This window comes from Pyrus communis, chromosome 14 (genome assembly GCF_041283825.1).
Source record: "Pyrus communis isolate YQ-2024b chromosome 14, ASM4128382v1, whole genome shotgun sequence".
NCBI lineage: Eukaryota > Viridiplantae > Streptophyta > Magnoliopsida > Rosales > Rosaceae > Pyrus > Pyrus communis.
In genome coordinates, this window is record NC_142578.1 from 14,700,613 (window position 1) to 14,822,508 (window position 121,896).

At 37.2% G+C, this 121,896-nt stretch overlaps 2 protein-coding genes, 1 non-coding gene and 3 pseudogenes across 4 annotated transcripts; 3 read left to right on the forward strand and 3 right to left on the reverse strand.

The window, feature by feature from the left end:
• The first annotated feature begins 14,647 nt into the window (after window positions 1–14,647).
• On the forward strand, window positions 14,648–20,348 carry HIT3 (HIS triad family protein 3). Its single transcript, XM_068451870.2, has 5 exons — window positions 14,648–14,841; window positions 14,955–15,012; window positions 16,172–16,261; window positions 19,896–20,013; window positions 20,090–20,348. The coding sequence occupies exons 1-5, from the start codon at window positions 14,693–14,695 to the stop codon at window positions 20,155–20,157; spliced, it is 483 nt and encodes a 160-aa protein (XP_068307971.2). The 5' UTR covers window positions 14,648–14,692; the 3' UTR covers window positions 20,158–20,348.
• Window positions 20,349–27,237: 6,889 nt separating this feature from the next.
• LOC137713211 (myb family transcription factor PHL7) lies at window positions 27,238–32,996 on the reverse strand. The gene is made up of 6 exons (XM_068452489.2): window positions 32,531–32,996; window positions 29,029–29,105; window positions 28,899–28,941; window positions 28,736–28,793; window positions 28,495–28,564; window positions 27,238–27,929 (listed from the first exon to the last, which is right to left on the reverse strand). The coding sequence occupies exons 1-6, from the start codon at window positions 32,742–32,744 to the stop codon at window positions 27,519–27,521; spliced, it is 873 nt and encodes a 290-aa protein (XP_068308590.2). The 5' UTR covers window positions 32,745–32,996; the 3' UTR covers window positions 27,238–27,518.
• A 25,595-nt stretch (window positions 32,997–58,591) lies between these two features.
• Window positions 58,592–61,064, reverse strand: LOC148691282 (uncharacterized; annotated as a pseudogene).
• On the forward strand, window positions 60,402–60,508 carry LOC148691283 (small nucleolar RNA R71). Its single transcript, XR_015956058.1, has one exon. It is a non-coding gene; the product is annotated as a small nucleolar RNA R71 (small nucleolar RNA).
• A 1,725-nt stretch (window positions 61,065–62,789) lies between the features above and the next one.
• LOC148691284 (transcription elongation factor SPT6 homolog) lies at window positions 62,790–112,996 on the forward strand (annotated as a pseudogene).
• On the reverse strand, window positions 108,250–112,653 carry LOC148691285 (zinc finger BED domain-containing protein RICESLEEPER 2-like; annotated as a pseudogene). Its single transcript, XR_015955485.1, has 6 exons — window positions 112,532–112,653; window positions 111,307–111,404; window positions 109,228–110,824; window positions 108,830–109,139; window positions 108,639–108,750; window positions 108,250–108,509 (listed from the first exon to the last, which is right to left on the reverse strand). The product of XR_015955485.1 is annotated as a zinc finger BED domain-containing protein RICESLEEPER 2-like (transcript).
• Window positions 112,997–121,896: the final 8,900 nt, after the last annotated feature.

The following is a 121,896-nucleotide window of genomic DNA, read 5'->3' on the forward strand; positions in this document are numbered from 1 at the left end:
TATACCACCATTCATTCTTTAAAACACATGCACATTCACACACACTTCACACAAACAACATTCACATGCAAACACAAGCTTTAACCAACAAACAAAACATACACACACATGCACTTACTCCTTCATCATTACACCACCTTCTCCATCTTTATTCCACATGCATTCATCATAATTCACCCTAGCTACCACCATTCACACACACATGCACTTACTCTTTCATCATTGCACCACCATTCACACACACATGCACTTACTCTTTCATCATTGCACCACCAATTCAACACATGCATTCACACACCAACAACCTAGCTCTTTTTCCATCATTATTTCATCCACATGCACTCTCAATCATAACAACCACATTCACTCTTAAACAATCACCCACATATTCTCCCATTCCCCCTATAAAAACCCATGCATTCATACACAAAAATCACATCTCATTTCATACACAACACACCACAAACACTTCCATTCCTTCTCTTTGCCGTGAGTCCCCTTAGAATCCAAAACCATCTTTCCATTTCCACCACTTCCCAACCCTCCAAACCACTCCTCTACCATTTCCATAATCCCCCAAACCTCACCTTAGACCTTGTGCTACAACAAAGAGGAAGATAAGAGGGCCTAAACGTTCATACAATTCAAGTTTGAGTTGTTGGAATGTTTAGGTGTTTCTTTGATTTCAAAGTTTAAATTCAATTCTCTTTGTTTTGTACGTATGAGGAATGGAAGAGAAGAGTGCCTAAACGTTCATACAATTCAAGTTTGAGTTGTTGGAATGTTTAGGTGTTTCTTTAATTTCAAAGTTATGAGGAAATAAACCCCCCCTTTAGCTAGGGGGTGATTCGAAATAAATGTTTATACTTGCATTTTGATTTGATTACCTTTCGTTGGAATTTCATAAGTTTTGAATTCAATTTGTTTAACCGTTTGATTGATAACTTATTTATGAATGTTTATTAAGAATGCGCGCTTAATTTTCATGCATAAATATGACGCTAGAATATAAGTGAATTTCACCTAATCGTTATGAACTTATATTCACAAGTAGTGGAGGTTGCTTATAAACAATCGCGTTAAACGAATTCTTGGCATAAGTTTCATGCGTATTCCATAGTAACGAATGCCTCGTCAACACTTATAGTTTTCATAATGCTTAATGATCTTTGATTGTATCTTTATTGTGCTTTTCACGTAAAGGACTTTTGGAGAATGTGGTGAATTGCGTTGCGCTAACCCATCCAATTCATTAACTTAAGGAGAACTTGACGGTTAATTTAAGCGGACCTAATTAACCCGGGGCGTTGAGTTTCATAATTTATCGAAAGACCAACTGAGAATCAATCTTGTATGCAAGTGTAACATGTATGGAGATGAACCCCTTAGCTAGCCATACCATCCATTCATTTCCGTCAATTTCATATTTACAATTTGTTTTCTTTACAATCTATCCATTTTAGTTTAAATTCGTCCAAAATCAATCCCCCCATATTTCGTTTAAGTCTTAGTCTTAATCTTTCTTATTTTTAGTTTTGAATTCTTCGAGTTTAGTATAGCATTTTAGTTTGTGTTTTTAAAAGCATTTTGAGTCTTTTGATTTGTTTTAATGTTTTAAAGTTTAGTTTTACATTCTTTGAGTCTAGTTTAGTGTTTTATATTATGTTTTTACGTTTTTAAGTCAAATCCAAGTGATTAACAATCCCTCCTAATCCCCGGTCCAGAACGATCCCTACTTGCACCTATACTACAATTGATAAAAAGAGGGTTTAATTTGTGTGCGTATAAATAACGCACCAAATTTTGGCGCCGTTGCCGGGGATTAGCAACTTTGCTAATCCCTTAGTTCTTTTCTTTTTTTTTTGGTTTAGTTGTTTTCGTTTTAGTTTCTAACTTAGTGTTGTTTTCTTTGTTTGTTGTTACTTTTGATTTTTGATTTAGTTCTCTTTCTTTTTAGGTACTAGAGAAGTAAGATATGGATTTTGCTAGCATTCAAGCTCAATTGGCAAATCTTACTTCTAAATTGTCGCCGTATGCCGAAAGGACCACAATGCAGAGTGTCCCTACATTTGGTGCTTCATATAGGCAAGGATTTCAAGCCAATCAATGTCCACAAAGAGATTGGAGGGATCATTCAAACTCTATATGGTGGGAAGATCAACAAGTTCAACGTGAAGCATATTGGCAACCATATGAGGAGTTCTATTCGAGACCTATGCAGCCACCACAACTTCATATGCAATATGCTCAATTAAATTCAAGTTCGCCAGTAGATTATATTCAAATTCTTAATGAAATAAATTCTTTGGCGCAGGGGTCACAAAATCAAGCCAAGGAGGCTCAACAAGAAGCATATTGGCAACCATATGAGGAGTTCAATACAACACCTATGCAGCCACCACAACCTCCCCCACAACAATTCCAATCAAGTTCAAGTATGTCCATGGATAATGATAAAAATTTTCAATTACTAACCTCTTTGACGCAGGACGAACAAAATCAAGACAAGAAGTTGGGTAAATTGGACGAGCAATTTGGGCAGATTATGGAGTTCATGAAACAAATTCAAGAGCAAAGTGAACTTTCCAACTCAACTATTGAAAACTCGAAGGAAGATTTTGAAATCCATAATGCTATCACTTTGGGAAGTGCTATGGAGGTTGGAGCAGACCTAAAAATGTCCAAACATAGCCTAGAAGTGGATGAAGAGCTGCTAATTGAGGAGGAGGAAGAAGACATGCACACGGCAAGGGTAGAACAACCCTTGCCGCAGCCCCCTAAGCCCTCTAAACCACCCACCACCAGTAAGGACGTCCCAATTTCATGTTATTCTGATGTTATTCCACCCAATGTCCCTTTTCCTAGCAGGTTTTTGATTCCCAACCAAGAAGAGAGTAAAAAGGACATCGTGGAAGCCTTCCCAAAGGTGCAAAATGCTATTCAAATTCTTGGTGCAACACAGCAAGTTTTAGATGGTGTTGAATTCTTCAAAGGACTTTGTACACCAAGAAGAATGATTCAAGAGAAGGTAGTGGCTGGAGAAGATGTAGAAGGCATCAAAGAGGACAAATTTGAAACCACAATTCCCAAGGAAGTTGGATTTTATGACACGGGACAAGTCATAACTTTCGAAGGGGTGTTTATTCTGGAGTTCATTTTGGAGCACACAGGTAAGCCGCCTCCCCGAATTTCAATTTTCTTTTATACTAACATGTGGTTAATGATTCAGGCACCCAAAATGGAATTTAAACTATTACCGGATCATTTCAAGTATCACCGCCCATTCAAAGATAAATTCCATGCCGTTTGATTTTATTTATGTTAAAAAAAAAAAAAAAAAAAAAAAAAAAAAATTTGAAAGAAAGATACTAAACATGGAGAAAGGTGGAGCTTCACAAAGGTTGTTTACGTGAAGCCCCACTACGAGGCGCAGAAGCGGAAGGCGCAGAAGCGGGAGGCATCGGAGCGGAAGCCATCGGAGCGGGAGGCATCGGAGCTAGAGCATTCCAGGCCTCAATACTTGGCCAAGCGCTGGATGACCCAGGAAAAAGGTGCCTCTGGAGATAAGACGCAAGCCTTTGACGGTCACTGTGAATTCGACCCTCAGATTCTTGCAGCTCATCAAGCTTCCTCTTCATCCCCGACGAATAGTTATTTGCAAGCACATGCAAACTTCTATTCTCGTACTTAAGCTGCTGGATCTCTTGCTTAAGTCTTTCCACCTCTGCCATCAACGATTCCACCTGACGGGAGCGGGCAAGCAGGCGTAGGCCCATGTTGGACACAGAGCTCGCACACTGAACACTAAGTGCGAGGGACTCTTGAACGGCCAACTCATCGGACCGTCCTGACAGCAGCCTACTATCTTTTGGAGTGAGGAGGTTTTTAGCTACTATTGTAGCTGTTGTGGCGTCCTGCATCACAGAGTCTTCACCTGAAAGAGGACCGTTAGAAGATAAAAAAGAAGGGCGCCATACATTACCTTGACGGGGCGCAACCGGATCGCTGCTGAGACTCAAATCTAAGCTAAGGTTCGATGAGTTTGCCATTTTTTTCAAAAGTGTTCAAAGAGAAGGGGTGGATGGAGTTAAAAATTTCACAAAGGGCCGGAGTCGAGTTTCAGGAATGGGAAATCTTCAGAGTGTGTATATTGGCGGTGATCGATAGCTCTATAAAATGCCAAGGCGACGCGTCCACCGATTCAAAGAGCCGGAATTTCCGGCGTAATTTAGGCGACGCGTTCTTGGCTTTTCAGAAGACGCGTTCAACTTTGGCAAAAGATTTCTGACAAAGCTGAAAACACGTGGAGGCCATCATCGCAACTACACATCTTTAGCCGACAAGCGCAAAGTTCGGCGACGCTTTCTCTGCTTTTCAGAAAACGCGTGCAGCTTTGTCAAAAGGAGCCGCATCTGCACTACCACGTGTCGTTCAGAAAGCGAAGGGGCGTCGTTCAGAAATCGAAGGGGCGCCTGCTCAGAAATCGAAGAGGCGTATTCAAAGATCGAAGAGGCGCCACTATTTCAAAAAGCCGGAATTGCGGGATCAAAACGTTTGTCGACAAGGGTAAAAAGTACCACCACTTGATATTATCTCTATATATGTCGACCTTCGTCTTTTATGGCAGGGCAAACCTGAAGAAAATGCCCAACTCTCCCTCACCTCTGAGGGCGCACTCCCAGCAAGGCCTTTCAAAATACTCAATTCTTTCTTCTTCCCCAAAGATGATACCAGATGCCTGGAGTACATATGACCCAGGAGGAAACGGCGGATTGAAGCATGTGCTGATTCATCCACCGCTTCTTCAAAGCAAAGGTATCTCATATCATCAAGGTCAAAAGCAAAAGTATCTCATATCATGCTCTTTCCCTGTCTTTTTCTTTGTCCTTGTTCTTACTCGCATGGCAAAGTAAAAGAAGCAATCAGCCGGCACTTGGAGTCAATCTTCCGATCTGGAGCCAACTGCCTGGAATCTATTCCTGATTGCTTACCTAGCGTTGCTCTCGAGTAGTCATCTTCAACGGTTGATACACTTCCGGAGAAGGGACCACTTCTGCAAAGGGGAGCGAGTAAGGCAAGTGAAAATGATACATTGAAGCATGTGGAGACAAACATAGGCTGAGTTATCCTCCAACCCTTTTCAATACGAATTGGAAAGATTGAACAAAGAAACAGACCAAAAGGGTAAGCTCAGACCTTCGGGGGAGACCAAAAGAACCATCCAGCTGCCCAGTTCAAGAAGTAGCACAAAGGAAAATCAACAATGGGCGGAAACCAGTTCGAGAGTAAGCCTGTGGAATCATCAAGATCAAGCCTCAATGCAATCAACAAAGAGAAGAGGGAATTTACACTCCATAACCAGATTTGCGTCCCTAAACTCTTCTCTTTGTTAATTACATTCTGCCATGTTTAGTATGTTTAGTTGTTGTTTGTGTGTTTACTTATGTTTTGTGTGAATCTATGCTTAAAACATTGAGGACAATGTTTGATTTAAGTGTGGGGGGGTAACTAATGTTGTTAATGCAAATTCGTGGGATTTTATCACCCATAACTTCAAATGTTGTTCCTTGCTGTTTTAAGGTGTTTTTAAGTTGTTTTAGAGTGTTTTAGTATGTTTTGTTTTTATAACTCCGAAAAGCACATAAAAATTTGAAAAATTGTTTTGAAAAGCCTAAAAAGAGTGTTTTGAGTCGTTTTTGTGAGTTTGTGTCTTAGGGTACCTTCCAACACAATGATAAGGATTTGGTTTGTAATTGCATGACTGTTAAAAAGAGTTATAAACATAGAGAAAAGTTTGATTTACTCTTGGTTTATGCTTAGTTATGGTTATAATGTATGACTTCACATGCAATCATAAAAGAAAAATTCGTTTTTGTAACATGCTTGAAGGAAGGAACTCAAACAAACACTACAACCCTGTGAGACTCGAGCCATTACCTTCTTTGGAGAGTTATTTTCTGTGATTCTTTGTTTTCTAAAAGTTGTTGCATGATCTCATTATTCCTTGCTTGGCTGCTACTTAGAATGCAATTGTATCATGATAGAACTAAATGCTAGAACTTATATCCATTTCATTCAAAGCATGACATTGAATTGCATAACATATATCAAGATGAAGTTGTGTAGTTGCCACCATAGCCAAATAGCGTTACTTCCCATATTTCGTATATGTTGTAAGTTTTACCCCCGTTGAGCCTTGTTTAGCCTTTATTCTTTGTTTACCCACATTATCCTCACCTAGCCTAGTGTAGGACAGTCCACACCCTTGTTCTTAATTGATAGTGAGCATGACTAAAATGAATTCCTTTTGAGTACATTATGCAAGAAAATGAGTGTGGGGGAGTAAAAGTTTGTTCTTACGTTTATATGTATGTTTTGAGATTCAAAAGAAAAAGAAGAAAAAAAAAAAAAAAAAAAAAAAAAAAAAAGGAGTGAAAATAAGTAAGAATGAACTCACGAGCGTTGATGGTTGAAGAAAGGGTCCAAAAAAGTTGGTTGAAGAAAGGGTCCAAAAAAGTTGAATATGGCCCTAAGTTTTGTGTGACTTTCCCTTGGGTGTTCAAAGTTGACTTCTGCGTTCTTAAGGGAATTCTAAGTGCCTAATTCAATACTTTGCTCACTATTGCTTTAAGAATGTTTGTTTATCCTTCACCTTTCATTGTTAGCCAACACCTTTAGCCCCGTTACACCCCTTTGACTTCTATCTTGATCGTTATGTGTTCAATAATGTGGAGTTTGAAATTGATATGAGCTTATGGAATCACTGGTTCTCATTCTAAGTAGTAGCATTCCATTCATGAGATCATATTCATGTCATTATCGTAAATCCAGAAAATGCTTTCCTTGTTATAACATATGTGAGTGTTCGTCTACATGTTTACATCAATCTTCTCACATATAACTAGTGTAGGGTGTGTAGTCAGAAAATCTGTGTGAAAAACGAGTGCATATCTTGTAAGGATTTGAGCAATTTCTCTAAGGCATGTTACTGCATTCGAAATGTGTTTTAAATGTTTAATTGTGAACTAGTATGTGGTGACTATGATTAAGAATGTACTTAAGTGTAATGATGGCTAAAATCTGTGGGAATAATGATTTTTAACTTGTCATGTGCTTTGGAAATCCCTGAGACGTTTGTTGGAAGGTTTAGGTTGTGTTTTACTTGTTCGTTTTGTTTTGTTTCTGGTTTCTTTTGTTTTGTTTTGCTCGAGGACTAGCAAAAGATAAGTGTGGGGGTATTTGATAGGAGCATATTCATGCGACTTAAATGGCTTGTTCTCGTGCATTTACGTTATGTTTCTTTAGTTATTTTAGTACTTTAAGCTATTTTCGTGTGTTTGTAGGCCAAAAGGGCTAAAGGAGCAAAAAGATGCATTTTGGAGACGTTTGGAGCACTTTTGGGCTAAGGATGGAAAGCTTATGCTTGGAGCCAAAGTGTTGGACGAAATTGAAAACCTAATTGAAGACCAAAGTGTTGGAACTTTGTTCCCTTTAGTTTTAGGATATTTAAACCTTTCCTATATCCTTAGTCGTGCATAACATTCCAACATTCCACTCCTTCATTCACCACTTATCATATCATACATTTATCTTATCATCACCACATATCATTCATTTATTACTTATCATATCATTCATTCATCTACATATCAATAACCACTTATCATTCATTTATTACTTATCATATCATTCATTCATCTACATATCAATAACCACTTATCTTATCACTCAACATATCATTCATTTATCACTCAACATATCATTCACTTATCACTTATCTTATCATTCACTTACCACTCAACATATCACTCAACATATCATACACTTATCACTCATCACACTTCATCATTATACCACCATTCATTCTTTAAAACACATGCACATTCACACACACTTCACACAAACAACATTCACATGCAAACACAAGCTTTAACCAACAAACAAAACATACACACACATGCACTTACTCCTTCATCATTACACCACCTTCTCCATCTTTATTCCACATGCATTCATCATAATTCACCCTAGCTACCACCATTCACACACACATGCACTTACTCTTTCATCATTGCACCACCATTCACACACACATGCACTTACTCTTTCATCATTGCACCACCAATTCAACACATGCATTCACACACCAACAACCTAGCTCTTTTTCCATCATTATTTCATCCACATGCACTCTCAATCATAACAACCACATTCACTCTTAAACAATCACCCACATATTCTCCCATTCCCCCTATAAAAACCCATGCATTCATACACAAAAATCACATCTCATTTCATACACAACACACCACAAACACTTCCATTCCTTCTCTTTGCCGTGAGTCCCCTTAGAATCCAAAACCATCTTTCCATTTCCACCACTTCCCAACCCTCCAAACCACTCCTCTACCATTTCCATAATCCCCCAAACCTCACCTTAGACCTTGTGCTACAACAAAGAGGAAGATAAGAGGGCCTAAACGTTCATACAATTCAAGTTTGAGTTGTTGGAATGTTTAGGTGTTTCTTTGATTTCAAAGTTTAAATTCAATTCTCTTTGTTTTGTACGTATGAGGAATGGAAGAGAAGAGTGCCTAAACGTTCATACAATTCAAGTTTGAGTTGTTGGAATGTTTAGGTGTTTCTTTAATTTCAAAGTTATGAGGAAATAAACCCCCCCTTTAGCTAGGGGGTGATTCGAAATAAATGTTTATACTTGCATTTTGATTTGATTACCTTTCGTTGGAATTTCATAAGTTTTGAATTCAATTTGTTTAACCGTTTGATTGATAACTTATTTATGAATGTTTATTAAGAATGCGCGCTTAATTTTCATGCATAAATATGACGCTAGAATATAAGTGAATTTCACCTAATCGTTATGAACTTATATTCACAAGTAGTGGAGGTTGCTTATAAACAATCGCGTTAAACGAATTCTTGGCATAAGTTTCATGCGTATTCCATAGTAACGAATGCCTCGTCAACACTTATAGTTTTCATAATGCTTAATGATCTTTGATTGTATCTTTATTGTGCTTTTCACGTAAAGGACTTTTGGAGAATGTGGTGAATTGCGTTGCGCTAACCCATCCAATTCATTAACTTAAGGAGAACTTGACGGTTAATTTAAGCGGACCTAATTAACCCGGGGCGTTGAGTTTCATAATTTATCGAAAGACCAACTGAGAATCAATCTTGTATGCAAGTGTAACATGTATGGAGATGAACCCCTTAGCTAGCCATACCATCCATTCATTTCCGTCAATTTCATATTTACAATTTGTTTTCTTTACAATCTATCCATTTTAGTTTAAATTCGTCCAAAATCAATCCCCCCATATTTCGTTTAAGTCTTAGTCTTAATCTTTCTTATTTTTAGTTTTGAATTCTTCGAGTTTAGTATAGCATTTTAGTTTGTGTTTTTAAAAGCATTTTGAGTCTTTTGATTTGTTTTAATGTTTTAAAGTTTAGTTTTACATTCTTTGAGTCTAGTTTAGTGTTTTATATTATGTTTTTACGTTTTTAAGTCAAATCCAAGTGATTAACAATCCCTCCTAATCCCCGGTCCAGAACGATCCCTACTTGCACCTATACTACAATTGATAAAAAGAGGGTTTAATTTGTGTGCGTATAAATAACGCACCAATCAACACATGCATTCCCTTCACATTCACCCACATGCACTCCCACTCTTTAATCATATGCACTCCCATCATAATTCCACCACCAATTCAGCCACAAAACATTATCATTGCACCACATTCAACCACTCCACATCCCTCACCAAGAAACCATTCAACACACACATGCATCCTGAAATTCTTTGCCATGCAATCACATGCATTTCCCTTGACCTTTTCAGCCATCACACTTCATCATTACACCACCATTCACTCTTTAACCCACACACACTTCACACAAACAACATTCACATGCATTCACATGCATTTCCAACACAAAACACACTCAAAACCGTGGCCACCTTTGCATTTCAGGATTCCCATTTGCATTTTCAGATTTCCAGCTTTCCCTTTTATTTTTCAGCTTTCATTCTTCATCATTGCAGCCATTCCACATGCAATTCTCCATCATTCCTCCACACAAACACCTTAAACAAATAGCCATATACATCTCCACTCCTCCTATAAATACCCTTGCATTCCCATCATTCAAAACATCTCATTCCATTGTAGATACCACAACACAAACACTCCATTCCTTCTCTAGCCGTGAGTTTCTCTCCATTTTCTGCACCATTTTCTCCACCACTCCTCACCTATTTCCATAATTCCCCACTCCATTCCACACTTCCATCCCCCAAACCAATTATCCCTAGACCTTATGCTACAATAAAGAGGAAGAGAAGAGGGCCTAAACGTTCATACAATTCAAGTTTGAGTTGTTGGAATGTTTAGGCGTTTCTTTGATTTCAATGTTTAATTTCAATTCTCTTTGTTTTGTATGAGGAACTAAACCCCCCTTTAGCTAGGGGGGGATTCGAAATATATGTTTATGCTTGCATTTTGATTTGATTACTTTTAATTACGTTTCATAAGTTGTGAATTCAATTTGTTTAACTATTTGATTGATATCCTATTTATGTATGTTTATTGAGAATGAACGCTTAATTTTCATGCATGAATATGACGCTAGAATATAAGTGAGTTTCACCTAATCGTTATGAACTTATATTCACAAGTAGTGGAGGTTGCTTATAAACAATCGCGTTAAACGAATTCTTGGCATAAGTTTCATGCAATCATAGTAACGAATGCCTCGTCAACACTTATAGTTTTCATGATGCTTAATGATTCTTGCTTGTTTCTCTATTATGCAATTCATGAAGGGAACTTGTGAGGAATGCTTTGGGTTGTCGTATGCAATCATCCAATTCATTAACTTAAGGAAAACTTGACGGTTAATTTAAGCGGACCTAATTAACCCGGGGTGTTGAGAATTCATGGTTTATTGAAATGCAATTGGAAACCATTTTATTATGCAAGTGTAACATGTATGGAGATGAACCCCTTAGCTAGCCATACCATCCATTCATTTCCGTCAATTTCATATTTACAATTTGTTTTCTTTACAATCTATCCATTTTAGTTTAAATTCGTCCAAAATCAATCCCCCCCATATTTCGTTTAAGTCTTAGTCTTAATCTTTCTTATTTTTAGTTTTGCATTCTTTTGAGTCTAAGTTAGTATTTCATATTGTTATTTTACGTTTTTGAGTCAGTTTCCAAGAGATTTGCAATCCCTCCTAATCCCCGGTCCAGAACGATCCCTACTTGCACCTATACTACAATTGATAAAAAGAGGGTTTAATTTGTGTGCGTATAAATCTCGCATCAAAGTGCCGATAGTAGCCGGCAAGACCAAGGAAACTTTGTACCTCCACAACATTTTGTGGGCGCTCCTAATTTTCCACTATAGCTATCTTCTGAAGATCCAAGAATACCTTTTGCTAAAATGATGTGCCCCAAAAAAAAAAGACACCTGATTCAACCTGGCATTTGCTGAATTTAGCGTAAAGCTAATTATACCTTAGCTTCCTTAAGACCAAGCGCAGGTGTTTAACATGCTCAACCTCACTCTTGGAGTAAACTAGAATATCATCAATAAAAACTATCACGAACATGTCACAGTATGGATGGAATACTAGTTCTTTAGGTCCATGAAAGCCACTGGAGCATTCGTCAACCCGAATAACATCACAAGGAACTCCTAATTTGACATGAATTTGAGTTTCCTTACTTAGGAGACAAGTAATACTTATAATGGACTTAAGCCTAGCCTGTTGGACTGAGGTTGTTTGACTATGTATTATGACTAGTTAGCTAATCGGATATAGTTACTCTGATTCTGTCTAAGAAGCTTAAGGGTTACATGTCAAGGGCCTAAAATTAATAGTTCCAAGTGTCATGTCATCAAACAAACTGGAAAATTGATGGAATTGGATGACATTTATGTGCGATAGTAAAGTTCAGTGATGAAATTGATATATTTTATACTTTAGGGACCAAAATAATGAGATATGTCAATCTTAGATGGACTATTTTTTTGAGAGAGGAGTTATACAAACAAGAAATTCTTAGCATACTTTGCGATTTTTTCACACTAGTATTGATTACAATAATGCTAGTAATATCATATTATATGACAAATGGCGTGTACAACAATATTGTAACATCCCACATCGCACAGGGGAGTGGATCATGTAAGCCTTATATGTATATTCTCATATCTACCTAGCACGAGGCCTTTTGGGAGCTCACTGGCTTCGGGTTCCGTAGGAACTCCGAAGTTAAGCGATTTCGTGTGAGAGCATTCCCAGGATGGGTGACCCACTAGGAAGTTCTCGTGTGAGTTCCCAGAAACAAAACCGTGAGGGTGTGGTAGGGGCCCAAAGCGTACAATATCGTGCTACAGTGGAGTCGAGCCTAGGATGTGGTGGGGGCCAGGGGGCGGGATGTGACAATTTGGTATTAGAGTCAGGTTATTGTAACATCCCATCACCCAGGGGAGTGGATTCTGTAAGCCTTATATTTATATTCCCATCTCTACCTAGCATGAGGCCTTTTGGGAGCTCACTGGCTTCAGGTTTCGTAGGAACTCCGAAGTTAAGCGAGTTCGTGCGAGAGCATTCCCAAGATGGGTGACCCACTAGGAAGTTCTCATGTGAGTTCCCAGAAACAAATCTGTGAGGATGTGGTAGGGGCCCAAAGTGGACAATATCGTACTACGGTGGTGGAGCGGGCCTGGGATGTGGTGGACCCGGGGCAGGGATGTGACAATTTAATTGTAACATCCCACATCGCCCAGGGGAGTGGATCTTGTAAGCCTTATATGTATATTCTCATCTCTACCTAGCACGAGGCCTTTTGGGAGCTCACTGGCTTCGGGTTCCGTAGGAACTCCAAAGTTAAGCGAGTTTACGCGAGAGCATTCCCAGGATGGGTGACTTACTTGGAAGTTCTCGTGTGAGTTCCCAGAAACAAAACTGTGAGGGTGTGGTAGGGGCCCAAAGTGGACAATATCGTGCTACGGTAGAGTTGAGCCTGGGATGTGGTGGGGGCCGGGGCTAGGATGTGACAATTTGTACGGAACCCAAAGCCAGTGAGCTCCCAAAAGGCCTCGTGCTAGGTAGAGATGAGAATATACTTACATGATCTACTCCCCTGGGCGATGTGGGATGTTACAAATATGGCAATTAATAATTTTATCTTTAGATACCAATTGAGAGAGTAATCCTTGTTCAATCGGGAGACTATCTAGGAGGAAATTTATGATAATATATTCAATCATCTATGATAAGATATTCAATTCTCATACGATTATAATTATGTTGCCTAATCTCTAAGATATCCTAATTTAACATGAATTGCCGGCACACTTTTTTGTCTTCCGAAGTTGCCGCCGCACTTAGAATATATCACATACATCTCTTCAAGTAATAAGATCTTTTATGTCTAAATCGAGCATATCACAAGGGAACACTTTTCATGATAAATACCTTACTTGTATATATCACATACATCTTTTTATGATAAATCGCATATATATTATGATGTAATGAGCTAGGGTATTCAAGTTACGAGCTAGGGTCATATCAAACGCATTCTTTATGATCTCTTTATGATGTATATGATATGATCTCCACTTCTAGAATTACTAGATCTCTTTATGATGCCTAAATATCTTAGCTTGTGTATATCACATGCATCTTTTTATGTCAAATAAGATCTCTTTAATTTCTCTCTAATCATCTATTTAACACACATTCTCTACACGTTGTTCGTTATGCGTAGACATGAAAACTCCTCTCTCCTGCAAGGCTTAGTCAAGGCATATTCGTCAAAGATGGTTCACGATGTCGCACACATCACACCACTCTTCTATAAAATTACACCCATGATGTGATTCTACTTCCCAAAAGATATGTAGGTGGTTCGATCATGGAATCAATCACACCTTTGATCAATCCCATTCACCCATCATTGAAGTTCATGAGTGATTACTATCAAATACTGCCTCTGTCCGTGGATATGCACAAATTTGATTCGAATAGCACACATGTGGGACCACATATCCAATGATAAGGTGTAATATGGATAAAGGTTATTATCGTAAACAATCCCTAAAATGGGGTAACCTATCATTTAGTCCCTAAAGTTTAAAAGATTAGTCAATGTCATTCTGGAATTGATCACACACATCAATGTGGTCCTTAATGTTCAAGTATGTCAAATTTTTTGCTAACGTGCTTGATAAATGCACTATTTCCTATTATTTTATATCATTTATCTCTACGTTTTGTTAAGAAATTGGCTTTAAACGAGCCTGATTACTTTTCTTATCTTTAGCCAAATATGGCCACTTAGGAAATTTTTTTATTTTTTATTTTTAAGGGATAAATCAACTTTATGGAGGAGTTTCAATTCAAAGACAAATTGTAGAGTGAAGTTAAGAGTTTGACAATAATCATGTCGTATTAACATATCGTATAAGGAATTATCAGGTCTAATGTATAACGCCACGCCGGGACCAAAATGATAGAGGTCCCGATTTGAAGGACATTTGTGACAAAAGGAAAAAAAAAAGAAAAGAAAAAGGAAATGTAATTGTTACGAAATGACTGTAGTGACCAAATAGCGATGCAGAGCAGAAAGTAAAATCGAGGGCATGCGATGGAAAAGGGAGAGAAAAGTATCGAAGGTGCGAGGTCTGATAAAAGCAGCCGGCTTGCAGTAATAGGCTCTCACTTTGGAACTCCTCCGAACCCCATGGCTGAGAAGGATGCCGCTCTCGCCGCCGTTCCCTCCGATGCTCCCACCATGTATTTTCGAACACTTTTGATTCAGATTCATTTTACGTTTTAGAAATCATGTAATCTGTCTGATTAATTCGATTTATTTAGATTAATTCGATTTATTTGTTTATGTTTTGCAGATTTGACAAGATAATCAACAAGGAAATACCGGCTAAGGTGGTTTTTGAGGACGACAAGGTACTCCCCAGTCCCTAGTGTGTATCTTTGAATTTTCCTTTTATTGATTTATTTATTTATAATTTATTTATTTGCTTTTTGGAAAAATTGCTTAAATGATGAATTACAAATTCTGATTGCTGAAATGTTTGTTTTGTAGTATTTGATCGATATGTCGTCAATGTTAGCTCGATATGTTCACAGTATTTGATTTTGATGAGTTCATCAATTGGGATTTGTGAATTAATCATTTCAGCTAATTTGTTTTTATATTATCCCCATTGTTTGGTTATAAGTTTGGGGCTGAAAAGTGTTAAACTAAAGAAGCTGCCATTTGTTATGTTTATACACTTGTTGCAACTATCCTGATCCTGTGACGGATATACTATTAGGCTCCGTTTGGTGGGCTGGATGGGATAGGTTGTGATTAATTAAAATGGACTTGAGTCCAGTCCGTTGTTTGTTATGTCAAAATGTGAGATGGACACAACTTGACAAGATGGGTTATGGATCCACAATAGAGTGGGTTATCTAACCTATCCTTATATATGGGTTGCAAGTCCTGTCTTACAAGTCCCTGCCAATTCAATCCTATTCCTAAGGTCCAATCCCGTCTAGCCTACCAAACGTGCCCTTATTTAACTCTTCTATTAATTTTGAAATGTAATTTAATTTATATAATATTATGTTTTATAATTTCAAACATCTCTAAAATTTCTTTTTAGTACTCAAGTTCAGTCTCTGTAAATTTTCAAATCTCACGCATCCATCATCTCTACTCACATTATTCTGTCATTTTTACTACTTTTATCACTAATTGGGAAGGAAAAAAAATGAGGCAAGCGTTACCGAATGGGCCCTTAAAAGTGGAAAATTGGGTTAATAGTGGAGAGATGCAACTGATTTTCCAATGGACCTCCAAATGTTTTGAGAAGGCGACCTATCAAGTGTGATTCATGGAGATTCACTAGCTTCCTTAAGCCTGGGCTGTATTATAAATTAATATGTTTATAATTATATAATATCTTGTTAGTTCAATGCTGTGTTAGCTGTTGTACAGTTTTATCTTCGTCTGTGTGTTTTTGATGCAGTCACCTTATTTCTGGTTCATGTATGTTATTGATTTTACGGTTCTCCTTTTTCTGGTTGCTTACCTCTTGTTTTTCTTTACTTTGAACAGGTCCTTGCTTTTAGGGACATTAATCCCCAAGCTCCAACGCACATTTTGATCATTCCCAAAGTTAGAGATGGCTTAACTGGACTGTCTAAGGTACTTGGTACTGAACGTTCTTTGTTTGTTTTTTGTTTATGGATTTCCTCTCTTTCTCCCTATAAGAAATTACAGTAAGCAATAATGCTCTTTATTTAATTACGGAGGGAATATTAGAATTACTTTAGAAACTTTCTTGTCTGACACCCTATCATGTCTTCAATGAGGTACCGTTCGAAGGGTAAAAAACCTTCCCTGGATTTGTGCATAGAAAATCTGACCAGGATTTTATCTATGTATGTGAATTGTGATAACCTAATACCCTTTTCTTGTGATTGTATCTGAGCTTCGTCCCATGGAGATTATTGACCTTTTCACTATGATTGGGAAATCACATAAATTTTGATTTCTTTCACTATGCATTGCTCTCCAATGTTCAGTCAGGGTAGACTTTTTAGATAGCGTGCTAAATTAATAATTCACTAAGTTTATAAGATAACACATTGAAAAAAGTTTATATAGGTCCCACAGTATATCAATTAATAATTTCATGATACATACTCCTTATGATTCGACCATGAGGCCTTTTTAAAATATGACTCATTCATTGTTTGTTTCTTGAAATTTATGTCACCTTGGATCTCATCTCTAACTTTTCTTAACATGATAAGTTCTGGTGTGGTCTTCTCATACTGCAACAAAAACAACAAAGCCTTTTCCCACTAAGTGGGGTCGGCTATATGAATCCTAGAACGTCATTGCGCTTGGTTCTGTGTCACGTCTTCTGTCAGATCCAAGTACTCTCAAGTCTTCCAAAGTCTTCCTAAGTCTTCCTCTACCCTTTCGGTCCTGAACATCTGTCCCGTAATCACATCTTCTAACCGTAGCGTCAGTAGGCCTTCGTTTCACATGTCCAAACCAATTTTGGCTACTCCTACTTTACCTTGGATATCCTCATTCCTAATCTGATCCTTTCTCGTGTGCCCACACATCCAACGAAGCATTCTCATCTCCGCTGCACTCATTTTATGTACGTATTGATGCTTTACCGCCTAACATTCTGCGCCATAAAGCATTGTCAGCCTTATTGTCTTCCTATAAAAATTTTCCTTGAGCTTTAGTGGCATACGACGTTCAGACAACATGCCGGATGCAGTCTTCCACTTCATCCATGTAGCTTGTATTCCATGGTTGAGAACTCTATCCAATTATCTGTTCTTTTGCAAGATAGATCGTAGGTAGCGAAAGCGGTTGCTCTTTGGTACTTCTTGGTCTCCAATCCTCACCCCTAACTCATTTGAGCCTCTGTTTGCACTGAACTTGCACTTCATATACTCTGTCTTTGACCGACTTAGGTGAAGACCTTTATCGTCGAACATTTTCTCCAAAGGTTAAGCTTCACATTTACTCCTTCCTGAGTCTCATCTATCAACACTATATCGTCTGCGAAAAGCATACATTAAGGAATATCATCTTGAATATGTTCCGTTAACTCATCCATTACCAATGCAAAAAGGTAAGGACTTAAAGATGAGCCTTGATGTAACCCTACAGTTAAGGGGAAGCTTTCGCTTTGTCCTTCTTGAGTTCTTACGGCAATCTTTACTTCATCATACATATCCTTTATAGCTTGGATATATGCTACTCATACTCCTTTATTCTCTAAAATCTTTCAAAGAATGTCTCTTGTGACTATCATATGCTTTTTCCCAATCTATAAAGACCATGTGCAAATCCTTTTTCATATCTCTATATCTTTCCATCGATCTTTGTAAGAGATAAATTGTCTCCATGGTTGAGCACCCTAGACCGAATTGGTTGCTCGAGACCCGTGTCTCTCTCCCAGAGCATCATTGTATGATTCATTAACTTAATAACCCTATGGTTCATGCAATTTTGTACGTCGCCCTTATTCTTGTAGATAGGCACCAAAGTGCTCTTTCGCCACTCATTTGGCATCTTCTTCATTTTCAAAATCTTATTGAAAAGGTCTGTGAGCCATGCTATACCCGTCTCTCCTAAGACTTTCCACACCTCGATCGGTATATCATCTAGGACCACTGCTTTTCTATGTTTCATCTTTTTCAAAGCTACAACCACTTCTTCCTTCCTAATTCGGTGGTAAAAGGAGTAGTTTCTACACTCTTCTGAGTTACTTAACTCCCCCAAAGAAGTACTCCCTTCATATCCTTCGTTGAAAAGATTATGAAAATAACCTCTTCATCTGTCTTTGACCTCGTTCTCTGTAGCAAGAATCTTTCCATTCTCATCCTTGATGCACCTCACTTGGTTTAGGTCCCTTGTCTTCTTTTCCCTTGCTCTAGCTAGTTTATAGATATCCAACTCTCCTTCTTTAGTATCTAGTTGCTTATACATATCGTCAAAAGCCGCTAGCTTAGCTTTTCTGACAGCTTTCTTTGCCTCCTTTTTCGCTATTCTATACCTTTCACCGTTTTCATCGGTCCTATCCTTGTATAAGGTTTTACAACATTCCTTCTTAACCTTAACCTTTGTCTGTACCTCCTCCTTCCACCACCAAGATTTCTTTTGGTGTGGAACTAAGCCCTTGGACTCTCGTAATACCCCTCTCGATAAATCATATTGCAACAAAAAATTCTTAAATATCATCATCGCTTTGAGAACTTCTTTCCATGAAACGGGCTCCATAGTAGAACTATCATCTTCGACTTCATCATCTTGATCATTTCCCATGACGCTCTCAATAATTTGCTTGTCAGTCAACATCTCTGAAGTTGTGTCTTCTCCAGGGTAGTTCAAGAGGTCCTCTACATCCATTCCATTACGATAATTCTAACTTTTTGATTACCTTGATAAATTGATAAGTGTTAATTAATCAATAAATTAATAAATTATTGATTTATCGATTATTTAATATTCCCCTAAACTAATAGATTTTCCTGGTCCCAAGACTTAATTTATAGAGGTTTAACTGTAGCCTTTCTATAGGAGTTGTTTATATTTGTATGGTTGAATATCCAAGTTAGTTATTGATACATTTAAGGATTTCAAATAGACATAATTGAGGAAACTTACGATGTTTATCCTGTGATATAAAAAGATTCAAAGACAGTGAATATAAGGCTCCGAAGCAGTTGACGGTTGACCTAAAAATACTCGTGTGAACTGCCTCACACTAGAATATAGTCTCTTAACCTGTTAATCATGTGGTGCTTGGTAGTCGTATCATAGTTTGAACTATGCTCCCCCGTCACTATTTCATATATATCTTGCAATATTATGGTGTTTGTATGCGAGTGATTTTTTATTTTATAAAATAATGTTATCTTGTAATGATTTTAGCAGTTATATGTTCCTGCAACGAAAAAGGAAAATAATAAAATATGATTTAAACTTTGACTGCAGTAAGCTGCTTGCAGCATCATTCCCTCTCCAAACAGTGTATGCTTTATCTGTATAAAATTATGTACGGGTGGGAAACATGATTAGCAAGGTTTAATTTTTCTAAAAACATTAGAAGAACATCAAATGTTGTATGAAATGGGATTTTTGTGGCGATCTATCAACGTTTCTTTTCTTGGGTTGAGTTTCCCTTTACAAGTTGTAAATTTTGTACGAGCATAAGCTCATTTAGCCTTGTAATTTTTCAGTTCATAATTGACGGATGACACAGTGGCGGAATTTAATGTTTTATTGGTTCGTTTTTGCTTTCCAGGCGGAGGAGAGACACACTGAGATTCTTGGTCAGCTTCTGTACGCAGCCAAGCTGATTGCCAAGCAGGAGGGTCTTGATGATGGCTTCAGGATTGTGATCAACGATGGCCCAAACGGATGTGCGTGTTATTTCTTACTCTGAATACTTGGGATTGACATATCATTAAGTCTATGCTGAGCGATGTCTTCCTGCAGGTCAATCGGTTTATCACCTTCACATCCATCTGCTTGGAGGACGGCAAATGAACTGGCCACCGGGATAATGCGTACGTTTTCGATGTGCTTATATTGATTATGAGGGGTCCAACAAGATTTCCATGGGGATTGTGTTTGTGAAGATTATATTGACATGGTAACTAGTAGTTCCTAATGGTAGTGGAGATCTGGAACCTGTTATAAACCTTCTCTCTTAAAACTATTGAACTAGAATAAATTAATGTGGCCATGTTACATATTTTGCTTTCGGTTTCTCCTTAAGAACATGAATTACAGATGTGCTGTCAAAGATTTATCCAAGAAATATTAGGCCATCTCGAATGGAGAGGGCTGAGGGTCCAAAGCCAAAAAATGGTCTGATTTGTCAAAAAACTCTTCTCCAATTGATGATTGGACTATATTATGTGGAGCTCACCATGCCATTATTTGGCTGAAGGGCATCAGGCTAGCCAAATCCAACCTCCTTCTTAGCCCTCTTTTGATGCTCAACTCATTAGTTGCAATAAGAGCATCTTCAAGGAGGGGTTTTATATGAGGCTGGAAAAGTGGTGGATAAGCCTATTTTAGAGTCCTAGGAATCTTTTGGGCTTTATAAAAGAATCTCTTCTAATGAGGGGTTATTTTTTTTTGGGCTCTATATGGGGTTGTATGTATTTATTTATATAGTAATTTGATTTTGCAATATATATATATATATATATATATATATATTTTTTTTTTTTTATGTTAATTTTTCCTTAAATTGATTTTTGAACGTACTATCTTAGATTTTTTTTTAATGGACCTTTCACCAAATGCGGACATTTTAATTCCTTATCCATAGGGACAACGGAAAAACAAAGAGGAAGACACTTTGTATTCATAAGAAAATTAAAGACTAATCTACTGATCAAGGTGCAATCAGCATATCTATATAAATTCAGAAGTCAAATCACAGCCACAATAGAGAAATTGCAAAGAAAAATAATATGAAATCACAGCCACATTATGTTGAATACAAGTACCTAAAACTCAACTTCTTAGCGTCATTTCTTATTGGTTTCAACATTTTTAAACATTCTAAATAAGTATTTAATCAATTGAAAATGTCATATCTGTTAAAATTCCATTTAAAAATTTGTTAAATGAACTATGGCTTCCTTTGTCTCCGAAATCAATAGAAGGTCATGAAAGCATAGCCTCTGCCAACTAACAGTCACCACCACCCCCATCAGACCAGCACCTCCAAACCCAAAACAAAACCACTAAGTCTATGCACCCTACAATTCAAGCTGCCAACATTAAGAAGAAGGTCATAGAGGTTGCGGAAAATGGTATGCACCGCTATGATGCGGCTACCACCATCTTCATCTCCCATAAAGAAGAATTTGAAGCGTTCCAAGCTGATAATCGGCAAATGAGGAAATTACATGAGTAAAAATAAGCTCCTTGAAATTGGGTCCATTTTCAATTTCATTCAATACCCGTCTCATCATTGGGTTCTAAATAATATAATTTATGTTTGAAATTAGATTTTTAGGCAACTAATATTGATGTTGATCATGATATACCCAGTTGGTGGGTTTTGAATATAATTTATGATTGAAAAATTAACTGGGACTTAATGGATGTGACATTTTCAATAGATTGGGAATTTGTTTGAAATGTTCAATAGATTAGGTACTTAAATATTAAATGACTTATGTATCCTATTATGTAATGACAATTTTGATCTTATAAGGTTTAAAAAAAAAGAAAGAAAAAAAAATCTCCAAATCACTTTTAACATATTATTTATTTTCTTAAACTCTCAAAACTCCGCTCACCCTCAATTGTAGAACAAAATCCTAACCAATGAAACTACAAACACGTTGATTGAGAAAAATTAATTTTGACGAATGGAACACGAAATCGACATTTTGGAAGGTTCAAATGAGGTAAGACCTCATATATTTCATTGTCATGTGATTTCAACGACATCGGTGTTTTTATTTTATTATTATTATTTTTTTAGAAAAAACATCGGTATTTATTTAAGCTTGATTATGCTTACCACTATACCTGCGTTCCTTAATATATAAGCTTGTGTTATTTAAGCCTTTCTAATGTCCTGCATGTGATAGCCCGTCCCGAAAATATCAAAACGTACGTGTGAAAAGACGAAATTGCCCCTAGTTTGATTCTTTTACGTTTATTGGTTGTTTTGTGTGGTGTTGGCATGTGTTGGGCCACACACTCACACTGTCACTCTCCCTAACCCTCTGTCCCTTTCTCTGGGATTTGTGATAAGTCTCTTTTTGCATGCATTTATATATTCCTTATTTGGCGTCTTTGTGATGTTTTTGGATTGAACTAGTTGCGTTTTACATTATTTGGTGTTAGTGTGCAGTTGAGTGTGTAGTTGGATCAAAGGGAAGGCAAATGAAGTAAAAACCATTCCTTTTGGTAGCTGTGCGTTATTCCAAACGTGGAGAGGATTCTAGGGAGTTAAATTGAAGTCCAAATGAAGAACCTAGGAAACGTTTGACTGCTGGAATTTCAAGAAATGATGTAGAAGTGTTAAGTGGTGCAATTCGGCCATATTGAGTGATTCTAATCAAGCCTTGCAGAAATCCACATGCATGAGTCAATTAAAATAGCCACATGCTCAGAAACACATGCCATTTCCTGCTCCCTTATGCACTTCCACCACCGAAACAAATCACCTTTGCATTTCCAATTCCTTCATGTTCATCCCGTGCACTCCCATACCCAATTCCAGATTATTCTAACTAGTTTCAGATTGTCCACTCCCTTGTGGCAGACTTTGCACATGTATCTTGGATTAAATAACCACATACCTGCAGATCATGTCCATTCCTTGCATCCTTTATTCCAGAAATTCACTCATTCCATCATTCCATGCCGTGTGCTTTCTTCACCCTTCCAGAATTTGTACAAACAATTCTCCTTGGCAGATTCCACTCACTTGTTGCAGCAAGGGCACATGCATTTTGATTAAACAAACCACACCTTTGCAGACCTTGTCCATGCCGTGAGAACAACACCTCAGAAACCCATTCAATTCCAGCTCATTTGATGCTATTCCATGTCACTTGTGCAGATAGAGATCCAATCTGAATGTGAGAGCCACATTCAGAAATTTACTAAGGGAGACTCACTCATTCCTCTCTCGGATCCATTCCATTACACACACTCTATTTGCTCCATTTCCTGTCCATCATTTCACTCTCATTCTCCCTCTCCATCCCATTACATTCGATACTCTCTCCATCTCACAGAAACTATCCATTCTCTTCCACACACCCATAACCTCTCCCATATTCACTCCATTCTCTGTCCATTTTCTGTCCCAAGGGCAGAAACCATTCAACCAAGCCATTCTACCTTCATCCGCACCACATTTGGAGAAGCAACACCAAGGAACTCTTCAAGGACTTCAACATCAGTTTTGCTTCAAGGGTTTCTCCTTCTTAATCTTATGTTCACTCATGTTATTTATTTTTATGTTAAATCTTTGTAAACATGAAGTGTAACTAATCCTCCTCTAGGGATTCGATGTAACCTTGCAAAGTTTGCCATGTAATTAAGTTAGAATGCTCAGTTTGTCCATCTATTTCTTGTTTCATTCTCTGATTTAATGGTGACTTAGTGTGTTGATTTTAATGTTTGATCATCATTTGAATTAATCACTAAGTTGTGTAGCCAAGATTAAGACACACATCATGCATAATCTTGGTAGATATGTGAATGAATGAAGGGAGTGTTTAGCACACATCCTGCCGAGTTATTCCCTTTGGTTTTATGAAAGTTTCTTGTACATTACATAATCTTGATTATGAACCAAAGTTGCACATCACAATTAGGTTCATGATTAGAGACATTTGATCAAATCCACACATCATATGGTTGATCATATCCAAGTGAAACAAACTCAAGAAATAGGTAGATGAATGAGTATAAACTAACTTGACAAACATGGACTTAGTTGAGCAATGGTGAAACCGAATCCCTAGCTTCATTTCCATTGATACTACCCCATTACATTAGTTGTTGATTCATTTATTTGTGTTTACTTCATTTTCACATGCTTTCAAGTTACAATAACAAATCTGTCTATTTAGACTAGTTTGATTTATTTCCAAATCTGCCTAGTTTGTTTAGTTTGATTCATTTCTTAGAGTTCTTGCAAAACAAGTAGTTACATAGGTCCAATTAGTCCCTGTGGATTCGACACCCTTGCTTGTGCCATTATACTAAATATATTCTAGCATTAGGAAGGAAATATACATCAACAATTTGTCCCGAGCCCCGTTTCCCTTCCCTTTCACCATATATGTACGGACACACACCCAAAACCTATCAAACCTTTACAAATCGAGGGAACCAAGGCCACATTCGAGCTCGTGAGGCTGGGAGGAGTGCAGCTGTACCATTTTCAGGTAAGAAAACCACCGTTTTCACGTTGATTTCACGAAGTCCGATTTGGGGTACTATTCATGCACACGTGATTTCTCACGTTTTAGGGAAAATGAAGCTTGTAGGTAGCTTGGTGAGGTCCCAAGGAGTCTCGGAGTAGTTCGTTTGAAGGAATTGGACGTCGGGATCGCCGTATTCGAAGTTGGCCGGAATTGGAGTGTGGTGACAGGTGAGATCTCGTGGTTTTTAACCCTTAAAAGTGGTATATTCGTGTTCTCCTAGGTCTAAGCTTTAAATTGGTAGTAAATTTGTCAAATTTGGGTGAAAAACGAACGAGATATCAACGTCTGAAATTTTTCCAGTTTTCCGGCGCCGGAGGTTCGCCGGGGAAGGAGACGGAATATTCCTGACGCCGTTGACGGAATCCGTTAGAACTAACGGAATATTCCCTACGGCGTCAGTTGACGCCGTCAGTGTGCCAGGCACGTGCCTTGGCCGGCGCGTGGGGGCGCGTGCGGCGGTGGAAAATTTTTCTAAAAATTTGGGCGTGATCCTGAGGTTGTGTAGAGCACGTTGGTATATTCATTTGTCCAATTTGAGCAATGTATGAGAAGTTATTACGAGAAGTTGGTTATGTGCTTTAAAATTAACGTTTTTGTAGTTGTTTCGCATATAGGTGATACGTATCCCGAGGACGAGCGTGGTCACTCGAGGCAGGGGAGCTACGACCCTTCCACATACCAGTGAGTGGGCTTTTGGTTTTCCGTATATACCTATATACTAGATTTTCCCAGAAATTGATTTAAATATTTATTAGTTATATGCCATGCATTACATTATCATTGTTTATGCGTCGTTAGTTGCATTATAAATTGGTTATATATACATATGCATATTGGGTGCTGTGGACGCATAGGTAAGTGCCAGGTAAGTGTTATTCATGTTTATATTCAGTAGTGGTTTGAGATGCTTAGAGAGCTCATAACCTGCACCCCCGGTGTTAGTGCTCCCGCCCAGAGTAGGGCATAGTCCTTCACGTGATGTTCACCTCCCGCACCACACGCTCAGCTTGGATCCAAGTTAGGTGCACAATCCTGTCGTACAGACCACATTAGGTGGTTCCGACTCGTAGGTGACCCGCGATTATTCGCACAGTCTTCACGTGATCGTAGCACTTGAGCGTATATATATATGTTACACCCAGGCCTGTCGTACAGACCACTTTAGGTGGTTCCGACTCATGGGCAGGTTTAGTTATTGAGTTTGAGATTTGAGCTCTATATGCAGCCGTACAGGTCACATTAGGTGACTCCGGCTGCCAGATTATATGTTATTGATATGATTTATACCTGAGCACTTGCATTTCATTATGAGGTTTTGACATGGCATATCCTTGAGCATGATTGGCATATCTATACATACGTATATATGTTTATTTTCTGGGAAGTATACAGGTTTTACGGCGAGGGGTTAGAATGCATTTTACTAAATGGTTTTCGAAAAGCTTTGTTTTTACCCACTCACGCTTTTGTTTTGCGCCCCTCCAGGTTCTAGTTGTCTAGCAGGTTCGGTGGTTTCCCAGAGGGCTTTCCCGGCATTTCTGACAGACATTCACCAGCGTAGGGTCACCTTCGGGTGTACTGTTGTCGCATCTTTTTCTTTTGGACTGCTGTAGACTTATTGCTCTGAACTTGTGTCTCACTTACGCTAGCACTTATGTTATTACTTTGTATGCTAGTTTTTAATTATTCGTACTTTTTATATTACTATTTTATTAGCTTCCGCACGTGCACATGGTTACGTCACCTCCGCGTGGCGGCCAGCACGCCCTGATCTCGGTTGGGGTGTGTCACTGCAAATATTTATGGGTTATGATAACCTGCGTTATTTTAGCCTGCCTATAGCAGGTTTCATAGGAGGCCTTTCGTTTGCTAAAGCTGTGTCCGTTTAGCATCTCCTGCTTTCTTTTCAGTTAAACATATTTAATATGTATCTTGAAGCTCCTAGTTTCATGCTTCTTTGTAGTTTAGTTGTATCGAAGGATATTATGTTTTTTTTTTTTTGGTTGCAAGTCTCCTTTTACAGCAGTGGTGGAAAGGTGTTTAGCTCTTTGCATGACGGCATGGGTTCAAACCCTGTCGGTAGCTAATTTAACATCTAATCTGTCAAAATCTATCATATGACAAAAAAAAAGAAAAGAAAGGATATTATGTTTTGTCCACACGAGTTCAACTACATATTTGACATAGTATGACAGACCTTACAGCATATTCTTTAAAATAGTGGTAGTTTTTTGTTCCCTTCTTTTGTCACCATGTTACGTTGAAATGTTCTTATCCTCGGCTGATGGAGACTCCTCGGTAGATCGCCATTACTTGACTTTGAAATGTTCTTTCTTGACTCTGGGATGACCATTACTTCAAAATTACAGAAATAACACTGTCTGGATGTGAAGAATGTAGAGTGTAAGTAGAAAATGTAAGATGTATGTTGAGTTTGTGGGGTGCGAGGGTATTATAGGAAAGTATGTGAGAGTGTATTAAGATAATATTTAATTGAAAAAGCAAACGTGAGATGCAAACATGGCATGCATTCAACAATTTGTGAGATGTTAATATAATAGACCTTTTGTTAAACAAGCGGAATTTGGATTCTTAATCCAACCGAAAAAAAAAACCGAAGTAGAAATCCAGGAGATAGTACCTAAAACGACAATAGCAGCACGCACATTTTCAAAGTGAAATGCAACAATGTCTTCCTGAATATTTGCAAAAACATCATCTAAAACAATCACTCACTTCAACGTCGATGAGAGAACTTCAACTAACTAAACAAAATTATGTTTTGGGGAGTTGGAGCTTACATGCTACTTATACACTAGAGAGGCAAATTAATACATTGTATAATTACAAATCGATCGCATGTATATTTATGCGGTATACATAACAGGGTTTCTAATTAATTGCACAATGCTGCTTCATAAATGACTACCAACAATGGTGATTCCTTCCTATTGTTTTGAACCACACAAGGCATCTAACTCCATAGGCGATTTCTGCTCAGCACCGCCATCTGTTTCTTTAAACTCTGTTTGCAAGCCAAATCCATATCCGCCATCACTGCCATACAGGTCTCGATCCCACTGACCCACAAATTCGTTCTTCTGGTCAGCTTTTAGAGGCAGATTAGATGTGGCGTAACTGTCAGGCAATGGGTCATCCACCCTTTGTTTCTTATGGGGAGATGAGGGTGTGGTCAATGCATCTCCCGTTGTCTCAAACTGAGCTGGCTTCTGCTTATCCTCAGCTGATGGTAACGCATCTGACGCTTTGAGTGCACCACCAAGCTTTTGCTGCTCTTCAATGATCTTCTGCAAGTATTTTCCCTGAGCTTCTATTCTCATTTGCAACTGTCTTTGAACCTGAATCGGTTTTTCAGACATTAGTAAAATTCTTAGTATAGCCCACACATGTCTAGACACAGACCAGAACAACATGACAATAACCATAACAATACATCGCATACAAGAGCAGCTTATTACAAGCTTTTGTCATACTTAACACTTGCACTTGACGTGCGGTATTGAAGGTCAGGGACCAAATGTATTGATTTTTGAAACTCAAGGACCAAAATGAGGAGTTGGATCAATGTCAGGGGTCATTTGCGATAAAACCCCTTATTTTTGTGTAATCCACGTGTCACCATTTCATTGGATTTGTAGGTCCCACATACAAACTAACAGAATAGTTGACGGAAACTTAATGGAAGGACCAAATTAATGTGCAGTAGTGAATGTCAGAGACGACATTGATTGATTGTGAAAGTGAAGGACCAAAATGATGGGTTTGATCAATCTCAAGGACCATTTGTGATAAAAACCCTTAATTTATTATTCTAGGAATGTATGGTGAAGTGAGAAGATTTTGCAGGCCAGACTACATCCCTCTTCCAGCAATGTAAGGTGAAGTGAGAAAAAGAGACTTTACCTCAAGCTGTTCATGAAGACGCTTCTGAACTTCCATCTGCATCCTCAATGCCTCATTAATTTGCACTCCGCTGAGCAATTCAAAGATTTTATGGCACGTTAGATGCGGAGTCATTAATATGCATGAGAGAGATGATTTTGCAAGTAAAGAAAATGATGAGATTGGTCATTAAAGCTTAAGAGACAAAAAGTGTTCATAAACAGAGGTATAACCAATATAAGGTAAAGGAAAAGGTACCCACGGAGAAGAATCTGAACAAGAGAGGCTGTCTCCAGAACCCTTCTTCTCGTCCTTAGAACCTATAAGTCAGAAACAGTACTCCATTCAAATTCATATTTTCATTAGGTACAAACAAGTTTTCTATTGCTGAAATAAAATATATGGATGTAGGGAGAAGCCTTTACCATCAGCTGGAGACTCTGGCAGGTACTTTGCAAGTCGATACTTCTATACAAAAGAATAATTGCATTGTTAAAAATAAGAACATATAAATCTCCCTAAATATGTAATATAGTGTAGCAAGGAAACCCACACCTGTAAATGGCTTTTCACATGATAAATAGTTAGTCCGGGAACACCCATCACTCTCAGAACACCTTTAGGTGTTGCCCCTAAAGAGAATTGGAAAAAATGAACATATGTGAAGTATATTAAGGATACACGAATGCAATTAGAAACACTAGTTTGAGTGGGAGCAGAAATGGAAAAAAATTTCACCAATCCCAGTGTTGTGGGACTGATTTGTCCCTTGGACCACACGCCACAAATGAAGTATTGGACAATTTAATCCAGTCCTACATTTTTTCGTGAGCTTGCAAAGCATGATTAGCTACCACATGTAAATCAAAACACATCCACTTCAATAAGAATTAAAAATTTAAAGACAATCAATCCTTAAACAGAATTACGAATATAAGATCAAGCACTCATTATTATTTAATGAATCAAAGAGCAAGTAGATGAAATAAGTAAACCACAGCTGAGAAAAAAAAATGCTGGGAGAGCATTTATTTTTTCAATTTTTTTTTTCGATTTATTAACTCAAAAGAAATGTACAAGTCGTCGATAAGGAATCAAAAGTTGATTTAGAAAATACAGAATCATTACACTCAAGTCTATGAGAAATATTCAAATGACCAATATCAATCAGAATTCCTCAAAATAAATTAACAGAAAGCAACAGTAACCATCACACAATAAATCCCAGTGAATAGTTAAAACCTCCTAGTCCTAGAAATTCAAGACGGGGTTAATTATACGATTAACTACCCACACGAATGTGTACCTTACAGTACAACATGATAATTTAAATTCTTTGCTAGACTATAGATGGTTACCTGTAGTAAATAATACAGAAGATATGTGAAGATGAGAAAAACAATGGAATTAATGGTTCAACACAACTTCCTTGGCTCTTCATCAAACAATAAAAAACACGGTTATGCCTGAGCGAGTTTACTGCCAGCAATTTAACAAAGTTCTAACTACAATTTAACAAAAAGTACATCACAATAGCAAAATATCCACACAAAAAACAGTACTACAATTTAACAAAGTTCTAACTACCACATAGTGAAAAATAAAAATACGCTGGACAAAAATAAATTAATATCTCTCCAAAAACTCTGACTTTGATTCAACCTAGGATTTTAAAGTGGACAACTAAATAGAGTCAGTTACGATATTAACAAACAAAGAACAATTTGAATATTTCCTTTTATTTCATAAGAAACATAATTAAAAGGTGTTGTTATTGAAACTCCAAAAAATTCATTGTGCACTCCTCATAAGAGTATTTTTCTTTCAAATTTTAGAGCGCCAATAACAGCACCCTAACAAAACATTAAACATAAAAAGGAAAATTAATGAAAAGGGCTTCAAAACTTTGTATGTAATATATAATATAATTCATTTATAACACCTATACATACATATATTATACTCATAATTCTTGCTGGTGACAGTTACTATTCAATGGCAGTACGTACGAATATAAGTGCAATTAGAGGATATTATATGGAATGAAATTAAGGTGAATTAATAAACTAATTCAAGATGGCACATATAATATGAAAAGAAGGTGATGATGATAATAATTATCAGAGTGGGAGTTTCAATATTTAGGGTTTGATGTATGTAATTTGTGTCCTTTTCATTAAATAAAGTTATTAGGGTGCTTTTAGTTTTAAAAAAGTTTAGAGAAGCCTTTTTCATTGAAGCTTTCTGTCTTTTTCATTAAATAAAGTTATTATAATGCTTTTGGTTAAGAAAATTATTATAGAAGCCCTTTTCATTAAAACTCCCAAAATAAAACTGTACAAAATTATTGAACGAGGAGTTCACTTTCGAAAGAAAACTAATCATGAATCCTGCTGTTTAAAAACTGACAAAACAATGTGAATTGCAAGACAAAGTTATAAACTCTGACTTTCCCTTTAAATAAAAACAATGAGGACCTTTCAAACTTGAAAACTATAATATTCCGCAAGCATCATTTAAATATTGAGGAACTGGTAATGACATTGACAGTTCTATCAGTTGGAACTTTGCGCCACCCAGTCTACCAAGCAACAGCACGATAGAAAGTTCAACATGAAAGTGGTAGCAGAGCAGCAGGAGTAACTGCTCAATAATGGTTTTCTTCTTTCCTTATTAATCTTAAAAGGCATGGTCAAAGTGCTCACAGGAGCAGATGGTTGTGCAGACCTAAGGAGGACCAGTTTCAAGTATGGTTGCAGAATCCTCCGCAGGTCCAAACACAAGACAAAGCAGAAAAATTAAGCGGTCGAAACAAATCTTTACTGAGAACCTCCAGATCACATGTCTTTGGACCTTTATACAAGATAATATAAGTTGGGTAGTATTTCCAGTACCCTGACCTATGAGGGAGCCACTAGAGTACCAATATACAAGTAAGGATTGCGGGGACAAGTGGAGGCCATGATCATAAAAGACAATGCTCCCCAAACAAATGGCCAATCATTCACAACTGGTTGAACGACCGAAGTTGCCTAAACAGAATGCTCTACCAATAGTGCAACTTCGTGCCCAGATTATAACCATGATTTATGAGAAGTCCGACCCAGGTGAGAATCGTAAACTTAGAGAAGAACAAGATAATAAACGAAATCATTAAAAGAGTCAGTAGCGTGGACAGCCCTGCACCTTGTGATGGAAATGAGCAAAATAAATGTAATTTCTTTCAGTCAGAAATATTTAGAACGCATCCGGATCCTATGCTGTGACCATTGGTGGCCACAATCATGATGCCAAAGGAAGAGAGTATCTTACTCAGCTCCAGCGAGAAGGAAGTGAATCACTGGAATCCCACAGATTGGTCACTCTACTGCTTTCGGGTCCATAAGACAATAGCAGAGGCCACAACTGGTAGACTCCCTTTACTGCATAAAATTGATTAGGGAAGAGATTGGTTACATCCAGTGCAAGGGTTCCTTCAACCTTGCACCAGATCATCATAAGTGGTTCCTTCAACCTTCCCCTCCTCAACCCCCCGGGCTACCTCTTCCCCTCCTCAACCCCCCGGCTACCTCTTCCCCTCCTCAACCCCCTCGGCTACCTCTTCCCCTCCTTTTCCCATACATTTCCCCCCTATCTTTAACTAAAAACACAAAATATTAAAACCAGAAGCATAGTGGCTATCAAAGAGGCCCAAAGCGGCTGAGTATGAACATGATTTGGATAAAAAAGAGCATGAACATGATTTGGATAAAAAAGAGCATGAATTCTTGTCGTCGTATTAGAGGTTTAACAAATTTTGGAGGTTAAACTCCACAAAAAAATTTGTCTACGATCTTATATCTTTACAAATCAACTACAAAGAAGGCAGAAATGAGAAAAAAAATACAGGATAATTAAAAATTCTTCTAAAAAACTAAGGAAAAATTCGAGGAAACCGATTCAATTGAAGGACTGGTTCAGTTTTAAGGAAGGGCCATGTCAAAATTGCAATGGAAACAAAGGACATAAATATTAAAAACACAGGAAATAAAACGTTTACTGAAAAGAAAATACCCACTATCTGGTCCGCCAAGCTGAGTAATGGCATCCACGAAGCGGTCGTGGAGATCTGAAGTCCAGCGGAGCCGCTGCTTCCCGCTTCCCCCGCCAGAAGGCGTTGGACTTTTGGCGGAGGAACCGCCGCTGACAGCCCCGACGATCGCAAGCTCTTCCGAGCTCTGGGGTTTGTGCGGGACCAAGCTCGCCGTCGAGAACTTCTTGGCGTGATACATGTTCAAGACTCTGTCCAGTTACAACACCCAATCGGAGAGAGAGAGGCGATCATAAGATTCTGTTGAGGGAGTTGAAATTGGACGCTTATCTGTCTCTCATTGGACTGGACTGGATTGGAGGCCTGCAATTTAGTCAAACGGCGCGTGTGGACGATGGATACACAGGTAAGGTCGGAAGCCAGGACAAAAATGCTTTTCGTAATATTTGCCTCTGCCTTCTCAAACCCAAACCGCGCGTATCTGTCACCCTTCACCTTTAGGCGGTGGGAGTAAAACTCATTTTAAAAGCACGTTAAAACAAGTCATTAGAGCAAGCCCAGCGGGTTTGCCTCGGGGGACAGTGGAGAAAACAAGGGCCCGAGGGCCGGTGGGAGGGCTCCAGCGTGGGCTAGCCCGACCGAAGGTGAAGGCCCGAGTTCCGGGCCCGTGGCGAATTGCCAGCTCAAGAGTCTGAGGGCTATGTGACGTCAGGCTGACGTCAGCCTGGCGTCAGGGAATATTAAATTTTTTTTGTGTCAGGCGCGTGCACCCCACTCACGCGTGGGGGCGCGTTGCCGACACAAAAATTAGAAAAAAAAAAGTTTGTCAGTTACCGTTGGGAAGCCACGTGGCTTCCCACGGTCCGTTAGATCTCAACGGTTACTTAATGTGGACCGTTCGATCTTAACGGTAAAAAAAAAAAGTCAGATTTAATATCCACCGTTCGATCTGAGATCAACGGTGGATATTAATATTCTTTATAAATAAAAAAATAAATGAAAAAATAGTTTTAAAATTAAGAAAAGTTACCGTTGTGACATGTGGCACAATCTGGAGTGTTGGAATTCAAAATTTTTTTATATCCAACGGCAGAGATTAATTAATTGAATAAAAATTTTTAAAAAAATTGTAAAAAATTCAAAAAAATTAAAAAAAAAATCTGAAAAATATGAAAAAAATTGTAAAAAAAATTGTTTTTACTTTTCTATAAATACCTTCTCATTATCATCTACCTTACACAACAATTTCATATTTTCTCAACTACTTTCAATCACATTCCTTTCTTTGTCTCAAAGTTTGAATCCATTTTTTTCAACAAAATGACCACTGGTGCAGGTACGAATTGGTTGCTTTTTGAAGATGTTGCGTTGTGTACTTGATGCGAGATTTATACGCACACAAATTAAACCCTCTTTTTATCAATTGTAGTATAGGTGCAAGTAGGGATCGTTCTGGACCGGGGATTAGGAGGGATTGTTAATCACTTGGATTTGACTTAAAAACGTAAAAACATAATATAAAACACTAAACTAGACTCAAAGAATGTAAAACTAAACTTTAAAACACTAAAACAAATCAAAAGACTCAAAATGCTTTTAAAAACACAAACTAAAATGCTATACTAAACTCGAAGAATTCAAAATTAAAAATAAGAAAGATTAAGACTAAGACTTTAAACAAAATATGGGGGGATTGATTTTGGACGAATTTAAACTAAAATGGATAGATTGTAAAGAAAACAAATTGTAAATATGAAATTGACGGAAATGAATGGATGGTATGGCTAGCTAAGGGGTTCTTCTCCACACATGTTACACTTGCATAATAAAAAGATTTCCAATTGCATTTCAATAAATTATGAAACTCATCACCCCGGGTTAATTAGGTCCGCTTAAATTAACCTTCAAATCTTCCTAACGTTATTGAATTGGATGATTGCATACGACAACCCAAAACATTCCCCACAAGTCCCCTACATGATTGCATAATAGAGATACAAGCAAGAATCATTACGCTCTATGAAGATTATAAGTGTTGACGAGGCATTCGTTACTATGATTGCATGAAACTCGTGCCAAGAATTCATTTAACGCGATTGTTTATAAGCAACCTCCACTACTTGTGAATATAAGTTCATAACGATTAGGTGGAACTCACTTATATTCTAGCGTCATATTCATGCATGAAAATTAAGCGTGCACTCTCAATAAACATACATAAATAAGTTATCAATCAAACGGTTAAACAAATTGAATTCACAACTTATGAAACGCAATTAGAAGTAATCAAATCAAAATGCAAGCATAAACATTTATTTTGAATTACCCCCTAGCTAAAGGGGGTTTAGTTCCTCATACAAAACAAAGAGAATCGAAATTAAACATTGAAATCAAAGAAACGCCTAAACATTCCAACAACTCAAACTTGAATTGTACGAACGTTTAGGCCCTCTTCTCTTCCTCTTTATTGTAGCATAAGGTCTAGGGATAATTGGTTTGGGGGATGGAAGTGTGGAATGGAAAAGGAGTGGTGGAGAAGTGGAAGGGGAATGGAAAAATGGTTGGTGTTTGGATTAGTAGGGAGGGGGGACTCACGGCTAAGGAAAGAATGGAAGTGTTTGAGGGGTGTTGTGTTGTGAATGAGATGTTTTGAATGATGGGAATGCAAGGGTATTTATAGGAGGAGTGGAGATGTATATGGCTATTTGTTTAAGGTGTTTGTGTGGAGGAATGATGGAGAATTGCATGTGGAATGGCTGCAATGATGAAGAATGAAAGCTGGAAAATAAAAGGGAAAGCTGGAAATCTGAAAATGCAAATGGGAATCCTGAAATGCAAAGGTGGCCACGGTTTTGATTGTGTTTTGTGTTGGAAATGCATGTGAATGCATGTGAATGTTGTTTGTGTGAAGTGTGTGTGGGTTAAAGAGTGAATGGTGGTGTAATGATGAAGTGTGATGGCTGAAAATGTCAAGGGAAATGCATGTGATTGCATGGCAAAGAATTGATTATGGATGCATGTGTTGAATGATTTCTTGGTGAGGGATGTGGAGTGGTTGAATGTGGTGCAATGATAATGTTTTGTGGCTGAATTGGTGGTGGAATTATGATGGGAGTGCATATGATTAAAGAGTGGGAGTGCATGTGGGTGAATGTGAAGGGAATGCATGTGTTGATGACTAGGTTAGTGGGTGGAAATCTGAAAATGGCATAAGGGAATGGGAGCTCACGGTTTTGAGTTGTTTGTTTGTGTGAAGTGTGTGTGAATGCATGTGAAGATGCTAATAAATAATGCATGTAGGGTTAGGAAATAAAATCATAACTTAAAGGGAGATGATTAAAGGGTGTTGAAAGGTTTGAAATGCATGTGTTGAATTGGTGGTTGAATGATGAAAGAATAAGTGAATGATTATGATAAGTGATAAGTGAATGATTATGATAAGTGTATGATATGTTAAGTGATAAATGAATGATATGTTAAGTGATAAATGAATGATATGTGGTGATAAATGAATGATATGTGGTGAGTGATAAGTGAATGGAAGTGATAAGTGATAAGTGAATGGAAGTGATAAGTGATAAGTGAATGGAAGTGATAAGTGAATGATATGATAAATGAATGCTTTAAGTGTTTAAAATAGGGAACAAAGCCCTTCCTTGCATGGCAAGGAAGGGAGACACAAGGAAACACACGACAATGTCCTAAGGTTGCAAGGAATGTTGTTTTTGTGTTCTAAAATGCGTAGGAGTCTTCAATGATGCTTAAACATGAGGTCTTTTAGGATTTAACTTTCCTACTTCAAGTCTTTAATTTCGTCCATCCTCTTGGCTCCAAGCATATGATATCCATTCCAATCTCTAATTTGCTCCAAAAGGCATCCTTTTGCATACCTTGCCCTTAGAACCTGAAAACACACAAAAGAAGCATAAAGGACTAAAATAACTAGAGAAACATAACGTAAATGCACGAGAACAAGCCATTTAAGTCGCATGAATATGCTCCTATCAGTTGTGTTTATTGAGAGTGCACGCTTAGTTTTCATGCATGAATATGATGCTAGAATATAAGTGAGTTTCACCTAATAGTTACAAACTTATATTCACAAGTAGTGGAGGTTGCTTATAAACAATCGCGTTAAACGAATTCTTGGCACTAGCTTCATGCTCATCATAGTAACGAATGCCTCGTCAACACTTATAGTTTTCATGTTGCTTAATGATCTTTGATTGTATCTTTATTGTGTTTTTCACGTAAAGGACTTTTGGAGAATGTTTTGAAATGTGTATGCGTTGTCCCATCCAATTCATTAACTTAAGGAGAACTTGAAGGTTAATTTAAGCGGACCTAATTAACCCGGGGTGTTGAGTTTCATGATTCATCGAAAGACCAACTGAAAATCATCTTGTATGCAAGTGTGACATGTGTGGAGAAGAACCTTCTAGCTAGCATTCCATCCATATTTTCATCAATTTCATCTTTACAATCTGTTTTAATTACAATCTGTGCATTTTATTTAATTTCGTAAAAAACTAAATCCCCCTTTACTTTAGTGTCCAATTTAGTTAGAAAGTGTCTTAGTTTGTGTTTCTAAGTGTTTTGATTCAAGTTATTACCCAAATTCGTCCAAATTAGTGTAAGTGCTCAAAACTGCCCAGCTTGTGTTTTTAAGGCAGTTTTGAGTGTTTTGGGGCTGTTTTGAGTCTTTTGGTTTGTTTTAGTGTTTTTATTGTTTAGTTTTGCATTCTTTGAGTCTAGTTTAGTGTTTTAACCTTTGTTATACGTTTTTGAGTCAGATTCCAAGTGATTTAGCAATCCCTCCTAATCCCCGGTTTAGAACGATCCCTACTTATACATATACTACAATTGTCAAAAGAGGGTTTTAATTTGTGTGCTTATATATTCCGCATCACATTCCTTGTAGGTTTAGGAGTTGCAATCCTTCCTCTACACCTATATCATGAGTCCTTAAGAAATCTACCCTTTACCCCTTCTAGAAGTCTAAATTCTGCAAAAAAATACCTAGTTTCTAGAAGCCCTTAATTTCTGGCGAAAATTCCCTATCCCTTTCCCTTTTGGTTTCTACAAACACTTAACCCTTTTTCCATGGGATTGTACAATCATTTTCCTTCACTAAGTGTGCATAATTAGCCTATATAAACAGCCCTATGCCGCACCATTCAATCATCCATTCACTCATTCATTCATTCAAACTTTCAGCCATCAAACACCACAACTCACCCTACACTACCCTAGTGCCGCAAGCAAGGAAGGAAGGAGAAGAAGACTTGTGTCTGCCATTGGAGTGTGGAGAGTTTCTACGTGTATTCTATCCTTAGTCTTAGTTCAATGTTTAAATTTAATTATCTTTGTTTTGCGACCATGAGGAACTAATTTCTTTTTAGTTGGAGGTGAATTCGAAGCCATGATTATATGTTTTATATGAATTGATTACGTCCGGTTATTATTTCTTAAGGCATGAATGTGATTTGCTTATCTAAGTTATTAAAACTGGTCTATGTATGTGGGTTGGGGGTTAACACTTAATTTGCATGCATGAATTTGATGCTAGAATATAAGGGGGTTTCACATAATAGTTATTCACTTATATTCACAAGTAGTGGAGGTTGCTAGTCACAATCGCGTTAAGTAAATCCTTGGTATGAGTCTCATGCATTTCATAGTGATGAATACCTTGTCAATGCTTATGATTTTCACAAAACTTAATGACTTTTGACATGTATCTTTATTATGCGTTTCATATAGGGAACTTGAGAAAGATAATTTGGTTTAGATGCGTATTCCATCTAACTCAATGAAATAAGGAAAATCTGATGGTTAGTTGTGTGATGCAACTAATTTGGGGCGTTGTCATTCATAGTCTAAAGGAATAATAACTGGAAATTGGTTCGTATGCATATATCATGTGTGGAGAAGGACCCTCTAACTAGCTTTTCACCCATTTATTTTACTTAAATTCGTTTTTCAAAAGTGTTTTCTATAAAGTTTTTGTTTTAAGTTTAAAATTCGTCAAAAACAATCCCCATTTCACTTAGTCTTCATATTTGAGTCAAAACCTGTTTTCTTTTAGTCTTTTGAGTCAAGTCAAGTCCTATTTTCGTCCAAAACACATATTGAGTCTAAAATTGAGTCTTTTTTATTATTGGTTGCTGTTTTAAGTGTCCAAAGTTAGTTTTGAGTCTATAGAGTCTAGTTTAGTGTTTTTGAGTCTTATTTATATTGATTAGCATCCCTAGTTAATCCCCGGTCTGGAACGATCCCTACTTACATATCTACTACAATTGTCACAAATAGGGTTTAATTTGAGTGTGTCAAGTAATTTTCACATCAAATTTTGGCGCCGTTGCCGGGGATTAGCAAACTTGCTAATCCCTTTTGTTTGTGTCGTGTCTTTGTGTCTTTTGTGTGTCTTTGTGTCTTTTTGTTTATGGTTGCCGTGCCCTTTAAAGTGGTTACTGATTTGTTTTTGTTATTTGTCTCAGGTACTAGTTTATGACTTGTCGTTCTCAACCCATTCGTGCAAACATATTGGAATTTGACGACGATTTTGAACGAACTTTGAGAAGAAAGAGGAAGCAACCAAAACCTAATCCACCTAGTTCAAGTTCAGAGTTCGAATTTGAATTTGAAGAAGAAGAAAGCCTGGCGGTGGACAATCAAACAATCAAAGAACTTTCGGCCTCGGGGTTGGACAATGCCATGCCCATTTGCATTCAATATCCTAGGGCAGCCCCGAACAAGACCGATGAGTTTGAATTTTAGTCAAGCTTGCTGCATCATATTCCCAAATACCATGGGCTGTCAATGGAAGATCCAAACAAGCATTTGAAGGAGTTTAAAGTTGTATGCTCAAGCATGACACCCATTAACGTGGATGGGAATATTTTGAAGATGAAAGCCTTTCCATTCTCTCTTTTGGAAAAGGCTAAAGATTGGCTATACGAATTGGCGCCCGGAACCGTTACTTCTTGGGAAAGTATGAAACGAGCGTTCTTGGAGAAATTCTTTCCAACTTCAAGAGTAATTCTTTTGAGAAAGAAAATTAGTGGCATTCAACAAAACCAAGGGGAGTCTTTTCCAGCATATTATGAGCGTTTCAAAGCCCTTGTTGCATCTTGCCCACAACACCAAATGAAGGAAGAGCTTATAATTCAATACTTTTACGAAAGACTTCTTCCAATTGAGAGACAAATGCTAGATGCTTCAGCGGGAGGTGCTTTGGTTGACAAAACACCGGTGGCTGCCAAGGTCCTAATTGCAAATCGAGCCTTGAATGCACAACAATACAAGGGAGTTGGACAAAGAGACCCCCCATGGAAACAAGTGAATGAGGTAAGTGCAATTTCTGAAATTCAATCTCAATTAGCTAATCTCACTATGCTTGTGTCGCAGGTTGTTGAAGGATCCAAAATGCAAGGTGCGGCCATATGTGGAGTGTGCTCTATGCAAGGATATCTCAATGATCAATGTCCTCAATTGATAGAGAATGGAGGATGGGAGAGTGCCCATGTCGTGGGGTACCAAAGTCAAAATCAACCAAGGAATGATCCATACTCAAATACATACAATCCAGGATGAAGAGATCATCCAAATTTCAAGTGGAGGGAACCTCAACAACCTCAACAACAAGGAGGAATTCGATAGCCACCCCCTGGGATATATCAAAGGCCATTTGCACAATCTCATCACAAACTGCCCAACAAAACACAGGTTCGCTAATTGCTAATGATCAAACTTTTCAATTACTAACTTCTATATCGCAGGGATTACAAAATCAAAATAATAGAATAGCGAACCAAGAAAAAGAGATGAGTGACATAAAGAAGCAAATAGGGCAGATTTCAGAGTTCCTTGGGCAGTTTAGAGAACAAGGCAAACTTCCAAATTCAACCATTGTGAATCCAAAGGGAAGCTTTGAAACTGCCAAGGCCATTACGTTGAGAAGTGGTAAGGAGCTTGGAAATCATCCAAAACCATCCAAACAAGGCCTTAATGAGGAGGAAAAGCTGCTGCAAGAAGAAGAACATGGAGCAAAGGCCACGGCAAGGGAAGCCAAAACCTTGCCGCAACCCTCTAGTGCACCAAAACCATCCCAAACCACCAAGGTGAGTTCAAATTCGAATTTATCTAGTTCAAATCCACTAAATGTGCCCTTTCCTAGCAGGTTTATGCAATATAAGACAGAGGAGGATGAAAAAGACATCCTGGAGACGTTTAAGAAGGTGCATGTCAATATCCCGCTCCTTGATGCAATAAAGCAAATTCCGAAGTACGCTAAGTTTTTGAGGAAGATTTGTACAACAAGGAAACGGATTCGGGAGAAAGAGGTGGTACATGTAAGTGAGAATGTCTCTGCAATGTTGCAAAGAAAGCTGCCACCTAAATGCAAAGATCCAGGTAGTTTCACTATCCCTTGTGTAATTGGTAATACAAGGTTCGAACATGCTATGCTAGATTTAGGTGCATCAATTAATGTCATGCCATACTCTGTTTATACATCTATGAATCTAGGAGAGCTTAAAAATGGTGGTGTTATTATTCAATTAGCCGATCGATCTAATGCATACCCGAGAGGAGTTTTGGAAGATGTTTTGGTACAGGTAGACCACTTGATTTTTCCTGCAGATTTCTATGTGCTTGACATGGAGGATTGAACCCACTCTCCACCATCGCCACTCTTACTTGGACGACCTTTCATGAAAACAGCCCACACCAAGATTGACGTGGCCAAGGGAGCCTTAACTATGGAGTTTGGTGGTGATATGATTAACTTTAAAGTTTCTGAATCCATTGAGAATCCTAATGATGTTCGTTCTTGTTTTGCCATTGGTATAATTAAAAATATAGGGCAGGAACGTTCAACACCAATCAAGAAGGATGCATCTAAAACCACCATCGAGGAAGGAATTGAAAGGGAGCACAAGGAGCACGCCACTACCCTACAAACACCCAATCTGGCCGTGCCTAAGGATAAAATTGGCGAGATGGTGGCTGCCCTAGGGGCATTGCCACAACATCCTAGTAAGTCTCCAATCCCAATTCGAATTCCCATTTCAACTAATAGGTTGTTACCTTCTTTGGTGCAGGTTCCAAATCGATTTCAAGGTGGTGGGAGCGTCTACATGGACTATAGGAACCAAAACACCACAATCAGGGAGGATCCCTATCCCCTCCCATTCATTGAGCCATACTATGAGAACTTTGAAGAGCATGTCGTGGATGGTGCAAGCTTCCATTCCATGCCGTGGGCCCAAATGAAGCTTAAGAGGAAGGATCGTCCGGCTGGAAGACATTAAAGCAAGCGCTTCTTGGGAGGCAACCCATGCGTTCAAATAAAGAAGACCTAGGAATCTCCGGCTCTACAACCAGATTTGCGTTCCTAAACCCTACTCTTTATTGCTTTTTTTTTGCCATGTTTGTCGTGTTTGCTAGTTGTGTTATTTGGTTGTTTGTTTGTGAGTCTATGCTTAAAACATTGAGGACAATGTTTGGTTTAAGTGTTGGGGGGTAAACAAAGTGTTTTTCATGCAAATTCGTGGGATTTTATCACCCATCATTTCTAAAGTTGTTTTTCACTGTTTTTAAGTGTTTTTAGTGTGTTTTGAAGTATTTTTATGTGTCTTAAACTGAAAATCCGAAAATTTGAAAAAAAAATCGAAAAAGAGTGTTTTAAAAACCCAAAAAAGAGTTGTTTTTAGAGTCGTTTTTGTTTTTATGTTTGTTTCTGTCTTAGGATACCTTCCAACACAATGATGAGGATTTGGTTTTTAATTGCATGACTATTAAAGAAAGTTAGAAACATGGATGGAAGTTTGATATGCTCTTTGGTTTATGCTTAGTTGTAGTTGACATTTACGAATTCACATGTAATCACAAAGGAAAAAAAATCAGTTTTTGTAACATGCTTGAAGGAAGAAACTCAAACTAATGCTACAACCCTGAGAGGCTTGAGCCTAAACTTTATTTGGAGAGTTATTAATCTTGATTTTTTGTTTTCTAAAGTCATTGCATGATCTCATCATTCTTTGCTTGGTTGCTACTTAGAATGCGTTTCATCACTATAGTTCCAAATACTAGAACTCATGCCCATTTCATTCAAAGCATAAAATTGAGTGCATAACATAAAATAAGATGAAGTTGTTTAGTTAAACCAGAGCCAAAAAGCCTTACCCTTTGCATATGTATTGTATGTCAACCCCTTTGAGCCTTTGTTAGCCTATTGTCTTTGTTAGCCCACATTATCCCTACCTAGCCTAGAATAGGACTATCCATACCCTTGTTCTTAAAGTATAGTGAAGCATGACTTAGAAGGAATTCCTTTTGATCTAAAAATTGCAGAAAAACAAGTGTGGGGGAAGGATTTTCGTGGGAATCTAGGGGGATGGATGATTTATGTGCCAAAGGAAAGATTGGGGCACGGGAAAAAAAAAAACCTGAAAAAGAAAGAAAAAAGGAGAAAAAGTTGATGAAAAGAAAGAAAAAGAGTTGAAAATAAGTGAGAATGAACTCACAACTATTGATTGTTAAAGAAAGGGTCCAAAAGTTTGAATTTGACCCTAAGTTATGTGTGAATCTTCCCTTCATGTTTAAAGTTGGTTTCTGCGTTCAAAAGTGAATTCTAAGTGTTTATTTCATTACTTTGCTTACTATTGCTTTAAGAACTTTTGTTTATCCTTACCTTTCTTTGTTAGCCAATACCTTAGCCCCATTACAACCCTTTGACTTCGATCTTGATTGTTATGTGTTTCAATATGTGGAGTTTAAAATTGGTTTGAGCATATGGTATCCCTGGTTCTCGCGTCTAAGTAGTGGCATTCCATTCATTAGATCATATACAAGTTAATAATTCTGGAAATTGCCTTCTTTGTTATGACATATGTGAGTATTAGTTTACATATTTACATCAATCTTCTCACATATACCTAGTGTAGGGAGTGTAGTCAAAAAATCTGTGTGAAAATAGAGAGTATATCTTGTGAGGAATTGGGGGATTCTCTAAGGCATGTTACTACATTCAAAATCATGTTTTAATTGATTAAATGGGAGCTAGTGTGTGGTAACTATGGTTAAGTATATGCTCGAGGGTAGGGATAACTAAAATCTATGTATGTGGTGTTCTTTAATGTGTCATGTTCATTGGAAATCCCTGAGGTACATGTTGGAAGGTCTAGATTGTGTTTTGTGTGTTTTGTTTATTTCGTTTTGCTCGAGGACTAGCAAAAGCTAAGTGTGGGGGAATTTGATAGGAGCATATTTATGCTACTTAGTTATGTTGTTTCCTTGCATTTAGTGAGTTAATTACTATTTATTTTAGTCTTTTAAGCTATTTTCGTATGTTTTTAGGTCCTAATGGCAAAAGGAGCAAGAACGAGCATTTTGAAGCTAATTGGAGCATTTTTGGGCATGGATTGGATAGCTTAACCATGGAGCAAAGAGGATGGACGAAATTGAAGTCAAGAAGGGCTAGGAAAGGCTACAAATCTGGTGGATGAAGTCCTAATGCAATGAAGATAAGGAAATAGCAAGAAATAAGGAACCTTATCCAACCTTATCTTATCCTATCCTAACCAACCTTATCCTTTCCTAACTCTAACATTATCCTATCCTATCCTATCCAAATCAGGTTAGGACTTAATTCGAGCTAATTAGAGGGGATTAATTACACATTTAAACACCTATTTCAGTTTCTAGAAGCCTTATCCATTTGTTTGCCGCATGTGGACCATTCCTTGTAGGTTTAGTGTTGATGTATAATTCCTTCCTAATGCTAGAATATATTTAGTATAATGGCACAAGCAAGGGTGTCGAATCCACAGGGACTAATTGGACCTATGTAACTACTTGTTTGCAAGAAATCTAAGAAATGAATCAAACTAGTCTAAATAGGCAGATTTGAATCAAACTAATCAAACTATGCAGATTTGTTGTTTTAACTTGAACGCATAAGAGAATGAAGTAAACACAAATCAATGAATTAACAACCAATATAATGAGATAGTATCAATGGAAATTAAACTAGGGATTCGATTTCACCATTGCTCAATTAAATCCATGTTTGTTAAGTTGGTTTATACTCATTCATCTACAAATTTCTTGAGTTTGTTTCACTTGGATATGATCAACCATATGATGTGTGGATTTGATCAAATGTCTATAATCTTGAACCTAATTGTGATGTGCAACTTTGGTTCATAATCTAGAGTATGTAATGCACAAGAAACGTTCACTAAACCAAAGGGAACACTTGGCAGGATGTTTGCCAATCTTTCCCTTCATTCATTCACAACTCCACCAATATTAGACATGATGTATGTTTTAATCTTGGCTAAATAACTTGTGGTTAACTCAAATGGCGATCAAGCATACAAATCAACCCACAAATTCACAATTATAACAGAGAATGAATCAAGAACTAGGTAGACAAACTGAGCATTCTAACTTAATTACATAGCAAACTTTGCAAGGTTACATCGAATCCCTAGAGGAAGCTTAGTTACAATTCATGTCTACAAAAGATTTGACATAAAAGTATAAAACATGAATGAACATAGAATTGATAAGAATGAACCCTTGAAGCAAAACTGATGTTGAAGTCCTTGAAGAGTTCCTTGGTGTTGCTTCTCCAAATGTGGTGCGGATGAAGTAGATTGGTTTGGTTTGAATGGTTTCTGCCCTTAGGACAGAAATGGACAGAGAATGGAGTGAAATGGGAGAGGTTATGGGTGTGTAAATGGACTGAAATGAAGAGGAAAACTTGCGGATGGAAAAGGGAGAGAATAATGGACAGTTTCTGTGAAAGGAAAAGAATGTAGAATGCCCTGCAATGGAGAGGGCGAATTAGTGTGTATGATGGACAGAAAATGGAGCCAAATAGAGTGTGTGTGATCCCCCAACATTCAGATTGGATCTAGCCTTTGTTTACTCAGATGGCAGAGCATAATTTAGATGGAATGATGGGTTTCTGAGTGTAGTGGACGCATGGCTTGGACAACTCTGCAAGTATGTGTTTTGTTTAATCAAAATGCATGTGTAAAGTCTGCCACAAGGGAGTGGAACCTGCAAAGGTCAATTGGAGCACCAGAAAATGTTTATACAAGTCTGAAAATGGGAAGAACACACGGCATGGACAAAGGAATGGGTTGGATTTCTGAAATGATGGCATGAAATGGAATTTCTGGAATAAAGGATGCAAGGAATGGACATAATCTGCAGGTATGTGGATATTTAATCCAAGAAACATGTGCAAAGTCTGCCACAAGGGAGTGGACAATCTGAAACTTGGTTAGAATAATCTGGACATGGGAATGGAAGTGCAAAGGTGATTTGTTTCGGATGTGGAAATGCACAAGGGAGCTGGAAATGCATGAGAGTGCTCGGCAAAGTGTTTGAACATGCATGTGAATGCATGTTTTGGTGTTGAAACCACCTAATCTGACTTCAATGCTTGTTTTGTTTAGAATCACTCAAAATGGCCGAATTGCACCACTTAACATTTTCACATCATTTCCTGAAATTCCAGCATTCAAACGTCTCCTAGGTTCTTCATTTGGACTTCAATTTAAATCCCTAGAATCCTTTCCACGTTTTGAGTAATGCTCAGCTACCAAAAGGAATGTTTTTACTCTATTTGTCTTCTCATTGATCCAAACTCACCCTTGGCTGCACACTAACACCAAATAATGTAAAATGCAACTAGTTTAATCTAAAAACATCACAAAGACGCCAAATAAGGGAGATATATATGCATGCAAAATATGACTTATCATTTAGGAGTTGCAATCCTTCCTCTACACCTATATCATGAGTCCTTATCCATTTAGGTCCAGAAATCTACCCTTTACCCCTTCTAGAAGTCTAAATTCTGCAAAAAAATACCTAGTTTCTAGAAGCCCTTAATTTCTGGTGAAAATTCCCTATCCCTTTCCCTTTTGGTTTCTACAAAGACTTAACCCTTTTTCCATGGGATTGTACAATCATTTTCCTTCACTAAGTGTGCATAATTAGCCTATATAAACAGCCCTATGCCGCACCATTCAATCATCCATTCACTCATTCATTCATTCATACTTTCAGCCATCAAACACCACAACTCACCCTACACCACCTTAGTGCCGCAAGCAAGGAAGGAAGGAGAAGAAGACTTGTGCAATCTGCCATCCAAGGAGGGTTCAAAATCTGCCATTGGAGTGTGGAGAGTTTCTAGGTGTATTCTATCCTTAGTCTTAGTTCAATGTTTAAATTTAATTATCTTTGTTTTGCGAACATGAGGAACTAATTTCCTTTTAGTTGGAGGTGAATTCGAAGCCATGATTATATGTTTTATATGAATTGATTACGTCCGGTTATTATTTCTTAAGGCATGAATGTGATTTGCTTATCTAAGTTATTAAAACTGGTCTATGTATGTGGGTTGAGGGTTAACACTTAATTTGCATGCATGAATTTGATGCTAGAATATAAAGGGGTTTCACATAATAGTTATTCACTTATATTCACAAGTAGTGGAGGTTGCTAGTCACAATCGCGTTAAGTAAATCCTTGGTATGAGTCTCATGCATTTCATAGTGATGAATACCTTGTCAATGCTTATGATTTTCACAAAACTTAATGACTTTTGACATGTATCTTTATTATGCGTTTCATATAGGGAACTTGAGAAAGATAATTTGGTTTAGATGCGTATTCCATCTAACTCAATGAAATAAGGAAAATTTGATGGTTAGTTGTGCGATGCAACTAGTTTGGGGCGTTGTCATTCGTAGTCTAAAGGAATAATAACTGGAAATTGGTTCGTATGCATATATCATGTGTGGAGAATGACCCTCTAACTAGCTTTTCACCCATTTATTTTACTTAAATTCGTTTTTCAAAAGTGTTTTCTATAAAGTTTTTGTTTTAAGTTTAAAATTCGTCAGAAACAATCCCCATTTCACTTAGTCTTCATATTTGAGTCAAAACCTGTTTTCTTTTAGCCTTTTGAGTCAAGTCAAGTCCTATTTTCGTCCAAAAAACTTATTGAGTCTAAAATTGAGTCTTTTTTATTATTGGTTGTTGTTTTAAGTGTCCAAAGTTAGTTTTGAGTCTATAGAGTCTAGTTTAGTGTTTTTGAGTCTTATTTATATTGATTAGCATCCCTAGTTAATCCCCGGTCTAGAACGATCCCTACTTACATATCTACTACAATTGTCACAAATAGGGTTTAATTTGAGTGTGTCAAGTAATTTTCACATCAACCAATCCTTTATGGAAAAGTGGCAACCAACCTAGATCCTCTTCGAAGCCACCCACCACCACCAAACAACTCATCGCCACTCCAACTTAGTTTTCCACCTAAGGATCACCTAGTTTGGGACTGTTTCGCGATGAACGAAGGTCGTCGTTCTCTAGAGCTCACTTAGTGGGATAAGGTTTTTGATGTATTTAATGTGTTTTAAAAACATGTAATTCATATTCCCTTTATACGGTTATACCCTAAGGCCTCGTTTGGTAGCTCGGACACTATTGATTATTTTAGTCGGATATGATAAATAGCCATCAGAGAGTACTAACTAAATTAGTCTAACATTTGGTGCAATATCAGACTAATGATCGTATTATTTATACTGTATTTGATACTATACCGAATAAGAGGAATTCAAAGTATTATTACTTTTAAATTGATGACTAATGGAAAAAAAGGAATTTTTTTTAGGGAACTTTAACGAAAAGCTTCTAGTACTGTTCACTTTAACGAAAAACCACATTTTTACACTAAAAAGTTATCCTGGTACTATTCACTTTACTGTCACATCACGGGCTTGACTCCACCGTAGCACGATATTGTCCGCTTTGGGCTCCTACCACACCCTCACGATTTCGTGATGACCAGGATGCCTCGATCTAGGTCGGGGTGTGTCATTACCCTTTATTGCAAGCCTTTTTCATTAGTTTTCCTTTTTTTTCTTTATAGTAAATAAATTCACAACCACCAAATGGATTAAATTATAAAAAAGAACAAAACCTTGTTTGCCATTTTAAACTTTGATTTGCACTTCGTATTTGTCCTCTATTTAAGTCAAATTACTAAAAATAAAATTAAAAAAATTGAAATCTATCTCTTCCCAGATCTCTCCACCGCACTGCCCCCTACAAACACCTTCACTCCCTTCTGTCTTATTTTAAGTTTTGGTGAAGTTTAAGAACTTGTGGTTTGCCATTTAGTACTACGGTTTAATGATATTCATATTCGCTAGTAAGTGAAAGGTCTTAAGTTCGATTATTGTTAAAGACGAATTTCAACCATATTATTACTAGTCCATTGTGACTTTGCCTAATTCCAACTGAGGTAATATCCTTTGTTAAAGTTTTTTTTTTTTTTTTGGTGAGTTTTATGAGGAGTATAAAGGTAAAAGGAATTATATGCTTTTAAACACATTAAATGCATTGTCTGAAGTCATAGTGGGCAAGTGGTCCTCAACCACAGTGGTAGAAATAAGTGTTGTTTTTGCACTAGGGCATGGATTCGAATTCTGTCAATTCTCTAATCTAACATATAATATAACAAATCAATCATTTTACAAATAATGGAGTACATGCCAATAGCATTACCATTCCAGGAAAAGAAAGAACATATCTTTCTTCCCTAGGGATTTGGATTCCATTCAGATTCAAATTGTGGGGATCCTAGGGATTCTCACATCTTAGCCATTTACCGTGTATTGTGCGGTTAGAAATCATTTGACTTTTTTTAATTTAAAATTAAACACATATAGTACTTGACGAAAATTGGTCGCACGATGTACCAATCACTAAGATGTAAGGATCCGTAAGAAAATTTTTAACTGACATGGCAAAGGGACATAGGGCTAAAAATAGCTCAAAATGACGTGAAAACCGTCTCCAATCGAGGGCTAAGCCAAAGGGCTTGTGGGCCCCACCAGGTCAAAACCACCAAATCAGGCTAGCGAGCTGGCCATTTCCAGCCAGTCAACTAGCCCGATGAGCCCAGCCCATTTTTTTTTTCTCTTTTCTTTTTTTTTTTTTTAATTTCTAATTTTTTTCCTACACCATTTCTCACATACTTTTCACTATTCCATACTATCTTACCTCATTTTATTTCAATTCTTCACATTCTATTCTCTTCTAATAATCTTTCCTTTAATTTTTTCAATAATTTTCAAATGGCCACCTCTTTCAATAATCTTCCAATATGTCCGAAAATCTTATTGTAATATGGTAGTTTAATTTAATTAACTATATTAATTCAATTAAAATAATAAATTATGTTTGGCCTATGATCCTTTGGTCCCCTCGGTTGGAGATAATTTTTTGTCAAATGGCTATGTTTGGCCTATGGCCCTTTGGCCCCCTCAATTAGAGATGGTATAAAATATGGCAACATAGCCCTTTAGCCCTCCTTTAGTTGGAGAAGACCTAAGATCCCCACAAAGTGGATCTAGAGAGGATCCTCTTCCCTTTCCCGGTACACACGCGTGCTAGCAAGGCAACTAACGAATACTCCCTTATAGTAATATTTCTACTTGAACAATATTTGGCTACTCAAAGATGACTAGGAACTTCTACTCAAAATTTCCCAAAATTGTTCGTTGTCAATTTATAGAATTTCGTATTTATAATTAGAAAAGTTCATATTATAAATCACCCTATAAAAATTGCCTCTACAAAAAAACAATTAAAACTAATGTCGTTTAGTCATCAAACTGTTTAAAACAAATGAACAGTATTGATAAAAGCATTATGAACCATATATGTATTTGCTACAATAGATTGACTAAATGATCTTAGTTTTAATTTAGGGAGCGTTAACGAAAAGGGCTTGGACTAACTTTTATTTAATGAAAAACCAGCGTAAACTATTATTTAATAAAAAGGGCTTAAGTTTTAATCATAAGGACATAACCCAAGCCCTTAAAAAATAAAAAAATGCTGGCTGAACTAAAAGCCCAACCCGCATAACATTTACTTTCCCAAAATAACCCTGACATAAACAACCCAAGCCCATTATATTAACATGACGGTTACTACATTAAATACTCCACTACACACTGCCATTAATTGCACCAACCACCCTCTCCTTTCCGCAAAACCCAGTTCAAACTTCAAACAAATGCAAAATTCAAACCAAAATTTACAAAGGACGTGTCGGAAACAGCAAATTCTGACGAGAAACTAGTTCCAGACGAGCAACAATGGTAGAAGAACAACAAATTACGACCGGAGAACAAGTTCATCACCATCAACAAGTTCCCGATGATGAACCACTTCCGATTGAACAACAAACTCCCAAGGAACAACAAGTTGGGCCAAACAAAAGGTACTAAACTAAAATCCTTGTTTGCATGTTCTTGATTCCATATAATCTATCAATTTTAAATTAGAAAATGCATTTTCATAACTACTATTTTTCAATTTCATGTTTAATTTAGGATAGTTCAAGCAATATTGTGTGTTAGTTTGAGTTATTTTGTTATTTTGCCTTGTGATTTCCTTCTCATTGTCAAACGAGGCAAACATGTTGTGTTCCTTCTGAGTGCAATATATAGTTAGTATAATGGCACAAGTAAGGGTGTCGAACCATAGGGACTGATTAGACCTCTATAAATTACTAGCCTTCAAAGAACCCTAACTAAACAATGAAAATAACAAATTGAATGTAGGTCTTGTGCTGTTAATGAGAATAACTAAAAATGCAAGAAAAATGTAACAACGAATGATATGTTGATTGAGAAACGTTGAGGATGGGTCCAGGGATTTTGAGTTCACCATTACAAAACCAATTCCATGTTATAAAGTTAAACCATATTCAATTACCAACCTGTTTCCAGAGTTGGTTTTACATATATATGATCAGCCATATGATGTGTGGTTTTGATCAAATTCTCCTAATCTACAACTTAATTGGGATGTTCAACTTCGGTTCCAAATTAAGAGTCCTTAGCGTTCAAGAAAACGTTAAAGAACAAAAGAAAATACATGGTAGGTTGTTTGCATAGCATTCTCTTCATTCATTCACATGTCTACCAAGATTAAGCATGATGTTTACTATAATCTTGATCAAACGATCTATAAGAAATCCTAATGGTGATCAATCATTAAAATTAACAAAACAAATTTAACAAAAGATTCAGTGAATGAAACAACAGACAGATTGATGAATTGAATATTTTAACATAAAAACATGGATCAATTATGCAAGGCTACATCGAAATCCCTAGCTATGAATTTAGTTACACATCATGTTCACAGAGATGAAATTGGAAATACACAACATGAGTGAAAATAAATCAAAGAGAGAGGAAACCCTTAAAGCAATTCTGATGTCGAACTTCTCCAAGAACAGCCTGTCGGGATGAGTCTTTGGTGATGTTGGAGTGTATAGAATGGGTGGAGTTTTGAGTGTGGATGAAAAGAGAGAAAAATAATGATTGGAGTTGTGAAATTCGTTCCAAATGAAAGGTGTGTGTAAAAGTGGCTGAAAGGCTAGGTTTTATGATGTTAAAGAGGTTGTTACAGATTACCAATGCATCTCAGTAATTAGGCATTTAATTTACATTTTTTTACTATTATTTGTCTTGTAAAGAGCCATATTCATCACCATATTCAGTTTCCACTTTTAGTTCTTTATCTACATCAGCATCCTTATTCAATTCTCCATTTTTAGCACCATTTTTCCTTATTTGTCCTTAACTGAGCTCTAAAATATGATTAGCTACACAATAACACCAAAGAGGGTAAAATGCAACTAGTTTAACTCAAAAATATCACAAAGGGACTAAGAATGGATGGTATAAATGTGTGAAATATATGAGTTATCAAGTACCCCCAAATCTGGTTTTTGCTGGTCTTCAAGCAAAACTAAAACTGAAAACAAACAAAACAAAGAAAAATCTAACTAGACCACTTTCGCTGGCTAAACGATTGCATTGAGCATGTGCAACAAGCCTTTAAACCTCTAGGTGTCCCTGGTAAGAAGAGTTGTGTCTCCTAAGGGTTTACAGCGATGACGCCCACAAACATCTATAGACTCGACAAATAAATTGGTTAAAACTCACTTGAAATAGACTAATAAGAACCGATGAATGCTTAGTCATACCATCAAACAAAACACTGCCACTTCAAAGAATCATATCATGTGTGTAGTGTAAAAATATTGCTCCATGACTCATGACTTCAAAAGCACCATACTCAAAGACTAAAGATAGAATTCACCTCAACTCTAATTCTCACAGATTGTCACTCAAATTTTCAATTAGATCCTAAGGTTTTGTCTCTCATTAAACATATGTGAGTGAAGTTATGTAAAGGGGAATCAAAATTCTCACATATGAAATATGAAATAAAAGCACAATTTATGAATATATCTCATGAAAGCAATCAAACACTAAGAATATGGATAACACACATACTTACCAGCACCCATGAATATATCCACAAAGATCAGCTAGCTCTTTCACAAGGTTGTAATGTAAGGCTTAAGCTAAGGGCTACGAAAGAATGGATAGGAAATACTAGAACTTGGGACATACCATCTTTGTTGTGAAACCAGCAAGCTCTCCTCTTGAATTGATCTTCGTTGTTTGTTCTTGGCGTCCAGGACACACGTGAATAGTGAAGGATTTGGAAATTGAATCTTCTTTATTCTTTTTTTTTTTTTTTTTTTTTTTTTTTTTTTTTGTGTTTGAAACCTTTTTTTTTTCTTCTTGTTTTGCAATTCTAGCACATGTTACCTTGGTACACGCCACATTCTTGATCTAGAGCTCAATCTTTCTTTGTCTTCATCACTTTGGTATTCTCCAAACTATAAGGTATGGCTGTAATGGGCTAAGATGGGTAGAGTTTGGTGTAGGTGATGAAAGAATTAGGTTAAAAGTGTTTGGCTACCAAAAAGATGAATGAAACACACAAAGGGTTGGGAATAATGCCATTTGGTGGTTAAAACATGCATAGCCTAACAACGTCTCAATGGGTTCATTCATAAGTGATAACAAGCACATGGTATCTGCAACAGAGAATTATTCTTAGCATTCAATCAACAAGAAATAATGAGATCATTTAAAGTGAATTTGAAAGAAGAAGATAGGAGTAGAAACACTTTAAACCCTCCCAAAGATGAAATAGACTCAAAATAGCTCACTAGGGTAGTCTCCGCTATTCTTCTTCCATAATTTGGGCATGCTATTCTTCTTCCATAATTTGGGCATGACACTTTAATCACCATAATTCAAAAGTAATAACTTTGTAAACTACAAAAATTATGATATGGAACTTTTCATGACAGCACCATAGTCAGATTGTATACACAGCCATCATATACATTCACATTAGTAAGCAAAAGCAAACTTTAACCAAAACTGAAATCAAAAGAAAATTTTCAATTTCCACCACCCCCAAACCTAAACTAAGCGTTGTCCTCGATGCTTAAAAATGAATGGAATGCATGCAATGCGAATAGGTAGAGTGCACATGGAATGAAAATAAAATAAAACAAAAACAATGAACACACAAATAAAAGGAAAGAACACAAACCCAGCTAGGTTGCCTCCTAGCAAGCACTTTATTTAATGTCTAGGCAAGTGATAGGAGCATATTTATGCTACTTAGTTATGTTGTTTCCTTGCATTTAGTAAGCTAATTACTACTTATTATAGTGTTTTAAGCTATTTTCGTGTGTTTGTAGGTCCTAATGGCAAAGTAGGCAAGAAAGTGCATTTTGGAGCCATTTGGAGCAGTTTTGGGAATGGATTGGATAACTTAACTATGGAGCAAGGTGGATGGACGAAATTGAAGTCAAGAGAGGCTAGGAACATGCTACAAATCCGGAGAAACAAGTTCAAATACAAAGAAGATAAGGAAAGAGCAAGAAATAAGGACCATTATCCAACCTTATCTTATCTTATCCTAACCAACCTTATCCTTTCCTAAATCTAGCATTATCCTATCTTATCTTATCCAAATCAGTTTGTGCTTTAGTTTTAGCTATTTAGAAGGGTTTAGTTATACATTTAAATACATAACTCAGATTCTAGAAGCCTTATCCCTAAGGTGCCGCACATATTCCCTTCTAGAAACCCCAACCTATGCCGTGTATTCCCTATCCTTGGTTTCTGGTTGTTTTAAACCCATTCCACTTGGGTTTTGGTTGCACAATTCTATTCTTATTCAGCTTATGCCTTGCCTTATCCTTGTTATCCAAGGCTTTGCCATGAAACCTAGCCTATAAATATAAGCCTTTGTCGCAGGTTTCAATCATCCATTCACTCATTCATACATTCAGCCACCAAATACCATAATTTACACCACATCACCCTAGTGCCGCAAGCAAGGAAGGAAGGAGAAGAGGACTTGTGCAATCTGCCATCCAAGGGAGTGTTGTGCATGCCATTGGAGTGTGGAGGGTTTCTAGGTTCTTTCTATCCTTAGTTTCAGTTTGATGTTTACTTTAATTTGGTTTTCAATTATGATGAACATGTGGAACTAATTTCTTTTTAGTTAGAGGTGAATTCGAAGCCATGATTATATGTTTTATATGAATTGATTACGTCCAGTTATTGTTTCTTGAGTATTGAATGTGATTTGCTTATCTAAGTTATCAAAACTTGTTTATGTGTTTTGGTTGAGGGTCGACACTTAATTTGCATGCATGAATTTGATGCTAGAGTATAAGAGAGTGAATTTGATGCTAGAGTATAAGGGAGTTTCACGTAATAGTTATTCACTTATATTCACAAGCAGTTGAGGTTGCTAGTCACAATTGCGTTAAGTGAATCCTTGGTATGAGTCTCATGCGTTTCATAGTGATGAATACCTTGTCAATGCTTATGATTTTCACAAAACTCTTTTGATATGTATCTTTATTATGCGTTTCATATAGAGAACTTGAGAAAGATAATTTGATTGTAATGCGTATTCATTCAATTCAATGAAATAAGGAAAATCTAATGGTTAGTTGTGCGATGCAACTAACTTGGGGTGTTGTCATTCATAGTCTAAAGGAATAATAACTAGAAATTGGTTTGTATTCATATATCATGAGTGGAGAAGGACCCTCTAACTAGCCTTTCACCCATTTAATTCACCCAAATTCGTTTTTACAAAGTGTTTTATGCAAGGTTTCTGTTTTAAGTTTTAAATTCGTCAAAAACGATCCCCCTTTCATTTAGTCTTGTTATTTGAGTCAAAATCTATTTTCTTTTGGTCTTTTGAGTCAAGTTAAGTTTTATTTTCATCAAAATCACTTGTTAGGTCTAAAATTGAGTCTTTTTTAGTCTTATTTGTGTTGATTAGCATCCCTAGTTAATCCCCGGTCTTGAACGATCCCTACTTACATATATACTACAATTGTCACAAATAGGGTTTAATTTGTGTGTCAAGTTAATTTTCACATCAGGAAGACATGACAGCATGTTTAAGTTGTAAACTTGAGATAATCCACAACTAGATAGACCTGCTCTTATGCCACATTCTCCAAAAAAACCTTCAAACACTGCCCATTGACCTTAAAACGAGTGCCATTCTTGATGTTTTCTATCTCCACAACTCCATAGGGAAATACTTCACTTTGAAAGGTCCAACCCATCTAGACTTTAGTTTACTTGGAAAAAGTCGCAAATGTGAGTCATACAAAATTACTTTCATACCTGGTTGAAACTCTTTCCTAAGAATTACTTTGTCATGGTAGAGCTTGGTTCGTTCTTTGTAGATCTTAGCATTCTCATATGATTCATTTATGAGCTCGTCCAACTTATTAAGTTAAAGCTTCCTCACTATACCGGCTTCTTTGAGGTCAAATTAAACCTTTTTATGGCCCAATATGCATAGTGCCCGAGCTTTATTGGAAAATGACATGCCTTTCCAAACACAAGTTGATAAGGGTTCATTCCAATTGGGGGTCTTGTATGTTGTTCGCTAAGCCCAAAGTGCATCATTCAACCTAAGTGACCAATCTTACCTTGTAGGGCTGACGGTCTTCATCAAAATGTTCTTTATTTCCTTATTGCTAAGCTCCACTTAGCTTGAGGTTTGAGGATGACATGGAGTTACCACCTTATGTGTGATGTTGTACTTCTTCATCAATTCCTCGATGGGTTTGTTGTAGAAATGGCTGCCACCATCACTAGTATGTATATGTATCCAAAGGAGGATGGAAACTATCCCATGAAGTCGATTCCCACACATTGAACAACTCCACCACCAAAATGTTGCTCAATGGTGTTTCATTCTTGCGGCTGATGTTCCCCATTTTCTGGCACCTATCACACTTAGAACAAAAATCAAAAGCATCTTTAAATAATGTAGGCCAAAAGAAACCAGATTGTAAAACCTTTAAAGTTGTCATTTTGGCACCAAATTGTCCTTCACATGCCAATGCATGACTGAATGTTATTATGCTTTGCTGCTCACTGTCCAGGACACATCTTAGGATGATTTGGTCAAGGCAATACTTGAAAAAATATGGCTCATCCCAAACATAGCGTTTCACCATTGAAAGGAACTTCTTTTTCTCCTGAAAAGTGAAATCATCTCTAATTACACCATAAGTAAGACAGTTAACAAAATCAGCATATCATGGCTCTTTTTCTTGAATGACAAAGAGCTGTTCATTTGGGAATGATTCATTGAGAGACAGAATTTGTCCATCTCCATGGTTTTCATCAACAATGCGTGACAAGTGGTCAGCAACAACATTTTCACTCTCATTCTTGTCTCTCATTTCCAGGTTAAACTCTTGTAATAAGAGTACCCATCTAATCAAGTGTGGTTTGGCATCCTTCTTTGTCAACAAGTACCTAAGAGCTGCATGGTCAAATTAAACAATTACTTTAGAGCCAACAAGATATGAACGAAACTTCTCTAAAGAAAAAACAACAGCAAGCAACTTATTCTTAGTTGTTGATAATTGAGTTGAGCATCGTTTAATGTCCGGCTTGCATAGCAAATCACATGTGGGAGCTTATTCACTCTTTGACCTAAAACAACACCAATAGCATAGTCAGAGGCATCACACATCAATTCAAAAGGTAAAGACCAATCTGGTGCCATAATAATAGGAGCAGAGGTTAGTTCATGTTTTAAGGTGTTAAACGCATTCATACAATCTTTACCAAAGTGAAATACAATATTTTTAGCCAAAAGATTACATAATGGACGAGTGATCGTGGAAAAATCTTTAATGAAACGACGATAAAAGCCAGTATGTCCTAGAAAGCTTCTCACTCCCTTCACTGATGTAGGGGCAGCCATATTTGAGATAATGTCAATTTTGGCTTTGTCAACTTTAATTCCCTTGTTAGATATTACTTGACCCAACACAACACCTTGTTTCACCATGAATTGACACTTTTCCCAATTGAGAACCAAATTTGTTTCCTGACATCTTTGAAGCACTAAAGATAGATGGTGAAGGCAATCATAAAAAAAAGAACCAAAAATTGAAAAGTCGTTCATGAATACCTTAATGAATCTCTCAATCATGTCTGAAAATATTGCTAACATACATCTTTGGAATGTTGCTGGGGCATTGCAAAGGCCAAAAGGCATCCTCCTATATGCAAAAGTGCCAAGGGAATAGGTAAATGTAGTCTTTTCTTGATCTTCTAGAGCAATCGTAATTTGATACCTAAATATCCATCAAGAAAACAATAATATGAGTTACCAGCTAATTGCTCAAGCATTTGATCTATAAAAGGCATAGGAAAATAATCTTTTCTAGTGTCCAAATTCAACTTCCTATAATCAGTGCAAACACGCCAACTAGTTGCAGGTCTTGGTTGCACAAGCTCGTTGTTCTCATTCTTTACCACTGTGATTCCAATCCTTTTAGGCACTACTTGAACAGCACTGGCCTATTTGCTATCAGAAATTGGGTATATGATAACCACATCTAACAACTTCAACACTTCAGCTCTCACTACTTCTGTCATGTGTGGATTGAGCCTTCTTTGTGGTTCACGGGTTAGTTTTGCTCCCTCTTCCAATAAAATCGAATGCATGCACATGGTAGGGCTTATTCCCTTGATATCTGCAATAGACCAGCCAATGGCTGATTTGAACTCTTTTAACACCCTAATTAGCTTATCTTCTTCTATTGGAAGGGATCATATCTGTGATAGATGGATTTAATGGCTCTATAATAGGTGAAATAGTAGAGGGATAAGGTTTTAATGCTTCCAAGGCAGCCACCACCTCCATGAGTGCATATTCTTCGTCAAACTCATCTTGAGATTGACTCAAAATAGATTATAATGGATCACAAGATTGTGCCTGCAAAAAGTTATTAAAAACAAGCGAATCAAGCACATCAACAGAACAACAATCAAATGAACTAGAAGGGTGAGAAAGAGATTCAAACACTTTAAATTGCACAGTTTCTCATAGCACAATCATGGTGAGAAGACCATTGTGCACATCTATGATAGTCTTTGCAGTGGCCATAAAGGGTCTGCCAAGCAAAATAGGTAATTCACGATCATGTATAGGAGCTTCTTCCATATCCAACACTACAAAATCAGCAAGCAAAATTAGTTTGTCAACTTGAACTAAGATATCTTCCACTATACCTCTTGGATATTTCACTGATCGATCAGCAAGTTGCAATGAAATAGTTGTTGCCTTCAAATCCCCCAAACCTAATTGAAGGTACATTGTATAGGGCATTAAATTGATGCTAGCACCCAAATCGAGCATAGCCTTTTCTACTAGCTTGTCTCCAATGGTGATATTGATAGAAAAACTGCTCGGATCCTTAAGTTTTGGTGGAAGCTTTCTTTGAAGCACATCACTCACATTTTCAGACACAATCACCTTCTCATTCGGTCCATACCTTCTCTTATAGTTGTTCAGCTCCTTGAAGAATTTCCCATACGCTGGCATATTCCTAATGACATCAAGCAAAGGTAAATTAACATTCACTTTACTTAAAATATCAAAAAATTCTTTAGATGACTTATCTAGCTTGCTTTTGGCAAGTCTTCCAGGAAATGGGATGGGATGAGTGTAAGGTTTTTCAACCTTGTGAAGATTTGGGGCTTCAAATGAAGAAGTGGCATTGCTTGGATCATCATTCAGTTTCTCATTCTCTTCGTAAGTGGCACCTGCATTCACATGATCAGATACATTAGTAACTTCATTACCAACTTCATTATTAATAACCTTACCACTTCTAAGTGTAGTAATTGCTTTGGCCTGCTCTTGGTTCCTTTGAAGTATCACTGGTTGGCTTAGAAACATTCCGGCCTCTCTTTGACTCAAAGCATCTACAATCTGACCTAATGGTGTCTCCATTTTGGTTAGAGCAGCCGAGTGTTGTTGGAAAGTACTATTGGTAGTTTGTTGGAATTAAACGATGTTTTGAGCTAGCATTTGACCGTATCTTCAAGTGTAATGGCAGGCTTTGGTTGGAAGTTTTGAAACTGATTGTTATTCTTCCGTGAGAGGTTGGGATGATCTCTCCAACTAGGGTTATATGTATTAGAGTATGTGTCATTCCTTGGCCTTTGATTGTAAGAGTTCATAAGATTCACTTGCTCTTGGACGAATTGGTGATAAACCTCACTAGCTGAGTATTGATAAGTAGGATGACCTAGTATGTTGCAAATGGCACACATCTCAGCTATCTTAGGCACCATATTGAGCACAAAATCAAGCTTCTTTTCCAAACTTGCCACCTCCAATGCAAGATCATTATTAGAACTTATTTCATACACTCCAGCTCATTTACCTCTTGTATCTTTGAGTTGAGCATTAGATCCCAACATCTCATAGATGTTATATGACTCTTGAGCATTCTTTTTCTTCAAAGCCCTACCTGCTACATTATCAATAGTTGATTGACATGTTTGGTTTAATCCATCATAAAAAAAATTTCATTTGTAAGTAAGGAGGTAACCCATGATGTGGACATTACAGCAAAAGGCCTTTGAAGCACTCCCAACATTCATTGAAAGGTTCTCCATCATCTTGCTTAAAGTTAAAGATTTGCCCTCTCAAAGTGGCTATCTTTTGAGTAGAAAAAAAACTTGTCTAAAAATTTATTTGCTACGGCATCCCAAGTGGTGAGCGAACCAGGTGCTAAAGTCATTAGCCAACCCTTAGCTTTATCTTTCAATGTGTAAGGAAAGACCATCATTCTCAGATTTGCTTCATTCACTCCCTGCAAAGGTAAACCACTCATAACATTATAAAATTCTTTAATATGGGCTAATGGATCTTCGTTAAGTAAACCATAAAAAGAAGGAAGCATATGAAAATGTGAAGATTTAAGATAATAGTTTCTAGCTTCAACAGGCAACAAGATGCACAAAGGTGAATTTGGTATAACAGGCAAAGCATAATCCTGCAAAGCTCGATTGTCATCGTCATTGTCTGCCATCTCTTTTTCTTGCTCAAAATTGAAATGCTCATAATAAGCACCTACACTCGTTGATCTAGAAGATTGATCGTCCTCTTCTTCACGATTAATTTGAGCACTAGTTGATAGAAAGTTCTCAAAAGTGTTGCTCTTTATCCGTTCAAGTCTTTGGCCTATCTCAGCCAGTTTTTCGGACATATACTACCTGAGAAATAGAAAGAAAACAAATGAAATTTAGAAATCTAAACTGAAAATGAAAATTGATAGGGTTTGAAGAACAAGCAATTATAGGGGGTTGAAATTAGTTCCCGGCAACGGCGCCATAATTTTGTTGTGTTCATTCCGAGTGCAATATATGGTTAGTATAATGGCACAAGTAAGAGTGTTGTACCACAGGGACTAATTAGACCTCTATAAATTACTAGTATTGAAATAACCCTAACTAAACAATGAAATAACAAATTGAATGTAGGTTTTGTGCTGTTAATGAGAATAACTAAAAAAGCAAGAAAAATGTAATAATGAATGATATGTTGATTGAGAAACGATGAGGATGGGTCCAGGGATTTCAAGTGCACCTTTACAAAATCAATAAAGTTAAACCATATTCAATTACCAACATGTTTCCACAGTTTGTTTTACATATATATGATTAGCCATATGATGTGTGGTTTTGATCAAATTCTCCTAATCTACAACCTCATTGGGATGTTCAACTTCGGTTCCAAATTAAGAGTCTTTAGCATGCAAGAAAACGTTAAAGAACCAAAGAAAATACATGGCAGGATGTTTGCATAGCATTCTCTTTATTCATTCACATGTCTACCAAGATTAAGCATGATGTTTACTATAATCTTGATCAAATGATCTGTAAGAAATCCTAATGGTGATCAATCATTAAAACTAACAAACAAATTTAACAAAAGATTCAATGAATGAAACAAGAGACATATTGATAAATTTAATATTTTAACATAAAAACACGAATCAATTGTGCAAGGCTACATCGAAATCCCTAACTATGCATTTAGTTACACATCATGTTCACTGAGATGAAATTGGAAATACACAACATGAGTGAAAATAAATCGAAGAGAAAGAAAACCCTTGAAACAATTCAGATGTTAAATTTCTCCAAGAACAACCTATCATGATGAGTCTTCGTTGATGTTGGAGTGTATATAATGGGTGGAGTTTTGAGTGTTGATGAAAAGAGAGAAAAATAGTGACTGGAGTTGTGAAATTCGCTCCAAATGACAGATGTGTGTAAAAGTGGCTGAAAGGTTAGGTTTTATAATGTTAAAGAGGCTGTTACAGATTGCCAATACATCCCAGTAATTGGGCATTTACTTCCCTCGTTTGTGATAGATTCCGGAGTTTTGGTGTTGTTGTAAACTTGTAGTAAATACTGCAATTAGAATGTTGTTTATCTCCAAATGACAGTACTGTAGTCTAAAATGTCGAGCAAAAGTTACGGGGGGAAAACCTCCACCTTATTCAGGTGGCTTTACTAGGGAGACTTAAATATTGGTAGCTATTTTGGACTAATATTCAGTTTGCTCCATTTCATAAATAATGTTGATTGATTTGGTTTTGTTTTCACCCCTTTCATAAACAATGTACATTGATTTTGTTTTGTTTTGTTTTGCCCTTTTCATTATAAATAATGTGGCATAATTAATAAACAGTGTAGGTTATATTGCTCTATATTCATAAATAGTGTGGGATATTTCATAAATAGTTTGACATATTTCATAAATACTGTGAGTTCTATCATTTTTTGGTTAGTTTCTACCATTTGTATGTAGTTTTTTTTCCAATGGTACACAAGATGGGACACAAGTATGATCCACAAAGCAATAGCATGATCCACACTATTTCTTACATAGGGACTACTTTTGGTTGATGTCGAAGACAGGGAGCATGGCCACTGAGCTTGTTATGCTAAAAATTGATTTGACTTCACTATTTGTTAATGGACCAATTGACGTGAAATTGATTGATGTTTTTTTCTACATCAAGTCAAAATGAAATGAAAGAGGGCAAGGAACAAAATCTCTATCTTTCCTCCTACATCTTTGTAAGTACCAACAATACTTTTTCTACAAATATGTGGTTCTACGATTTCACAAATATAGTATGACAATTAGTTCATTTTCATAAATAATGTATTTTTCTTGTTTTAAGTTTCTAATTAGTCACTAGTTCTTAGTGCATTTAAATAAATAGTGCCCAGTTGTTCGTCTAGCTTCATAAACAGTTCAAGTTCTTAGTCAACTTCCATAAAAAGTGCCCTAGGTACTTGACCGCTTTCATAAATAGTGTACCTATTTTGGTTTATGGTTTCATAAATAGTGCCTAGACAACTATTGTCCATTTGTTTAATATAATATTTCTTTGTATTCAAACAGAATGACATGGAGATACAAAGACCAAAGAGTGATGACGAATACCTTGACCAACGTTTGCAAACAATATTGGAAGAAAATGTGGACAAGGTTGGCAAAGTATTCATCCCGATGAAGCACTACTTCCACTTCACCTTGATAGTTTGGGACATTCAAAAACGAAGAATGATTCATTACAATTCAAAACTACCAAGGATTGAAGGAGGCAAAGACCAATATTTTGACCATGCTTTGCAAGCGGTAAAGACAACCTTAAATAATCCATTTTATGTATTAAATTTCAAGTGAAAACAAATTGTTTCATACAAAACATTGTATTTCTTTCTTTTTTTACAGCAAGACAAGATCCAAACAATATACAAGGACTTAAAGAGTGCTAGCACCTTAACAATAGATATTGAAAGCTACAAGACTCGTGCACAACAATGATAGGAGCATATTCATGCGACTTAAATGGCTTGTTCTCGTACATTTACGTTATGTTTCTTTAGTTATTTTAGTTATTTATGCTTCTTTTGTGTGTTTTCAGGTTCTAAGGGCTTAGGGAGCAAGAAAGTGCATTTTGAGGCCATTTGGAGCATTTTTGGGCATGGATTGGATAGCTTTTCCATGGAGCCAAGAGGATGGACGAATTTGAAGGCCTTGTATGCACTTGAAGACACAAAACAATGGCTCTAGCCCAATCAAACACATTATGCCATACAAACCAACCTATTTTAGGCCCATTCTATGTACTTAAACCCTAGCCCTTTAAACTAATTCATTTATCACTTATCAAACCATTCACTTATCACTCACCACATATCATTCACTTATCACTTAACATATCATTCATTTATTTCACTTCCATACTCCTCTTAATTCCACATGCATTCTCACACATGCACATCATTCACTCACATTTCCACCATTCATTCTTTATTCCTTTCCAAACATCTCACATGCATTTCCACCTTCCTATTTCATCATTACACCACCATTCACACACACATGCACTTACTCTTTCACACACACATGCACTTACTCTTTCATCATTGCACCACCAATTCAACACATGCATTCACACACCAACAACCTAGCTCTTTTTCCATCATTATTTCATCCACATGCACTCTCAATCATAACAACCACATTCACTCTTAAACAATCACCCACATATTCTCCCATTCCCCCTATAAATACCCTTGCATTCATTCATTCAAGCATCATCTCATTCACAACACAACACCCCTCAAACACTTCCATTCTTTCCTTAGCCGTGAGTCCCCCCTCCCTACTAATCCAAACACCAACCATCTTTCCATTTCCATCACTCCTCACTCCATTCCACACTTCCATTCCCCCAAACCAACTATCCTTAGACCTTATGCTACAACAACGAGGAAGAGAAGAGGACCTAAACGTTCATACAATTCAAGTTTGAGTTGTTGGAATGTTTAGGTGATTCTTTGATTTCAATGTTTCATTTTAATTCTCTTTGTTTTGTACGTATAAGGAATGGAAGAGAAGAGTGCCTAAACGTTCATACAATTCAAGTTTGAGTTGTTGGAATGTTTAGGTGTTTCTTTGATTTCAATGTTATGAAGAACTAATCCCCCTTTAGCTAGGGGGTAATTCGAAATAAATGTTTATGCTTGCATTTTGATTTGATTACTTCTAATTGCGTTTCATAAGTTGTGAATTCAATTTGTTTAACTATTTGATTGATAACCTATTTATGTATGTTTATTGAGAGTGCACGCTTAATTTTCATTCATGAATATGACGCTAGAATATAAGTGAGTTTCACCTAATCGTTATGAACTTATATTCACAAGTAGTGGAGGTTGCTTATAAACAATCGCGTTAAACGAATTCTTGGCATAAGTTTCATGCGTATTCCATAGTAACGAATGCCTCGTCAACACTTATAGTTTTCAAAGAACTTAATGATTCTTGCTTGTATCTCTATTATGCAATTCATGTAGGGAACTTGTGGGGAATGCTTTGGGTTGTCGTATGCAATCATCCAATTCATTAACTTAAGGAAAACTTGACGGTTAATTTAAGCGGACCTAATTAACCCGGGGTGATGAGTTTCATAATTTATTGAAATGCAATTGGAAATCTTTTTATTATGCAAGTGTAACATGTGTGGAGAAGAACCCCTTAGCTAGCCATACCATCCATTCATTTCCGTCAATTTCATATTTACAATTTGTTTTCTTTACAATCTATCCATTTTAGTTTAAATTCGTCCAAAATCAATCCCCCCATATTTCGTTTAAGTCTTAGTCTTAATCTTTCTTATTTTTAGTTTTGAATTCTTCGAGTTTAGTATAGCATTTTAGTTTGTGTTTTTAAAAGCATTTTGAGTCTTTTGATTTGTTTTAGTGTTTTAAAGTTTAGTTTTACATTCTTTGAGTCTAGTTTAGTGTTTTATATTATGTTTTTACGTTTTTAAGTCAAATCCAAGTGATTAACAATCCCTCCTAATCCCCGGTCCAGAACGATCCCTACTTATACTTATACTACAATTGTCAAAAAGAGGGTTTAATTTGTGTGCGTATAAATCTCGCATCAAATTTTGGCGCCGTTGCCGGGGATTAGCAAATTTGCTAATCTCTTGGATTGTTCGTTTCTGTTATGTATTTTAGTTTTAGTTTTTGAATTGTGTTTTGTTTGTTGAATTCAAGTACTAGAGAAGAACAACATGGCACTTGATAACGCTTCTCTTTTGTCACAGCTCATGGAAAGGTCCCAAATGCAAAGAGTTGATATATTTGATCTTCAATCAAGGAATAACGTGTTTTCCAATACTTACAGTTCAGATTGGAGTGATCATTCAAACTCTACGTGGTGGGAACCTCAAAATGCTCAACAAGGAGGATATTGGCAGCCACCACAACCTCATATTCAATATGCCCAACCAAATTTAAGTTCGTCAATAAATTATAACCAAAAGCTTGATGAATTAATTTGTTTGGTGCAGGGCTTACAAAATCAAGACAATGAGGCTCAACAAGAAGGATATTGGCAGCCGTATGAGGAGTTCTATTCAACGCCTATGCAGCCACCACAACCTGCCCAAAGGAATGTAGGTAATTCAAATGATAATGATACGATTTTTCAATTACTTACTACTCTGGAAAAGCAAATTGGGCAGATAGCGGAGTTCGAAGGACAATTTTGCGACCAAGGCGAACTCCCTAGTTCAACCATTGCAAATCAGAAGGGAGAATTTGAAACTGCCAAGGAAATCATGTTGAGAAGTGACAAGGAGGTTGGAACGGACCCTCAACCATCAAAATCAAATCACAAGGAAGAGGAATACACCCAACCCACGGAAAGGGTGGAAACACCTTTACCGGAGGCTCCTATGCCATCTAATACAGGTATGGTTGTTCCAAATTTCATTATTTTTAACCCTATTCCTTGCAGATTCATGACTTCCAAGGAAGAAGAAGGTGAAAAAGACATCTTGGAAGCCCTTCCAAAGGTGACAAGTAGGGAATGTCATGAATCCATCAAAGAGGACGTTCTTGAAACCACAAAATCCAAAGAAGTTAAATTTGATGACATTGGACAAGTAATAACCATCACTTGCAATCTGGCCAAGTCCAATATCCCTGAAACTTTCAAAGGAGTGGTATTTGTCATTGAGTTCTTGTCGGACAAAACAAGTAAGTATTTTTTTCCAAATTCCATTAGATTTTATACTAACTTGCTATTTTTTTTGAATCAGGCACCTACACTAGAATTCAAACCAATGCCGGTTCACTTCAATTATCACCTTCCATTCAAGGACCAATTCTATGCCGTTTGATTTTATTTATGTTAATAAAAAAAAAATAAAAAAAAAATAAAAAAAAAAGAAAAAAAGAAAGATACTAAACATGGAGAAAGGTGGAGCTTCACAAAGGTTGTTTGCGTGAAGTCCCACTACGAGGCGCAGAAGCGGAAGGCGCAGAAGCGGGAGGCATAGAAGCGGGAGGCATCGGAGCGGAAGCCATCGGAGCGGGAGGCATCGGAGCTAGAGCATTCCAGGCCTCAATACTTGGCCAAGAGCTGGATGACCCAGGAAAAAGGTGCCTCTGGAGATAAGACGCAAGCCTTTGGCGGTCATTGTGAATTCGACCCTCAGATTCTTGCAGCTCATCAAGCTTCCTCTTCATCCCCGACGAATAGTTATTTGCAAGCACATGCAAACTTCTATTCTCGTACTTAAGCTGCTGGATCTCTTGCTTAAGTCTTTCCACCTCTGCCATCAACGATTCCACCTGACGGGAGCGGGCAAGCAGGCGTAGGCCCATGTTGGACACAGAGCTCGCACACTGAACACTAAGTGCGAGAGACTCTTGAACGGCCAACTCATCGGACCGTCCTGACAGCAGCCTACTATCTTTTGGAGTGAGGAGGTTTTTAGCTACTATTGTAGCTGTTGTGGCGTCCTGCATCACAGAGTCTTCACCTGAAAGAGGACCGTTAGAAGATAAAAAAGAAGGGCGCCATACATTACCTTGACGGGGCGCAACCGGATCGCTGCTGAGACTCAAATCTAAGCTAAGGTTCGATGAGTTTGCCATTTTTTTTCAAAAGTGTTCAAAGAGAAGGGGTGGATGGAGTTAAAAATTTCACAAAGGGCCGGAGTCGAGTTTCAGGAATGGGAAATCTTCAGAGTGTGTATGTTGGCGGTGATCGATAGCTCTATAAAATGCCAAGGCGACGCGTCCACCGATTCAAAGAGCCGGATTTTTCGGCGTAATTTAGGCGACGTTTTCTCAGCTTTTCAGAAGACGCACGTGGAGGCCATCATCGCAACTACACCTCTTTAGCCGACAAGCGCAAAGTTCGGCGACGCTTTCTCTGCTTTTCAGAAAACGCGTGCAGCTTTGTCAAAAGGAGCCGCATCTGCACTACCACGTGTCATTCAGAAAGCGAAGGGGCGTCGTTCAGAAATCGAAGGGGCGTCGTTCAGAAATCGAAGGGGCGCCTGCTCGGAAATCGAAGAGGCGTATTCAAAGATCGAAGAGGCGCCACTATTTCAAAAAGCCGGAATTGCGGGATCAAAACGTTTGTCGACAAGGGTAAAAAGTACCACCACTTGATATTATCTCTATATATGTCGACCTTCGTCTTTTATGGCAGGGCAAACCTGAAGAAATTGCCCAACTCTCCCTCACCTCTGAGGGCGCACTCCCAGCAAAGCCTTTCAAAATACTCAATTCTTTCTTCTTCCCCAAAGATGATACCAGATGCCTGGAGTACATATGACCCAGGAGGAAACGGCGGATTGAAGCTTGTGCTGTTTCATTCACCGCTTCTTCAAAGCAAAGGTATCTCATATCATCAAGGTCAAAAGCAAAAGTATCTCATATCATGCTTTTTCCCTGTCTTTTTCTTTGTCCTTGTTCTTACTCGCATGGCAAAGTAAAAGAAGCAATCAGCCGGCACTTGGAGTCAGTCTTCCGATCTGGAGCCAACTGCTTGGAATCTATTCCTGATTGCTTACCTAGCGTTGCTCTCGAGTAGTCATCTTCAACGGTTGATACACTTCCGGAGAAGGGACCACTTCTGCAAAGGGGAGCGAGTAAGGCAAGTGAAAATGATACATTGAAGCATGTGGAGACAAACATAGGCTGAGTTATCCTCCAACCCTTTTCAATACGAATTGGAAAGATTGAACAAAGAAACAGACCAAAAGGGTATGCTCAGACCTTCGGGGGAGACCAAAAGAACCATCCTGCTGCCCAGTTCAAGAAGTAGCACAAAGGAAAATCAATGATGGGCGGAAACCAGTTCGAGAGTAAGCCTGTGGAATCATCAAGATCAAGCCTCAATGCAATCAACAAAGAGAAGAGGGAATTTACACTCCATAACCAGATTTGCGTCCCTAAACTCTTCTCTTTGTTAATTACATTCTGCCATGTTTAGTATGTTTAGTTGTTGTTTGTGTGATTACTTATGTTTTGTGTGAATCTATGCTTAAAACATTGAGGACAATGTTTGATTTAAATGTGGGGGGGGTAACTAATGTTGTTAATGCAAATTCGTGGGATTTTATCACCCATAACTTCAAATGTTGTTCCTTGCTGTTTTAAGGTGTTTTTAAGTTGTTTTAGAGTGTTTTAGTATGTTTTGTTTTTATAACTCCGAAAAGCACATAAAAATTTGAAAAATTGTTTTGAAAAGCCTAAAAAGAGTGTTTTGAGTCGTTTTTGTGAGTTTGTGTCTTAGGGTACCTTCCAACACAATGATAAGGATTTGGTTTGTAATTGCATGACTGTTAAAAAGAGTTATAAACATAGAGAAAAGTTTGATTTACTCTTGGTATATGCTTGGTTATGGTTATAATGTATGACTTCACATGCAATCATAAAAGAAAATTCGTTTTTGTAACATGCTTGAAGGAAGGAACTCAAACAAACGCTACAACCCTGTGAGACTCGAGCCATTACCTTCTTTGGAGAGTTATTTTCTGTGATTCTTTGTTTTCTAAAGTTGTTGAATGATCTCATTATTCCTTGCTTGGTTGCTACTTAGAATGCAATTGTATCATGATAGAACTAAATGCTAGAACTTATATCCGTTTCATTCAAAGCATGATATTGAGTTGCATAACATATATCAAGATGAAGTTGTGTAGTTGCCACCATAGCCAAATAGCCTTACTTCCCATATTTCGTATATATTGTAAGTCTTAACCCCCGTTGAGCCATGTTAACCCATGTTCTTTGTTAACCCACTTTATCTTCGCCTAACCTAGAATATGACCGTCCTTACCCTTGTTCTTAAAAGATAGTGAGCATGACTTAATTGAATTCCTTTTGAGTTACATTATGAAAGAAAATAAGTGTGGGGGAGAGAATGTTTAAGTGTTTTTGTTTTGAGATTCAAAAAAAAAAAAAAAAAAAAAAAAAAAAAAAAAAAAAAAAGGGAAAAGAATAAGTGATTGAAGAAAGGTTCCAAAACACCAATTCTGGGCGTAAATTGTCTAAATTCTCCCTTTTTGTTCAAAAGTTGAGTTTTCATTCAAAAGTGAATTCTAAGTTGATTCAAATGCTTTGCTCACTATTTCTTTAAGAACCTTTGTTTTCCATATCCCTTCTTTGTTATCCACATACCCCAAGCCCCGTTACAACCCTTGACTTCTATCTTGAGTGTTGTGTATTTCAATTTGTGGAGTTTGAACTTGGTATGAGCTTATGGTGTCACTGGTTCTCGCGTCTAAGTAGTAGCATTCCATTCATGAGATCATATCTAAACTTGATTATTAACTCCAGAATTTGCGTTCTTTGTGATACATATATGTGAGTGTCGTTTTCATGTTTACATCAATCTTCTCACATATGACTAGATTAGGGTGTGTAGTTAGAGAATCTGAGTAAAAATTGAGTGCATATCTTGAAAGAAAGTGAGCAAATTCTCTAAAGCATGTTACTACATTCAAAACATGGTTTTAAATGCATAATTGTGAACTAGTATATGGTAACTATGATTAAGAATGTACTTAAGTATGAAGATGACTAAAATCTGTGAGAATGATGATTTTTAACATGTCATGTGCATTGGAAATCCCTAAGACGGTTGTTGGAAGGTTTAGGTTGTGTTTTACGTGTTTAGTGTCGTTTTGTTTATTTGTTTTTATTCTGTTTTGCTCGAGGACTAGCAAAAGCTAAGTGTGGGGGTATTTGATAGGAGCATATTCATGCGACTTAAATGGCTTGTTCTCGTACATTTACGTTATGTTTCTTTAGTTATTTTAGTTATTTATGCTTCTTTTGTGTGTTTTCAGGTTCTAAGGGCTTAGGGAGCAAGAAAGTGCATTTTGAGGCCATTTGGAGCATTTTTGGGCATGGATTGGATAGCTTTTCCATGGAGCCAAGAGGATGGACGAATTTGAAGGCCTTGTATGCACTTGAAGACACAAAACAATGGCTCTAGCCCAATCAAACACATTATGCCATACAAACCAACCTATTTTAGGCCCATTCTATGTACTTAAACCCTAGCCCTTTAAACTAATTCATTTATCACTTATCAAACCATTCACTTATCACTCACCACATATCATTCACTTATCACTTAACATATCATTCATTTATTTCACTTCCATACTCCTCTTAATTCCACATGCATTCTCACACATGCACATCATTCACTCACATTTCCACCATTCATTCTTTATTCCTTTCCAAACATCTCACATGCATTTCCACCTTCCTATTTCATCATTACACCACCATTCACACACACATGCACTTACTCTTTCACACACACATGCACTTACTCTTTCATCATTGCACCACCAATTCAACACATGCATTCACACACCAACAACCTAGCTCTTTTTCCATCATTATTTCATCCACATGCACTCTCAATCATAACAACCACATTCACTCTTAAACAATCACCCACATATTCTCCCATTCCCCCTATAAATACCCTTGCATTCATTCATTCAAGCATCATCTCATTCACAACACAACACCCCTCAAACACTTCCATTCTTTCCTTAGCCGTGAGTCCCCCCTCCCTACTAATCCAAACACCAACCATCTTTCCATTTCCATCACTCCTCACTCCATTCCACACTTCCATTCCCCCAAACCAACTATCCTTAGACCTTATGCTACAACAACGAGGAAGAGAAGAGGACCTAAACGTTCATACAATTCAAGTTTGAGTTGTTGGAATGTTTAGGTGATTCTTTGATTTCAATGTTTCATTTTAATTCTCTTTGTTTTGTACGTATAAGGAATGGAAGAGAAGAGTGCCTAAACGTTCATACAATTCAAGTTTGAGTTGTTGGAATGTTTAGGTGTTTCTTTGATTTCAATGTTATGAAGAACTAATCCCCCTTTAGCTAGGGGGTAATTCGAAATAAATGTTTATGCTTGCATTTTGATTTGATTACTTCTAATTGCGTTTCATAAGTTGTGAATTCAATTTGTTTAACTATTTGATTGATAACCTATTTATGTATGTTTATTGAGAGTGCACGCTTAATTTTCATTCATGAATATGACGCTAGAATATAAGTGAGTTTCACCTAATCGTTATGAACTTATATTCACAAGTAGTGGAGGTTGCTTATAAACAATCGCGTTAAACGAATTCTTGGCATAAGTTTCATGCGTATTCCATAGTAACGAATGCCTCGTCAACACTTATAGTTTTCAAAGAACTTAATGATTCTTGCTTGTATCTCTATTATGCAATTCATGTAGGGAACTTGTGGGGAATGCTTTGGGTTGTCGTATGCAATCATCCAATTCATTAACTTAAGGAAAACTTGACGGTTAATTTAAGCGGACCTAATTAACCCGGGGTGATGAGTTTCATAATTTATTGAAATGCAATTGGAAATCTTTTTATTATGCAAGTGTAACATGTGTGGAGAAGAACCCCTTAGCTAGCCATACCATCCATTCATTTCCGTCAATTTCATATTTACAATTTGTTTTCTTTACAATCTATCCATTTTAGTTTAAATTCGTCCAAAATCAATCCCCCCATATTTCGTTTAAGTCTTAGTCTTAATCTTTCTTATTTTTAGTTTTGAATTCTTCGAGTTTAGTATAGCATTTTAGTTTGTGTTTTTAAAAGCATTTTGAGTCTTTTGATTTGTTTTAGTGTTTTAAAGTTTAGTTTTACATTCTTTGAGTCTAGTTTAGTGTTTTATATTATGTTTTTACGTTTTTAAGTCAAATCCAAGTGATTAACAATCCCTCCTAATCCCCGGTCCAGAACGATCCCTACTTATACTTATACTACAATTGTCAAAAAGAGGGTTTAATTTGTGTGCGTATAAATCTCGCATCAAACAACAAGAAGACTCGTAAGTACAAACTTTATAATATCTAGAATTACTCTAACTTCAAATATAAACGACATCATTATATGTCATCTAATACTATCGAGTGATGTATTCATCTATCATACTCATAGTTAAACTAAAAAATGCAGGTTGGATTGTGGGATATTTGTCATTCACTATGCACAACAAGTACAAAAGGGCAAATTGATAGAACCCACATTCAACAAGGAAGAAGTATTTAAGAAAAGGATAGAAATTATAACTACATTGGTGAATGGACTGCAAGGGGGGCTTGAAGAAAGAAGGAAATCAAGGGCAAAAGCAACAATACCAGATGGTTATAATGAAGAAGACATTATTAACCTGTGAATGTAATTTCATATTGCATTATATGATTAGATATAAAACAATGGTGCAATTTTTAACAGTTCTAACTTCATATTATATAATATACACCATTCGTGGCATTTCTATATGAAGTTGGTGTCAAATTTCAAGTTATTGTTGAATTTGACAGCAAACACTTTTCCTCGATAGGTTTGACTTGTCACATTTATAATAGTTTTGCCTTAATTAATTACATCTATTTGCTAAAAAAGGACATATAAATGGAAAGTGCCAATGAACATTGTTTATGAATAAGTTTGTACTATTTCTTAAATTAATATAGGCATGTGAGATTATGAGGGTAGAGTTCAAGCAAGTTGATTCAAGCCACCATATTTCTACATTGTTATATCCTATTAACATAAAAATCGTACTAAATCTTATTAATCAGCGCCAAAAATGAAAAATTTCAACCTATTGGTATTTGGAAAAGTAGAAGTAAAACAAACAAAATCCCAATTAATATAAAAAATATTATTAAGTTTACACTATTTATGAAACTAAAACCAAAATATTTTTATTATTTTTAATTTAAAAATTACAATAAAAAAAAACCCCAAACCATATAGTACAAAAATAAAGCCCAATACAGGTCGAAATAATACCACCTACCCACAACATCCCCGTGCAAAAACAAACTTCCATCAATGCATGCAGCCAATTTTCCATTTCCAGAAACACAGTACAAAAAACTAAGTAAATGGTCCTTAATTATCCATATCATCCAGTCTCCATCATCCAAGCTCTGCGCAGATAAAACCGAGCAAAAGTTGTCAAACTCCATCAACAACTTCTTCGCACAAATCTACGCAGAAAAACCCAAGGTAACAATCTTACTATATTCCTCCACAAATTTAACAATTTTATTGTAAGATCCCACATTGCCCAGGGCAGTGATCCTTATATGCATATTTTCATTCCTACCTAGCACGAGGCATTTTGGAAACTCACTGGCTTTGCATTCCATCAGAACTTCGAAGTTAAGCGAGTTTGGGCTAGAGCAATCCCAGGATGGATGACCCATTGGGAAGTTGCTCGTGAGTTCCTAGAAACAAAACTATGAGGGTGTGGTCGGGGCTCAAAGCGGACAATATCGTGCTACAGTGGAGTCGAGACTGGGATGTGACAATTTGGCATTAGAGCCACTCTACCGTTCGGTACAGATGTGCCAGCGAGGACGCCGAGTTCCCCTTAAGTGGGGTGGATTGTAAGATCCCACATCGCCTAGGGTAGTGATCCTTATATGTATATTCTCATCCCTACCTAGCACGAGGCCTTTTGGGAACTCATTGGCTTCAGGTTCCATCGGAACTCCGAAGTTAAGTGAGTAATGCGCGAGAGCACTCCCATGATGGGTGACCCACTGAGAAGTTCTCGTGTGAGCACTCCCATGATGGGCGACCCACTGGGAAGTTCTTGTGAAAGCATTCCCTAAAACGGATAATATCGTGCTACGGTGGAAGAGCGGGCCCGGGATGTGGTGGACCCCGGGCCGGGATGTGACATTTATACTTAGTTCACTACTTGCATAAATTAGATCAACTAGAATCAAGCACAAAACACTAACATGTAAAGAACTTAAACATCATTTTCATAAAAATCAACTATTTCTCTTTACTTAACATCATTTCATCACAGATCCACAAGAAGTACCACTTTTTACGAGCTTAGATAGTAATGTATCAACTTATATCATCCTAAATTTCACTTACTACTGTGACTTCATCTTCATACTTTACTCACTTCAACAAAAATAAAAAGATTTCCGCAGATCTACAAAAAAAATTTGCGTTCCTTTCACTTTCATATAAAAGTCCCTTATGTTGGTACATTTCATAAACAGTTTGCAAAAATATATTTAGATTCATAAATAGTGTGCAAAATATATTCATTTTCGTAAATAGTTCAATTCACTTTCATAAATAGTTTCTACAAAATATCTTCAGTTTCATAAATAGTTTGATATAAATAGTTTCCCATTTAGCTTCAATTTAAGAAATAGTTTAACATCTATATTATTGTACTCTTTATTTGCATTATAGCTATAAAAGTAATTGTCATTTACCCTAATATAAATCACTGTTTTTGCAAATGGTCTTAGTTAACATAGAACTCCAAATGTCGACCTTAACCAAAACCAGTGTTCAAATTATATCAACCACCACCAAACTGACACAACAAAGGAAAATGGTTGGAAATACAGAAAAGGAATCACGTACAAAGAAGGAAACTATTCATCTACAAATTGACACCATTTCCAAAGAAGACAATGTTGCAAAACCAACGCAAAGCACACAGAAAAAAGGGTAGATTCAACAACCACAACAAAGGCAAAAAGAAAGAAAGAAGGAAGTTAACGAAAAAATTGAAGATGGATCAAAGAGGCAGAAGAGAAATTTCAAAAAGCTGCAACAACAAACAGTGACTAAGAGCAAGAAAAAAGAGAAACCAAATGCTGTTTATGAATCAAAGAAGGAATAAAACGAAGAAGGCATGGTCCATGGCAAGGGAATCCAACAAACAACTGAATTTGATGATGGACAACAAACATTCCAGGAGAAAACTGTTACATTATTGACAAAAGTAACAGATCAAGAAGTAGACATTAAAGTTATCCAGAGGAATGACGTGTAAGGCAAAATGCAAACAATTGGGAGAATAACAACCAAAAAGAGAAAGAAAATCATAGGAGGCATTCCCTCATTTAGTTTGAATTTAAAAGATGAGCCTTCATCATAGCTGGATGACTTTTCACCAACAAATCACAGAGACAAAAACATGCAATAGACCTAATTGCAAGTGTACCATATGCTTAAACTAGATGACCGAAGAAGATTAATTCAGTTCAGCTTAACAGAGGACACGTAAGTAGTAGACACACTCTTAAACTAAGGTTTAGTATATAAAAAAGCTTTCCTAGTACAATAATAACAAATTATTATAATTTCTAAGACTTTTTCTACTTTTCTACAGCGATAAATATTGGACAGCAGAAAGTACAGACTTTAACTATTATCAAATAATGGTGTTGAAAGAAGACCTGCACAGTTTGATGGCAAATGGACCAATATCAACTCAGATAGTTGATTTTTTTTGTTACATGAAAAGAGAAAAAGAGAACACAAAGGAACAATATTTGTAAGTATATAAATCCATTATATAACTTTTTAATCAACTACATACATTATAAAGTTGAAAAATTATACAACTAAAGTTCTCTGTATATAGTTATATGAATATATAAAATATCTAGTTATGATGTTTCATGCATATCATCCTAGACATTAGTTTCATGAATTATTCGTAAATAAAAAGGATTTTTGTTAAACCAACACAACATCAATGAACAAAGCATTGAAGCAACTATGTAAACACAAGGAAAGGCTATACAGACATTTGATGCACCAACATGGAAAAGTATCAAAGATTTTCTTCCCATTGTTTCATTACAACCACTTCTCCTTGGTAGTTTTGGACACAAACACTACTGAAATGACACATTACAATTCTCTTCGACATGGTTCAAAAGATAAAGATCTAGCATTTGATTGCTACTGGTAAAATGCAGCAATAGTGGTCAGCAAAACAACAAACAATACCTAAAAATACTTTATCCTATTTACTTAAAAAACAAGTACATTATTGACCTCTACAATTTTACGTAGGGAAACTTCGTCCATTATTGGATTGAAAAGGCAAGAGAACAAACAAGCAGTGATACAAATCTTATGGACTCAGCTCAAAACACAAAGAAGAAAATTAATTCTATCAAAAGTGATTTTGAATTCCAAGTCAATGAAGATAGAACATGTGCACAATAGAAATCAACTTCATAAGTAAAAATAAAAAATAAAAAATAAAAAATTACAACAATTTTACTTCTACATACACTTTGTGCTTTCTACAATTTAAGAAACAGTGTAAAAGTATGTTTTGATTTTTTTTTTCTTCCCAACATATCTATAACAAGCTTCTTTTTTCTTCATTCTTTGCACATGTCCAAACCACCATAACTGATTTTCTTTCATTTTTCCTTCAATTTCAGCTACTCCTACTTTACCTCGGATATTCTCAATCCTAATCTTATCCTTTATCGTGTGCTTACTGATGTGATAAATAATAGCACTCAAATTAAACCCTCTTATTGACAATTGTAGTAAAGATGTAAGTAGGGATCGTTCTAGGCCGGGGATTAGGAGAGATTGCTAATCTAATGAAAGCTGACTCAAAGATGTAAAAATATGCTTAAAAACACTTAAACAAACTCAAAGACTCTTAACTAAACGTATATGACTCAAAACAAACTCAAAAGACTCAAAACAACACAAAACAATCAAATAGACTCAAACTAGACTCTAAGACTTAATTTGGACGAAGATAGAATTGGTTTTGAATCAAAATACTTAAAAACACACAATAGGACATATTTGACACAAGTAAGTAAAGGGGATTGGATTTTTGACGAAATTAAGGTAAAAACAAGTAACTAAAAGACTTAAACAAGGGTTGGACGAATTTGGGAAAAACTATGGATGATTGGCTAGCTAGAGGCTCCTTTTCCACACATGATACATTTGAACACAAATTGATTTCCAATTCCTTTCTTTATAAACCATGAACCTCAACACCCCAGATTAAGCGTGACATTACTAATTAACCCTCAAATTTTCCTTTAGTTATTGGATTGGATGACATCATACGACAACCCAAAGCATTCTTCAAAAGTTCCCTACATGACATCATAATAGAGATACAATCAAAGATCATTACGTTCCATGAAAATCATAAATATTGACAAAGCACTTGTAACTATGACATCATGATACTCATGCTAGGAATTTACTTAACATGATTGTGAAAACAACCTTAACTACTTGTGAATATAAGTTTGTAACGATTACGTGAAACTCCCTTATATTCTAGCATCAAATTCAAGCATGCAAATTAAGTGTGCACCCTTAATCAACAAACAAGAATAAGTTATCCATCAAACGGTTAAGTAAATTGCATTCATAATTTATGAAATCACAACTGAAATTAATCAATTCATATTGCAAATATAATCATGGATTCAAAGTCTCCCCTAGCTAAAACAAGTTTAGCTCCTCATGTTTACAGCAGAACAAGGAGAATATAAATTAAACATTGAAAACAAAGATTGAATACACCTAGAAATGCTCCAACAATCCAAGCTTGAATGGCCAAAACGTCCAAGGCTTCTCCACTCTTCTTTCTCCTTCTTTGTTGCGGCACAAGGGTGTTTGGGTATGAAATATGGTGATGGATGGATAGGTTGGATGGTGGTAGAGGATGGATGATGGCTGAATGAATGGAGAGAATGAGAGAGAGCTATTTTGTGCGACATATTGTGTATATATAGGGAGCATTAAGTAATTAATTTGGGAAGGTTTTAAGACTCCAAATCCTCCAAGAAAAGGGTAACAAATCAGAATCCTAAGAGGAAAAGGGAAGGAAAAGGTGCGGCAACACCTAGGGAGAAAGGGAAAGGTGTTTTAATGCAAGGAAATGGGGGATAAGGGAATGTGGGGTGTGGCACATCTTTGAGAAAAGGGAAAGGGAGATATGTGGCAGATTTTGGAAGAAAAGGGTAAGGAGGGTGCGGCAAAGACTAGGAGAAAAGGGACCTTTGGTTTGTGTCCTAAAATGCATAAGGAACCTTCAATGTTGCTGGAACTTAGGGACATTTAGGATTAGGAAAGGTTAAACCAAAATAGGAAACCTTGGCTTAACTTTCCTACTTTGATTAGGATTCCTTCTTTGACTAGGAATCCTTCTTTGATTAGGAATCCTACTTTGATTAGGAATCCTTCTTTGATTAGGAATCCATCTTTGATTAGGAATCCTAACATCTTTAAGTCTTCAATTTCGTCCATTCCTTTTGCTCCAAGCATATGCTATCCATTCCAAGCCCAAAATTGCTCCAAAATGCACCAAAATGCACTTTCTTGCCACTTTAGTCAATTGGACCTACAAACATACGAAAATAGCTTAAAATACTAAAATAACTATGAACTAACAACATAAATGTAAGAAAGCAAGCTAACTAAGTCGCCTGAATATGCTCCTATCAAATTCCCCCACACTTAGCTTTTGCTAGTCCTCGAGCAAAACAAAACAAAACAAAACACACTCTAGACCTTCCAACATGTACCTTAGGGATTTCCATTGAACATGACACATTAAAGAACACTACTCCCATATATTTTAGCTCTCTTTACACTTAAGTAAACACTTAACCATAGTTACCACTTACTAGCTCACATTTAATCAATTAAAACAACATTTTGAATGTAGTAACATGCCTTAGAGAATTCCTTTGATTCCTCACTAGATATACTCTCTATTTTCACACAGATTTTCTGACTACACTCCCTACACTAAGTATATGTGAGAAGATTGATGTAAACATGTAGACTAGCACTCACATGTGTTATAACAAAGAAAACATTTTCTGGAATTATGACAATGACATAAATGTAAGAAAACAAGCTAACTAAGTCACCTAAATATGCTCCTATCACCCACACATCAAACAAAGCATCCTCACCTCCGCTACACCCATCTTACGTATGTGTTGATGCTTCACCGCCCAACATTCCATGCCATACAACATCGCCAACCTTATTGCCGTCCTATAAAATTTTCCTTTGAGCTTCAGTGGCATACGGCGGTCACGCAACACACTGGATGCACTCTTCCACTTCATCCATCGAGCTTGTATTCTATGGTTGAGGTCTCCATCTAATTCTCCGTTCTTTTGCAAGATAGATCCTGGGTAGCGAAAGCGGTCGCTCTTTGGTACTTCCTGATCTCCGATCCTCACGCCTAACTCATTTTGGCCTCCATTTGCACTGAACTTGCACTCTATATATTCTGTCTTTGATCAACTTAGGCGAACCTTTAGATTCCAACACTTCTCTCCAAAGGTTAAGCTTCGCGTTTACCCCTTCCTGAGTTTCATCCATCAACACTATATCGTCTGCAAAAAGCATACACCAAGGAATATCATCTTAAATATGTCCCGTTAACTCATCCATTACCAATGAAGAAGGGTAGGGACTTAAGGATGAGCCTTGATGTAACCCTACAGTTATGGGAAAGCTTTCGGTTTGTCCTTCAGGAGTTCTTACGGCAATCTTTGCTCCATCATACATATGCTTTATAGCTTGGATATATGCTACTCGTACTCCTTTCTTCTCTAAAATCCTACAAAGAATGTCTCTTGGGACCCTGTCGTACGCTTTTTCCAAATCTATAAAGACCATGTGTAAATCTTTTTTCATATCTCTATATCTTTCCATTAATCTTCGTAAGAGATAGATTGCCTCCATGTTTGAGTGCCCTAGCATGAACCCGAATTGGTTGTCCGAAACCCATGTCTCTTGCCTCAATCTATGCTCAATGACTCTCTCCCAAAGCTTCATTGTATGACTTATTAGCTTAATACCCCTATAGTAATTTTGTACATCACCCTTATTCTTGTAAATAAGCACCAAAGTGCTCTTTCGCCACTCATTTGGCATCTTCTTCGTTTTCAAAATCCTATTGAAAAGGTCTGTGAGCCATGCTATACCCGTCTCTCCCAAGACTTTCCACACTTCGATCGGTATATCATCTGGGCTCACTGTTTTTTCATCTTTTTTAAAGCTACAACCACTTCTTCCTTCTTGATTTGGCCGTAAGAGGAGTAGTTTTTACACTCTTCTGAGTTACTCAACTCCCCAAAGAAGTACTCCTTTCATGTCCTTCATTGAAAAGATTATGAAAATAACCTCTCCATTTGTCTTTGACTGCGTTCTCTATAGCCAGAACCTTTCCATCCTTATCCCTGATGCACCTCACTTGGTTTAGGTCCCTTGTCTTCTTTTCCCTTGCTCTAGCTAGTTTATAAATATCCAACTCTCCATCTTTGGTATCTAGTCGCTTATACACATCGTCATAAGCCGCTAGCTTAGCTTCTCTCACAACTTTCTTCCCCTCCTACTTTGCTATTCTATACCTTTCACCATTTTCATCGGTCCTATCCTTGTATAAGGCTTTACAACATTCCTTCTTAGCCTTCACCATTGTTTGTACCTCCTTATTCCACCACCAAGATTCCTTTTGGTGTGGAGCAAAGCCCTTGGACTCTCCTAATACCTTTTTCGCTACTTGTCGGATATAACTAGCCATGGAATCCCACCTTTGGCTAGCTTCCCCCTCTTTATCCCACTCGCATTGGGTGATTACTTTCACTTTGAAAATGGCTTGTTTTTCTCCTTTTAGATTCCACCATCTAGTCCTTGGCACTTCCAAGTCTTGTTCTTTTTTCTCTTTTTTTTTATATGTACATCCATCACCAACAAGTGATGTTGTTTAGCCAAGCTCTCTCCTGGTATAACTTTGCAATCCTTATAAGTTATACGATCCCCTTTCCTCATTAGAAGAAAATCTATTTGTCTTTTATGACCCACTGTTGTAGGTGATCACTTGTTCTTCTCTCTTCTTAAAGAAGGTGTTGGCTGAAACGATCATATGCCATTGGAAAATCCAAGATAGCTTCCCCACTCGTTTCTCTCCCCAAAACCATGGCCACCATGAAAACCTCTATAGTTACCTGTCTCCTTGCCCACGTGTCCATTTAAATCTCCTCCTATAAATACCTTCTTCGTCTGAGCAATTCCTTGCACCAAGTCTCCAAGATGTTCCCAAAATTTCTCCTTCAAACTCGTATCCAACCCTACTTGAGGTGTGTACGCACTAATCACATTGATGAGTTCTTGTCCTATTACAATCTTGATTGCCATAATTTTATCTCCTACCCTCTTGACATCTACAACATCTTATGTCAAGGTCTTGTCCACAATGAGCCAACACCGTTTCTCGTTCTATATGTGCCCGAATACCAAAGTTTAAAACCTGAGTTTTCTAGATCCTTTGTGATGCGAGATTTATACGCACACAAATTAAACCCTCTTTTTGTCGATTTGTAGTATAAGTATAAGTAGGGATCGTTCTGGACCGGGGATTAGGAGGGATTGCAAATCTCTTGGAAACTGACTCAAAAACGTAAAATAACAATATGAAATACTAACTTAGACTCAAAGAATGCAAAACTAAAAATAAGAAAGATTAAGACTAAGACTTAAACGAAATATGGGGGGGATTGATTTTGGACGAATTTAAACTAAAATGGATAGATTGTAAAGAAAACAAATTGTAAATATGAAATTGACGGAAATGAATGGATGGTATGGCTAGCTAAGGGGTTCATCTCCATACATGTTACACTTGCATAATAAAATGGTTTCCAATTACATTCTGTTTTAAGTTAATGAATTGGATGGGTTAGCGCAACGCAATTCACCACATTCTCCAAAAGTCCTTTACGTGAAAAGCACAATAAAGATACAATCAAAGATCATTAAGCATTATGAAAACTATAAGTGTTGACGAGGCATTCGTTACTATGGAATACGCATGAAACTTATGCCAAGAATTCGTTTAACGCGATTGTTTATAAGCAACCTCCACTACTTGTGAATATAAGTTCATAACGATTAGGTGAAATTCACTTATATTCTAGCGTCATATTTATGCATGAAAATTAAGCGCGCATTCTTAATAAACATTCATAAATAAGTTATCAATCAAACGGTTAAACAAATTGAATTCAAAACTTATGAAATTCCAACGAAAGGTAATCAAATCAAAATGCAAGTATAAACATTTATTTCGAATCACCCCCTAGCTAAAGGGGGGGTTTATTTCCTCATAACTTTGAAATTAAAGAAACACCTAAACATTCCAACAACTCAAACTTGAATTGTATGAACGTTTAGGCCCTCTTATCTTCCTCGTTGTTGTAGCACAAGGTCTAAGGTGAGGTTTGGGGGATTATGGAAATGGTAGAGGAGTGGTTTGGAGGGTTGGGAAGTGGTGGAAATGGAAAGATGGTTTTGGATTCTAAGGGGACTCACGGCAAAGAGAAGAATGGAAGTGTTTGAGGGGTGTTGTGTTGTGAATGAGATGATAAGTGAATGCTTTAAGTGTTTAAAATAGGGAACAAAGCCCTTCCTTGCATGGCAAGGAAGGGGGACACAAGGAAACACACGACAATGTCCTAAGGTTGCAAGGAATGTTGTTTTTGTGTTCTAAAATGCGTAGGAGTCTTCAATGATGCTTAAACATGAGGTCTTTTAGGATTTAACTTTCCTACTTCAAGTCTTTAATTTCGTCCATCCTCTTGGCTCCAAGCATATGATATCCATTCCAATCTCTAATTTGCTCCAAAAGGCTCCAAAATGCATTCTTTTGCATACCTTGCCCTTAGAACCTGAAAACACACAAAAGAAGCATAAAGGACTAAAATAACTAGAGAAACATAACGTAAATGCACGAGAACAAGCCATTTAAGTCGCATGAATATGCTCCTATCAAATACCCCCACACTTATCTTTTGCTAGTCCTCGAGCAAAACAGAAAGAAAAACAAAACAAAACCAAACGAAACAAAACAAGTAAAACACAACCTAAACCTTCCAACAACTGTCTTAGGGATTTCCAATGCACATGACACGTTAAAAATCATCATTCCCACAGATTTTAGTCATCTTCACACTTAAGTACATTCTTAAACATAGTCACCATATACTAGTTCACAATTAAGCATTTAAAACCATGTTTTGAATGTAGTAACATGCCTTAGAGAATTTGCTCAATTCCTTACAAGATATGCACTCGATTTTCACTCAGATTTTCTAACTACACACCCTAATCTAGTCATATGTGAGAAGATTGATGTAAACATGTAGACGAACACTCACATAAGTTATAACAAGGAAAGCATTTTCTGGATTTACGATAATGACATGAATATGATCTCATGAATGGAATGCTACTACTTAGAATGAGAACCAGTGATTCCATAAGCTCATATCAATTCCAAACTCCACAAATTGAAACACATAACACTCAAGAGAGAAGCATAAGGGTTGAAACGGAGCTAAAGGTGTTTGGCTAACAAAGAAGGGATATGGAAAACAAAGGTTCTTAAAGAAATAGCGAGCAAAGCATTTGAATTAACGTAGAATTCACTTTTGAATGAAAACTCAACTTTTGAACAAGGGGGAACAAGCTCTTTTTCCTTTCTTTCTTTTCTTTTCTGTTTTTCTTTTTCATATGTTTTTCACAATTTTTTTTTTTTTTTTCTTTTCTTTTGACTTCTCAAAGCATACATAAACACTTAAAAACAAAACATTCTCTCCCCCACACTTATTTTCTTTCATAATGTAACTCAAAAGGAATTCAATTAAGTCATGCTCACTATCTATTAAGAACAAGGGTGGGGATTGTCCTAAACTAGGCTAGGTGAGGAAAATGTGGGTAAACAAAGAATAAAGGCTAAACAAGGCTCAACGGGGTTAAGACTTACAACATATACGAAGTATGGGAAGTAAGGCTATTTGGCTATGGTGGTGGTCACTACACAACTTCTTCTTGAATATGTGTTATGCAAATCAATAACATGCTTTGAATGAAACGGATATAAGTTCTAGCATTTAGTTCTATCATGATACAATTGCATTCTAAGTAGCAACCAAGCAAGGAATAATGAGATCATGCAACAACTTTAGAAAACAAAGAATCACAGAAAATAACTCTCCAAAGAAGGTAATGGCTCGAGTCTCACAGGGATGTAGCGTTATTATGAGTTCCTTCCTTCAAGCATGTTACAAAAACGAATTTTTCTTTTATGATTGCATGTGAAGTCATACATTATAACCATAACTAAACATATACCAAGAGTAAATCAAACTTTCATCCATGTTTATAACTCTTTTTAACAGTCATGCAATTACAAACCAAATCCTCATCATAACGTTGGAAGGTTTCCTAAGACACAAAAACAACTCAAAACACTCTTTTTAGGCTTTTCAAAAAAATGTTTTTCAAATTTTTATGTGATTTTCGGAGTTATAAAACAAAACACGCTAAAACAGTTTAAAAACACCTTAAAAATATTTAAAACAGCAAGGAACAACACTTGAAGTTATGGGTGATAAAATTCAACGAATTTGCATCAACATACTTAGTTACCCCCCCCCCCCCCCCCCCACACTTAAATCAAACATTGTCCTCAATGTTTTAAGCATAGATTCACACAAAGCATAAGTAAATACACAAAAAGCACTTAAACATACTAAACATGGCAGAATGTAATTAACAAAGAGAAGAGTTTAGAGACGCAAATCTGGTTATAGAGTGTAAATTCCATCTTCTCCTTGGTAATTGCATTGAGGCTTTTGATCTTTGTGATTCCACAGGCTTACTCTTGAACTGGTTTCTGCCCATCGTTGATTTTCCTTTGTGCTACTTCTTGAACTGGGCAGCATGATGGTTCATTTGGTCTCCCCCGAAGGTCTGAGCTTATCCCTTTTATCTGTTTCTTTGTTCAATCTTTCCAATTCGTATTGAAAAGGGTTGGAGGATAACTCAGCCTATGTTTGTCTCCACATGCTTCAATGTATCATTTTCACTTGCCTTACTCGCTCCTCTTTGCAGAAGTGGTCCCTTCTCCGGAAGTGTATCAACCGTTGAAGATGACTACTCGAGAGCAACGCTAGGTAAACAATCAGGAATAGATTCCAGACAGTTGGCTCCAGATCGGAAGATTGACTCCAAGTGCCGGCTGATTGCTTCTTTTACTTTGCCATGCGAGTAAGAACAAGGACAAAGAAAAAGACAGGGAAAGAGCATGATATGAGATACTTTTGCTTTTGACCTTGATGATATGAGATACCTTTGCTTTGAAGAAGCGGTGAATGAATCAGCACATGCTTCAATCCGCCGTTTCCTCTTAGGTCATATGTACTCCAGGCATCTGGTATCATCTTTGGGGAAGAAGAAAGAATTGAGTATTTTGAAAGGCTTTGCTGGGAGTGCGCCCTCAGAGGTGAGGGAGAGTTGGGCATTTTCTTCAGGTTTTCCCTGCCATAAAAGACGAAGGTCGACATATATAGAGATAATATCAAGTGGTGGTACTTTTTACCTTTGTCGACAAACGTTTTGATCCCGCAACTCCGGCTTTTTGAAATAGTGGCGCCTCTTCGATCTTTGAATTCGGCTCTTCGATTTCTGAGCAGGCGCCCCTTCGATTTCTGAACGACGCCCCTTCGCTTTCTGAACGACACGTGGTAATGCAGATGCGGCTCCTTTTGACAAAGCTGCACGCGTTTTCTGAAAAGCAGAGAAAGCGTCGCCGAACTTTGCGCTTGTCGGCTAAAGACGTGTAGTTGCGATGATGGCCTCCACGTGTTTTCAGCTTTGTCAGAAATCTTTTGACAAAGTTGAACGCGTTTTCTGAAAAGCCGAGGGAGCGTCGCCTAACTTACGCCGGAAAATCCGGCTCTTTGAATCGGTGGACGCGTCGCCTTGGCATTTTATAGAGCTATCGATCACCGCCAACATACACACTCTGAAGATTTCCCATTCCTGAAACTCGACTCCGGCCCTTTGTGAAATTTTTAACTCCATCCACCCCTTCTCTTTGAACACTTTTGAAAAAAATGGCAAACTCATCGAACCTTAGCTTAGATTTGAGTCTCAGCAGCGATCCGGTTGCGCCCCATCAAGGTAATGTATGGCGCCCTTCTTTTTTATCTTCTAACGGTCCTCTTTCAGGTGAAGACTCTGTGATGCAGGACGCCACAACAGCTACAATAGTAGCTAAAAACCTCCTCACTCCAAAAGATAGTAGGCTGCTGTCAGGACGGTCCGATGAGTTGGCCATTCAAGAGTCCCTCGCACTTAGTGTTCAGTGTGCGAGCTCTGTGTCCAACATGGGCCTACGCCTGCTTGCCCGCTCCCGTCAGGTGGAATCGTTGATGGCAGAGGTGGAAAGACTTAAGCAAGAGATCCAGCAGCTTAAGTACGAGAATAGAAGTTTGCATGTGCTTGCAAATAACTATTCGTCGGGGATGAAGAGGAAGCTTGATGAGCTGCAAGAATCTGAGGGTCGAATTCACAGTGACCGTCAAAAGCTTGCGTCTTATCTCCAAAGGCACCTTTTTCCTGGGTCATCCAGCGCTTGGCCAAGTATTGAGGCCTGGAATGCTCTAGCTCCGATGCCTCCCGCTCCGATGCCTTCCGCTTCGATGCCTCCCGCTTCTATGCCTCCCGCTTCTGCGCCTTCCGCTTCTGCGCCTCGTAGTGGGACTTCACGCAAACAACCTTTGTGAAGCTCCACCTTTCTCCATGTTTAGTATCTTTCTTTTTTTTCTTTTTCTTTTTTTTTTTTTTTTTTTTTTTTTTTTTTTTTTTTTTTATTAACATAAATAAAATCAAACGGCATGGAATTGGTCCTTGAATGGAAGGTGATAATTGAAGTGAACCGGCATTGGTTTGAATTCTAGTGTAGGTGCCTGATTCAAAAAAAATAGCAAGTTAGTATAAAATCTAATGGAATTTGGAAAAAAATACTTACTTGTTTTGTCCGACAAGAACTCAATGACAAATACCACTCCTTTGAAAGTTTCAGGGATATTGGACTTGGCCAGATTGCAAGTGATGGTTATTACTTGTCCAATGTCATCAAATTTAACTTCTTTGGATTTTGTGGTTTCAAGAACGTCCTCTTTGATGGATTCATGACATTCCCTACTTGTCACCTTTGGAAGGGCTTCCAAGATGTCTTTTTCACCTTCTTCTTCCTTGGAAGTCATGAATCTGCAAGGAATAGGGTTAAAAATAATGAAATTTGGAACAACCATACCTGTATTAGATGGCATAGGAGCAATAGGAGCCTCCGGTAAAGGTGTTTCCACCCTTTCCGTGGGTTGGGTGTATTCCTCTTCCTTGTGATTTGATTTTGATGGTTGAGGGTCCGTTCCAACCTCCTTGTCACTTCTCAACATGATTTCCTTGGCAGTTTCAAATTCTCCCTTCTGATTTGCAATGGTTGAACTAGGGAGTTCGCCTTGGTCGCAAAATTGTCCTTCGAACTCCGCTATCTGCCCAATTTGCTTTTCCAGAGTAGTAAGTAATTGAAAAATCGTATCATTATCATTTGAATTACCTACATTACTTTGGGCAGGTTGTGGTGGCTGCATAGGCGTTGAATAGAACTCCTCATACGGCTGCCAATATCCTTCTTGTTGAGCCTCATTGTCTTGATTTTGTAAGCCCTGCACCAAACAAATTAATTCATCAAGCTTTTGGTTATAATTTATTGACAAACTTAAATTTGGTTGGGCATATTGAATATGAGGTTGTGGTGGCTGCTAATATCCTCCTTGTTGAGCATTTTGAGGTTCCCACCACATAGAGTTTGAATGATCACTCCAATCCGAATTGTAAGTATTGGAAAACACGTTATTCCTTGATTGAAGATTAAATATATCAACTCTTTGCATTTGGGACCTTTCCATGAGTTGTGACAAAAGAGAAGCATTATCAAGTGCCATCTTGTTCTTAACAAACAAAACACAAATAAAAAAAAAAAAAAACTAAATCTAAAAGACAATACAGAAACAAACAATCCAAGGGATTAGCAAATTTTCTAATCCCCGGCAACGGCGCCAAAATTTGATGCGAGATTTATACGCACACAAATTAAACCCTCTTTTTGTCAAATTGTAGTATATGTATAAGTAGGGATCGTTCTGGACCGGGGATTAGGAGGGAATGCAAATCTCTTGGAAACTGACTCAAAAACGTAAAATAAAGTTTAAAACACTAAACTAGACTCAAAGAATGCAAAATTAAAGTTTAAAACACTAAGACAAACCAAAAACTCAAAATGCTTTAAAAAAAACACAAACTAAAATGATTTCTAACTAAATTGACATTAAAGTAAAGGGGGATTTAAGTTTATACGAAATTAAATTAAATGAACAAATTAAAACAGAATGTAAATATGGAATTGATGAAATGGAATGAATGGATGATAGAATAGCTAAGGGGTTCATCTCCATACATGTTACACTTGCATAATAAAAAGATTTCCAATTGCATTTCAACAAATCATTAATTCTCAACGCCCCGGGTCAATTAGGTCCGCTTAAATTAACCGTCAAGTTTTCCTTAAGTTAATGAATTGGATGGGTTAGCGCAACGCAATTCACAACATTCTCCAAAAGTCCTTTACGTGAAAAGCACAATAAAGATACAATCAAAAATCATTAAGCATCATGAAAACTTTAAGTGTTGACGAGGCATTCGTTACTATGGAATACGCATGAAACTTATGCCAAGAATTCATTTAACGCGATTGTTTATAAGCAACCTCCACTACTTGTGAATATAAGTTCGTAACTATTAGGTGAAACTCACTTATATTCTAGCGTCATATTCATGCATGAAAATTAAGTGTACACTCTCAATAAACATACATAAATAAGTTATCAATCAAACGGTTAAACAAATTGAACCACAACTTATGAAACGCAATTAGAAGTAATCAAATCAAAATGCAAGCATAAACATTTATTTCGAATCACCCCCTAGCTAAAGGGGGTTTATTTCCTCATAACTTTGAAATTAAAGAAACACCTAAACATTCCAACAACTCAAACTTGAATTGTATGAACGTTTAGGCCCTCTTATCTTTCTCGTTGTTGTAGCACAAGGTCTAAGGTGAGGTTTGGGGGATTATGGAAATGGTAGAGGAGTGGTTTGGAGGGTTGGGAAGTGGTGGAAATGGAAAGATGGTTTTGGATTCTAAGGGGACTCACGGCAAAGAGAAGAATGGAAGTGTTTGAGGGGTGTTGTGTTGTGAATGAGATGATAAGTGAATGCTTTAAGTGTTTAAAATAGGGAACAAAGCCCTTCCTTGCATGGCAAGGAAGGGGGACACAAGGAAACACACGACAATGTCCTAAGGTTGCAAGGAATGTTGTTTTTGTGTTCTAAAATGCGTAGGAGTCTTCAATGATGCTTAAACATGAGGTCTTTTAGGATTTAACTTTCCTACTTCAAGTCTTTAATTTCGTCCATCCTCTTGGCTCCAAGCATATGATATCCATTCCAATCTCTAATTTGCTCCAAAAGGCTCCAAAATGCATTCTTTTGCATACCTTGCCCTTAGAACCTGAAAACACACAAAAGAAGCATAAAGGACTAAAATAACTAGAGAAACATAACGTAAATGCACGAGAACAAGCCATTTAAGTCGCATGAATATGCTCCTATCACTTTGCCTTAAGACCAACTCACTTAGTTTCTTATAGGCACATAATACTTATCCTTCTCCTCACCATAACTTCCACTACTTCCATAGATTTCCCCGTTAAGGTTCCTATATTCCACGTTCCTAAGTGATGCGAAGATTATACGCACACAAATTAAACCCTCTTTTTGTCAAATTGTAGTATATGTATAAGTAGGGATCGTTCTGGACCGGGGATTAGGAGGGATTGCAAATCTCTTGGAAACTGACTCAAAAACGTAAAATAAAGTTTAAAACACTAAACTAGACTCAAAGAATGCAAAATTAAAGTTTAAAACACTAAGACAAACCAAAAACTCAAAATGCTTTAAAAACACAAACTAAATTGAATTCTAACTAAAATGAACATTAAAGCAAAAGGGGGATTGAGGTTTTTACGAAAATTGAAATAACGAAACAAGTTAATAAACTAGACAGAATGTAAATATGAAATTTATGGATGAATGATTAAATTAAATGGACAAATTGTAATTAAAGGAAAAACGTAAATATGAATGTGATGAAAATATGGATGATGGAATAGCCAAGGGGTTCTTCTCCACACATGTTACACTTGCATACAAGATTGATTCTCAGTTGGTCTTTCGATAAATTATGAAACTTAACACTCCGGGTTAATTAGGTCCGCTTAAATTAACCGTCAAGTTTTCCTTAAGTTAATGAATTGGATGGGTTAGCGCAACGCAATTCACCACATTCTCCAAAAGTCCTTTACGTGAAAAGCACAATAAAGATACAATCAAAGATCATTAAGCATTATGAAAACTATAAGTGTTGACGAGGCATTCGTTACTATGGAATACGCATGAAACTTATGCCAAGAATTCATTTAACGCGATTGTTTATAAGCAACCTCCACTATTTGTGAATATAAGTTCATAACGATTAGGTGAAACTCACTTATATTCTAGCGTCATATTCATGCATGAAAATTAAGCGCGCATTCTTAATAAACATACATAAATAAGTTATCAATCAAACAGTTAAACAAATTGAATCAACAACTTATGAAATTCCAACGAAAGTTAATCAATTCATATTGCAAATATAAACATAGTTTCGAATCACCCCCTAGCTAAAGGGGGATTAGTTCCTCATAACTTTGAAATCAAAGAAACACCTAAACATTCCAACAACTCAAACTTGAATTGTATGAACGTTTAGGCACTCTTCTCTTCCATTCCTCATACGTACAAAACAAAGAGAATTAAAATGAAACATTGAAATCAAAGAAACACCTAAACATTCCAACAACTCAAACTTGAATTGTATGAACGTTTAGGCACTCTTCTCTTCCTCGTTGTTGTAGTACAAGGTCTAAGGTGAGGTTGTGTTGAATGGATTGGGGAATTATGGAAATGGATGAGGAGTGGTGTTTGGATTATAAGGGAGAGATGGGAAGCTCACGGCTAGGGAAGAATGGAAGTGTTTGAGGGGTGTTGTGTTGTGAATGATGGAAACAAAGGGGGAAACATGGCACAAGGGGGCTTGAATGAATGATTAAATGTGCATGTGGATTTAAAGAATGAGTGGTGGTGTAATGATGAAGTGAATGCATGTGACTTGTGAATACAAAGAGAAGGGGAAAAACTGGAAATGCTCAAGGAGTGCACGGCATTGGGGGGGGGGGGGAAGAAATGATGGCATGAAAGTGAAGGGATTAGTGGTGCATGTGCATGTGTTTTAGGTTGTGAAAGCATGTGGATTAGGTGGAAAGAGGTGGATGTGCATGTGAGTTGAAATGCATATGTTTAAATGGTTGAAATGTGTAGATGATTATGAGTATGATAAGTGATAAGTGAATGATATGTTAAGTGATAAATGAATGATATGTGGTGAGTGATAAGTGAATGAAAGTGATAAGTGATAATAGGGCTAGTTTAAAGGGCTAGGGTTTAAGTACATAGAAAGGGCCTAAAATAGGTTGGTTTGCATGGCATAATATGTTTGATTGGGCTAGAGGTTTTCCATGGCTCAAAGGATTTGTTTGATTGGGCTAGGCCCTTTGTTTGATGTCCCCAAAGAGCATACAAGGCTTCAATTTCGTCCATCCTCTTTGCTCCATGATTAAGCTATCCAATCCTTGCCCAAAAGTGCCCCAAATAGCCTCAAAATGCACTTTCTTGCTCCCTAAGCCCTTAGAACCTGAAAACACACAAAAGAAGCATAAAGGACTAAAATAACTAGAGAAACATAACGTAAATGCACGAGAACAAGCCATTTAAGTCGCATGAATATGCTTCTATCAAACTCCCCCACACTTATCTTTTGCTAGTCCTCGAGCAAAACAGAATAAAAACAAATAAACAAAACGACACTAAACACGTAAAACACAACCTACACCTTCCAAACAATCATTTCAGGGATTTCCAATGCACATGACAAGTTAAAAATCATTATTCCCACAGAATTTAGCCATCTTTACCCTTAAGTACATTCTTAACCATAGTCACCACATACTAGTTTGCAATTAAGCATTTAAAACCATGTTTTGAATGTAGTAACATGCCTTAGAGAATTTGCTCAATTCCTTACAAGATATGCACTCGATTTTCACTCAAATTTTCTAACTACACACCCTAATCTAGTCATATGTGAGAAGATTGATGTAAACATGAAAACGAACACTCACATATATGTATCACAAAGAACGCAATTTCTGGAGTTAATAAGCATGTTTAGATATGATCTCATGAATGGAATGCTACTACTTAGATGCGAGAACCAGTGACACCATAAGCTCATATCAATTCCAAACTCCACATTTTGAAACACATAACCCTCAAGATAGAAGTCAAAGGGTTGTAACGGGGCTAGGGTATTGGCTAACAATGAAAGGTGAAGGATAAACAAACATTCTTAAAGCAATAGTGAGCAAAGTATTGAATCAAGCACTTAGAATTCCCTTAAGAACGCAGAAGTCAACTTTGAACACCCAAGGGAAAGTCACACAAAACTTAGGGCCATATTCACTTTTTGGACCCTTTCTTCAATCACTCATTCTTTCAACATATTTTTTTTTTTTTTTTTTTTTTTTTTTTTTTTCAAGCTCTTTTTTTTTTTCTTTCTATCTTTCTTTTCTTTTGAATCTCAAACATACTTAAGAACAAGCATTCCTTCCCCCACACTCATTTTCTTGCATAATGTAACTCAAAAGGAATTCATTTAAGTCATGCTCACTATCTTTTAAGAACAAGGGTGTGGATTGTCCTAAACTAGGCTAGGTGAGGAAAATATGGGTAAACAAAGAATAGAGGCTAAACAAGGCTCAACGGGGTTAAAACTTACAACAAATACGAAATATGGGAAGTGAGGCTTTTTGGCTATGGTGGCAACTACACAACTTTATCTTGATATATGTTATGCAAATCAATAACATGCTTTGAATGAAATGGGCATGAGTTCTAGCATTTGGAACTATATGATGAAACGCCTTCTAAGTAGTAACCAAGCAAAGAATAATGAGATCATGCAACGACTTTAGAAAACAAGAAATCACAGATTATACTCTCCAAAGAACGTTATAGGCTCAAGTCTCTCAGGGTTGTAGCGTTTGTTTGAGTTCCTTCCTTCAAGCATGTTACAAAAACGAATTTTTTTCTTTTATGATTGCATGTGAAGTCATACATTATAACCATAACCAAGCATATACCAAGAGTAAATCAAACTTTTCTCTATGTTTATAACTCTTTCTAACCGTCATGCAATTATAAACCAAATTCTTATCATTGTGTTGGAAGGTACCCTAAGACACAAACACATATAAACGACTCAAAACACTCTTTTTAGGCTTTTCAAAACATTTTCTTCAAATTTTTATGTGATTTTCGGAGTGATAAAACAAAACACACTAAAACACTCTAAAACAATTTAAAAACACCTTAAAACAGCAAGGAACAACATTTGAAGTTATGGGTGATAAAATCCCACGAATTTGCATTAACAACATTAGTTACCCCCCCACACTTAAATCAAACATTGTCCTCAATGTTTTAAGCATAGATTCACACAAAACATAAGTAAACACACAAAAAGCACTTAAACATACTAAACATGGCAGAATGTAATTAACAAAGAGAAGAGTTTAGAGACGCAAATCTGGTTATGAAGTGTAAATTCCATCTTCTCCTTGGTAATTGCATTGAGGCTTTGATCTTTATGATTCCACAGGCTTACTCTTGAACTGGTTTCTGCCCATCGTTGATTTTCCTTTGTGCTACTTCTTGAACTGGGCAGCAGGATGGTTCTTTTGGTCTCCCCCGAAGGTCTGAACTTACCCTTTTGGTCTGTTTCTTTGTTCAATCTTTCCAATTCGTATTGAAAAGGGTTGGAGGATAACTCAGCCTATGTTTGTCTCCACATGCTTCAATGTATCATTTTCACTTGCCTTACTCGCTCCCCTTTGCAGAAGTGGTCCCTTCTCCGGAAGTGTATCAACCGTTGAAGATGACTACTCGAGAGCAACGCTAGGTAAGCAATCAGGAATAGATTCCAGGCAGTTGGCTCCAGATCGGAAGACTGACTCCAAGTGCCGGCTGATTGCTTCTTTTACTTTGCCATGCGAGTAAGAACAAGGACAAAGAAAAAGACAGGGAAAGAGCATGATATGAGATACTTTTGCTTTTGACCTTGATGATATGAGATACCTTTGCTTTTGAAGAAGCGGTGCATGAATCAGCACATGTATTTCCTCCTGGGTCATCTTTACTCCAGGCATCTGGTATCATCTTTGGGGAAGAAGAAAAAATTGAGTATTTCGAAAGGCTTTGCTGGGAGTGCGCCCTCAGAGGTGAGGGAGAGTTGGGCATTTTCTTCAGGTTTGCCCTGCCATAAAAGACGAAGGTCGACATATATAGAGATAATATCAAGTGGTGGTACTTTTTACCCTTGTCGACAAAAGTTTTGATCCCACAATTCCGGCTTTTTGAAATAGTGGCGCCTCTTCGATCTTTGAATACGCCTCTTCAATTTCTGAGCAGGCGCCCCTTCGATTTCTGAACGACGCCCCTTCGATTTCTGAACGACGCCCCTTCGCTTTCTGAACGACACGTGGTAGTGCAGATGCGGCTCTTTTTGACAAAGCTGCACGCGTCTTCTGAAAAGCAGAGAAAGCGTCGCCGAACTTTGCGCTTGTCGGCTAAAGATGTGTAGTTGCGATGATGGTCTCCACGTGTTTTCAGCTTTGTCAGAAATCTTTTGACAAAGTTGAACGCGTTTTCTGAAAAGCCGAGGGAGCGTCGCCTAACTTACGCCGAAAAATCCGGCTCTTTGAATCGGTGGACGCGTCGCCTTGGCTTTTTATAGAGCTATCGATCACCGCCAACATACACACTCTGAAGATCTCCCATTCTTGAAAATCGTCTCCGGCCCTTCGAAATTTAACTCCATCCACCCATTCTCTTTGAACACTTTTGAAAAAAAATGGCAAACTCATCGAACCTTAGCTTAGATTTGAGTCTCAACAGCGATCCGGTTGCGCCCCGTCAAGGTAATGTATGGCGTCCTTCTTTTTTATCTTCTAACGGTCCTCTTTCAGGTGAAGACTCTGTGATGCAGGACGCCACAACAGCTACAATAGTAGCTAGGAACCTCCTCACTCCAAAAGATAGTAGGCTGCTGTCAGGACGGTCCGATGAGTTGGCCGTTCAAGAGTCCCTCGCACTTAGTGTTCAGTGTGCGAGCTCTGTGTCCAACATGGGCCTACGCCTGCTTGCTCGATCCCGCCAAGTGGAATCGTTGATGGCAGAGGTGGAAAGTCTTAAGCAAGAAATCAAACAGCTTAAGTACGAGAATAGAAGTTTGCATGTGCTTGCAAATAACTATTCGGCGGGCATGAAGAGGAAGCTTGATGAGCTGCAAGAATCTGAGGGTCGAATTCACAATGACCGTCAAAGGCTTGCGTCTTATCTCCAGAGGCACCTTTTTCCTGGGTCATCCAGCGCTTGGCCAAGTATTGAGGCCTGGAATGCTCTAGCTCCGATGGCTTCCGCTCCGATGCCTCCCGCTTCTATGCCTCCCGCTTCTGTGCCTTCCGCTCCTATGCCTTCCGCTTCTATTCCTTCTGCTTCGACGCCTCGTAGCGGGGCTTCACGTAAACATCCTCTGTGAAAGCTCCATCTTTCTCCATGTTTAGTATCTTTTTTTTTTTTTTTTTTTTTTTTACATAAATAAAATCAAACGGCATGGAATTTATCTTTGAATGGGCGGTGATACTTGAAATGATCCGGTAATAGTTTAAATTCCAGATTGGGTGCCTGAATCATTAACCACATGTTAGTATAAAAGAAAATTGAAATTCGGGGAGGCGGTTTACCTGTGTGCTCCAAAATGAACTCCAGAATAAACACCCCTTCGAAAGTTATGACTTGTCCCGTGTCATAAAATCCAACTTCCTTGGGAATTGTGGTTTCAAATATGCCCTCTTTGATGCCTTCTACATCTTCTCCAGCCACTACCTTCTCTTGAATCATTCTTCTTGGTGTACAAAGTCCTTTGAAGAATTCAACACCATCTAAAACTTGTTGTGTTGCACCAAGAATTGGAATAGCATTTTGCACCTTTGGGAAGGCTTCCACGATGTCCTTTTTACTCTCTTCTTGGTTGGGAATCAAAAACCTGCTAGGAAAAGGGACATTGGGTGGAATAACATCAGAATAACATGGAATTGGGACGTCCTTACTGGTGGTGGGTGGTTTAGAGGGCTTAGGGGGCTGCAGCAAGGGTTGTTCTACCCTTGCCGTGTGCATGTCTTCTTCCTCCTCCTCAATTAGCAGCTCCTCATCCACTTCTAGGCTATGTTTGGACATTTTTAGGTCAGCTCCAACCTCCATAGCACTTCCCAAAGTGATAGCATTATGGATTTCAAAATCTTCCTTCGAGTTTTCAATAGTTGAGTTGGAGAGTTCACTTTGCTCTTGAATTTGTTTCATGAACTCCATAATCTGCCCAAATTGCTCGTCCAATTTACCCAACTTCTTGTCTTGATTTTGTTCGTCCTGCGTCAAAGAGGTTAGTAATTGAAAATTTTTATCATTATCCATGGACATACTTGAACTTGATTGGAATTGTTGTGGGGGAGGTTGTGGTGGCTGCATAGGTGTTGTATTGAACTCCTCATATGGTTGCCAATATGCTTCTTGTTGAGCCTCCTTGGCTTGATTTTGTGACCCCTGCGCCAAAGAATTTATTTCATTAAGAATTTGATTATAATCTATTGGCGAACTTGAATTTAATTGAGCATATTGCATATGAAGTTGTGGTGGCTGCATAGGTCTTGAATAGAACTCCTCATATGGTTGCCAATATGCTTCACGTTGAACTTGTTGATCTTCCCACCATATAGAGTTTGAATGATCCCTCCAATCTCTTTGTGGACATTGATTGACTTGAAATCCTTGCCTATATGAAGCACCAAATGTAGGGACACTCTGCATTGTGGTCCTTTCGGCATACGGCGACAATTTAGAAGTAAGATTTGCCAATTGAGCTTGAATGCTAGCAAAATCCATATCTTACTTCTCTAGTACCTAAAATCAAAGAAAGAGAACTAAATCAAATATCAAAAGTAACAACAAACAAAGAAAACAACACTTAGTTAGAAACTAAAACGAAAACAACTAAACCAAAAAAAAGAAAAGAACCAAGGGATTAGCAAAGTTGCTAATCCCCGGCAACGGCGCCAAAATTTGATGCGAAGATTATACGCACACAAATTAAACCCTCTTTTTGTCAAATTGTAGTATATGTATAAATAGGGATCGTTCTGGACCGGGGATTAGGAGGGATTGCAAATCTCTTGGAAACTGACTCAAAAACGTAAAATAAAGTTTAAAACACTAAACTAGACTCAAAGAATGCAAAATTAAAGTTTAAAACACTAAGACAAACCAAAAACTCAAAATGCTTTAAAAACACAAACTAAATTGAATTCTAACTAAAATGAACATTAAAGCAAAAGGGGGATTGAGGTTTTTACGAAAATTGAAATAACGAAACAAGTTAATAAACTAGACAGAATGTAAATATGAAATTTATGGATGAATGATTAAATTAAATGGACAAATTGTAATTAAAGGCAAAACGTAAATATGAATGTGATGAAAATATGGATGATGGAATAGCCAAGGGGTTCTTCTCCACACATGTTACACTTGCATACAAGATTGATTCTCAGTTGGTCTTTCGATAAATTATGAAACTTAACACTCCGGGTTAATTAGGTCCGCTTAAATTAACCGTCAAGTTTTCCTTAAGTTAATGAATTGGATGGGTTAGCGCAACGCAATTCACCACATTCTCCAAAAGTCCTTTACGTGAAAAGCACAATAAAGATACAATCAAAGATCATTAAGCATTATGAAAACTATAAGTGTTGACGAGGCATTCGTTACTATGGAATACGCATGAAACTTATGCCAAGAATTCATTTAACGCGATTGTTTATAAGCAACCTCCACTATTTGTGAATATAAGTTCATAACGATTAGGTGAAACTCACTTATATTCTAGCGTCATATTCATGCATGAAAATTAAGCGCGCATTCTTAATAAACATACATAAATAAGTTATCAATCAAACAGTTAAACAAATTGAATCAACAACTTATGAAATTCCAACGAAAGTTAATCAATTCATATTGCAAATATAAACATAGTTTCGAATCACCACCTAGCTAAAGGGGGATTAGTTCCTCATAACTTTGAAATCAAAGAAACACCTAAACATTCCAACAACTCAAACTTGAATTGTATGAACGTTTAGGCACTCTTCTCTTCCATTCCTCATACGTACAAAACAAAGAGAATTAAAATGAAACATTGAAATCAAAGAAACACCTAAACATTCCAACAACTCAAACTTGAATTGTATGAACGTTTAGGCACTCTTCTCATCCTCGTTGTTGTAGTACAAGGTCTAAGGTGAGGTTGTGTTGAATGGATTGGGGAATTATGGAAATGGATGAGGAGTGGTGTTTGGATTATAAGGGAGAGATGGGAAGCTCACGGCTAGGGAAGAATGGAAGTGTTTGAGGGGTGTTGTGTTGTGAATGATGGAAACAAAGGGGGAAACATGGCACAAGGGGGCTTGAATGAATGATTAAATGTGCATGTGGATTTAAAGAATGAGTGGTGGTGTAATGATGAAGTGAATGCATGTGACTTGTGAATACAAAGAGAAGGGGAAAAACTGGAAATGCTCAAGGAGTGCACGGCATTGGGGGGGGGGGGGGGGGGAAGAAATGATGGCATGAAAGTGAAGGGATTAGTGGTGCATGTGCATGTGTTTTAGGTTGTGAAAGCATGTGGATTAGGTGGAAAGAGGTGGATGTGCATGTGAGTTGAAATGCATATGTTTAAATGGTTGAAATGTGTAGATGATTATGAGTATGATAAGTGATAAGTGAATGATATGTTAAGTGATAAATGAATGATATGTGGTGAGTGATAAGTGAATGAAAGTGATAAGTGATAATAGGGCTAGTTTAAAGGGCTAGGGTTTAAGTACATAGAAAGGGCCTAAAATAGGTTGGTTTGCATGGCATAATATGTTTGATTGGGCTAGAGGTTTTCCATGGCTCAAAGGATTTGTTTGATTGGGCTAGGCCCTTTGTTTGATGTCCCCAAAGAGCATACAAGGCTTCAATTTCGTCCATCCTCTTTGCTCCATGATTAAGCTATCCAATCCTTGCCCAAAAGTGCCCCAAATAGCCTCAAAATGCACTTTCTTGCTCCCTAAGCCCTTAGAACCTGAAAACACACAAAAGAAGCGTAAAGGACTAAAATAACTAGAGAAACATAACGTAAATGCACGAGAACAAGCCATTTAAGTCGCATGAATATGCTTCTATCACTAAGCGCATTCTACTCTCTACTCTACCCTTGTGTCCTAGCTTCTTTACCCTCCCCTGTCTAATAGGATCAAAGTACTTCTTTTGTGTGTCCTGTGTAAAGTTGATAGGAGCATATGCTCCCAAACAACTTTGAATAGAGTCATTCAAAAAGATGATTCTATGACCCCGTTACTCATTTAACACTACATTCGGGTGCCGACGGAGATCCAGCAACCCTTACTCACTTATCACTGTGCTCGGGCCACACAGCGCACCACTTACGGGTGACGTCGTAGCTTTAGTGCGATTTCATTCTGGATTCATTTTCATAAGGATTCAACGTAGCCTAGCCCCCTCCTTCTTTATCCGGGCTTGGGACCGGCAATGTAAGATAAACTTACACAGGCAGAGTTTGAATCGTAGAAGAATGAGTGTCTAAAATTGGTTTATTGTTATTGCTTATACACTGTAACCCTATAGGTACTCCATTTGAGGACATCGCTAAAGAGGAGGAACCAGAAGAAGCGGAAGATGATGGAAAAGTTGGTGAAGAGGATGAAATGGCAAACTTTATAATTGATGAAGAGTGTAATGAGACTGGGACTCTTGTGAGGTATTTTTCTGCTGTGTTTGCATGCTCATGCCTGAACTTTTTTTTTTTGTTTTTGTTTTTCAACTCAATTTTCTAATAAATAATCAACTTCTTTTGTTTTTTGGTTGTTAATTCCTTGTTTAGACAGAGGAAGCTTAAGAGAAAAAAGTCTAGGCAGGACCAGGAATATCATCAGATGCTTTGTAGGAAGCCCATGATATATTTGGTGATGTTGATGAACTACTGCATCTCCGTAAACAAGGTTTAGATTCTAGTGAATGGAGGGAAAGGAATCTTGAGGATGAATTTGAAACAATTATTCTTTCTGAAAAGTATATGATAGAGAAGGATAACCAAATTCGGAAGCTTGATGTTCCGGAAAAAGTGCAGGTTCTTTCACTTGCCCTTTGTTAATATAGTGTAATTTCAGATTCCATATCACATCGGCTGTCTTTTATTTGTTTCTTTGTAGGTATATGAGGAAATCACTGGTTCTTTTCCACTGGATGGAATTAGTATAGATGATGAGAGTACCTGGATATATGATCAATTAGCAAGTGGTACAATACCTTTGTTTAGCAAAACAGGCTTGACAAATTCTATTAGTAGGGAAGTGATAGGAGCATATTCATGCGACTTAAATGGCTTGTTCTCGTACATTTACGTTATGTTTCTTTAGTTATTTTAGTTCTTTATGCTTCTTTTGTGTGTTTTCAGGTTCTAAGGGCTTAGGGAGCAAGAAAGTGCATTTTGAGGCCGTTTGGAGCATTTTTGGGCATGGATTGGATAGCTTATCCATGGAGCCAAGATGATGGACGAATTTGAAGGCCTTGTATGCTCTTTGGGGACATCAAACAAAGGGCCTAGCCCAATCAAACAAATCCTTTGAGCCATGGAAAACCTCTAGCCCAATCAAACATATTATGCCATGCAAACCAACCTATTTTAGGCCCATTCTATGTACTTAAACCCTAGCCCTTTAAACTAGCCCTATTATCACTTATCGCTTTCATTCACTTATCACTCACCACATATCATTCATTTATCACTTAACATATCATTCACTTATCACTTATCATACTCATAATCATCTACACATTTCAACCATTTAAACATATGCATTTCAACTCACATGCACATCCACCTCTTTCCACCTAATCCACATGCTTTCACAACCTAAAACACATGCACATGCACCACTAATCCCTTCACTTTCATGCCATCATTTCTTCCCCCCCCCCCAATGCCGTGCACTCCTTGAGCATTTCCAGTTTTTCCCCTTCTCTTTGTATTCACAAGTCACATGCATTCACTTCATCATTACACCACCACTCATTCTTTAAATCCACATGCACATTCAATCATTCATTCAAGCCCCCTTGTGCCATGTTTCCCCCTTTGTTCCCACCCATCACATGCATCATCATCAAACAAACTCTCAATGCCGTGGGTTCCCTTTGCTCCCCTTGTGCAATTCCAGTTTTCACATGTGTCCTAGCTGTTTTTCCATCATTCCTCCACACAAATGCTTAAACAAACAGCCATATGTTCCCTCCACTACCCCTATAAGTACCCTAGCATTCATTCATTCATGCACATCTCATATTTCCATTCACAACACTTCACGCACACAAACTAAACCCTATTTGTGACAATTGTAGTAATGATGTAAGTAGGGATTGTTCTAACCGGGGATTAACTAGGGATGCTAAACACTTGACTCAAATAAATAAAACTAACTTTTAAAACACTAAGACAAACTAAAAGACTCAAAACAAGTTCAAAAGACTCCAAATACTTAAAAACATAAAATAAGACAAATCAAATGATTAAAACTTAACAAAATAGAGGGGGAAATTGTGGTTGGACGAGATTAAATTAAACGGACAGATTATAATTTAAAACAGATAGTAAAGATGAATGTGATGAAAATATGGATGATGGAATAGCTAAGGGGTTCTTCTCCACACATGTTACACTTGCAAACAAAATTGATTCTCAGTTGGTCTTTCGATAAATTATGAAACTCAATGCTCCAAGTTAATTAGGTCCGCTTAAATTAACTTTCAGATTTCCCTAGATTCGTTGGATTGAATGGAATACGCATTACAACCAAATTATTCTTAATCAAAGTCCCTAACTATGGAATACGCATGATAGAGACATTTAACCAAGATCATTAAGTTCAACGGAAATCATAAACATCGACGAGGCATTCGTTACTATGGAATACGCATGAAACTTATGCCAAGAATTCGTTTAACGCGATTGTTTATAAGCAACCTCCACTACTTGTGAATATAAGTTCATAACGATTAGGCGAAATTCACTTATATTCTAGCGTCATATTTATGCATGAAAATTAAGCTTGCAATCTCAATGAACATACATAAATAAGTTATCAATCAAACAGTTAAACGAATTGAATCCACAACTTATGAAATTCCAACCAAACGTAATCAATTCAAATTGCAAATATAAACATAGTTTCGAATCACCCCCTAGCTAAAGGGGGTTTAGTTCCTCATAACTTTGAAATCAAAGAAACACCTAAACATTCCAACAACTCAAACTTGAATTGTATGAACGTTTAGGCACTCTTATCTTCCATTCTCATACGTACAAAACAAAGAGAATTAAATTTAAACTTTAAAATCAAAGAAACACCTAAACATTCCAACAACTCAAACTTGAATTGTATGAACGTTTAAGCACTCTTTTCTTCCTCGTTGTTGTAGCACAAGGTCTAAGGTGAGCTTTGGGGATTATGTGAAATGTTTTGGAGGGATGGGAAGTGGTTGGATAGTGGCTGCAATGGAGGAGAAAAACTGCACAGAAATGGAAATGATTTGCGGCACAAGGGTTGTGTTTGTGTTGTGTGAAGTGTTGTGAATGGAAATATGAGATGTGCATGAATGAATGAATGCTAGGGTATTTATAGGGGTAGTGGAGGGAACATATGGCTGTTTGTTTAAGCATTTGTGTGGAGGAATGATGGAAAAACAGCTAGGACACATGTGAAAACTGGAATTGCACAAGGGGAGCAAAGGGAACCCACGGCATTGAGAGTTTGTTTGATGATGATGCATGTGATGGGTGGGAACAAAGGGGGAAACATGGCACAAGGGGGCTTGAATGAATGATTGAATGTGCATGTGGATTTAAAGAATGAGTGGTGGTGTAATGATGAAGTGAATGCATGTGACTTGTGAATACAAAGAGAAGGGGAAAAACTGGAAATGCTCAAGGAGTGCACGACATTGGGGGGGGGGGGGGAAGAAATGATGGCATGAAAGTGAAGGGATTAGTGGTGCATGTGCATGTGTTTTAGGTTTTGAAAGCATGTGGATTAGGTGGAAAGAGGTGGATGTGCATGTGAGTTGAAATGCATATGTTTAAATGGTTGAAATGTGTAGATGATTATGAGTATGATAAGTGATAAGTGAATGATATGTTAAGTGATAAATGAATGATATGTGGTGAGTGATAAGTGAATGAAAGCGATAAGTGATAATAGGGCTAGTTTAAAGGGCTAGGGTTTAAGTACATAGAATGGGCCTAAAATAGGTTGGTTTGCATGGCATAATATGTTTGATTGGGCTAGAGGTTTTCCATGGCTCAAAGGATTTGTTTGATTGGGCTAGGCCCTTTGTTTGATGTCCCCAAAGAGCATACAAGGCCTTCAAATTCGTCCATCCTCTTGGCTTCATGGATAAGCTATCCAATCCATGCCCAAAAATGCTCCAAATGGCCTCAAAATGCACTTTCTTGCTCCCTAAGCCCTTAGAACCTGAAAACACACAAAAGAAGCATAAAGAACTAAAATAACTAAAGAAACATAACGTAAATGTACGAGAACAAGCCATTTAAGTCGCATGAATATGCTCCTATCAGGAAGATATCAACAGATTTTTGGACTTGCATCATGTGCAGAAGCTCGACGTTAGTATTTAGTGTTGGTGTACTTCTATTTATTTATCTGAGATTTATTCTATTAATACGTCATACTCAACTTGTTTTCAGATTCCTTTTATTGCTATGTATCGGAAAGAGGATTGCCCTAGTTTATTGAAAGATCCTGACCATTCTGAATTGGAAGATGTAAATCAGAATGAAAATGAGATATCATCTATGCTAAAGTGGCACAAGGTACTCGTCGTTGACTTCTAAATGTGTTGCTCATATAGCGTTGCAGAATGAATAAGCAATATGTTGAAAATGTTGCCTTTTTTCTACGTAGGTCCTTTGGACTATTTAGGACTTGGACAGAATGGTTGCTACTTCAGAAGCGAAAAAATGCTTTGGAATCTTACTACAATAAACGGTTTGAGGAAGAATCCCGACGTATATATGATGAGAGCAGACTTACATTGAATCAACAACTTTTTGAGTCAATCATGAAGTCTCTCAAGGCTGTAAAATCAAAAAGAGAGGTTGATGATGTTGACAACAAGTTTAACTTGCATTTCCCTCCGGGTGAGGCTGGAATGGATGAGGGATGATATAAGAGGCCCAAGAGGAAAGCTTTTTACAGTGTCTAGAGTAAGGCTGGCCTGTGGGAAGTTGCAAGCAAATTCGGTTATAGCTCTGAGCAGTTTGGACTGCAATTATCTCTAGAAAAAATGGTATGTCTGGTTTGTCGTGCAATTTTCAATGTTTAGACTAAATAGAGAGACACAAGGTTCATAGTTCATTTGATTATAGAGAATGGATGAGTTGGAGGATGCCAAGGAGACACCGGAGGAGATGGCTTCGAACTTTACATGTGCAATGTTTGAGACACCTCAAGCTGTGCTAAAAAAGGTTAGGCATATGGTACACATTAGTAGTTTTGTAGTTCATTGAAATTCCTCTTCAAATGATATCTTCTTGTAAGTTGTGTGATGTTCTTTCATGGCTTGTTTCAGGCAGCTGTTGAGATAAGTTATGAGCCATGTGTTAGGAAGTATGTTCGAAGCAACTACTTATATATCATTAAGTTTTTCATCAGTTCTCTGGCATGAAGTGGTTGCAAAAAAAAGCCATTAAATAAATTTGAGGATGCACAATGACTGCTTATCCAAAAGGCTGAGGAGGAGAAGCTTCTTCAGGTTACTATTAAGTTGCCAGAAGACAGGCTAAATAAGTTGATAAGCGACTTTAATGAGTACTATCTTAGTTATGGTGTTAGTAAATCCACACCACTATGGAATGAGCAACGGAAGTTGATATTACAGGATGCCTTATTTACTTTTCTTCTTCCTTCAACGGAAAAAGAAGCAAGATCCTTGTTGACTAGTAGAGCAAAAAACTGGTTACTTATGGAATATGGGAAGGTTTTGTGGAATAAAGTCTCAGTGAGACCATACCAACGAAAGGAAAATGATAATAGCTCAGACGATGAAGCTGCACCCAGGGTCATGGCTTGCTGCTGGGGCCTTGGGAAGCCAGCAACCACTTTTCTAATGTTAGATTCATCTGGTGAGGTTCTAGATGTACTTTACACGGGTTCCCTCACTTTACGCTCTCATAATGTTAATGATCAGCAACGAAAGAAAAATGATCAAGAATGTGTTTTGAAGTTCATGACTGATCATCAACCATAAGTCGCTGTCCTAGGAGCTGTTAATTTGTCTTGTGTTCGCCTAAAAGATGATGTGTATGAGGTATGTGTTACTATAATATTGATATCTTTTAGCCGATATAGTGTCCAACTAGCTAGCCTGATGAAGTCAGTGGATGGGTTTACTTATGTTGTTTTTCATTTTTATCTGGTCATCTGGGGATTGTCATTTTCTTCATTTTTCGTATTTCAAAATCTACCTCTGTTCCACTTGATGCTTATTTTGCTCAACTCTTGCCATGATCAGATAATTTTTAAGATGGTGGAGGAAAATCCTAGAGATGTTGGCCATGATATGGGTGGTTTAAGCATTGTATATGGGGATGAATCTTTGGCCCGACTGTATGAAAGTTCTCGAATTTCATCTAATCAGCTACCTGCACAACAAGGTATAAATGTTTCCAACGTTCCAATTCCTATGTACTCTTAAAGATGTCTTGATTTTGTTTTCTTTTATTGTCAAGCATTGTTAAAAGGGTTGTGGCTCTTGGGCGTTATCTTCAAAATCCATTGGCAATGGTTGCCACACTTTGTGGACCAGGAAGAGAAATCTTATCTTGGAAACTCAATCCTTTTGAGAACTTTCTCACCCTAGATGAGAAGCATGTGATGGTTGAACAGGTCATGGTAGATGTCACAAACCAGGTAGGCCTTGATATTAATTTGGCTATAAGCCATGAATGGTTATTTGCACATTTCTAATTCATTTCTGGGCTTGGACCTAGAAAGGCAGCATCTTTGCAGAGGTCATTGGTAAGATCTGGTGCAATATTTACTCGAAAGGATTTGGTGAACCCACATGGGCTTGGTAGAAAGGTATTTGTTAATGCATCCGTTTTCTTATGTGTTTGGCGGAGTGGGTTGGTTGCTAGCAACAACCAATATATTGATCTGTTGGATGATACGAGAATTCATCCAAAATACTATATAATTGCGCAAGACTTGGCCAAAGATGTTTATGAAGTGGATGGTAATAGTGATGATGAGGATTTGGAGATGGCTATAGAACACGTTAGGTAGACCTGTAAACGGATCGAGTTTATTGGGTTTGGGTCGTGTTGAACCCAACTCGATAAGCTAACGGGTCACCCGAACCCAACCCGTTAAGCTTAACAGGTCACCCATTTCAACCTATTTCACCCGTTAACCTCCTTTTTTTTTTTTTTTTTCTTCTTTTTTTTTTACACACATTTCATCCAAATCAATTACACCGGTTCTTAGCATCCGAGTGCTTGTGCTAGCCACCTCCTTCATTCGGTTTATGTGCATATGCAAGTCATGGAGTGATTTGATGAACAACTGGAGCTTTATTACGATGCACAATAATACAAGATTGGGAATGTCACAAAACATGTTTATGTTTGTCATGTCTACTTTGCCTCAAGAACTAAATGAAACAACTACAACCACGACCCATGGTTGCAACAAGCGTTGCTGATCAATAAACCAAGAGGTTGCCACATATAAACTTCCTCACTCAAAGAACCATGTAGAAACACATTTTGAACATCAAGTTGATTAATATGCCAATTAAAATGGATAACAACAGATTAAATTAAAACACAGATCAATTACATGCGTCCCCGAATCTTAACATAGATCGGGAAATTGTTTAAGTAAAACACAGTAATTCTCTTTCTCAAGTCTTGATCAATGTCTCACTAGATAGTCTATAGTGGCTCTATTTCTTCTTGCATTGCATGATTGTATTCTCTGCTGCTTTTTTGCCAACCTTCTTCTTGCATTGCATCCTCTGCTTCTTTTTCGCCTTCAACATTCACCTTAAGTGAAATTTCCTTGACAAGTGAAATTTCCATTAGTAAGAAGCTTATCACAATACAAGTAAGCATTAATCTTGCACAATCCATCTTAATCATTAAACAACACAAAAAAATATCTTTAAAAGAACAAGTTAAAATACATACCATGATTAATCAAGAGTAATACTATTGGAGCATTGTCCCGAGTTTTCATTAAGGCTTACGTCAAAAATTTCTTCAGCGAGTTCTTCCAAGTCGGCACCCTCTTTCTCTAAAGCTAAGCATAAAAGGAAAAAAATAAAAACAATTATAACCTATTATATAAGGAAAAAAGTACAAAGTAATATAAAATTTACCTTCTTTGCCAAAAAGCCAATCTCTAGTACATAGCAAGGCTTGAATGATTTCAGGCAACAAAGAACTTCGATATTGATCAAGCACCCTACCACTAATACTGAATCTTGATTCCGAGGCAACAGTTGAGATAGGAATTGTTAAGACATCAGAAGCCATACAAGAAAGTACGGGATAACGAAATTGCCCCAGTTTCCACCATGAAAGAATATCCAACTCTTGTTTTCTATCGAGTCTCTATTCTTTAAGATATAGATGTATTTCAGTTTTTTCAACTGAAGTTGACCCATCTTGGTAAATATTATCAAATTCCTTCATATAAAAATAAAATAGAAACAAAGGCATCAACATACATGCATATAAAAAGTATAAAAAGAGGAATAACAAATATAAATACTACCTCAAAAAGTTTGTCTCCAACTTTTATTTGAGCAAGAGTTTGATTAACTGGGTTGGATACAAGAAGATGAGAGAACTCGTCCATATAACGAGCAAATAGTGCAAACAATGTGCCACTAACATCCTTCAACTTTCTCGACTCCTTACAATAAAGCTTGTGATAACCCCACTCTACAAATTGCAATTTATAGCGAGGATCAAGAATCACTGCAATGGCAAGGATCAAACTATACTCGGACCAATACTTTTCAAACTTTAAATTCATATAACTCCCCATCTGTCTCATGAAATCATCACAATCTTCGATAACATTTTGAATACAATAATGGACTTTGAACACTTTGGGGAAGAACAAGTTTGATGTAGGGTAATTTGTTCCGGAAAATAAGCAAGTAACTTCATAAAAATACCCCAAGAAATTGGAAATCTTCTCTATTTTATCCCACTCTTCCAAGGAAGGACATGAACTAAAATTAGAATTAACAAGTGCTAAATTGAGAAAATCATGACGATAGAAAATAGCACTATCAAGCATTGTATACGTTGAATTCCATCTAGTAGCCACATCTTGTCTCAACCTTCTTTTACTACCTACCAACCCTACTTGTGCAACGTAAGCAAAAAACTTATTTTTCTCCCTTCTGAACACTTTATATATTTGATGCACTCACGAACTTTCGTCACTAATCCATCAATTTCCTATAGTTCATCTTGGACTATCAAGTTTAGGATGTGAGCACAACAATGAACATGGAAGAACTTTCCATCCATTAGTAGCAAACCTCTAAAATTTAATTGTTTCTTCAATAGCTCAATAGAACAATCATTTGCAGAGGCATTATCCAAAGTAATGGAAAACAGTTTCTTTTCAATCCCCCACTCAACAAATAAGGCGTTAATTTTTTCAGACAAAGCAACCTCGGTATATGGAGGAGGCATATGACAAAAATTTAAGATTCTTTTGTGTATTTTCCATTCTTTGTCAACAAAGTGAGCTGTGAGTGTGAGATATCCATCAGTTGCAGCAGAAGACCATAGATCAGATGTCAAACAAATTCTTCCCTCAATTGTATTTAACCAATCTCGAAGTCTTATCTTTTCATCTTCAAACATCCTCAACACATGTTTTTTAACGGTATTTCTACAGGGCAATTTGATATCAAGAGATATGTATTTAAACAAAGTTCTAATGCCCTCATATTCAACAAACCTAAAGGGCAAATCATGCTTAACTATAGCCTCAATCAATAGCTCACAAAAACTAATATGGTTAAACTGAGGAGAACACAATCCAACTTGAGATTTCTTCGAATGAATGTGATGCTTTTTACTACACAAATCTATATGATTCAATAGGTTTTTCGTCCCACAATTACTATCATATACGTAAACTATCCCACAGTTTTTACACTTTGCATGTTTATTATCAAGACCAATAGGCAATTCTTCAAACAAAGTCCAAACACGGGATCTCTTTTGACGTATCTTACCTACTCGTATACCTTTAGCCTTTCTCTTTGAAGGACTTGGTGCACTTGTTGTACCTTGCGTATCACTTAGATTGATGTAGCCTCAGTGTTCTCTTTATCAATATCCATCTGCACTAACCATAAATGAATAAACTATGTGAATACCAACAACACAATGATGAAAATTTTGTAATCAAAATTTTGTAACCCACTATGGGTTTTAAATTATTCTATCCAGTTACAGTGATGGGGTTTCACTGCCAGTTAACGACAAATAGAAAAACCAAATTTAATAAAAAGGTTCATCGAAGATCTGAAAATGTGAAAAAAATAAGGGGAAAAAAGGAGAACCCCAAACTATATACCTGAAACAGAGCCACAGTGAAAAAAACAGCACAGGAGCAACCAAAAATGTGTAACCATCTTTCTAATAAAACAAACTCCAATTGTTTAACCATCTTCAATGAAAGGCCAACTTTAATGTTTCATTCCCCCAATTAAACCGCTAAACTCAAAGGAACCTGGGTTTTAAACCAACCTAAGCACATAATGAAACCATTATGCAAAAACAGCAAGCAATGCAAACCATTAAGTGTATATGCAATACCTACTTGCACATTATTATGAATGTCCGTTGCGTGGTTTAGTTCAAATCCTCTAGCCTTATACACAACCCATAAGAGCCATTCGGAAACCAAACCCCCCTTCTCTGCAATTTAGCTCACAAACCCAATTGAATCAAAACAAATTCAATCAGGAAACAGAAAGTTAAGAACAGCCTTAATTAACTGATTATACCAAAGAATCAAATTAAACACAATTCTTAAAGTTTGACATCCCAATAATCAAATAAGGAAAAACAACAATGTGTGTACTATGTGTGTGAGTGCATGTGCTGCATAAGTGTGTAAGCGTATATTGTATTGCTGAGGAAAACAACAAAATCTTCCAAGTGATAAAAAAAGTTCAATGTAATAGAGGAAAGCAATAAACATCCAACCCAAACTCCAGAGTCTCAAGTCTGGGTAATTCACTACAGAGTCTCAAATCTCAATCAAATTAATTACTAAGCAGTAAGCAACTATGAATATAAGAAGCACCAGAATGTATTTCCTATGCATAAAAGTGACATGTACGTGCTGAGTTTCAGGAAGAACATCCTATAGATCTCTCTCTGGGAGCCGTATTCTCTTCCTTTTTCTATCACATTTCAAAGGCTAGGAGAAAAATAGAAGGAAATATATAACTATGAGTAGCAGAGCAGAATGCCTACACAGGGAGGATATAGAAACTTACTGAGCACTGAGCAGTAACTTATGTTGTTCGTACCAATTTCAGTAAAACCAAACAACAACAACAACCCAATTCCAATCCAAAAACCAACCAAAACAAAGCAAACTCAATACTTTTAACTTCATGAGCCTCGGAATCGCAAAACATGAGCCTTAAAGAATTACACACCTCGGCATTAACGAATCGCAAAACATTTCTTCTTTCGTCATCCAAATTACACACCTCGGCATTAACAAATCACAAAACATTTCTTCTTTTTTCATCCATTACTTTTAATCGATGTGAAGAAATAGGTAAATTAACAGCTCCAAATTACCCAAAAAGCAAAACCCATTATCCAAATTTTAATCGGAGAATATACAAATGAAAAAATTTTACACAAAACCCATTATCCAAAACACAACCAAAAAATTAAAAAAAGAAAAAAGAAAAAAGGAAAACCAAAGGTGGAAGGGAAGGAGCACAACCTATGAACAATTTTCAGTATGTATATTGTTACGCATGAAAGAAGAGGTGGAACTATGGAAGGGAATTGGAGCTTACCAGAGAGATAGAGTGGTGGAATCGAAAGGGAAGGAGCACAACGATGGCCGATGAGCGATCTCTTAGTCTCAGAGAGCAAAACAGTGTGACAGTGTGAGAGAGAGAGACGTGCGGAACTTGAGCCCTGAGGGTTTGCTATTAGGACTGTTGAAATTACACAAAAGTCCTTAATAACGGGCCTTAACGGGTGGTTAACAGGTTTAGCGGGTTCAACCAAAATGACCCGTTATTTAACGGGTGATTAACGGGTTGACCCGTTAACTACCCAACCAGTTTATCACCTACCTGAATACTAATTTTAACGGGTCGGGTCGGGTCAGATTAACGGGTCAGGTGAAAAATGCCAGGTCTAACATCAGGGATCGACCTGGTTATCTAAAAAACCTTGATGTTGAAGCTTATGCTAAAAGCAAGAAGCTTGAGAATAAGATACATGATACGAGCATATTTATGCAACTTAGTTAGCTTGTTTTCTTGCATTTAGATAGCTAAATTCTACTTGTTAGAGTGTTTTAAGCTATTTTTGTGTGTTTTTAGGTTCAATTGACAAAGTTGGCAAGAAAGTGCAATTTGGAGCATTTTAGAGCTTGGAATGGATTGCACATGCATGGAGCAAGGTGGATGGACGAATTTGAAGATCAAGAGAGGCTAGGAATGTGATTAAGATCTAGAAGAATTAAATCGAAGACTTTGAAGATAAGGAATCAGCTACAAAGAAGGAATATTATCCAAATTACCTTATCTTATCCAAACCTTATCCAACCTTATCTTATCTTATCCTATCCTAATCTTTTCCTACCTTAATTCCAACTTAAAAGAGGACTCATTTTCACATTAAATCACCTAAATATCAAGTTCTAGAAGCCCTATTTTCGTGCATTAAGTTTATGCCACATGTAACCCTTCTAGAAGTTCTAGAATATGCCACAAGGACCATTCCTTGTCCTCCTTGGAATCTGATTGAAAGTGTCCTTGTTCTTTGGTGATTTGGAGTCCTAATTCCTCTCCTTTTAGCCCAATTTCATGCCTCCCCTTCACCCTATAAATACATGATGCCACAACACTCAAAAACCACCACCCTCTACCACAAATTCACACCACACCTCAAGAGCTTAAATTCACACAAATCCCCATTGTTGGCAGCAAGGAAAGAAGGAGGAGCCACCTGGAGTGTTTCTAGGTGTATTCTATCTTTGTTTTTAATGTTTAAGTTTAATTATCTTTGTTTTGCGAACATGTGGAACTAACTTTTTTTTAGTTAGAGGTGAATTCGAAGCCATGATTATATGTTTTCTATGAATTGATTATGTCCAATTACTGTTTTTTAAGGCATGAATGTGATTTGCTTATCTAAGTTATTAAAACTTGTTTATGTATGCAGGTTGGGGGTCGACACTTAATTTGCATGCATGAATTTGATGCTAGAGTATAAGGGGGTCTCACGTAAGAGTTATTCACTTATATTCACAAGTAGTGGAGGTTGCTAGTCACAATCGCGTTAAGTAAATCCTTGGTATAAGTCTCATGCGTTTCATAGTGATGAATGCCTTGTCAATGCTTATGATTTTCATAGAACTTAATGACTTTTGACATGTATTTCTATCATGCGTTTCATATAGGGAACTTGAGAAAGATAATTTGGTTTAGATGTGTATTCCATCTAATTCAATGAAATAAGGAAAATCTGATGGTTAATTGTGCGATGCAACTAACTTGGGGCGTTGTCATTCATAGTCTAAAGGAATAATAACTGGAAATTGGTTCATATGCATATGTGTCATGTGTGGAGAAGGACCCTCTAGCTAGCTTATCACCCATAGTTTTCCCTAATTTCGTCCAAGTTGTTTAGAGTCTTTATAATCTGTTTGTTTTTACCTTAATTTCATCCAAAAACCAATCCCCCTTTAATTTGTTGTGCCAAATTAGTAGAATCTGTCCAAATTTATGTTTTTAAGTGTTTTGAGTCAAGTTAAAAGTAATTTTCGTCCAAATCATCCTTTAGTGTCTAGTTTGAGTCTATTTGATTATTTTGTGCTGTTTTGAGTCTTTTTAGTTTGTTTTGAGTCATATAAGTATAGTTTTCTATTTTTGAGTCTAGTTTGGTGTTTTAGAGTCTAATTTGAGTAGATTAGCATCCATTCTAATCCCCCGCCTAAAACAATCCCTACTTCCATATACTACAATCATAGGGTTTTAATTTGAATGTGTCAAGTTAATTTTCACATCAAATTTTGGCGCCGTTGCCGGGGATTAGTAAAATTGCTAATCCCTTTGTTTGTTTATTTATTTTTCTTTTGATATTTGATTTAGTTTTATTTCTTTGATTTCAGGTACCAGAGGAGCAAGACATGGCAATTGCTAATCTTCAAGCTCAAATAGCGAATCTTACTTGTCAGTTGTCACAGTATGCCGAAGGGTCAAGAATGCAAAGTGTCCCTACATTTTGTGCTTCTTATAGGCAAGAATATCAAGGAAATCAATGTGCACAAAGAGATTCGAGTGATCATTCAAACTCTATGTGGTGGGAATTTCGACAAGTTGAACACAAAGGATATTGGGAGCCATATGAGGACTTCTATTCAATGCCTATGCAGCCACCACAACCTCATATACAATATGCCCAACCAAACTGAGGTTCGTCAATAGATTATAATCAAATTCTTAATGAATTAATTTCTTTGGTGTAGGGCTCACAAAATCAAGTCAAGGAGGCTCAACAAGGAGAATATTGGCAACCATATGAGGAGTTCTATACAACACCTATGCAGCCACCATAACCTGCCCAAACAAATTCAGGTACGTCTTTGTATAATGATACGCTTATTAAGTTACTCACCAATTTGTCTCAGGGGCAAGAAAATCAAAACAAAGCAATGCAAAATCAAGACAAAAGGTTGGACCACTTGGAAAAGCAAGTTGGGCAGATAGCGGAGTTCGTAGGACAATTTTGAAACTAAGGCAAACTCCCTGATAGGAGCATATTTATGCGACTTAATTGGCTTGTTCTCGTGCATTTACGTTGTGTTTCCTTAGTTATTTTAGTCCATTATGCTTCTTTTGTGTGTTTTTAGGTTCATATGGCTAAGGAAGCAAAATGGTGCATTTTGGAGCAAAATTGGACTTGGAATGGATAGCTTATGTTGGAGCAAAAGAAATGGACGAAATTGAAGATCAAATTGAGTTAGGATTCCTAATCACAAGAGGATTCCTAATCACAAGAGGATTCCTAATCACAAGAGGATTCCTAATCAAATGAGGAATCCTAGTCAAAGAAGGTTTCCTACTTGAAGTAGGAAAATTAAGCCAAGGTTTCCTATTTTGGTTTAATCTTTCCTAAAGCCTTAATGACTCTAGATTTCAGCAATATCAAAGGATCCTACCTATTCTAGGTCACAAATCTTGCAACCTTAAGCCATGTCGTGTGTCCCTTGGTGTTCACCTTCCTTGCCGTGCAAGGAGGGGCCTTGTTTCCTGTTTTAAACCATTTAAACACATTCCTCTTTCATACCTAGCTCAGCCATAACTCACATACCCTTTTCTATTCCAAAATTCTTGCCTAATTTCAGAAATAAAAAGCATTCCTTTTCTTACAAACCCTTGCCGTGCAAGGGAGATAGTTCTTTCCTATTTCCTTCCATTAAAACACATTCCTTTTGTGTTTTATTCCCTTGCCGCACCTATTAACCACTTTCCCTTAAATTTCTGATTTGATTTCCTATTTCTAGAAGCTTTTGACTTAATTTCTGATTACCTAAATAACCTAGGGTTTTAATTCCTGAAATCATATTAATAAACCTCCTTGTTGCAGCCACAAGGGAGTCATTCATTCACCATTCACGCCAGAAATTCATCCCATCCCTCTAACACATCCATACTTCACCATACTCCATATTTTCTGCCTAAAACCAACCCTTGCTGTCCCCTACATCCATCCCAAACCTAAGTCCATCATTCTACATCATCCATAACCCCCTAAACTCACAGAATCTTTTGTGCCGTAGCAAAGGAGAGGAAGAAGAGTGCTTGAAGATTCTAGCTATTCAACATTGGATCGTTAGAGTATTTAGGTGTTCTCTTTCTTATATTTACAATGTATAAATTTGTTTTCCTTTGTTTTGTGAACATGAGGAACTAAGCCTTTTGGCTAGGGGGCTATTCAATACCATGATTATGCTTGCAAGATGAATTGATTACATCCAATTGTTATTTCATAAGTTGTGAATTCAATTTGCTTAACTGTTTGATTGATAACTCATTCTTGTGTGATTGATTAAGGTGGCCACTTAGTTTTTCATGCAGGGATTTGAAGCTAAAATATAAGGGAATTTCACCGAATAGTTATAACCTTATATTTACTAGTAGTGAAGGTCGTTTATCGACGATCGCGTTAAGTGAATTCTTGGCAAGAGTTTCATGCTTTTCATAGTAACAATTGCCTCGTCAATACTTATAGTTTTCATGAAACTTAATGATCTTTGATTGTACCTTTATTGTGCTTTTCACGTAAGGGACTTTTAGAGAATGTTTTAACTTGTTGTATGCGCATTCCCATCCAATTCAATAACTTAAGGAAAACTTGAAAGTTAAAAAAGTGTTGTTCACGGTTAACTTGGAGTATTGAGTTTCATGGTTTATTGAAAGAAGCAATTGGAAATCAATTTGAATGCAAGTGTATCATGTGTGGAGAAGAACCCTCTAGTTAGCCCATCATTCATCAATTCACCTAATTTAGTCTAAAGAATCTGTTTTCTTTGTCTTTGTCTTAATTTACTTAATTTTCGTCAAACCCAATTCCCCCATTAATTTAAAGTGTAGATTAGTTAGAAATCAATTTAATTGGTGTTTTTAAGTGTTTTGAGTCAAGTGATAACTCAATTTCGTCCAGATTTGAGTAAAGTGTTCAAAACTGCCCAGAAAGTGTTTTTAAGGCAGTTTTGAGTGTTTGTTTGCTGTTTTGAGTCTTTTGGTTTGTTTTGGTGTTTTATAGTTTAGTTTTGCATTCTTTGAGTCTAGTTGAGTGTTTAAACTTTGTTTATACGATTTTGAGTCAGTTTAGAGTGATTTAGCAATCCCTCCTAATCCCCGGTTTAAGAATGATCCCTACTTACTGATAGGAGCATATTTAGGCGACTTACTTAGCTTGTTTTCGTGCATTTATGTTGTTAATTCATAGTTGTTTTAGTAGTTTAAGCTATTTTCGTTTGTTTTTAGGTCCTAATGAAAAAGGGAGCAAGAAAGTGCATTTTGAGGCTATTTGGAGCATTTTTGGGCATGGATTGGATAGCTTAACCATGGAGCCAAGAGGATGGACGAAATTGAAGGCCACTTATGCACTTTAGGACATAAAACAAAGGGCCTAGCCCAATCAAACAAAGCCTTAGAACCAGAAATTCCCATACACACACCAACACACCCTAGTTGTCATTTCACATGCATATTCAACCTAGCTGTCATTCCACTTCATTGCACATGCATCTTCAAATAAATCAGCCTTTCCAACCTAATTCACATGCATTCCATCCTTTAATTCACCCACATGCACTCATAATCATTCACACCTTGCATTCACATGCATTTCCAACCTAATCACTCACCCACACAATCTGCAATCATTCAAACAAACACCATCATTGCCGTGAGTTCCCATCAGATTTCCATCATATTCACATGCATTCCATCCTTTAAAACATTGCACATGCACTCCCTTTAATTAATTAAGCCACATGCACTCCCATCCATTTCATCATTGCAGCCAACACATGCTTTCACATGCATTTTCAGATGGTCCCCTTGCACATGCAGCCACATATTCATTGCACATGCAATTCCAACCCACATGCATCCTTTAATCATTCAAACATGCAGCCACATTCCCTCCTAGCTGTCATGTTCCCCCCCCCCCCCATTTCACCTATAAATAAGCATCCATTGCATTCATTCTCATTCATTCACTCTTCCATATTCCAGAAATTCGTCAAAACCTCTCCACACCCTTGCAGCAGCCACCAAAACACTTTTCTCCTCCATTGCAGCCACTCCAACCACTCCCCAAACCATTCACACCATCAAATTATCCTTAGACCTTGTGCTACAACGAAGAGGAAGATAAGAGGGCCTAAACGTTCATACAATTCAAGTTTGAGTTGTTGGAATGTTTAGGTGTTTCTTTGATTTCAAATGTTTAATTTCAATACTCTTTGTTTTGTACGAATGAGGAATGGAAGAGAAGAGGGCCTAAACGTTCATACAATTCAAGTTTGAGTTGTTGGAATGTTTAGGTGTTTCTTTGATTCCAATGTTTAAATTCAACTAAACCCCCCTTGGCTAGGGGGGAATTCGAAATATATGTTTATGCTTGCATTTTGATTTGATTACTTCTAATTGCGTTTCATAAGTTGTGGATTCAATTCGTTTAACTGTTTGATTGATAACTTATTTATGTATGTTTATTGAGAGTGCACACTTAATTTTCATGCATGAATATGAAGCTAGAATATAAGTGAGTTTCACCTAATAGTTACGAACTTATATTCACAAGTAGTGGAGGTTGCTTATAAACAATCGCGTTAAACGAATTCTTGGCATAAGTTTCATGCGAATACCATAGTAACGAATGCCCCGTCAACACTTATAATTTTCATAGAGCGTAATGATTCTTGCTTGTATCTCTATTATGCAATCATGTAGGGGACTTGTGGGGAATGCTTTGGGTTGTCGTATGCAATCATCCAATTCAATAACGTTAGGAAGATTTGAAGGTTAATTAGTGCATCACGGTTAACTTGGAGTGTTGAGAATTAATGATTTATTGAAATGCAATTGGAAATCGTTTTATTATGCAAGTATAACATGTATGGAGATGAACCCCTTAGCTAGCCTTCATTCCATTCAATTCTATCACACATTCACATTTACATTTTGCTCTTAATTACAATCTGTCCATTTAATTTAATTTCGTCAAAACCTTAATCCCCCTTTACTTTAGTGTCCAATTTAGTTAGAAAGTGTCTTAGTTTGTGTTTATAAGTGTTTTGATTCAATTTGTTACACAAATTCGTCCAAATTCACCAAAGTGCTCAAAACTGCCCAGAAAGTGATTTTAAGGCAGTTTTGAGTGTTTTGGGTGATGTTTGAGTCTTTTGGTTTGTCTTAGTGTTTTAAAGTTTAGTTTTGCATTCTTCGAGTCTAGTATAGTGTTTTATATTGTGTTTTTACGTTTTTGAGTCAGTTTCCAAGTGATTTGCAATCCCTCCTAATCCCTGGTTAAGAACGATCCCTACTTATACTTATACTACAATTGACAAAAAGAGGGTTTAATTTGTGTGCGTATAAATCACGCATCACTTACATATCTACTACAATTGTCACAAGAGGGTTTAATTTGTGTGTTAAGTAATTTTCACATCAAATTTTGGCGCCGTTGCCGAGGATTAGCAACTTTGTTAATCCCTCGTTATTTCTTTTTATTTATTTTTCGTTTGTTTTCTATCTTAGTTACTGATTTTTTTTGTTTCATTGTTTTCAGGTACTAGTGTATGACTCGAAGTTCCCAACCTGTTCATAAGAATATTTTGGACTTTGACGACGATTTTGAGCGGACCTTGAGGAAGCAAAAGAATCAACAAAACCCTAACCCACCATCTTCTAGCTCTACATCCGAGTTTGACGAAGGAGGTGAGGAAGGAGAGGCCACGGCACAGTTTGTGGAGGAAGTACAAACCATGGCCGTGGACAATCGAACCACTGCCTCAGGTATGGACAATGCCGTTCCTTTATGCATACAATACCCCGCGGCAGCTCAAGGTAAGACAGAAGAATTTGAACTTAAGTCTAGTTTATTACATCATATTCCTAAATTCCATGGGCTGTCCATGGAAGATCCTAACAAACATCTTAAGGAATTTGAAGTAGTTTGCTCAAGTATGACACCCATCAACGTGGATGGGAGTATTTTGAAGATGAAGGCCTTTCCATTCTCCCTTGTGGACAAGGCCAAAGATTGGTTGTTTGAATTGGCCCCCGGAACTGTCAATTCTTGGGAAAGTATGAAACGTGCATTCTTAGAGAAATTCTTTCCCACTGCAAAGATCATTCTCTTGAGGAAACGAATTAGTGGCATCCAACAAAATCAAGGTGAGTCGTTTCCATCTTATTATGAACGTTTTAAATCACTTGTTGCTTCATGTCCACAACATCAAATGAAGGAGGAGCTGCTCATTCAATATTTCTACGAGGGACTCCTTCCTATGGAACGTCAACTGCTAGATGCCTCGGCGGGTGGTGCATTAGTGGACAAGACTCCGGTGGATGCCAAAACTCTAATTGCAAACCGAGCACACAATGCTCAACAATATGAAGGTGTTGGACAAAGAGAGGGCCCACGGCAACAAAGTGTAAATGAGGTAAGTGCAATTTCTGACATTCAATTACAATTGGCTAATCTTACTTCTCTTGTGTCTCAGGTTGTCAAGGGGTCAAAACCACAAGAAAACCAAGTGTGTGGCGTGTGTTCAATGCAAGGGCATCCATCCGAGACATGCTCTTAGTTGATAGAGAATGGAGGATGGGAATCTGCCAATGCCATTGGTTTCCAAGGCCAAAACCAACCCAAATATGATCCGTACTCCAACACCTACAACCTAATGCGAGATTTATACGCATACAAATTAAACCCTCTTTTTGTCAATTGTAGTATAAGTATAAGTAGGGATCGTTCTGGACCGGGGATTAGGAGGGATTGTTAATCACTTGGATTTGACTCAAAAACGTAAAAACACAATATAAAACACTAAACTAGACTCAAAGAATGCAAAACTAAACTTTAAAACACTCAAACAAACTAAAAGACTCAAAACAGCACAAACACACTCAAATCTGCCTAAAAACCACTTTCTGGGCAGTTTTGAGTATAAACACAAATTTGGACGAAATTAAGTTGTAACTTGACTCAAGACTCTTAAAAACACAAACTAAATTGATTTCTAACTAATTTGACATTAAAGTAAAGGGGGATTTAGGTTTATACGAAATTAAATTAAATGTACAGATTGTAAATTAAAACAGAATGTAAATATGAAATTGATGAAATGGAATGAATGGATGATAGAATAGCTAAGGGGTTCATCTCCATACATGTTACACTTGCATAATAAAACGATTTCTGATAGGAGCATATTCATGCGACTTAAATGGCTTGTTCTCGTGCATTTACGTTATGTTTCTCTCGTTATTTTAGTCCTTTATGCTTCTTTTGTGTGTTTTCAGGTTCTAAGGGCCTAGGGAGCAAGAAAGTGCATTTTGAGGCCATTTGGAGCATTTTTGGGCATGGATTGGATAGCTTATCCATGGAGCCAAGAGGATGGACG

Excerpts from the sequence above, each read along its gene's own strand:
- HIT3 (XM_068451870.2), top strand. The coding sequence starts at position 14,693 with ATGGAAAAGGGAGAGAAAAGTATCGAAGGTGCGAGGTCTGATAAAAGC. Across the intron at positions 15,013-16,171 it reads TGGTTTTTGAGGACGACAAG|GTCCTTGCTTTTAGGGACAT; the intron begins GTACTCCCCAGT and ends TACTTTGAACAG. Across the intron at positions 16,262-19,895 it reads GCTTAACTGGACTGTCTAAG|GCGGAGGAGAGACACACTGA; the intron begins GTACTTGGTACT and ends TTTGCTTTCCAG.
- LOC137713211 (XM_068452489.2), bottom strand. The coding sequence starts at position 32,744 with ATGTATCACGCCAAGAAGTTCTCGACGGCGAGCTTGGTCCCGCACAAA. Across the intron at positions 29,106-32,530 it reads TCAGCTTGGCGGACCAGATA|GGGCAACACCTAAAGGTGTT; the intron begins GTGGGTATTTTC and ends AATTCTCTTTAG. Across the intron at positions 28,794-28,898 it reads GCCAGAGTCTCCAGCTGATG|GTTCTAAGGACGAGAAGAAG; the intron begins GTAAAGGCTTCT and ends TCTGACTTATAG.